This window comes from Trachurus trachurus, assembly GCF_905171665.1.
Source record: "Trachurus trachurus genome assembly, chromosome: 11".
In the NCBI taxonomy this organism is placed as follows: Eukaryota; Metazoa; Chordata; class Actinopteri; order Carangiformes; family Carangidae; genus Trachurus; species Trachurus trachurus.
Window position 1 is genome coordinate 13,070,964 of NC_139904.1, and position 133,475 is coordinate 13,204,438.

Genomic DNA, 133,475 nt, shown 5'->3' on the forward strand with positions numbered 1-133,475 from the left:
TGTTTTGCGCTGCGTAGACTTTTCTCTCCTCTCTGTCTATGCTTTTAAGAGTATCAGTCGCAAATTTTCAAGCTGACAAGGGCCTTTTGTTCACGCTTGAGACAGAAACTTGTCGGGGCCTAAAGACCATCAGGTTATACAGGAGCACACAACAAGATGCTTCAGTGGCATCCCCAAAACCAAAATCTCCGCCCTCCCTTAGTGACAAAGGTGGCTGGCATGTTGCCTGGTGGGTTTGTTTATCAGATATCTGCCCCATGCTGATGTAAAGCTGTGAAATGACAAAGCTGTAACATAAGAACCTCAGCACTGAACAATCCTAATGATTAGAGGATACATTTTCAGACCTCAGACCTGAGAGAGCAGCAACTCCCCACACATCTTTTATTCCTTTGACTAAATCAGCCTCTGAATCTGCAGCTCTGTGGTCACTTCACAGCAAAGGTCACCTGTAAACAAACCCGACTGTCTGGATTCCTGCTCTGTGAGGAATGTCAGTATTTTACAAGTGGGCTGTCTGTCACTGATTGGTCAGGAGTTTGACAGACAGTCAGGTGTGTGTAGTGGGAGCAGGTGTGGCGCATTGTGGGTGGGACTGAGATACAGTGTTGATTATAGGAAGTTGTAAAAGAGAAGGAAAAACTCTACACTACACTACCTGCACAGTGCACACCTTACTACAGCTGCCACAGCTTTCTGTTACAGGTAAGAAAAAGAAGCATTAATTTAAAAAGAATGTAAGGAAATGTCTCACTGTCATGTCATTTTGTCATGTGTTTGCTTTGTGTTACAACATGAAACCAGCAGTTATCATATTATAACTGCTGGTTTCATGTCATTGAATGATTAATTGAACAGAAATCCAAGTTAACTTCTTTTTTTCATACTGTCTACACCACCTAATTCACAATACATCTGTGCTAATAGAAAAGAATAGTATAAACCATTTTTCTGTGTTTCTTCATTCTTTATTGCAGGTAAAACAAAACCATGGACCCTGATTACTTCACCTCTTATGTGAGTAGACCTCCTCCGCCCTGTCCTCCCTCTGCCATTCTGTTATTGCTCTGTTGACTAAGACTCCATGTTTGTAGATAACAAAAACAGATATCCTGCACTGTGATTATCTGAATGCCTCCTAACCCTTTATCTGTAAACCTGAAGCCTTCAGACCTGCACTGTGATGCCATGCTTTCTTTATGAGTTTGATGCAATCAACTAAACACTCCTCAGTCCTGTTCTGCCTGATGGTTCAGTTCAATTTTATTTGTATAGCACCAATAATTGGTTTGGGGTAGCAGAAGCCTCAGGGTGGGGTAGGGGTGGTGGTGGGAGGCAGCTGAATATACTATTGACTGTTACAATGAAGAATTATAGTAATACCCAGTGGTGCAATGGTTATTTATCAATAATAATATCAGTAAGGATTACGTTTCTCCTCCTGGTGAAAATATTCCGTCCTTTTCTTTCTCAACCTGCATTCCCAACTAACCTCACCCACCACCTCCCATCTAGTCTGTGCAGAAGTAGGGGATATTTCACATTCTTTAAATTCAAGCATGGTGAAAACTGACTTGTATCTTTGCTCATCTTCTGTTGTCACATTCATGGTATGTCTGGTGCATTATCAAGTCACTTATAGTCCTGTTACACATTCCACTTGTTTCTTGCTACTCATTTATCATACTTTTGATACAATCAGACAGGACCTGAGTTTGCCTTGTTTTATTTATTGGTTTTTCTGTAGGACATGTGCTGGGGAACACTCGGGACAGTGCGACCCTTCTCTAATTTCCACCCTGACAGAGATGCAATGGAGATCCAGGCAGCACTGGATAAGAAAGGTACCTAACCTGCTGCATGTTGAGTAAAGCTGGTTTGGAGTGTTTGACATCAGACAAATGTGTTGAATGTGTGCACAGTTTCACATCTTTCCTTTCCTCGCCCCATCCTCAAGTGCTCTGCATTATGTCATAATTGAAATGCAAACATTGTGTCCCCGGTTCAGATACTGTGACCCTGGTGACAATCCTGGCCAATCGCAGCAACGATCAGAGACAAGTGATCGCCAGCACCTTTGAAGAGCTAACACACAAGGTTAGAAACAGGAGAAACTTGAAGAATTTATAAAGATACACACAAGTTATGCAATACAACAAAAATGCAGAGTTGTACTGATTATACCGTGACATCTGTCTGTTTGCTCATACAGACCTTCCAAGTGTTTACTGATCAAATATGTAAAAAGGGTTTGAACACACCTTTGTGGAGAGAAGGAGTCTAACAGTATACACTTTTATAACGCAACAGTGACTCAGTTAAATTGGCCACGCCCACGGAGTTTTTCTCACACATTGTTTTAGATATTGTTTCATTGAAATCAATTCCATTTCAATACAATGCCTTTGTAGCGACTTAGCAGATGTTTAAATAGCCATTGTTGATGTGGACGTTTACATAAGCTTAAGTGTATATTGTTGAATGTTGGATTTTAACAATATTCACATGATTTGTGACTCTCCCCTAGGGGATAAATAAAGTGTCTATGATGGCGAAGTAATAAAAAAAAGTGATTAAACCCAAACTATAGGCAAATGACACAACTCCAAATGTCTATATAGCTTGAATGTTAATGTTGACAGTTAGCACGTAGCATGGAGCATGTAGCCTATTGTAATGTTACCTGCAGGTTTTGCACTGATTCACAATAGTACTGTGTTTGAGTTGTCTTCTATCCTGGTTGATAGAGACATATTGTTGATCCATGAAGTAGCTACAGTGTGTTTTAAATCAGACAGAGGTTTTTGTCTGAAGCTGCTTTATCTGTGTAAAGACACAATATCAAAACCTCTGACTGTGTGTTATCCCAGGACCTGGCAGGTTCTTTGAAGAAAGCTCTGTCTGGAGATCTGGAGGCTCTGCTGCTGGATCTGCTGATGCCTCCTGTGCAGTATGAGGCTCAACGCCTGCAGCAGGCCATGGCAGTGAGTGGCTGTTTGTGTGTTTGTTTACATTACCCCACCTGTCAATCACATCCCATGACACAGTACTGTATGTGTATGTGTGCTTGTGTGTTTGTGTGTGTGCAGGGTTTAGGCACTGATGAAGAAACTCTACTGGAGATCCTGTGCACACGAGCCGGAAAGCAGCTTCAAGAAATCTGTGCTGCATACAAACAATGTAAATCACAGAGCTTTATTTGACTCTCCTCAAACTTCTTGATTAATCATGTAGACATTTTAAATCAATTATCTCTTGTGTCCTGAAATTTGTGTTTGTACCTTTACAGTGTACAAGAAGGACCTGGAGAAGGAAATGAAAGGAGAAACCAGTGGAGACTTTGCTAAGCTTGTTGTGGCATTGCTAAATGTAACTGGAGTATTTCCTTCCTCTATCCATTACACTTTACCTTTGATATGTTTGTGACCCTTGTAACACAGACAACAGCATAATTTTCCATGCTTTGTGTTGATATGACCTTGAAATATGCAGTGATATTTATTTTCTCTCCTCTCTCCAAACAGAAAGAAAATGTAACTAGCGGGGTTCAAAGAGATATTGAGGTATTACGTTCTGCTTTATAGATGTATACTTCAATCACTATTGCAAAGCAATACAATCACTGTGTGCTAACAAGGCATTATGGATACAATCAATTGTTGGAGAAGCAATATAACTTTGAAGAAAACATATTTCCAATTATTCATTTATTCATTCATTCATTCATTCATTCATTCATTCATTCATTCATTCATTCATTCATTCATTCATTCATTCATTCATTCATTCATTACCATGTCCCATTTATTATGCATTGTCAATATCAGAATGATAAATGTGGGATATAATATGGGGATCTGTTTTCTAAAATTTGCTAGAATAAGGGCACTGTAGGAAAAAAAAGTGGAAACGCTGCTATTTCATTTCTAAAGAGGATATACTGTAATTTGTGTCACATTAGCTCTTTGCTCTCTGTGATTATTGTGTGATTCCCAAAATTGGACTCTTCCCAAGGAAACCTCTTTGTACAAATTTGTCCTACGGAGGGAGAAATTTGGCAGAATAGACATGCAGCCTTTGCATGGTGGAGCATGTGCAGCAGGTGTGATTCAGAGCTGAGTGAAATTGAACCCCTGCCTGACTGTGTTTTCTTATTTTGCTCTTCTAGAGTCTCTTGGTGTCACTAAAAGGGAAAAAAGCCGAAGCAGGACCATGGATCGATATACTGACCTCCAGAGACTCGAACCATCTCGACAAAGGTTGGGCTGAATATATATATTTTTCTTGCATAGTTATTTTGTATGCTTAAATCTGACTAAACCCATGCTCCTCTGGTCTCACATGTCACTGACAGTGCTGATGGGAGTGGAGCTGGAGAGCGGACAGATGGTGGAAGAGATTGTGGAGAAGAGATTTTCAGGAGACATCCGACTGGGTTTGAAAGTCTTAGGTAAATGATGTTATAGTATTGATAGAGCCCACACAGTGATGAGCACACACACTATAAACGTTGACGTTTCTTCATGTGTGTGCCCCGACAGTGCAGTGCATTCAAAGCCCGGATGTTTACCTCGCTAAAAGAATAGCTACCATGAAGGTAAGATGCTGTCATCATCAGTTGTGTTTTTTTATCTGTTGATTGATCATTAAAGTATGACACGGTCATGAATGGATCAATTTATTGATTGACATTCTTTTCTTTCTTTTAGTTTATACGTCATCTATGCAGATTAACAAACAATGAGTGACAATTATGGTGCAATAGAAGAGTCAGACATGAAATACAAAATGAAAAACAAAATGTATGAAAAATAAATATGAAGTAAGTAAGTAGGGTAATCTGAATAAAATATAACAGTATATAATAGTTTGTTTCCAATAATAATAATGATAATAATAACGGTAAATAAATAGTTTTAACAAATCATCTTTGTCTCTGGGTGCTACAATTTTGTCTTTACAATGTACAGTATCATGTGTCATTTAAGAACTGGCAGAAGGCAGCTCCCACTGGGACCTTCTCATCTCAGAGCTTGTTTAATGCATCACTGTTCACACACAACATTTCACCCTTACAGACACCATTAGTGCAGGGGATTATGGTGTCTCACTCTGAAGAAGATCTGCTGTGTATCCGAGCTGCCTTCATTAAGTTAACAGGCACTTCTCTCTACACTACTCTACAGGTGGGTTAACCGCATAATGCTGTCATAACTACAACATCCACATATTGTTTTCATTCTTTCAAAGGAAAAGCATAGACACTCTCCCATGTAAACATAATCTTTTTCCAACAGAAACACTTCAAAGGAGATCATTTACAGGCTCTGCTGGCTGTCTGTCGATCTGAAGATTAAACACGACAGATTTACATCGTCAAAAATAAACTCTATTGCTACGTTTCATATTTTGTGGAATCTCATTTAATTGCTCTGTTTATGCGTTTTAAAGACTTGTACAAATACATGCAACTGAATTTAACAAAAGTAGTTATTTAGGATATTTTATGAGTGCAATTTATGTATCTCTTGGTTTATTAATTTTAATATTTAGAGGCAATATTTCTCCATCCTGATGTTATATATAGTGGTACATTTATACTGAAAACAATAGTGCCCCTTCTGTTCATAATTTTACGTTAAATTATATTATAATATCAATAGTCCTTTTCATTTATGTCAAAATATAATGTTTATACAAAGACTATTACAACTACAATTAAAAAATGTACATTTTAGTCTGAGCTGACTCAGGCTATCTTAAATCACACTTTTCCAATTATTTCTAATGTCACATTTAAGACCCATCAGATTACACAGTAATGTGTTTCTTTCTACCTGAAGATTTTTTACAAAGATTTATGTTTATCACAAAGACTTATCATTGATTAGATGTATTATTTGTGTTTTATACTTACAGCTCAGCAGCAGAGCTTGTAGAACAACAGTGGCACTAAAGAAAACTGCAGCGAAGCACTGACCCCTGAGCCTCTGTTGTGCGTGGTGCTTGTGGTGATTGTAGTGATTGGAGCCACGGTTGTTGTAGTGGTTGGAGTCACAGTTGTAGTAGTGGTTCCCTCAGTAGTGGTTGTTGTGGTTGGAGTCACAGTTGTAGTAGTGGTTCCCTCAGTAGTGGTTGTTGTGGTTGGAGTCACAGTTGTTGTTGTGGTTGGAGTCACAGTTATTGTTGTGGTTGGAATCACAGTTGTAGTAGTTCCCTCAACGGTTGTTGTTGTGGTTGGAGTCACAGTTGTAATGGATGGAGTCACCGTATTGGTTGAATTCACAGTTGTAGTGGATGGAGTCACCGTTGTTGTATTGGTTGAATTCACAGTTGTAATGGATGGAGTCACCGTTGTTGTATTGGTTGAATTCACAGTTGTAATGGATGGAGTCACCGTTGTTGTATTGGTTGAATTCACAGTTGTAATGGATGGAGTCACCGTTGTTGTATTGGTTGAATTCACAGTTGTAGTGGATGGAGTCACAGTTGTTGTATTGGTTGAATTCACAGTTGTAATGGAAGGAGTCACCGTTGTTGTATTGGTTGAACTCACAGTTGTAATGGATGGAGTCACCGTATTGGTTGAATTCACAGTTGTAATGGATGGAGTCACCATTGTTGTATTGGTTGAAGTCACAGTTGTAGTGGTTGGAGTCACAGTTGTTGTATTGGTTGAACTCACCGTTGTTGTATTGGTTGGAGTCACAGTTGTTGTATTGGTTGGAGTCACAGTTGTTGTATTGGTTGGAGTCACAGTTGTCCTGATGGTTGTTGCATCAGGTGTTGGAGTAGATGTATTTGTTGTCACATTGGTGGTCATACCAGTTGTCGTGGAGCTTGGGGCAGTGGTTGTTGCTATAGTGGCATTACTTTCTGCAGTTGTTGCTCCATGTATCTGCTTAGGAATAGTGAAAATCATTTCAGTCAGTGCACAAAGTAGTACAAAATGTCCCTGTGGACATTTTCATGTATCAGAATTTAGAACATCAGAGCACAAAATACAAAATGATGAAATTCAACATTTTTCAGTAGGTATTTGGCATCACACTCAACACTATGCACTTATAAATGGCAAAACCAAACATCAAATGGTGTGACCAAAAAATGTTGTTACATACATGTACATCACAGAGACCAAAGCCTTTGTTGTTATTTATTCATTTGCTGAAAAACTTTAACAATGTATGCAAAAGTTGCAATAAACATGTTTTCTATTTATCCATTACAACATAATTATACTGTAATACTACAACTTAAACATTGGTTCAAGACCTTTTGAATTTTATTAGACACTCATCTGACCTTTTCAGGGCAATGGGACAAGTCAGCAGGCTAACTCAACCACAGTGACATTGCCGTCTACAGTATGGTCATTTAAAAGGTGACAAGTGGGCTAGTTACCTGCGCTAATGTCAGCAGAGCCAGTGTGCAAAACCCTAGAGCCAGAATCTTCATGGTGGGCGGTTTGGAGGAGGCAGAGATGTTACTGAAAATGTCCTGGACAGAAGCACAGCTGATGTGGAAATCCCACTACTATAGTCCAGTCCACTTTCCTGTATGTGAGACTGAGCAGGAACAGTTTTTCTTTTATATGAAACTATAAGCACAGGGGGAGGGGTAGGTGTTCATTTATGACATGATAAAAAACAATGGATGTATGAAGGCATCTTGCTATCTGACGTTTTCCAAAACTTTCACCTTTGTACTTGCAATTGCTCACACTTCACACTTCCTGTTCCTGAAAATATAGATAATTAAAGTTAACAAATACACAAGTACCTTCAAAGTGTCTATGTCACTGGTGAGTCATAAGTGCAAGAAAAAAAAATTCTTAAATCATTACAACTGAACTCTCTCCTTAACTAACCCCTCAGTGACTGCTCACCTTTCACAAAGTACCTCTGCATTTCAGAACACCTTCAATTACAAAAAAAAAAAAAATCACATTTTTACAGCTGAAACAATAATGGAAAATATACCTCTGCCTAACCATGGTGTTGAGGTTTAATTAATTTTTAACCTCAATAAATGTATTTGGCCTTGTCTCAAACTTCCTGGAGCTAAATTAAAAAATGAGTGATCTATTAGTGAGGGACAACTGCCAAGTTATGAACTGAGGCAGTTAGATTAATCATATGGAGAAACTTATATTTAACCTTGTTCTTCCAGGTTGATAATTAAACTGGTACAGAAATAAGATGTTATTTCCTCATAAGGTTATTTTAAACTCAACTGATAATTCACTGGCTCACTATTACCTGTTATTAATCTGATAATGCCAATAAAATCTAATCAACACCCCACAGTGGGTGAATGTTCAAAAGTTCAAAGGAAGAATGACCTTGGTTTGTCTCATTGGCTTCCTCATGACCGTCTTTGTTTTGGACCGTGTGAGGCTCCAGAGGGCAGCGGTGACAAGGAAGTGACAGATGTCGGGTTTTCTTCTTGATTGTTTTTCTTAATGTTCAACTCAAAGGTCATTTTGTTTATCATTTTTCTTCCACTTCCTTTTTTGTCACCTAATTAGTCCCCTGACATTTGTTTTAGAAACTCAGAGTCAATGTCAAATGAAAAACATGTGTTCACTTTCCATAACATAGATTTCCAACAAAAGTTTTGGTTAACAAATATTATAACAAAACCTAACTTCTTTTACAATAGAAATCAATAGAGCCTACATTAAAATTAAAATATTTCATTTTAAAAAATAACATACTGTACATAGGCTAGTTAAGCTCATTTGAGTTGGCGCTCTATGTGAACAGTGTGTTATGAAATGGGTAAAAAAAAAAAAAATCTACTCAGTTTAATGTTTATTTGATAAGTATCCCTGTGTTGATCAATGAAATTTATACAACTGTTACAACTATTTCTAATGCCCTATTCGCACGGGATTAGTATGGGGACGTCCTTGTACCGGGGTTATTGTTACCAAGGATACGGAAATAAAAGTAGCGAAGCTCCGGACAGAGTTGCGGTGATTGTATCCAGTTTATGAAACATTATGAAAACACATGAGTCTATCACAACAACAGATTTTCCGGATCGATCCATTGGATCATCACGATCATCCATACCAGAGGTAGGCTGCCAGTTCTCACAGCCCGGACTTCTACCAATAGTTTTTTTTTTTTTTTTTTTTTTTGGAGGGTGTGTGTGTGTGCGCCGAGTGGACCCGTCTAGACTAGAGAGACACGCGTCTATATGGGACAGGCTTTTATTTAATTTAGAACAAACCTTATGCTCAGCAAAGATGGAAAATATAGGCTAGTCTAATATAATAAAATGGTTCTGTTGTTTGGCCACTGTTTAAAAGAGTCAGAATATAAGGAAAGAATTGTATCCAGAGCAGCATCATTTACAAGTTTAATCAGCACCAATTAAACTTCTTCTAAATAAATGTAAACATTCAATAACTCGGGACCGCAGGCTTCTTCTTTTTTTCTTCATCACAGGAGAAATAAGGCGTGCGCTGCGCTCACCTCGCTTCTCTCTGCGGTGCTCTGGTTGTGATTTATCTGCTGCCTTGAATCCGCCCTTTATAGGCTACGTGCGCGTTCACAGATTCACAGCAAGACAAGCCGGGGTTGAGTTACCGAGTTGATAACCAGCGTCGTGGTACCGCTGATCCGGAGTGACAATGTTGGGGATAGGTTCAGCTGGATAGGCTGAGAGTAACCCCGGGCTGAGCTCGCTTCCTGATACGCCTCAGACACTCACGCATGACCTTTTGATAAACAATGCACTTGATAGACTCAGGAATTCAAATCGAAATGCAGCACTCAGTGACAGTTTTTATTTTATCGGCAGCAGTGAAGGTGTGTGTGGTGGTGACTTGGCTCTTAAAAACACAGATACAACAAAAAATGACCCTCAATTACTGAGATGCAGATTCGCATGGGACTAGTTTTACCACGGGACGTCGGTCTTTGGTGAAATATAGTAGGTAATTTGCGGGGGAATTTTTACTTACTTTTTTACTGACATGGAGCATTCGCACGGGATTAAGATCACAGACGTCCTCCGCAATTACCAGAGGTCCCCAGGTAATACTAATCCCGTGCAAATAGGGCTTTGTAACACTGGACTTTCTCATTCATATTTTTTCTTTCCTTCCAACTACTGTTTTCCCATTGTGAGCATCGTTTTTGTAATAATCAAACAGCAAACTGACCCAGTTGATTATCAAGCTCCCGTACTTCAATTTATTTATTCTTTTTAAATTCAAGCAGCATAGTGTAACATCAGTTTACCGTCAGCTTGTGCAGAATCCTGCTATCTGTTCAAGAAATGACATTTTCTAGTTTATGTAATGCTTTTTTTTTGTTTGTTTGTTTTTTAAAAATCTCCACATCATCCTATCACATGAAGGGCACTTTTTAGTCATATTATCTGTCTCACTGCACCTGCAGACTCACTGAAAGGTCATTGTGCTTGTTTACTCTTTTTTTTTTAAATCCTTGTTCTATTGTGGTCATTCTACCGTGCAGTGTGTGGTTATGCTATTTAAATCTGTTATATGAGCTGATAATGAAAATTTTCATGTCATGAGCTGAAGAATATGAGTCAAAGTTCACATTTTAAAGGAAGTATGAGAAAAGTTGTCATGTTAAAGATATAGTCCACCATTTGGGTGTTGGCTCAGTATTAATGTCAAATCTACCTCATACTGAGGCACAACAAAAGCTTCCCTCTTGAATAAGCACTATCTCTCTGCCCTCGTTCTTCAACCATTATTTCACCACACAATACCACACTGTGACTAAGCCCTGTCCGTAGTGTGTCGTGCCAATAAAGGAAACCTGTGTTAGCATATCCGTCATTCTTATTGTCTGTTTGAGCTAATCTCTATTTTGGATTGTGTCTCCTCAGCGCAGTTTTTCATTTTGATGGATTGATATGATCAAAAACAAATATTATGTTTTGATAATAGAGAAAAGATTATATAACACATATACACTCTGTTTATTCAGTATTTATGTTTTGTTTTTTGTTTTTTTAATATACCAATATAAAGCAGGTACATGATTTTATGAAACAGATTATCATACTAACACACATACACACAAAAAGATGTATTGCATCAAAAGTCAAGATAACTACTATACAGTGCACCACTTCTAAAGATAAAAAGCAGTCTGTTCATAAAATATTTGATTAAATAAATAATTGCACATTAGAAAATTAACAGGCTCAGTGTCTGAACAGAGTGTTGATAAAGTGTAGGACATGTCATCCTCAACTAAACTCATTATGATTCATTTCATAAACTCACAGTTTTGTTTAACAGGAAACTGAGAATATATTTTTTCTACAGCAAACGCTCTACAGTGACATCAGATTTGCATAGCAGGACAGTGTAGTGACAGACTCACTCCAGCTCTGAGCCTCCAGAGGGCACTCACTGCCACAGTGCTAGAAGAACAAGAGAACCCAGCAGTAGGCTGACAGAGGTGAATATGTGGCCCTGTCCGCCCTTCGATGCCTCCGGCTTCAGGCCGCCCGTCATCACTGTGGGTTTGGGCCCAAGCGTAGTGTTGGTCATGTTGGTGTTGACTGCTGGGCTGGAACTGGGGGAGTCGCTGTTGGCATTGCCATTGCCATTGCCACTGTTGCTGTCTTCGGTCTCCCTGGTGGTCCTGGTCTTGGTCCTGGGATTATCAACGGCAGCAGTGGTCGAGGACTCCTCTGAGACATTCTGTGAGATAGGGATGCAGAGGAAGAGTGAGAGGAGACAGAAAAATACATTGACTACATGATATAACTTGATGATTCAGAGAGCGTATCTCAGAATACAATTTAGAAAATACTGTTAAATCAACATCACTGATGAATAATATACAGTAAGTGCAAAAATATTAAAATGTGTTTAAATACATTTTACTGTGATTAATGTGTTTTGAGTAATTTTATACATTCATTTAAGATATCAGAACAAGGTTAAAGGTTCCTATTTTGCCTCATTGGCCTTTACATCACAGTATGACTATAAATAATCCTAACCGTAAAATCAGATATAGACAAAGATCCTTTAGTGCTCCGACTTTATGGGTGTCTCCCTCTGTAACTACAGAGCATGAGCTTTACCTGTGCGCAGACAAATCCCAGCAGAGCCAGTGAAAACAGCCCCAGGACACTGGATTTCATATTAGATGAAAAATGATTTCCTCTTCAGGAAAAAACAGAGAGCAAGAGATTATTTTTTGGAGCTTGTTAAAATCTCTTTAAGGCTCAGGATGGTGACATACACCTGTGAGTCCCAGTTTTGCAAAATATGTGGTTTTTTCCACAGGCTGGCCTTTTATAAGGTACTGAGATTATTCACCTGATACCTGTTTTCTTTCAGGAAGTCTTGCCTCAGTCTCCACCCCAGTGATGAATCACAAATGCAAAACCCTTAACTAAGCCAAGTGAAATCAATCCAGCAATGAGATGTAAGAGATACCTCGTCCCTGCAGTATTTGTTCAGCAAAGGCTCCTCCAACTGCTTACTGTAACTGCAGCTATTTTTATCATCTCATGAAAGTAAGATTAAGATCATTCCTCAATACCTCATTTTATTGAGTGAGGTGTGCTAAAAACAAACAAACAACAGTATTCCTTGGCTTTTCTTGAAGCAGCCTCGCCTTCGATTTCAGGATTACTCAGTTAAATCAGATGGAAATACAGTCAAATGTGGGTCCTGAAACTGTGCTCTGATTTATCCTTCTGTCTCTAACCACACCTTTCTACTTCCAGCACTGCGATTCCCCTGTTGTTTGAAATCCAATAATTCCAAATTCCAATCGTATATAACACAACCAGCTGAAAACCACATATTTACCTAAACAATTTCCTTATTCTAACTATAACCCACATACAGTACAAGTAATACAAATATATTTAAGTCAGGTGTGAAATGCCCCCGAGGCCATAAGAGAAACTCAAACCAAACTTCAGAAAAACACACTGCTAGATGCTCCAAAATGAAAAAAAAAAAAAAAAATGCAAATGAGGGGGCAGCTTTGATTCAAACATTTACCATCAGTTTTAGTAAAGTTTCGGATGAATCCAGTTCTATTGATATTCTCAGTCAGTATGTGTTTTTTTAATTTGAAGAATATTAGACTCCAATACCAGTTAAATTACCATTTTATTTCCCACAAAAAATGTTCACATTCAGCATTTTTATGAAATATAGTTAACATACAACTTTTATTTATAGGACCATGTAGAAAAGTGTGAGGGGGGGAAGCTCAGTGCAAACAAAAGCACTTCATAACAATAGTATATTAAATGGATGACAGTCATAGCATGAGCCGTTACATAAGAGGCTCCAAGAGTCAAAAATCAAACATTTATATTGAGGAGAGGTGAATCTGTGACCTTTTCCTTTAACATAAGATGATTTATGGGTTTAATATAAAGGAGAAAAGTCCCTCAGGTGGAGGTTGTACACTCTCAGCCCTCTACACTGTAGACCAGGATGGAGATGACAGGCACCAGCAGATGAATGTAGCACACGGACAGAGCAGCAGACCCAGCTGTTGTTCCAGCTGTTGTTGCAGTGCCAGTGCTCCCAGCCGACCCAGTCCCAGTGTGCTGTGTGGTGGCTGCTGGGGTTGTGGTGCCTTGTCCAGTTGACGTTGCGGCCTGCGTTGATTCCACAGTGGAGGCTGGGGAGTTAGAGGTGACGGCTGAGGTGGTAGTGCTGGAGGAGGAGGAGGAGGCAGAGGAGGAGGAGGAGGCGGGGTGGGTGGTGGATAAGGAGGTGGTGGCAGCGGTGGTGGTGGTGGAGGCGGAGCTGGGGTTAGAGGTAGTGGTGGAGCTGGAGGTGGTGGTGGGAGGGGCCGCAGTAGTACCGCTGGAGGTCACCGAAGCAGTGGTGGTGCTGTCGGACGTTGTGGAAGATTGGGTGGTAGCTGTCGTCGTGGCTGTGGTAGTGGTTGTTGGTGGTACAGTTGCGCCCCCCTGTCCCTGCATTGAAGATGAGATGTGATAGAAGTTCATAACCACAAAACATACAAACAGATAATGGTTTTAATACCGGCCCCTCTCTCAGCAAGAGAAAAACATATAGATAACAACAAAACAGCATCATGTTTTTTCAGCTGCAATATCTCAATATCCAGCTCCTCTGGGTGATCCAAGCAGAAACCAGTTCCAACTCACTGTATGTTAAAGGACAACTAGATATTTCAGCTTGTAGATTGAAGGCTGGGGTGAAACAGCCACATTCTCTCTCCAAAGTTTGTAACAAGCGAAACCTTCTCATGCATGATTTTTTTCCGAATAGCATGAACGAAAATGTGAAAAGATAGGTTTTTATGATTTCAAAGATAGTTACAGTACATGATAGAGCTATTTCTTCATGAATAACAAGTTGCCACACCTGTCAATGTTCACCTGTCAAGCATGCCGTTTACTTTACACCCTCTGTGTATGGATGAGTTAAATAAACAGGACATAATGTGTGTGTGGGCTATTTTAATCTAGCTATTATCCTGGTTTTCAGTCTTTTCTATGGATAACATGTAGTTTCACCCTCACAAGGCAAGTGGATCCTCTGTAAAACTATTACTTTAACTATGTAGGTTTCTTGATATGAGCTCACAAAATGAGGGCAGTATAAATCACAGACATATACTTCACCCAGAATTATGTTGTGAATCATTGGACCCTTTAAAAGACAAAAATAAAGTAGTAAATGATGTAAAAATCTAAGAAACAGGTGATCACTAACTATACTAATATCATAACAGTAAAAAGAAGATAAAATTGCACTCAAAACAGACTACAATTATATTTTTCTGTAATACTTATCACATTGCTCTGTTCTCTCCCTCACTCAACACCTGCTTATACTGTCTGCATTTCCTCCCTGTATCACACTTTCAATCTATGCCACCGATAAAGCCTTCCTGCAGCACAGTGTGTCTCTGACTAATCATGCAAAGGTCAGGTGCTGAATACAAGGCTTATGAGGTCATTAACCCAAATTTGCATATTGGTGTTTTTGATAGAGGCCTGCTTTACCTGTTTGCCACTCACTATCTGTGCTGCAATTAGAAATAGAATTGACCTCCTGCACAGTGTCCGCATCTGTGTCTTTGCTGTATTTTATCTGGCCGGTCAGTCTAAGCCTGAGAAGGGAACGCTTCCATGGCCGACACAGTGCGGCTCTCACTGGCATAAGAAACGATTAGTGACAGCTAACGAAGTAAAGTAGGTCTAATATACTTTCACTGGATTGTGGCAGTGCGGGAACTATAAATACATTTCCTGATCATTGAAATGTGCATATGAGACAGCACAAAAAATAATGATTGTTAATGATTGACAAGTTCAGAGAAAATGGTCCAGTCTTGTTATACACCTCACGGTGCAAATGGTCCAAAATGAATTTCTATATTTAATTTGTCATTACTGAAGTCAAGAGTGAAAGGAAAGATGATGAGATATAAAATCAAGTGGACCTTGTGGTCACTATACTGTTTTTAAGAGAACAACTTCATTAATAACATCATTTTGTGCTCCTTCATGATTTAACTCTTAGGAACTCTTCACAACAGCTGGATTAAGTAGCAAACTCAGTCCAAATGTAAAAAAAAAAAAAAAAAAAAAAATTGCATTTGCCTACACTTGGAGAAGTATTTAAATGCTGTGTTTACCTGTGTGGATAATTTGAATGCAACCAACATTTAAAAGTGAAAAACAAATGGCAGCCGAGATTTGTGTTCAAAATCGTGCAGGTTTCCACCAAGCTCAGAGAGGATGAACTGTTTTGGCCGTCAGTGTCCTATCACAGTCCTCTGAATGTGGACACAAACTTGGGTCTTTTGTCCTATAGCCTCCTCTGTTTTCCCACCAGGTTTCTAAAAGTGTCTCTTACCTCAATGCTGCCCGGTAACATGAAGGCCAAACACACACAGAGGGCAAACATCCCTGTTTTCTTCATCTTGGTTTTCAGTTATTCCCCTCGAGCTTTATGGCTGCCCCCACCTCTCTGCTGGTGCTTTTATACCTGCTGGCTCACCATAACGCTGATGCTGATAATGATGTGAGTCGTCACACAGAGCTGGGAAAAAAAAAACATACCACATACTGTCCTGTGGAGCACGTCCAAAAAGACCTGTGTTTACAATGCTGAAAGACAATATTTAAAATACAAGTGTACTTATGTCAAACTGAATGTCTGAGCTAATCCTAAAAACTTTGTTTTTCTTATCATGATAAACGAGCATATATATGCTCAAGGATTTTGACATTCTTGACCAGATCCAAATCCTGTTTCACAGTGTCATATTACAGGATACAGGTTGTTATATTACCACACCTATTTTATTTATCCCTGATTGTTTGAGTTTACATCAACAGGGTAGTTATTATGGTTATAATTCTATGGAAAAGAAGAGACTTAGTTAAAACAAGATCAAACCCAACATTTATTAAAAACAAGGCAGCAACAACTTCATTATCAATACATACATACATACATACATCATCCCTTCAAACAGGGCTGGGTGAAGGCAAATGTTTTTAAATTAACTCAAACAGGTATGCTATCCCTAACGTAAAGTAAAGGTACTGAGTCCTCTGATCAGGGATCTGTCCAGATTCTGCTGAATGTAGGCTACAGTAAACTCGAAACACAGTAGCCTAATCTTAAAAGGTTAATCTAGCACTCCGGTCCTGGGACAAGTGAACATATTCCCTTCTTGTGTACATAATCAGCACTTTTTCTGCAGTGCTCTACCCACATGTTTGAAGTTGAATATAGCAGGTTTAGCAAACAGGATAACAAGAACAGAATACATAATTTGCATTATTTTTCAAAACAGACAAAACATGAGAAATAAATGTGGACACATTGACATGAGGTGCCAGGGTACAGAGCCCTCACTGACCTACGTATATGAACATTAATTCAAGTCGGTCTAATTAAGTCCATGAGGTTCATAGGAAGACAACAAGAGACAATTTTACCATGGCTGGCCTTGGTCCCCCTTTCTGGGTTAATTCCAATGAAACACCTGAAAAGCAGTAGTCTGAGATTAGAGATTGGACAGAAATAAAGTCTGCTTCTGGAGCTGGTATTGATATTGTAATGATTAGATGGTATTACGAGTACCCATTCATTTGATAATGCACAGAACTGAGACTCCAAAATCACCAGAACAGAAACACAAAAATGCTTACTGTACGTAGCCACAAACAAACCTAACAAAAAAAAAAGACTAACTATGTTAACTGCTGTTCCGTGACCGTCCAGTCACAGCAAGTTGACACAACATCATGAAAGTTCTACGTGCTCCTATGTTTACTGATTAGTTAAAATTTGCAACTTACCTAACTGTGATTCTCACAAAATGCAGGATTCAGATGGATAATCCTCAAAAAGAAAGTCCACTTCAGCATCAACAGCCTCACCGCCCTTTATTCAAACATCACTCCCAGAATGCAATGCTGTTGACAGCATATTGCAGTATTTTATTGGAAACAGCAAAGATTATGTTGCCTTCTTATATTGCCCAGAATGCATTGTTTTCTACAGTATAGTATTATGTTACTGTCAAAATCTGGCTGTTTTTCTGCAGCATTTTGTTACAATGAAATACAATGCAACTTTGACTAAAAATATGTAACCTGACCTGAACATTATGCTAAAATATTGTTGCTCATACAATGAATCACTGACTAGGGGTGTATGAACCCATAGAGAATTATCACGGAGCTGCGTCTCCACATAACATCTCAGTGAGTCGAATTGGTTTGTTTTCCAGCAGTGACTTTTCTTTTTTTTTCGTTGACCGTTAAACTGCCTTGTTGTCTTTTTTGTTCTTATACATTTTTGCCTTACACTAAATGCCCACCTTCCACCAAACATCAGGGGCAATGTAAGCGACTAACATTAGTGAAGCATTTACTTATTTGCCAGATGTTTTTCTCCACCACAACAGGACTATGAGGAGACTGAATATTGCATTTTCATTTTCCAGGAAACATGACTCGAAATAACTTTTTATGTTGCTTAGGCCTTGCTGAATGTGTAAACAGGCAAATAGGCAAATATTTAATTACAGCCTTGCCATATCACCTGAAAAGATGATGATATGCCAGTGGTGTTCGCAGCTTAGTTCCAGTGCACTGTGATTTGACCTCTATTGGTCAAACTTGAGCCATGATGTGTGATTATAACTGCCTCTAACCTACAGTACATTAGAATCTGGCAGTTAATTATCCCCATTATTATCATTTTTCAATATTGCTCATTTAAATTTCCCTGATCTAACAACTTGAAATCCGAGCTGATGTTTGCCTACAGCATTTCAATGGAAACAGGAAGTTAATTTGTATCTTCTTTATATTCAGCTTTTCACTTTCGACCGAGCACTGATATAGAAGTAGGAAACACAGCAGAGAGTCAGCTGAAGGAAAACTGATGTGACCTGATAATAAAATTTGCCGAAAAATGGAACGTAACCACAGGAACACATCATTAGAGACTTCCAGGGGTTATTTTGATAACACAAGAATCCTGCTGCATTTACTTTCATATTTTTCCAACTCAGATGAGGATTAACTGTGGTGAACATTTTGGTGAATGAGCCACATTTGATTTCAGCTTGTCTGTTGACTTGCGCAACTGAGGCAAGCAGAAAGGAATGTGCACCTTTGATATTTAACTTTTGATACCAAGTTTAAATACCAGAATCTTATCACTTTCTATGAAAATGTCACCTTTCTGGTGCCGCCATAAATAAATACTTTTGGATACAAGTGTACAAGACATTTCTTGTGTTTTCTACAGTAGTTTTAAGCCTAGCAGTGTTTCACTTTCGAAAGAAATATATTGCAGCTTGTACCTTTATTAGGTTCAGTTCATTTCCACATAAAACTCTGACTTGAGTGTTTTTAAGTAACAGTAAACAGACTCTCCTTCTCATTTTCATTTTATTAGGTTGAAGACAACGGAGGTAAGGGTGTGTCAGGACGCCTTAAGTGAAACGTTGCACAACTCTGACCACATCTCAAAGTTAAAATTGATATTGCAGTTGACAGATACTGTACAACCCATAAAATACACAGTAAGACGTGTGAACATATATATTAGATTAAATGATTCAATCATAAGCCATTACACAGATGCGTTCAGTTTACACTCATCATCATCAGCCAAGCTCAAGGACAGAGAGGGAAGCAAACTTGTTCCTGTTCCTTTAACAGGTTGCACAGGTTGCTGCAAGATCACAGCCAGTCCTTTGTGGTGCTTTATCAGCAGTGTTATCACAGAGCTGAATATTTCCTGGTATCTGGCATTTTAATGTCTCTTTTAGATAACCCAGCCAGCGCTCTGTGTCATCAGTGCTACTGTATTAGATGCAGGCTTACTGTGCCCGTTGATTAATACCTGAAAGTCAATAATTAAAGCTTAAACATGTTGCTCTCTTCCTTGTGTTGTGGTGCCTTTTTGTTTGACATATTTCACCCGATGGGACTCACTGATTGCATTAAGTAATGTTTTACGGCCTTGGGCAGATGCGTGTAAATTCATCTATAAAGACGAGAGAATGCTGTAAGAAGAGGGAGGGAGGAGCTTATAAACATTTCATTTGATGCTCAGAAGATAATCATGGTCCAAAATGAGCTAACTTTGGAGTCAATGATTACAACACTGAGCACACAATGACGCATGAAATATGTAAATTAAAGCATGAAATACTCAAGTCATGAGCGATTTACCTCAAATTGTGTGTGTGCTGCTTATGAGAACAAGTTTTTTTATTCTGCAGTATAAAACATAACAGGACTAAATAGTCTTTTAGTATTGGCAGGTTGTGTTTAATACTAACAATGGAAGTGTTTAGCATATAGTCCCCATCTTCACAACCATAGTTAGCTCTGGCATAGGTTGATGGGGATGTCATTGGTTGCATAGGAACAAAATCAAATTCATATTTTGCCCGGATAAAGGTGTGCATTGTTAAGGTCGACAAAGAGCCTTTTAAACGCTAAAGCACACCACATAAAAAAACAAAACAAAAAACGATCTTATGTAAACGACAGACAAAGCCAACTACATTGATTTAACAAATAAAAAATAAGCAGCTGAACACATAACTGACGAATCATTTTCCATCAGCAGATCTAATTGGTCTGGCTTGGCCGAAAGTCAAACAAGTCTCACTCATTCTCACTCATACAACCCTCATTTAACTCCAAGAGCTCTATTATATCAGTTCGGAAGCTCTGTGTGAAATGCCACAATAGAGCTGTTATTTTTGAACTGTTTGCTTAATGCAAATCTGCACTGTCTGCTTGTGTGTCACAGGCTTGCACCCAATACACTGAACAAACAGAATTACATCACTCTCATGACCAATTGTTGCCATGTTCAATGTTGCTTTGTATGTACACTATAATACTGACATTAACTTAAACTTTAGGGGCACATCTTGATTGCTGAGAATATTAGTCTACAGGTATTGTTGCCCCTTAATCCCAAATTTTTCCCAGACATGAAAATATCCAAATCATGTGCCATTAGTAATCCTTTGAAATAATCAATCATTATTTTTTTTTTTAATTTTATGGAAAAATAGGTGAAAAAGTGTTTTATAGTCGGCCACAATTGTGACCGGTGGGATAATATGTAGGCCTATATAGGCTATACTAATTTTACTTATCCATTATAGCTATCAAATTTCTTATATTCCAGCCCACTTTTAACTGGGCTGCAATACAGAACTTTTTTTTGTTTTGTTTTACTGTTACCAGTGCCAGCAAAAGATAGTTGCGTGCTTGATCACATTAGTATATAAGTAAAATAGTCACATGTTAGTGTGACTATTTTACATAGGCTATCAAAAACATGTAGAACAAAGCAAAGCAAAAACAAAAAGATGCCTATCAACATTTGACCTTTAAGACATGTATGTTGTAAGTTTGTTGTTGGATTTGCATTTTAGTGCAATATTGCTTTAGTGTACTTTTCATTTTACCATTGTAAATGTAAATTTTTAGTGCAATATTGACTTAGTTTGCTAGGGGTTACTCAAGGTAACCTGCATAACCTCAGTCTTTTGTTCAGGTTCAAATGTAATTTCAAAAGACATAAAACCAACATGACTAAAAAATGTACATTTTAACAAATTTGATGCAAGCTTTTAAAACATTTTTTAAAGAAAATTCATGAATTGCTCATCTTGCCAACCCCTATTTGTCATTGAGCCATGTAGCCTATGTATGAGACTTCCTTCCTACAACATGATGGCTGCTTATGAGTGCATTCTAGGACCTGATTGAGATATGGTACTTTGAAACCTGAAGATTGTTTGAATGTTTAGATTTAATTTTTGACCACCTGTAACTTGTTCCTTGGCTTATCTGTCTGGACTCTCTGGTGGAGGCATGGGAAAACTCTCCTACAAACGGCTGTGTGGCTGCAGGTTTTTGTTCCAATATGTAACATTTAGCTACACCTTTTAGGTTCATGGGTAATATTAATAAAACAATCTTGAAATATCCTGTATTTAAGTACACTATATTGAACATACTTAAATTGAATCTATTATGAGCATGGATGTATTATGAGTCACAAAAACACTATCATCTCCCCCTGGTGGTGAGAAATGGACTCTAGCCAGGAAGTGACGTCATGACGACAACAATGGCGCGCGGTGCTCAATGAAAACACATCAGTTGAAAAAGATCCTATTATGTCTAATTTAAAATAATAGATAAGGAAACGTTATTCATCCCCACCATTCAAACAAGCCGGAGACATCAGGAGAGTACCCAGTCGAAGGACGTTGTTCAAATTAGGTAAGCGGTTTTCGGCGCTCGTCGTCGCCACGGAGTTAGTTAGCTAGTGGCTAACTAGCTAGCTTGCGTCCCCATTGTTTACGCTAGCCTGGTTAGCTTCGAGGATTAGCTCCCGTCTCAGTCATTCAAAAGGCTGTACCTAAAGTTTAGTGTGTGCAGCCGTGCACGAATGAAAGTTTTGGACTTATTCGGATTGTTTACAGGTACAGTTTTAATGACGTATATGTTATGGTCTGTAACTTGAGTGGCTAACGTGGTTGTCAGTTGCTGAATGTACGTTAACGTTACTTACTTCATGTAACCCCACCACATTTCAGAGAGAAACATTTGTATATATTCAACCCACTACAGTTTGACTAATTTGTTTCCATATACCCAGTTTCTTGAATGTGAATATTTTCCCTAAAATGTATCAAAATGAAATAGATTTTTTTTTCGTAGCGCTCATTGTAAAGATGCCACTTTGGGAGAAGTGATGGGGAATTTAATGGGATGCAAATCGAAAATACTGTATCTAAGAAGTTGCTGTCTTGTACGTTTGTATTTTCTTTAGTGTTGTTAAGTTAACAGATTGTCTGTGCAGTTATAATGATGCTATGCTCTCCATTAACATGTCACGTACTCATTCACACCCCTCTCCCACAGATTTGAGTAATGATGGCAGCCTCCTTGCCTCAGAAGCCGGGTATGGCAGGGATGCCTCCACAGCAGCAGACCCACCTGCCCCCCGGTGCTGCTTCAGCCCAGGGTCAGCAGCCCATGCCCCCCCAGGGAGCCCTGAGAGAGATCTCCCCGGTGTTCCTCTGTAGGATTGGACAGGAGACCGTCCAGGACATTGTTACTCGCACCATGGAGATCTTCCAGATCACACGAGCCACGCAAGTAATGGACATTGCCATCTGTCAGATACCTGTAGATACTTAATGTGCTGGTCTGAAGCTTTCCCTGTGTAACATGATACTCACTGATCACTGCGTTTACTTGGAAATATTCATGTTCAAACCACTTTTTTCTAGATTTAAGTTTAAAAAAAAAGTGTATTCTACAAGAGAAACTGGAGCCTTATTTGACTAACTAGTTTACACTCGTTTTGTCCATGTCTTTCTACTCAGATGAGCAGGCAAGAGTATTAAGATTTCATACAAGTTCTTCACTCTCATGATGGATCAGTTTTTGTTTACAAAATGTCTGAATTTGTTTTCTGACATCTCGTCTCTTGTCGGGTGTGTGTGTGGACATGAACTGAATAGCTGATGCTTTTAGAGCTTATAGGGCTCCTCTACCCTGCATTTGTCTTTCCTTCCTGTATCTGCTTGGCACACTCGCCAGTATATGTCTTACTCATCCTTCCACTTTCACCTGACTCGTGTCTCTATAATTGTCTCATATTGTGTTTCTCAGTTCATCACTGACCTCCTCCAGCTCGTCCTTGTCCATAGTTTTTTTTTTCCTGAGCTAAAAACTCAGAGAAATGAGCTGCATCAGGACTGTGGTCTTGTTGAATTACCTTTAACTCATTATGGATAGGCATCATCACCTACATGTTTAAATCTAAAATGCTGCAAAAAACAAGAAGTGAATCCTAGACGGTGTTTAGTATCAATTTTTTTTACACTAGAGTGTACATGAGAGGAAACATGTGCAGTGTGTTTTTGGATTTTCTGTTCATATGAGGGCAAACCAACACAATGAGAGACATAACTAAGTTGTATAGATGCTCATTTGTGCATACAATTTTGAGTCTTCTCATTAGGTGTGGCTAACTGTAGCTTTCAGTTTGCATTCATTTAGTTTCCGTCTTTTAACCAAAAGATGTATCTCCAAACTGCATTTTTAAAGAACTGCTCTGAGTGGTGAAGTGGAAGTCTCTCTCTCTCTGCGGTGAACTCTGTCATCCTCACCAGACGGTTGATCAATTATTCGCTTGTTTCAGCTTGACCTACATTTCATTTTCAATCAATGAAAGTGACGTTGTGTGACTCCTTTGGCACGTGATTGTGCTGCCCCCACATCCGGCATGTTTTTTCTACATTACACATGTTGAATTTAATTAAAACTACTCAGTGACAGAATTAATCTTATCTCCATATTAAAAATATTTCACTAACAACTTCTCTGCTTTATTGCATAACCATCTGAACCAAAAATGTAACGCTTTAACTGATGAGAGGCATTGTGTGTGTGTCTTCGGTGTAGCTTCCTAACGGCGTGACTCAGAGCCAGGCCATGTACCAGGACCGCTTCGGGAAACTCCAGGAACACCTACGGCAGCTTGCACTGCTCTTCCGAAAGCTTCGGCTCCTGTACGAACGCTGTGTGGAGATGACCTCAGACCTACAGGAAGGGCCTGCAGAGGTAGGGACAACGCTCTGAACTCCTGCTGAGAAACCTGCTGCATTCTTGCAAAGGGAGAAGAGAGTAGCCTTTTAAAACCTCTGTGTGTGTTCTCTCTCTCTCCCTCTAGATTGTGCCATACGTAGGAGAGGAGCTGGTTTCTGTCAGAGTGGAGCCCTGCAGCTCTGCTGTCGTCCAGGAGAGAAAAGAGGTTCTGGAGGTGAGTTTCTATTTGCTTTCTGCCTGAAGTTACAATTGGAGGTGGAGGAACACTTATTTGCTCTTGTCAGATTAATCTAGATTAAGATCAGGTTTTTTTTATTATTATTTTTCAGCTGTTTTGATATTACATTGTAAAATGAGCTTTGCAGAAAAAAACAAGACTGAAAATGGATAAGGGAGCAGTGATAGTAAACAGTACTGATGAGCAAGAAAAACAATCTCCTGCAGAGGCCTCTAGGTGGCAGTACTGACATAGGCCTGAGTGGCTGCTCTGTGTTGTGAGAGAAATACAAACATCCTACTTTATTTGCAGGTTAAGTAAATTTTCCAGAGCAGGATGTCGTTCGCTTGCTTTTCTCCTTTTGTCTGTGTAAACATCAGACTCAGTATTCTGCAAGGACCAAGGTTTCAGGCAAGTTTGGAAGGTGTTATAAGGCACCTTCAACCTGAGTTGTGTTTGTTTTACCAACATCATCAGAAAGTCAAGCAGACATAATACTTGTGAAAATCCTATCAAGTCTCAGTTATTGATTATTAGGAAAAACTTTGTTCCCAGTGAGTAAAGTAGATTCTGTCCTGACTGATTATGATTGCATTGATGGTAAAATGGTAAAGCTACGGCTCTGTGTTCTGGAGAGTTTGACTAATCAGAGTCTCCCGTCTTGTGGTTCTCCTGCAGAAGGTGCGTCAGAAGAACCAGGAGATGAAGGTTCTGATGGATCAGATGAGGAACCTGCTGTGGGACGTCAACGCCATGCTGACGCTCAGGAAATGACCACATCATTGGATTCGCTGCACTTGTTTTTTTTTTTTAAAGAGACAAATCCCTCCACAGGCCTGCAGACTGCATAACAGCAACCACCAAGTGAAATAAGGGAATATTTTTTGTTGGATTTTCAATGTGGGACTTTCCACTTTGGAGCAACCCTCCGTCACTGAGACTTGACACATCACTCACAACTTGATCCAGCATCTTCTTTGGCTGATCTTCTGTTCCACTGAAGCTGTTGAAGGGGAAACTATTAATGAGATAGGGCGAGGCTTAAATTAATGCTACAAAATTGATCGGCTTGTTCCAACGTGTTATAAACTCCCAACATTTCTTTCTTTTTGTTATTGAACAGGGCAGCTAACAGCAGATTTGTGATTTCCAAGTGCTCCGTAACTGTTAGTTTGTCATGTCATGTCTATTGTAATAATTTATGGACCTTTGTTTTCATACTTTTTTAAATAATGAGCTGAAACCTGTATCGCCTCAGGTAAAAACAAAACAAAAAAAAGTTCCCTTAAAACACTACATTTGATGGTGTTTCGCCCCCGGGTGCTAACTCGACACCAGACAGACTTGAATTCACTGCAGGTAATTCTCACAGAAAGCACAGAAGCTGATCTGACAACTGTGTTTACAATAGGAACAATTGCCCCTATTATACTCTGCCAGTTGTAAAGACACTATGGTTCAGAATTCAAATTAGCCCCATGGCAGCTATTGTATCTCAGGTGCTTTGTACATAAGTGTGTGTATGTGTGTGTGCGCGCATGTGCTTAATGAGATTAGCTTCTTGAGTGCGAGACAGCACACCTGTTTACCCCGAGGGTGTTGAGGCTTGCTTGCCTGTGAATTTATTTTTGTAAACTGTGGGACAAGAGGGAGGCCTACCGGGTCCGTGTTGTTTTGTATAAAATAAACTTTTTTATGCTACATTTCTGAATATACAGTGTATATAAATATATACTATATGTACTTTAAAAACTCCTGCTTCTAGATGCAGGGCTGTCATACAGGATGTGCTTCATTGTGGTAATTCCAACCCTGAGGGCTGATGTGGGAATGCATGTTCTCCCTCACAATTGAGATGATGCATAAGTACATCAAGGCGTATCCACCTACACATAATGATGCATATTCTGACCCTGACCCTTTGTATTCATCTTTCTTTTCACACCAGCAGCTTATCTGTGTAGTGCTCCTACTCTACAACAAAGCATCAAAAACCCAGAGAATCCCAGAGTCACAAAAACACAGCTTACATGTAATCGAGCACTTTGGATCGCTGTAATTATAGTTAGTATAATTCATTCTGCCCAGGAAGGTTTCTGCATTTAAATTGCTGCTGGGGAAAAAAAAGAGTATTTTAAAATAAGTGCAAGTAAGGTTAGGCTCCATGGTTCAAATTATCAGTGTACCCATCGGATAGGAAAATGTGCTTGTCTCAGCTGCATGTGTTTACACTATATGAACCGGGCTCGGGTTAATTGCTGATGAACTGTGGAAATATGAAGCAGTAGAGCACTCGGTTGAGTAAAATTTAAACTATTATTCTTGTTGTTTAAGTCAGTTTTTGAACAAATTGCTTAAAAATCCAGAATCGAGAAACCAGACTCGTTTCTCAGATGGGACTTTTGGTGGTTTGCTGTGGTGGTGGCGATGGCCATTTTTCACCATTTTCTGACATGTCATGGAATAATAATTGATTGAATAATGAGGAAATGGATGGAAATTAATTGTGAGCTGTAGTACTGTTCTTTTTTTCCACCTCTTCTTCTTCATCATCTCATTCTGAGCAGTGTAACCAGGATGTCATAGGAACAGGTTTGAGACTATTCCCCGCTGCCTTTCTTTTATATGTGGTGTTTACAAATATGGCTAATAACTATTGGCCTCACTGGTGTGTTTACCTTGTTTCCCCTGTGTCTGCTGATATTTCTGCTGTTATGTGCCAAGTAAAGGGGGGACAACTTGAATGGTGTGCAGCAACATGCCAGAGTTTGCATTTACAAATCATTTTATTGGTTTTACAGTTAGCATTTTGATGTGAAATGATCTGTTTCCTTGGCAACAGTCCCTGCGCGTTGACACATATTGTCAGCCCGGAGTGCATGGCACTGATACCAGTCCCTTGGGTGCTTCTGGCATGAAATGGCTATTCTCGTCTTTTTCCCCACGACAATAGCACTGACATCAGAGGTGTTCACACGCGCCCCTTTGTTTGCTGTCCCACAGAGATTGTCCTTCCTCGGTGCGAGGCCCAACTGCAGGGACTCGTTCAAGGCCCCTGAATTTCCTCCTCCGTTGTCCTGCCAGACTTGTGGAGGTGGGAGAATCATTTAAAGCTCCCTTTAAACATTTCTCTCCATATTTATATGTATATTGTCCAGAACAGTCCACCAGGGTCTGTCTGATGATTGTACTTTGTCCATAAAGCAAACTGACTTTGTCCAGCAGTGATTGGTCCAGTTATCTGTCCAAAAAGGCCACTAGACCTTCAAGTTCACGCCCTCTCCAGGTCTTTGTACTTCTTGCGGAGGACGGACACTTGATCTTTGAAGAGCACCGGGTCCAAGCGGAACTGAGAGTGAACCAGAGGCATGTAGCCAAACCAGCTGGTGAAGGTGTTGACGCACTCCTGCCGCTGGTTGAAGTGCTCGGGGTTGGCCCAGGGGACGCTCTTCGTGCCCTGGGAGTGAGAAAACAAAGACGCCTTAATTAAACATCCGGTCGTGTCCTCACCTCTCTGTAAACAGCTCCCACACGGGCTGAAGTGAAGAAGACAAACAAGCGTCCTACTGTACCTGTGGACTGGGCAGCTCTTTGTACTGCTTCCTCTGAGCCACTTTGATTGGCGGCAGGTGAGTGACGGCGGAGACCAGGAAGTTCATCAGGATGTCCTCGCAGTTGGAGGTGCGGTCCACCAGAGTCCGCAGAGACTGGGGCAGGTAGTGTGAGAACAGGTAGTGGTAGTACCTGTTGGATAAAACAAAAAAACGAGATCACAGGTTCAGTTCCCACAGCGCTGATGTCAAAGGCAACAGTGAAATTATAGGTAAAATTGAAATTTTGCCGCCGGCCTGATGAATGCTTATTATACACAACAAACAGACTTTTCTGTTGAATGGAGGATCATTGATTTTTTTGCAGCAGACATTTACCAACCTTTTAATACATTTTCCTGTGCAACGGCAGGAAAAGAAAAACCAACCGATAAAAGAAAATCCAAGCACTTACTATGAAGGTTTGCCAGTGACATCAAGACCCTGAAACTTTCAGCTTTCTCAGACACAAAAGATGCTTTTTAAAACCATGTCGACTGTCAAAGGTTAAACTGTTGTCCATTATATACCCGTGCTCTAGCCCCCTTTAAAGCTGATACACTTTTTAAAAAAGGTGGCACACTGGCATCTAAAATCAATACATGTTATCAGTCACATTTAATTTAGAAAAGGTTTCTTGGCACCGATTTAAAAATCAATGACCCACAGCGTCACAGGAGAGTTCAGCCAACAATCCTCTGTCTTATCAGCCCATCCTTATGTCAATATTAAACAGAGTGATAACTAAAAATGTGTAAAACAAAAAACAGCCTTGATAAATTCATAAACTGCTGTTTTCTCACCTTGCCGCCCATTTTCTCTCCATGACACATGATGCTATTATTTCTTTTGCAGGATTATTTTGTCACATCTGCCGCCTGTGAGCAAAACCCGATGTTCTGTCTGACTATTATTAGAGTTTAATTGCAAATTAAGGTTCGTGCACTTGTGCTGACAGTAAAATAAATCACTTCAGACAAGCACATCTGTTATAACACCTAAAAATAAAAACACCTCTCATGGAGAATAAAAGGACCTGGACATAATTCATCACAGGTGGAGGTCAGGTACCCAGCACCTTCATGGCAACAGGCATGCTAATGTCTCCAGGAAGTAGAGTAGATGGTGTGATGTATGTTGATGATATGTATCTGGGACATTTTAACCATTTCACCGCCAGTGGGATTTGGTATTTATAGTGCAGAGGAAATCAGACCTCTGTGGTACGATGCATAGGTTTCTATTCTGTCAGTTTGTTAAGACTTGGAGGTTTTAGTGCAGTGCTTTCTATTAAGCTGGTGATTTTGTAATATTTTCTCTTGCAAAGTAGCCCCACTGGGGAAAAAAGCCATTTGGTGAGCTGTCACATGACATTGTTAATTTTGCGTGGAAAGGACCAAATGCAATGAGCGAGGTCCATTTTAATTCGCTCGACTGCTCATTGTTATTTCTCGGCTTAAGTGGTGAAAATGGGCATTTGAGGTAATGCAGAATGAGTCCTAAAAAAATACATGATTGGGCCTGACCAATGAGCTGTGCAGATTCAAATTAGCATGGAAGAAATGTGTTTTGGTTCAAAGTGCTGAACAGAAAATGACCACATTGTCTTGAAATGCCACAGCTTTTAAAGCGCCCTGTCTGCGTAACCGAAGTTATTCACCACCTGCTTTTCTCTCTCATATAATTATCATCAAACCTATTTATTTCTGATTCCTTATTGCTCCTCAGGTTGATATCTATGTCATTACGCGCCCCGCAAAGCTCTCTGAAAGCCAATCTGTTTTGATCTGAGGTGTTTAATCAGTGGAGAACCCCTGCGTCTAAATTTAGGCGCACAGTACAGTGTATGCATGCGCTCTTGTTAGAAGTAAATAATCAAAGTGTATGAGAGGCAGAATATGAAACCCTATAGTCCACTGTTTGTTAAAGGGATAGTTCAACATTTTGGCAAATTGGCCCATTGCCATAATCCTTATAGTCATAGCAGTAGGTTCGTTACCTTTATTTGTCGGTGTAAGCTATTTTTAGAACGGAGGAGCGGAGCGGCAGGCTGTTCAGAGCTACACTATGGAGGCTAATGGAATTTCTTGGTTTCCCTCATCAAACTCATCAAATACAAAATCCCAAAACTCCAAAACGCTTTCGTGGACAAGTTGTGAGCTGCACAATCACCACGCTATGAGATAATAATAGAACGTTACGAGACAGAGTTGTTTTAGAGGTAAATTCATGCAAAACCGCTGATGCGCGTTGCGTTCAGGGACAGTTTTTCAGCAAGCAGACTCTGTATTTACCTCGAAAACGGCTCCGTTTCGTAACGTTCCATTATTATCTCATAGCGTGGTGATTGTGCAGGTCACAACTTGTCCACGAAAGCGTTTTGGAGTTTTGGGATTTTGTATTTGATGAGTTTGATGAGGGAAACCAAGAAATTCCATGAGCCTCCATAGTGTAGCTCTGAACAGCCTGCCGCTCCGCTCCTCCGTTCTAAAAATAGCTTACACCGACAAATAAAGGTAACAAACCTACTGCTATGACTATAGCGATTATGGCAATGGGCCAATTTGCCAAAATGTTGAACTATCCCTTTAAGTGTGAACATTTGTGAAGGATCTTAAAAGGGTGGAAATGACTTCATGGGTGTTGGTGTAGGCTACCTGTGGTAGAAGGCAGCTCCAGTCAGGACGATGGAGTAGTCGTTGGTCCATTTAGAGGTGTAGCCCCAGGCTCGCTTCAGGGGATCCCAGAAGTGGCTCCTGGGAGGGTAGCCCACGATCCGCTCAGGGAAGCTCCTCCACACCAAGAAGGCAAAGTTCACCTACGAGCACAAGACGTCAAACACTTGGAGTATTGATCTTTCTTACGCATGTGTGTGTGTGTGTGTGTGTGAGAGAGAGAGAGAGAGCAGGTCTGCTGTATTTTTACTACTTAAAAACGGTGACGCATACCTCGCTGGTCAGCAGGACCGTATCCTCGTCCAGACTCAGCACTGCTTCTGTCTCTATGGCAACGTGAGGTAGGAACCGACTGGTCGTCTGGAGAGAGAGAGAAACAGGGCGACAGATCTTACTTCTTGTGTGTTGTCGTCTGCCATGTTTTGTGAAATGATGAGAATGAGTGAGGGATGATCATATGACGGTAAATCACGCTGAGGGACTGAGATGAGTGACAAACAGGACAGATTTCTTTTTAGGGGTGGAGGGGTCACTGATAGTTAAAGGATGTAAAGAAATGGAAGGGGTGGACACATCTGATACATGTGCAGGAGGAGGAGCCGGAAAGAAACAGACAACAAGGAGAGGGAGCAGTGAAAGGCTAACAGAGATATGGAGGGAAAGGGAGAGACATGAACAACATGAAGCTCTGACAGTTTGCCATGCTGTCACTCAGACGTCAGCGGCAGCCTCACCTTCCTCCTGCCGTCTGTCACAGTGAGGGGGACGGGCATGGGAGGCCATTTGCTCCGACTGGGCGGCGGTTTCTCGCTGTTCCAGAGAATGATGATCTGCAGCCACGGGGAGGAGGAGGAGGAGGAGAGAGTTTTACATAACACACACACAAAGATAGACACGTTCGATCGATCAGAAAATAACCGCTGACATCAATCAGCCTGACAGGGCTGGCAGAGGTCTGCTTCATCAAAACACCATGTTGAGCTCATTGCTAAACATTGCATGTTTACAGTGCTGAAACTGTTTATAACACACTGCTCCGCCTGTGGATGGCTTTGGCCTTGGTGGTCAGACTTCAGGTGGGGTTTCATCTTTACTCGACTCAGTTCTTGTTCAAATTATACACTTTTTTATAAAGTCTCCTGATTCTAGTTCAAAAGGGCCTTGTTTTTTTATATAGTAACACCATTTTCTATTATAATATCATCAATTAATGTTATATTTACCCATGGTTTTTGGTTTTTTAAGTGACAGAAAGAAAAAAGACAACAAGGAGAGATGACAAACCTTTGAAATAAATAAATAAAAAGTGGTCAGTAAGGTAGTTCACCAATAACCTGCATAGTGTTTAAAAAAAGATATAATATAACAACATTACATTATATTTAAATATACTTCAGATGTATGTGTGCCTTTTAATAAATATGGTTTACTTTTTTTCACAAAACAAAATGGCCTTGTGTGTTTCAAAATTATAAGAGTTCACTGTCAAAAGAGGTAAGCGTAAACAAAAAGGTACATTGTCTATGGATATTCTCATTCATCCAGGTCATCGTTATCTCTGGGCAACAAATTGAATCAAAGGCAACTGGACTTGTATTTGTTTAGGAAGACTGCTGACCTAAGGGGCTTCAACAAATACAAGTCCAGTTTCCTTCGATTCAATTTGTTGCCCAGAGAAAAAGGTATATATTTCAGGATTGTGGGAAAAATGGGGGTGTCTGCTAACCACAGTTACCCTGTGTTGTTATATTATATTTTGTAATGTAATAAACTCTTTGATCCATTTTACCTGTGAGCAGTACTTGGACTTGGAGACCACCTGAAGCAGCTTCATAATGGGTTGAGACTGGGAAACCAATGGGGAGACTGCTTGTATGACAGCGGTGAACTCCTGACCTGGACTGACCCCTGAGTGAGGTCACAGAGGAAATGTATTTTGTTAAACAATCAAGGATGGTCAGTACAAGTTAAACCAACTAGGTGTAAATTTGTATTTCTGGCTCCCTCTGGTGCTGGTGTGAAAAAAAGACACTGTGGTAGAGAGCAAGATATTAACTGCAGCACATCTTATCAGCATTGTCCCAATTTCCTAAAAACATCTATCCCATCACAATATGACAGGGGATGTTACTCACGGATAATCTAAAATCCACACACAGTGGCTTTTGATAGTTAGAAATAATAAAACAAACCCTATTTGTACTGCACCACATTACGCAATTAAATTCAAGGACTTGAGATAAATACTTGATTATGATTTGTTGATTATGTCGGCCGCAACAGCTCCGACATAAGAGTCTCATCACTGTTCTAAATGTGCAATCAAAGATTTGCATGCTGAGCAGACTCATTTAAATCAAGTGTCTGTTTACCTAAACCCAGGTAGTAGAAAGGGAAATGTGCGAGGTGAGTGGAGTACTCCGGCAGCACCAGCAGGCCCCCTGGCAGCGAGTTCCACATGTACTTGTTCCTCGATATGTGAGAAAACACACGATCCTTAATGATCTGGGAAGAGACGGGAAGCAGGAACAGATAGATGAGTTTGGAGGTTGGTTTCAATGTGAGAAGCAGAGATGAAGACGGTAAAGAAGCTGTTGTGTAAGCCTGCACTACACACTACACACCACACACACACACACACACACACACACACACACACCCTGCCTCTAAGCCGGTGGATGAGTCTCAGAGCTTAATGTAAACGCTACTGCAATTCAAGTCCAGACACACTTGTGTTTGCACATTACAACAATCCCTAATGATATCCTCAGTGCACTTCCCATCTTACACCAACAGGAGGTGTCCATGCAGCAGCAGCAGCAGCGGCGGCAGCAGCAGCAGCGACGCCGGCCTCCACTCTGAAGCCCTGTGCCTCGCTGACCTCAGGCTGACTGCACAGCTGGCTCCCGTGGGGAGAGGTTCCCCTCTACATGCTGTATGTATATAAGCAGCTTATCACCAACCTCCAGAACCTCTTCTTTATTATCTCTAGCACAAATCCCCAACAGCAAATACACTAGGGGCTGCCAGACTTGCATTTATAAACATCAGAGTGCAAAGCCTACCACTCGCTGTGTGATTTCTTCAGATTGCACTGGGGTTAAATCTGTTGTTTCCTCACATTTTTCTCCATGCGCTAAAACTGACATTGGCAGCTTGCGCAAAAATTGCTCTCATAAGGAGGTTATTTTCTTTTCATGCGCCGTCTAACCCTTGGGCTAACCTTCAAATGACTTTCTATTAACTGGAGAAGATAACTTTGGAGTGCATTTCTCTCCAGCAAAGAAAAGAAATGAAAGGTAAAACAAAAGATGAGCAGAGGAGCAGATGGGATGTGCTAAACTAATGGAAAATCAATCCAAGCGCTTCTGTTTCCCCTGTATATTGCAACAAACGAAAGATGAAAGTTGACCTGTAACGCTGGAAAAGAAACATTTTCTCACAGCCTGATAACAGTGAGCAGCAGTGAGGCAGAAACTGGCAGGTCCAGGCTTATGTTCTCAACGTAATGATAGATCATTTCTATACATCAGGGGATTTCTCCTGAGACTTGAGGCAGATCGGATGTAGACTGCTTTTGAAAATGTTCACTAGACCTACAGTGCAGCACACAGCAGCGGCAGTAAAAGAGTAGAAAGGTAGAGCGCAGGCGAGGATCCAACCCCATAATCATAATGATAGGAGGTTGGTTTGACTCAAATGTGAAATCGCTGCTGGAGAGACTTTGTGAAAGGGGGACTGATGATAGCACACGGGGCGGTAAACTGCAGAGAGGTAGCAACTACGGCTGTGTGCTCGACACAAAACCTGTGTTTACAGCAGAGGCTTCTTTTCATTGGAGAGGGGAGGCTGCCGTACATTCCTCTACAGATTGTACAGTAGCGGAAAGGCCGAGGATCCAGTGTTATAAAACATTTCAATCACCGAAAGCAAGCATTACCTCTAAGTGCTGCGGTGGCACGAAGAGGTCAAAAGAAATCAAATTCATTCATTCAATTGATTTTTTTTCCTCCATTGAATTCAGCTTCTATGAACAACCAAATCTTTGACCAATAGCAAGCCGCCATTAAAGGTTCTGACCTTGGTGGGAACGTAGAGCCAGAACGTCTGAAATGAAAGAAGCTATTGTAGTGCGTCGACTATCCCTGCTATTGTCAGAGCACAAACTGCTCCACAACAGAGGAATGGTATTTTAGACCATTATGAGACAGGACCCAATGGTACAAATACGTCTTTTGAGCTTTTGAGCAGACTGTGAATATCTGAACTGTACAGTTACTTCAGGCTCGGAGCTTCAGCAGATTAAATTTGAAATAAAGTTGCAGAATGAAAATAAAGTACGGACTGTCTGCTTTAATTTGAGCAGGGTTACATCAATATTAAAATAATTGTGTGGAAGATAAAGTCATTTGAGCTCAAAGCGGTCAAGGCTTCAAAAGTAATTGTAAAATCCTTATAGCACTCGGTTTTGCACATTCTCTTGTACAGTAAGGGTAGGATGTCCCAAGGGGAAGTGCTTTTCAACCCTTAAAACCGCCCCTTAAATCGGAGAGAGGCCAGGTGCAGAACATAGTGCAAGATGAAAGGCGACAAAGGCGTCTTCTGTTTTCTGCATTTTGAAGAAAGATCATCAAAGCTCACGCAACAGGTAATGCAACAATCCTCGGCTACGCTAAGTGGTGTCCCATTTCATCAGGTAAGATCTCTACTTCTAACACTTCTCACTTCCTAGCAAGGGGTATCTCCCTTTGGAGGCCACTTGAAACCAAGTGGTAGAGTTAAGGGAGGAAAAATGGAAATGGGCCTTAGACATAAGGAGAAGTTTTCTATCTTCTCTGGTGAGGCAGCGAGTTGTGGATATTTATCCTCCTCACCCTTTGACTGCTTTGGACATATGTTTTAGATGATTGCTCTACTCAATGGCAGAACACTGTTCAGTTTTGATGCATTGAAGTGAATCTGAAAACACTAAATGCTACTGTGAACCTCTGCATTCATCTTAAATGTACCAGATCCACTGGAGCCGTATACGTCCAAGCCATGTTTGACATATAGGGTGGTGGCTTGGCTCTTCCTTCATTCCTCCACACTTGAATGATTTTCGTTTCATCAGTCCATAGAAATTTTGTTCCAGAGCACCACTGTTTTTTTTGGTGTGTCTTTTTGTGAACTCCAGCCTGGCGTCTGTGTCTTTCGAGTCGTACCAGGAGTTTGCATCTTGTGGTGGATCCTCTGAGGTCATGGTCAGGAAGTCTACGAGGAAACATGTCCGCCTAGAGAGCATTCTTCACTTGCTGAGCGATCATAAAGAGTTTTTTTTTTTTTATCTTCACCGTCATTTTCTGCTCATCCACAAGACTCATGACCTCATCTGTCTAGCAGCTCGTAGATTTTGATTTTGGCAAACCAACCACCATTAGTCTCTCTGATAGATTCATCCTCATAATCTTTACTCACAGAGTCAACTCTGAATCACATAGGAGCTCTTCACACAGAACTGCCAAATAGCATTTAGCAGCAGGTGTGTGTTTACTTTTACATCAAAGATAATTTGAGCACTTTATAGTAAAAGGAGTGTATCTTCCAAACAGTTCTTTGAATACTGATGTAAACCGACTCAAATTAAAGCTGAGATTTGTATCTTTATCATAGCATCATTTCAAATTCAATGTGCGGAAGCTGAGAGATTGGAGAACAGACAAAATGTGTATCCGTCTTTATACCTATGACCCTGACTGTTAGCAACCGAGCTAACAAATGCCTTTAACTTCTTTTTCAATGTTCAATAAATCTTTATTGAACAACAGGCTGTCCACTGCCAAGACGAAAATGAGAGTGGAGTTTGGAGAGCTGCTGCCATTACATGACTGCACTATCATGTCCCCATGTTAGCATCTTGATGGCCTAGTTGGATTTCAAACAACTACAGTATCTTCAGTTAGAGACAGAAGGAGAGCAAGTGAAAACAGATACAAAGACAAAATCCTTTTAAAAGAACTAAACAAACTGTATCATTAAGATTTTAACTTATATAACTGTCAGAAATGCATTCTCAGAGTTACAAAGTCTTCATTAGAGTCTAAACTGCTGTATATGAACACACACACGCTGGTGGGATCTGTGCAGCAAATGAATTTCATGCCGTGTCACTCCCTGGTGTCTTTATTCCTAGCGTGCTGAAGCTGACTGACCTCCAGCGTGGTGAGGACTATCTTGTCCACAGAGGAAAAGTAGGCTTCCCACAACATCTGGGTCCTTTGCCGGAGGGCCAGGACTCTCTCATTCCCCACCGCTCTCACTGTGGACGGCACCTGAGGAGGTTCAAACAGTGAAATGTGAGAGAAGACGAAAAGGAGGGACACAGCATAAAAGGAAAAACAGAAAGCCTTTTACTTTTTCCACTTGGGTTGTTTTTTAACCGAATTTTGTCTCTTAAAATAGACAAGAAAAGAGTGAGAGAGGAGGAAATGGAGTTGAAGTGATCAAAACTGTGTAAATCATATTGAGTGGTTGCTTAATCTGGCCCCTAAAAGAAAAGCTGTTTGATACAGAGCTGATTGGAGGCCTGTTGTTCAGATAATTAGACATTAATTAGAAAGGACTAAATTGGGGGGTTTGAGTGAATCACCAAGATTGATTTAATCACTTAGAGAGTTAAGCTCGGCGGCTCCATCAAAGTGGAAGAAAGCCATGTTGAACGGAGAGAAGCAGGAGCAGTTGACTCCTTTTAGCTGTTCAGTCTTCAAACACAGCTTACACTTTCTCTAAAGCTCTCTCTCTCTGTTTTTTTGGGTCTTGTGTAAATTGCCTTGTTCTTTCAACCTCTCACTTTCTCTTCACAGACACTTTGCTTCCTCCTCTACATTTCACTACCTCGACCACCTCTCTCGCTTCGCCCGTCCTCCCTCTTTTCTCCTCTTTTCTTTTCTTCAGCCTACATCTGAAGGACGGCTTCACTATGAAGTCGCCCTTAGTTTGTCTCAAGTGTCTGCCCACCCTTTGCCTTTTCTCTCACTCCTTCACATGAATATTTGTGTGTGTGAGAGTATTTGCAGGTATGCTGATGAGGCCAGTTTACTCAATCCAATTCTGGCCTAATTTGAAAATGTCTCCCCGAGCCTGAGCTCACTAGGCTTGTCCCTGTTCATTAGCCGAATGCCAATTCATGTCCTCTATTGATCGAGATCGAAGCGCATTGATGCCGGAACGAGACATGATGTAATTTGTGCGCGGGTGAGAAAGAAAAAGAGAGAGAGAGAGAGCAAACTGCTGTAGCTCAGAGTGAGCCGGCTTTGCTTGCTCATTGTGTTTATTTGTGTGAATGTGTACATCTGTGCGAGGAGAGAGACAGACACAGAGGATGAGTGCTTTTCAACTCAAGCTGGATTAAGGCCTCTCAACAGGGGCTTAATCTCAAAGTGCCCCAACCTGTAACCACACTGTTTGATACAGGTAATGCCTTCTTTATAGCCCTGCATGGTCAAGTGATCTCTTGATATAAAGAGGATATTATCGGCCTTGGAGCTGCATAAAATAACACTGTTAAGTGTAGGTCATTATTTTTGTTTGTCTATAGAAGCAATTCATCTGTGTCTTCTTCAAAAATTAAGAGATAGCATAAATCAAGATCAGATTTTTAAGATAGATAGATAATACATTTTAACTGCAGCATCCAGTGTGGGACCTTTGTTGCATGTCATACCTGTGTCTCTCTCTCCATGTGCCCCCTCTGCAGCTCTACTGTATCACTGTCACAGCTAAAATAATAAATAAAGCTTCAGTCTCTCCTTCTGTTCCTGAGTTACAGCGTCACACAGAACTTGACCTTTGACCAAAAACAACCAAATCATTTTGTCCTATTTGACATTTGTATTAAATTGCACATTCATTTTTGAGTTATGACCAAAAATGTGCTTTGTGAATTTACAGTGACCTTTGACCACTATCAGCTCATCCCTAGAATCCAAGAGTTTGAACATTTGAAGAAGCTTCTTCACTTGAATGAGACGTAAATGAGGGGCAACATTTTTAAACTTTGTCCAGTGGAGGAAGAACCTAAACTGGAGAACGGGTTCTTCTCACAACAGTCTTATCAGGAGATACTGAGTCGTCCAGGTCGAGCCGTATATATTGATCAGAAGTGAGGAAATCTTTTGAATAAGTCCAGCTGCCTATAATTTAATCCTTATGGATAAATCTCAGGTTTCCAAGTTGTTTAAATTGATCTGTATAAGTGTGTGAATATGTGTGTGTGTGTGCGTTTGTGTTACCTGCAGCAGCAATCTCTCATCTCCCTCGATGACCGCCTGGTTCCACTGTATGATGTCAGAAAACGGCAGCTCCCATCCGTTACTCAGCAGCACAGGAATACACGCTGCCTGGATACACACACACATACACAAATACACACATACACATAGGAATTTAGAGAGATAGTGACAATGATGTTGTGTAGAACTTATAAAATCCCATATGCATAAATGAAGCTGTGACCAGCTGCGGCCTGGCTTCTCCTTCAGCTCTTCTTTGGCAGTAAACTACATAACATGACATACTACAGCTGCAAGAATATAATACAAGCTGTATGAGTTCAGCCCCAGATGCTTGGCACCGTGATATCACCAGCTGAGCAGATAATGTGATCAATGCTCCTGTGTGTAAATGTATGTGCAGCTGAGTGTGTACAGTATGTGTGTTTGTGTGCACGTGAAAGATCCCTATAGGCTTGTTGGAATGAGTAGAAACTCCTATCTCCTGTTTCCCAGGAAGCCCTGGAGGTTCGTGGAAGACAGTAACTCATATACATGCAAACACAGAAGTGTCTGACAGGGGCTGAGTGTGTGTATTAATTAGGTACAACAACTGAGGGACGGGAGCAGGGAAGCAGGTAAAGTGGAGGAAAAGAGAGAGGGATGCAGGGATGGGAGGAGAATGAGAAGGAACCGGTTGATATGTGGAGACATCATGCTTTATTGAAGTTGATTTTTGATGTTGCCTTATCCCCTCATTCACTGACAGGTTTTTTGATGTTGTTCCACTTTTTTGCTCTCCGAGCCCTCCTTTAGTCTCCCCCTCCTCTCCTCGCACGTCTATCGGTTTCCCTCTCTGTACTCCTTTTTCCACCTCTCTCCGCTGCATTCTCATCCCTTCCCGCTCTCTTCCTCCTCTCTCTCTCTCTGTCTACTCAGTGTGGTCTTGAGAGTTGATGGGTCTGGGTGTTATCTTTTTTTTCCTCCACTTTTTTTTCCTAATTAAACCACCAGAGAACAGCAGCAGCAGCAGCCAAAATGGTGGAGATCAAACGTTCTCCCCGGCCCACGGGGGGCTTCCACGCTCCTGCATTTCATCTGAGAACAGACCTGCTGAAGGACACTCCAGCAAATAGGAGGACTTGTGTGTGTGTGTGTGTGTGTGTGTGTGTGTGTGTGTGTGTGTGTGTGTGTGTGTGTGTGTGTGTGTGTGCGTGCGTGTGTGTGTGTGTGTGTGTGTGTGTGCCTGTTCGACTTAGCCACAGGTTACAACGAGGTCACACCAAGAGTCCCAGAGTGATAATCCAAGGCCTCTAAATTTGAAATGCAGCCCAGGGCCTGCCTGAGTCTCCTTCCCGAGAGATGAGGAGCTGTGAGGGCGAGTTTCAAACATTTCGAGCGCCTCACTGCCTGGAGGAAGGGTAACATGAAAGCCCATGTGCTGTATAGTTGTTTTTAGTTTGTTTGCATTGGGAGGTGAAGAGGGGGAGGTTTGGGGCGAGTGTGTATGTGGAGCAGAGACCAAATGTGCGTCTGTGTGTATACTGGAAAGCTGGCAGTAAGTTTGCCACCACACTGGTAATTGCCAGTTCTTTTGTGGGCTCGGCTGGCAGTGGAGAAAAAAAAGAAGAAGATAAAAACCCAAAACATACACAACCAAAAAAAAAAAATCAACTTGAATGGAAAAGAGCGAGGGTGAAAGCAGTGGAGGGAAAGAGTGAGGGAGGAAAAGAAAGGACAAAGAGAGAAGACAGGAGGAGAAAGGGACCATGACTGCTGTCTGCTGCCAAGCCAAGTGGGTTGTGTGTGGATTTGTCCATTCAGCAGACATCAGCGGTGGGGCAGGCTGCCACTCCTATGGATGCTTCCGGACCATTCATGCACACGCACACATACGACTTGAAAACACACAGTCTCTCTCTCACACACACACACACACACACACACACACACACACACACACACACACACACACACACACACACACACACACACACACACACACACACACACACACACACACACACACGTAGCCCCAGAGAGCAGTGCGGCCAGGGAAGACTGTAGCAGCCAGAGAGTTCAGTGTTCGGCAAATCTAAAAACAGCCACTACAGCTTCCTGCACTGGTGTGAGACTGTCGACTTGGGTGGCAGAGAGAGAGAGAGAGGTAGAGCTGCAGCAGACTGACTGGTTTAAACGGTTCTCTCTCTCCTCTGCCTGTGGTTTTTCTCCATTGTTTGTGTACTCGCACATCTCACTGATGGGCTCAAATGAACGATTCCAGAGTTTGACTTTTAGTGTGTGTGTGTGTGGCTCCCCGTGTGTTAATGGACCCATTTTACTTTAAAAGGCAGAGCAAATAGCAAATTAAGCCTTTATGGTTAGATTTGCACTCGACACAAAACAATGGTCGAGGGAAAACACTCGCAGATGTGACCATTAAGGTGTCAATAAGCAAAAGACTACATAAACCAACGGCTCTGGAACATAAACATGCTGCGTCCTGTGCACTTCCATGTTGACTTAACTGTATATGAGCTGGATGTCGTTCAACCAGGGCCGTTTCCTGGAGGAGTGTAATTTGGCCGCTCTAAGTGTTGCTGTAGAGGGAAATGCTGCAGCTAATGTCTTAATGATTGTCGTGTTGGCATGGTGCACCTTGAGCTTAGCTGTTTGTTACGTTGTCCTGAAGTACTCAGGCAGGACAAACACAGGATGTACAATATATAAGAGCTGTATTTATTATACTGAATGTGTATGAGTAAGGAAATCATTTAAACCTACAATTAGTGATAATGTACAACACGCTATATGATGGGTTGGTTTGTGTTGTCCGCCTTCAAACCATACAGAATATACTTTTTAAGGTAAATGGTAACATTAGCATTAGTTAAGCTAATACTTTATTCATCATTTATTGAGTATTCTTGCTACACTGTTACAAATTAGTGTGTAATTTACAAACATAGCCTGATGGGTTGAAATTATAGATATGTGTGCAATGTGCATAGATTGTGTCTCATACACAATGTGGCGACAGAGAAACATGCAAAACATATGAGAGTTTCCTCACTGGAACAACAACAAGCCGGAGGGCGACGGACGATCACCTTGAAACGCAGGAAGACTGCAAATGTTGGCAGGTACACGAAAAACTTAAAGTTAGCTTCACTATTTAATATTAATGTCTAAATGAGAAATGGTTCAGTTTTTAAAAAAGAAAAAAACCTAATATCAAGAGTTTATATGTGTGCGTGCGTGGTTTGATCAGACTTGACTGACATGGCTTGAATCGGACTTACTAAATCCTAATTGGTGCTTCAAAGCTGACTGTGCTCCACCCACTTTGAATCAGTGTGAAGAGAAACAGACAAAAACACAATTAAATCAACGTCTCAAGTGAGAATATACTATTTTGTATTCGTGTTGGAGCCCCACCACTCATAATAAGACCTTGATTGGGAAAATAGGGTTTCAGGGCCTTTTAATATTGCGGAATGCAGTCGTAAGGAATGTTAATATGGCTAATTATATGATGATGATGATGAATATTGTAGATGGTGTGCAGTCTACAGAATAATATAGATTTACCTGTAGTGACTCTAGGAAGCGGAAGGAGCCCAGCCGTCGACCTCGAGGCACCAAGCAGAAGGTTGAGTTGTGAAGCAGCTCCTGGTAATCAAACCTAACAAAGAGAAGAGCAAGTACAACACATTAATAAACTGAACATGTTTGCGTGTTCTGTGTTATTTTATTTTCACTTTATTCTACTGAGAGGCAGCAAAGCACTTGAAAAATGATGTAAACAGACTCCCGCGGGCTGATCTGACAGTCTGGATGTTGAAATGATCTGTTAATTATTACAATTTTGATTTTGAAGAGGGAAACATTTTCATAAATCTTTTTTTTTTCCTGCTCTGGTTAATGACCCAGTTCTGCAGAGTGACGATGGGAGAAAGTTATATGATGAGTTCAAACGAATATTTCAAATTCTAAAGTCTCACGCTTGGTTGAATAAGTGCCGCGGAGGTACGAGACTGAATTAGGGTGTGTTTATAAAGTATAAGTGCATGAAGATACTCGAGTCCAGGATGTAACCTGAACAGACTGTAAATATACCGTTTGTTTGTTTTTTTATACTCGGCCCTGAAAATGATGAAATATGAAAAATGCCTAGAGAAAATTGGAGCTCTTATTGACTGAAATAACCAAATGATAGCAAAGAAATCTAATAATCGGCCCGCCAGTGCGACAGCACACGCTCCCTCTGATATATGATATTTAACATCTGTCACACATAAAACAAGATTTTTGTGGCTTTTCATTTCTGATGTTCAGTCATAATGGCTCAGATTATGTGGAGTCATAAATCTAGTTTTTTTCCCCTCCTCTCCCTCCATAGACACCTTGGCACCACAACAGATAGCTACTGTATGTTGGAAAGTATATCCATCACTGAGTTCATAAATAAATATGCCTTAATCTCTGTTCTCTATTGATTTGTGTTGTGGACAAGATGGCCTGAACTTGTGCCAGAGTAAGAAATTTTGAGTGCTACTCCCACTGCCTCCTGCTCTACATCAACCGGGTGAGCTCCTCCACTTTATGCTCATATTTCATACTTGTGCCTTGTAAAAAAAAAAAAGAAAAAAAAAAAAAGCTGAAGCCCTAATGGAAACCTCTGCATCAATGCTCTCCTTCATCCGCTGAGTGGAACAGCAACGGACGAGTGGTGTAACGGCCTCGTGGTAAAGAACCGCACAGATTAGGAAACAAACGGGCTCTTCTGAGGGAGTTCAACTTTTTCCCCCCGCTCTGTTCATACTCCTCTCATCTCTCCTCCCCACCTCTTCCTGGAGGTCTAACCCCACACTCTTCTCTCCATCCAACCGCCCCCTCCCTCCTCCTCGTGGTTCCTGCATCCAGTTTTCTGCTTGTTTATTTGCCAGTGTGAAATATGGCTGCTATTAATCTTCCCCAACGGTCGCCTGAGTCATTTATTTAACCCTCCGCGAGTGACGAGACGCAGGCCTCCTGGGTGAGAAAACTGGAATTTCACTGCTGACGTTGGCATCAATTAACAACACTGCTGCAGCGGGTCCAGATACGTGGAGTGGATGTCACTGTGAGAGCTGCTGCGCTGTGTATTCAAAGACCAATGTGTCAAAACACACGCACACACACACACACACACAAATACTGGCATCAGCTTACTGAAAGGCAGCCTTGTTTGGCGTCAGTGATGAGTTCTGCTCTGATAGCCCCCACCCACCCCCACCTGTTGATAGAGCTTTGCCATTGCCACTGCTTTGCATGTACATGTGTGTGTATGCGTGTTCGTGCGTGGGCGTTGCGATGGATCTTTGTGCATCTGTGGCGGTGTAAATCTCTGGCGTGGACCGGCTGATGTACATTTGGAGATGAATCTCCAGGCATCACGACGGTTTAAAGAGATTTACACAATGTATTTTCTGATTCACATCTCATCCCGAGCCCCGGATTTAGGTACAGTAAACACATGTGTTGAGCGATGCAATGAGTAAATGAATCTGTTGATAGCGTGTGTGCAGACGTGGAACTCCTCTGCTTGGCGGTGTGTTCAAAAGGCAGTCAATGAATGTGGGAGTGACTGTGTGTGCGAGTGTGTTGCTTCTAAAGTAAATATATTTGCTTTTCTGAGAGTAAATAAATTATGCTCTGAAATACCAGAGTGAGAATACATTAATATGTTCCTGGTTATGTGTGTGTGTGTGTGTGTGTGTGTGTGTGTGTGTGTGTGTGTGTGTGTGTGTGTGTGTGTGTGTGTGTGTGTGTGTGTGCAGGCTCCATATGCTTATGTGTATATCTGCATGTGAAACAGTAGGGCTCCTTGTATGTTGCAAATGTGGTGAGACTGAGCTGTCTGGTCTGACCCACTTCTTTCTGTGGGCCTGCTGTTTGTGTGTGTGTTTGATAAAGCATAACTGCAAGTCAACTTGTGCATGAAGTTGTGGGAGTGTGTGTATGTGTGTGTATGTGTATGTGTCTTCATGCAAGAGAGTCTAAGAACCCAGCAGTCTGGCTGTCCAGTCTGCCGGCTGCTGCTCTTTAATGAGGGAATGTACTTAAATGCAGGGAACAAGTAAATCATTTAACAGCACTTTGTTTCCAACAACAAACGACTGGGACCGCTGTGTCTCTCTTCTTCCTCCTCTTCTTCTTCTTCTTCATCCTTTCTCCTAATCTGCCCTTTGTCTCATCCTTTTTGCTTTTTTTGTTTGTTTGCTATGCTGTCCAGTCCAGAATCCAAAGGAAAACAAAGCTGCAGTGTAGGTTTGTGTACGTACATAGATATGACAGATTATTACACTTTGGACAACAGACTAGTCATTGGATGTGTCCGAATGTGTGTGTGTGTAAAATGTTGGTTCACCAATTCATAGTGCTAAAAACATTCGTCATTTAATTTATTCCAAAGAAATCGATGGACAAACTATTTTGGTAATTGATTAATTTTTTAAAATTACCTAAGGGTACGGTGGCTCTGAGAGGTCAACACACTGCAACTTAAGAAGACACATAAAAATACACTCTCATGAATTTGACTGTGTCCAACAAATTCACTCAGCACAATGGACATGTTTCTAGGGGACAATAAAAAGTGATGCACCTGCTGGGACTTGTTGTTTAATGTTCAACTGTGTCCTTTAAGTTAAAAGATTAAATAACATGTTGATCCTGTCAGGTTCATCCCTTTCATTTACATTTTTAGTGTAAGAGCAAGGCAGGAAACTAAGGAAGAAAGAGGAAACACTTCTGTTGTGTTCATCTGTGTGTGTTGTCAGACTAATGAACATGTTTTATGAATTTGCGGTGCGTTTGTGTACATGCATGTGGTTTCTTGAGTTGAGCTATTGAGGCCAATGTCGTGCACACAATGTTGGTTCAGTTTGTCAAAGTTTTGAGGCGTCTTTTTTTTCTGCTTTTATTTGTGGTGGTGCTCACAGCTTTCCAGAGCAATTTTACAGACCCATCTGCGAACAGCTGGCTTCAGGAAAATCTCACCCAAAGTGGCATCCAACCCGAGTCACAGGAGATCAGACAGAGAGAGAGGATACTGAGGAAAAAGTTGCCACGCACTGATGTAAAACAGCAGAAAAAAGACCAGAAATGACCCCACTGATGAAAAACCATATAAAAATCTGCATTTCTGCTCATTTACTTGTGACTAACATGAGTCTCATACAACCGCAGATATTACAGAACATCATCTTCATCCTGTCGCTCAAATCTTTTTGTTCAGTCAATACAGTAAAGCAGCCTTTTAAATAGCTCTTCTGCAGCATTTGCATGTGCATGACCAATGTAACCAATAACTGAGTCAGTGTGGTGTGTGTGTGTGTGTGTGTGTGTCTGGGATTGAGGGGTGGTGGTGGTGGTGGTGGTGTCGGTTGGTAGGTAGACCACGCTAAATAACAATGACTCACTGTGTATTCATGTGTGTGTGTGAATGCATGCATGTCATTTGATATTGTGCGTGGCAAGTATTGTACCGCGCGAAAGCCGCCTGCATTGTTAATGTGGGTAAGCATGCATACAGTATGTGCAACGTACACGTATGGACCTGCACTGGCACTGTGATACAAAGGGGATTCAAACGACTGCTGTGTGTGCAGGGTGGCAGTTTGTGTGATTGTTATCGTGAAGCCCTCATTTGTGAACGGGCTCTGATCTGTGTGTGCTTGTGGATTACATTAGATTACATTACAAAGTTGATATAGCGCTAGATTATAGTTTTGTCAGTGTGCTATGTATCTGCACGAATATCTTAGATTTATGGGCTCAACATACAACTAAGAGTGATACACAATGTATATAGGTATAAAACTAACAACTATTCCCTATTGTTCTCTTTGATATTATTTGTGGTGATGTGAAAAATCATCATCAGTTTTCACAGAGCTAAAAACACTGTCTTTGAAATGGTTACAGTTGAAGCTGCAATACTCTTTTATATTCATATAGGCAAAGACCCAATGGTAATGTAATAAGAAAGAAGGACTGTGACCGAATTGCTTTGGTTTTGGGGCCTTAAAGTTTATAAGTTAATGTTACAGCCATGATAAACCCACTATACCACAATTTTAACAACCTGGTGAACACAATGGAACATTTACCAGCTAAGGAGAAAAGATGTAGAGCAAAACAGAGCTGTCCAATATACTAGTGTGTAAACACAGAGACCCGGCTTGGCATTTTCTTTTTTCAAGTGGTAAATTCTATTACTTAAGTCTGCTATTAATCAACTAATTGTTTAGGCACTGTTGTTGTCATGTTTGTGCGTGTGTACAGTCTGCAGAAACACTGTGTACTTAACATTTTGACACAAGGTGTTGTCTGAATACATTTTCATCTCATTTGTATGCTGCTGATTGCACATTGTGTGTTTGAGTTTTCTGATGAAAGAATCTGATTGTGTGTACACTTGTATCCGAGGGGCTGAGCACTTCCCTGTATGTATGTGTGTGTGTGTGTGTGTGTGTATTCATACATACGCACTGCTTCCTCCCACCTTTTTTCCAAATCTCCCAGTCTCCCAGGAGAACAGATATAGTAAAATATTAAACATCCAATATGGAGCCAATCTATGTAAAAGGATAAGAGAAGACGTTTGTGTAGTCACAGCGCACACACACTCTCTCAGACACACACACACACACTTACACAGATTCAGGCCTGATGTCTTCATACTGCTATCACTTTTCGTATTTTTGTCTCAGATAACCACAGTCTCATACAGAGACATAAATAGAGACACGGGCCAAAGTCTTTCTCACACCCACCCAGGGTCTCCAACACACACACACACACACACACACACACACACACACACACACACACACACACACACACACACACACACACACACACACACACACACACACACACACACACACACACACACACACACACACACACACACACACACACACACACAGGCACACAATGCGCAGCGGGCTGTCTCTCCTCATGTCAAGGCATTGGACTCAGTGTGATACCACTATCATCAAAGCTGTGTTTTCTAAGATGGCACCACTCTGTGTCGCTGACAATATGTGCATGTGTGTTGGTGTGAGTGAGAGTGTGTGTATGTGTGTGTGTTTTGCCTTGTCTGATAAGCAAATCTGCTTTTCCTCAGCATCCTCCCCTGCTCCATCTCTCTTTCTCTCGCTCACACACCCAGCAGCTTCGCCCTCCCTGACTCGTTTCTCTCTCCTCTCTCACCCTCCATTTTGTCTAATGCTGATTTTCTGTTTTACTACAATAAACACAACGGTCGCTCCCTCTTTCCCTCTCCGCCTCATCCCTCATGTGTACTAAACATCGACTATTTAATGAATATTGACCGAGTGAAAGCGGAGAGGTGAGGGAGGGATGGAGGGGAAATAAGGAGGAGGAGGGGAGGGGTTGAGGCGACTTGATTGACAGCAGCTTCTGGTCAGTTGATCTCCGCTCTGCTTCCTGTAAAGGTCAGGTGTCAATAGAGCACGAGTGTGTTCCAGTATCTGTGTGTATGAGTGTGCGTCGTCTCCGTGCACCAACACCGGAGTGTGGTTGACCGAGGTTATGGATTAGCCGCCGCAGCGCTAACAGGCCATTGTCAATACTATTCATCCTCATGCACACCTCAGTGAGCGCAATACGACCTGAATGACAGAAGTGGCTGTCTTGATAATGTCAACACACACACACAAACACACACACACACACACACACACACACACACACACACACACACACACACACACACACACACCAGACATTACTGCCAAAGCAAAAAAACCTAAAGACCAACACACTGCTGCTCCGTGCTTTCATTTCTTTCATATCTGATAAAAGAGAAGAAGAAGGGAGTGAAGCAGTTTGCATTAGCTGATGGTAATCAGCTGCTTCATTCATGCTTCACAGTGGTGGGTCATTCATTTGCTGTTTGCCTACTGTGCATTACCTCACCTTCAAATCTGCTGACTCTAGTGTTAAGTATTGTAGTTTTAACTAAGATTTAATATTCATGAGTGGTTATTACGGAGAGATAAGTGAAGACTTTCTTGTGTATGTTTGTTTGCTGTTAAAGGTAAAAAGTATAAACGTTGCTGATTGGAATATTATACAGTGAAAAATAAAGCACCAGAAAGTAAACATAAACATTTTACATGTAGATATTGAAGATGAGCTGGGGTTATTGGGAGTCCATATTTAGCACTTCTCTGATGATTTATTCAAAGTGTTGATCCATGAGAGGAACCTTAAACCATCTCAATGTTTGACAGGTTGGGGTCAGCCAATCAGAGGGGAGGAGGCTCTGACTCTCTCTTCTGATTGGCTGCCTGTTGAGACAGCGTGATTGCACGGAAACATCGGGTTTCAGGTAAACCAAATCTTGCCAGGTTGGATGTTAGGTCTGGTTCGATTGGGCTTGGGTAATTACTGAGAGTGGTGGCTGCTTTGTTGTGACATCACAAAGTTACTTAAGTTGTGATGCCTCATTTTAAGGCTCAGTATCTGAATACAGTTTGTGTGCATTTCACCGAGGACTGAGCACTTCGATACTTTCACTGGATAAACATAGTCCTGCTTCATCATCAAGGAAAATATAAAAAATCTCACTTTATACAACATGGGTCCTTTAAAGAAAATACAGGCTCCTCACGTCATCTCTCCATTGGCCATTTTTTCAGAAAGGGCAAAAATGCTCTTAAAATATACAGTAACAGAACAACTTATCCAGAGCCAGTACTTCCACACTGAAGTATAGTGAGGTATAGTCTAGGGAGAAGAATAAAATCTTTATACTTCCCCCTGAGCTGTACAATAAAATAACTGCACTGTGCTGTGAATGTACACAATGTGTCACTGGACAAACAGTGGGAGGGAGTCATGGTACGTGACAGAGTGAGATATTTCCCAGCAGAAAACGGTGAGGTGGCTGAAAGATGGAGGGAGAAGAATAATGTGAAAAAAAGGGAGGGAAGAGAAACACATACAGTAGATGAGGAAAAGATGTGTATGCAGCCAGCTGCTCTCTAGCCTCTGGGACTCGGGAGGAGAGAAAGTCACAAAACTACAGCTCTGTCTGCAGGCAGTGGGTCAGGGGCTGGGCAACAACCTACATAAATATGCCACCAGACAGGCGCAGGAGCAGAGGCAGAGGCAGAGGGCTAATAGAAAGAAATGGATGCTGTAATGTGTAATTATTTTTTTTATCCATTTGGCAACAATGAAAAAATATTATTCAACATGGATGAATGGGGGAGAAAAGATGCTGGGAGATGAGAAGGGAAGAACAGCAGACTGAATAGCAGGAGGCTGAAGACAGTTCAGATTTCAGTGTGCAGAGGAATGAGCTCTTCACGTATCCACTTACATTAAACACAGACCATGTCGGTGCTCATCTTTGTGTGGAAGAGGTTTGGTTTGGAGATGTCTTACAGGACCAAAGCAGAGCCTATAATCTTCACATTTTCGCGTCTTTTTTTTCGTCCCCTCATCTTTTTTTTACCCCCACATATCAGAGTCAAATAAAGCATTTACTTAACATAATCTCCACTGCGAGGAGGGGAAAAAATGGACTAGTGTTTGCGTGTGAGACAAGTCAGCAGGAGAAAGCAAAGGGAGAAGGTGAATTCGGATGTTAAATCCTATCCTGCAGCTGTTGTATGCACACACACACACACACACACACACACACACACACACACACACACACACACACACACACACACACACACACACACACACACACACACACACACACACACACACACACACACACACACACACACACACACACACACACACACAGTTACCCCCCAGCCGGTAGTGGCAGCAGATGGACAGATAAGCCATCTCTTCTTCAATCACTCCGTCTTATCTATCTCCTATTCTCTAACTCTCTCTCACTCTGCCTCCACTTCCTCCATCACCTTGATGGAGAGTTATCGCAAAAAATGAAATTTAACTGCCCTTCAAATTTACTGTGAAACTCTGTTCTCTTTCCACGCAGCTAAAATGACACCTAAACATGGTGCAACACACTTTGTTGGCGACAAATTCTTAATAAACTTAAAGAGGGAGAAATGCAGAGCGAGCTGCAGTCTGGCTTTCGCAGCAGCCAGCATGAAATTCGAAAAAACGCTCAGCCGGCTCGCCACATCTTGAATTGAATCTAGTGCACCTAAACTGGCAAATGGGGTTTATATTTAGAAAAGGCACATGGAGCTATGCTGCTTTACAGATGCAGCAGAGATTTGAAAGAGCGTATCACAGGAAAACCTCAGCTGGATTGTCCGCAGTGCGTTGACATGGTACCAAACGTCGAACCGTATCCGTCCTCACGCACGGATTGACGCATGAATCTCGCCGTCAGTCGTCCTACGAGTCCTCATGAGAAGGTTGCAACCCCTTCTTTGTGTGTTGCTATGGAGATGTGAGCAACCTGCGCTCCTCAGGTTTGGTCGCGTCCCGCTCTACTCAAGTAAAAACAGAGGTTATACAGATGTCACGGTTGCTCCTGACTGGTGTTGCCTGTGTGGTTTATTGACTCTGATGTAAATACTGATATCTCTGACTTTTGCAGGTGGAACATATTGCAACATGTTTATATATCAATCAAAATTCTTGATCATGGGGCACATTAGTTACTCAGAGGTCAAAATTTACTATTATACAAGCTATAGGCCTATTAAAAAAATACATAATCAGCACTTAAAAGCTGTCCTTACATCTGCTTACAACAACATTAAAGTGTGATAAAACCCTAAAAACTTAAAAATGTTTTCCTAACTTTGATTATTGCTTATTTACTCATTCATATTTTATCTTACAGTCTACTGAATGCATTAAATGCCTCTTAACATTATTTATTTAAGTAAAAATCATTGACAGCCAATGATGACATTGAAAGTCTCCACATATTTGGAAAGCCCTGCTTATCTTATGAATAAGATGCAACATGTTTATATTTGAACCTACAAGCTGCTTTTACATGGTGGTTCCACTGAAGTGGCGCAAATATTTCTGGCCAGAAACTGATGCTTGCCAGGATTTTTTTTTTTTTTTTTTTTGCAGTCAAGGCTCTGGTGTTTGTGACAGGCGGCTCTGCTGAAATCCCCAATTTCTATTCAGCTGTGTGTCTTCGCCCTCTTCTTCCCTCTGTCCCTCGGCCCCCCTCCCTCGTCCTGCCTTGACCCGCACACCCGCACACACACACCTTTTGGCTCCACAGCAGTGTTTCAGATATTAGTCATCCAGGGTTCAGACACACGGGCTAACTTCTGCCAGCCTTCTCAGGCTCTCTCAGAAAAAAAAAAAAAAAAGACAAGGCAGTTATTTCTGATGCCTCCGGTGCAGCCGGCCTCGCTGTATCAAAAGGCACCATTCCTCCGTGTTGCTTCACTATCAAGCAGCAGACTCGCTAATGGATTTTCTGCCACGCAGCTTTGTCTTCTTCAGTTACCAAGAGTCATTACTGTTGAAGGCTCGAGTGCTGGGCTAAAAAGGAGTGACTTTTTTTCCTCTGTTTGCATTCGGGTGAAATTGTTTTTTCCGTGTGACAGTGCACTGAGAGAGAGCCATTGTTTACTCAGGAGCGACAATCAAACTCCCATGTTACGCTGAGAAATCTGTTTATATTTGCTTTTGCTTTTCATAACCTGCTTTGAAATACGACATCCAGACTCACAAAGTTGCTTGACCTATTTATCCTTAACTCATGTTAAAACACTAATGTACATGTCTATTAATGAGGGAACCGTACATTATTCATTATGCGAAGAACACGCAATTTGCTCATCGCACGTGGCTTTTAACAAGCAGATGGAGGGACATTAATGCAGCCGAGCTCCTGCGGCCGCCTGGTGTAGTATTAAGCAGCAGACAGTGTCATTCACGCCGCAATCAACTCACATTTTCACCTTTTAAATTAACACTAATTACATTAACAGTCTGACAGACGGCACAAACAACACTAGAATCATCCGATCTGCACCTGTTACCAGAGGAGAGGCTCATCCTTTGTCACAGTAAACTTGAATTATTTTTCTCACAGTTTATACCAGTCAAATCGACATGCTGTGTTATCATCTAAAATACAGTAGCAGACTCACAGGGGTGGGGTGGGCGGGATAAATCTCAGGGTGGGGGGGGCAAACATTTGAGCTGCACAAACTGAGGTTTAAATCTTTGCTTTTTTGTTTTTACTCAGGTAGTTAGTCTTTGCTCTGTAACTTTCTGCTCTATATTCTATTTTATTTTCCTCTTTTAAATTCTAATAATTGTGTCTTTTCATGAGGTTTCGTGTTCATTTATCTTGTCTCTCATGCCTTTTATGCCTCATGTAAAGCACGTTGGTGGTGTTATACGGATAAACCTGGCTTTTTTGTTGCTCCATTTAATTCTTGTTGCAACATCATATCATTTTATCTTGTTACATCATGATTTTCTTTTTTCCTTACTACACAAACCAGCATATTTCATAAGAGCCGGAGACATGTTAAGACAGTTAAAATGTGTGATAATGTCATGATGTAATGCTGCAGTAATGTGTTAAGATCAGAAAGAAAACCAGAATATTCATAAAATTACAGTATATTTTTAAGTGTAGCTGTGGTATCCATATTAAAGTCAGCGGTTTTTTTTTTTTGTGAGGTTTTGAACACAAGACTGTGGTACGCAGCTCAGAGGCCAGAAGACTGGGCGCCACTGATCTAAAAGAACAGCTGCTACTGAATTAACTGGACCTGTCATCTTAAAACCATCGACTCTACGGAAATGTTACAAACGCGTGTGTTTGCGTACATGCAGATCTCTGTTTTTGCTGCATTTAAGGCTTCATACCACTGCATTCCTGCCATATCCTCGAGTTATTATCCCTGTTGACATTACAGAGGTCCTGAACTCTGGTAGACGAACCACATATCCACACCAACCCTCTTATATCCGATCTGCTGTTGGTTCTGGACTTGCTGCTCGGCTGCATGTACGCTCGTCATGTACACAAATACACTGACCATCGGGCACCCTGTCATTACTCACAATCCCTCCTGTGCTGAGTGTGTTCCTGTGTGTATGCTGCTTTCTTTTAAAACCACTCTCCGCTTTGCCTCTTTGTCTTTATCTCCTTCTTTCCCCCCATCTCTTGTTAATTACACAAAGACGGGAGGAGTAAGCTCTCTAATCTGCACGGACATGACCCCACCACCGACTGATCCCTTAACACTGTTACTTATACCTCAATCCTGCACTCTCACATATACACACATGCACGGACATGCAAGTTCACACACATACTGAGCTACAGACGTATGCATGTAAACATTAAAAATAAATAAAAGGAGCATTTGTATAGTGGCAGAGAGAGTGAAGGTGCCATAGCAGGATTCAGATTGTGTGTTTCTTAACTTTCAAGGCCTGCTGTATACACTGAACTCAAGGATGCTGTAAAGTGGTTCAGAGAAGAAAGAACTATGTCACCATTTTCTGCTGTTTTTTTCCTTGAACAATCTGCTGAAACTAAACTGCTGAGGCAGAAAAAGCTTTTTATTTTTACCTCAAATTTGTCCCGCATTCATTTAATAACAGAATTGTGGTTTTATGCAGATTAAGGCTACATTAAATACTGTATTTAAGTAGTTCCAGCTAGGGCTTATCAAAAGTGCTTTTCACTAAATCTATTTAAGGTAGCTTTAATTTTACATAAATCCACGTTTTTCATGTTTAGCTGAAAACGATTAAATAAAAAGCAGCAGCAGCAAAAAAAAAAAAAAAAAAAAAAAAAATGCAGGTTTGTAGCAAAAAGCCTGAGTACAAAAAGACCACAGATTAAAATGTGGGTATTTAGGCCTTATCGCAAAACACACACACACACACACACACGCAGTTTCCAAAATACAGTTTTCCTTGGGTATTAACATGGTGGTCAGCAGCATGTTGTAACCAGAGATAGGGTGTGACAAACTTCATCATATGGGGTTGTTGGTTATATATAGACATGGAAGCACAGCTGTCTGTCCATTAGGCTAAAAGCACAGCAGCACAGGAACATTAGTGTGAAGTCAGTGGCCGACTTGCCTCTGTATGACTAGGAGACGAGGAGGAGAAAGAGAGATCTCAACTCTGGGAGAAATTCAGACATGGGAGAGAGGGAGGGAGGGAAGGAGGGAGGGAGGATAGAGGAAAGATGCAATTTGAGGACAGCGGACTGAAACGGGTTTGATTTCAAGGATTGTGGGCATCTGTGTAACATGGTAAAGATTAGACAGAACGTAAAGGATCAAAGCAGAAGTAGAACAAAAGAGCGAAATACAAGTTGAATCTTCATCAAGTGTTTTTGGCAAAGCTGGTAAACGATCTTCTCATGTGTGCGAACACGGTGCTGTGAAACTAACTCGAGCTGATGCTCTGCAAAAACCCTCTGTCTCATCGACAGGACTGGATTAACACTCCGGCAAAGTGGAGACAACGGAGTTCACTGCTTGTTGCTAATTTGATTCAACTGCTAATTTCTGGGAGAAACTGCACTGTTAAAGTAGAATATCTGCAGGGAACAGTGCTGCATCATGATTTAATCCTGTTTTTTAGAGGAGCACTTGTTTTAAATCTAGTTTTAAAAGCAGCAATTTGGGAAATAGCCTACACTTATTTGTTTTCTTGATGAAAGTTAGATGAGAAAACCAATGCTGCCCCATTGATTCCACCAGTGCAGTAGCTATACAATCAGCAGCAGGTTAGCTTAGCTTAGTTCAGCGCTTACTCTGTTTATGTGTGGATTAACTAAACAAAATACAAAGTATCAGTTAGCTTTAAAAGTGCAGGATGGAGCCAACTTGCTGCGTCCCGTCTTTGTGCTAAACTACGCTAACAAACTATCGGCTCTAGCAAAACTGATTACCCAAAATGTGAAAGGATTCTTTGAGGACTTTTATTACTTCATCTGGTTAGCAGCTAACCCAGCCCAACTGGGCCTCCGTGACAGGACGAGCCACCCATACTTATGGAGAGATTTATTTCTATTCGATAAAACTCTGTTAGTGCAGCAACTTTTTAAAAACCGATAGAAATCTGTGTTTCAAGAATTGTAAAGGGGTGAGTGTCAGTGTCTTGAAAAATGACAGGATAAAGAAAAAGTCTGAGGAAGCAGCAGAAATTTCTTGAAAAGAGTTGTTTTTTCGTTAAATTTGAAGATTTTTTCCCCCTCTTATTTAAAGAAAATAAGGCTTAGAACTTAAAATAACTGACTAGGAGATTTGTGCAGTGTGGGGAGAGTGTACTGATGAGGAACATGAGAAGAGAAGGAGGCACGTAAGGACAGAAACAGGGAGAAAAAAGGCAAAGATATACAAGGACAGAAAATAAAACAGCATGCACTCCTTCCGAGAGTGGATGGAGAGAAAGAAAGAACCAGAAAAAGCTCACTGTCTGTCTGCCTTCCCACCTCCCCCGGCGTGTAGAAGGTGTCTGCTGCAAGTCTAGCGTGACTGATCTGAAATCAGGTTTTCTGCCTATAAATATAGACCCAAGCAAGCCGAGGACGCTTCCACTTTCCCTGTTTTTTCACACTGCGCGAGTGCGTAGGCCACAACCCTGCTTTCATTTCCCATTACGGCCCGGATACTTTATCCAATGTGCCCGTCGCAGAGCAAGTGAGGAGAGGAGGGGAGGGAGGAAGGACGGATGACGGAGGGTCTCGGAAAACACTGGAAATGAGAGTCTTTCATTACTTCATAAGTAATGATGTTGGGAGTGATGGATACAGGAGGGAGGGAAAGAGAGATAGGCGTTAGCTAGAAGCAGGAGCCATTGAACATGCGTCAAGACGGGTCTTTTGGGCGAGACGAGAGAGGAATTATTTATAGTGAATTTACACATCAATGACAGTTTTTTCCCCCTTGTGATTTCCCTGCTGCATGCTGAAAAGAAAATGTGTTGGGGAGCTCGTAGGAATGGTAAGAAATGCTGCGCTTGAGCTTGCACATGTGTATGTATGAGAGACAGAGAGAGAGAGAAGAGAGAGAGGGGAAGAGACAAACCGTTTGTGTGTTGATGTGTCATTGTGTGTCTTTAATTGTTTAACTGCAGAAAAGTGCCAACAAATGTTCTGTTTGTTTCCAGCCTGCCGGCGAATTACCAGACTTTGGTTCCCATTGACGAGACAAACCAACTGCCGGCTCACCGGGTTGTCTATTCACAAGAAAACACAACACACAGACACACACATACACACAACACAAATGCATGTATATAGACACACAGAGAAGCAGACAAATCCCATCAGCTGCACCACCTATGGTCCTTTAAGCCAAACAGACAACAACAGACATTACATCAGGGGGGACAATAGCTGCTTTTGGAAAACACGGTGTCAAATACAGTCATTAAAGCTATTTTAGCTCTGAGCAAATACTGCCACATATAGACGAGCAGCTGTACCAATAGCTATGGCTGAAACGCCCCATACACAGGTGGAGCTACAATAGGTATGGCTGTCATGTGGTGGCTCCCTTTGAAGTCAACTGAGAGGGAAAGTGCATGTGCAGCGACTGTGTGTTGGTGTGTGTGTGCGTGCAGTCATCAGTCACATATATAAACCCACTTTTCAAGCCCGCACAAAGCCCCAAATAACTCGTCTGTTCACATAAATGAAAGGCCATGACACACATGTTCTCTGACTTATAGTACACGTATAATGTTAAAATGCAACCCGACCACACAAGTTTCCAGACTCAGGTTAAACACTGATCCCACTTTTTTCTACCTTAATGGACATTATGCCACAAGAGATTAACTGTCGCCCTGTAAAAATGGAGAACGAATCTCATTTTGGACTTCAAATGACTTCAGGTTTTATGACGAAACATAAAACAGAGGGCGGCTGCTTGGTTTATGGAGCCATCTCTAAATAGAGCCTCTATTCATAAAGTCTGTCCATTTATCATAAAACTTCATGGTCAAATAAGTGGGATTGACTCTCAGCTGGCATGGCTAAACTTGATGATTGAGTGTCTCTCTGCTGGTAGGTGTCCGGCAAAGAAGTTTTTGTTTTCCAGTTAAAAACTTTTCTCCTACAAACTAAAGATGTTAAAGGATTATTTGGCCACTGGATTCTAAATCCAGCCCCCAAAAATAGTTTAAAGCTGCACCAATCAATATTCCTGTTATGTGAAAAGAGGGTGGGTTTAAATGCTTAAAGTTCTTCCAGCTCTCTGGTTTCCCACAGTTAGATGGATCTTTAAGTTCATTGTTTTGGTTTTACGGCCCACAGCTGCACACTGCACTATTGACATGTCACTTTTTTTCCCAGCTTCACGTTTATTGGGCGAGATTAAACAAGCACACATTCCATTACATTTGTCCTTTTAAACTGTATCTGTAAATCTACTTTTCTCTCATTTCCTCATCGAATAATCCACTCAATCCTTTCAACACCTATTATATTGACAAGTTGCCTTTACTTCATCTCATGCTTATTCAAACACACACGCCAACACACACACATCTGCATCTCTACCCTCATACATATATTGTCACCTTGATACAAGGAACTCATGAGCACACAGTTGCCAAGTTGCAAATTAACCCAGTGCCAAGCAGCATAAATTAATGTGCTGAAAGTCTTAGTACACTGTGAATAACACCTTTTACATCCAAGTACTTATAATCCAATTTTATTATAAAAATACTGATTAGTCTACTATTTTTGTTCACTGTTGAAAAGTTTTTTCCATGTATTTATTTCACATTAAAACTTAAAAAACATAATGTTTTGGATTTGGTTGTACGTAGTAGCTAACATGGATGAGTACCTTTGCTGCACATCTTTTAAATATTCATCCTCAGTGATCCTCTAATTCCAAAACACCAAAATGAAACATATGCACTGTAATTGCATGATATTAACCCAGATTGTTGTTGGGGGGAGGGGGTTGTTATGCATTGTTGAGTGTGACTGCTAAAGATCGTTGAGGAAAATTCTCTGCTGAGACTCCCTGGTGTGAACATAATCTGTCTCCATGATATTTCATCTTCTATTAATAGTCGCAGGGTTTAGGGGGGTTTTGCATATTTCAGCGAGCTGCATCCTGTACCCAATAACATAAAAAAAAAAAAAAAAACTGAGTCATGATCAGGCCTGGCTTAACACCGATCTGTTATTTATATGCAATCTGGCTGACTAATGCATAAGTGTGAAGTTTGGATAAAAAAAAGTGTGAAATAACAACACAATGAAGAAATCCGTGACAGTGAAAACTTTAAATGACCTCCCCCCGAGCAAGAAACATTTCACTGTCGAAAATTCACGTTATCCTTCACTTGTAAGTCGCTGTGGACAAAAGCATCCGCCAAATGAGGAAGCGTAACGTCAATGTAAATGATACAGCAGCACACACTAACCTGACTGTTTTCTGCTCGGCAGTTTTCATCTGTGAAAGAAATTGGCGAGATACACACAAAGCCCCTATTTTAGAAAGGGTTTAAAGGATATTGGAGCTGCTGGTGACCCTTTCTCCTGTGAAGGATATTGAATGGACAAAAGACAAGAGTGAGGTGGGGTCGCTGCAGACGTGTGCAGACAAGTGGAGCAGAGACAAGACGACTCACAACAGTGACACAAGACAGTGAGGGCTGGGCAGGGAACAGATGTGTTCCTTCGTAAGGGTCATAAACATGAGTCATTCAACTTTGGATATGGCTGAAGGGCACGGGGAATCGTATATATATATATATATAGAGAGAGAGGTATGGGGGGGGGAGTGGGGGGCAAATGCAAAAGACAAATAAAATGCACTGCAATAGTGGGAGAAGGAGAGGAAGAAGGTAGAAGTGGGAGAATTAAGAGAGCAGGAAGGGAAGAAGAAAAGAGCGGTGGGGAGACTAAATGGTCTGTTTTCAGCAGCAAATGTGCCAGCGGAGAAATCCATCACAGGAGGTACGGCTGGCAGCTCATCTACACTGCAGCCTTTGTTTTATGGCGTTGACACCGGCACCGCTGCTGTGTTTTCATCAGTCAGGGCCCTGACACCACCCTGGGGAGTCACACATGAACAGGCATATGTGTGGGCGAGGAGATCTGCATATGTGTGTGTGTGTGTGTGTGTGTGTGTGTGAGCTCCCACTTGTTTGTCTCCACCTGTATATCCCGGCGTAGTGAGTGATGCAGTGTGTGTCGAGATCATACAGATTAGTGCGCTAGACACTACTGTGAAGAAAAAAGCGAGACACCGGAGCATTGTCGGCCCCTGATTAAATCCTTAAAGTACTCAAGTAATCTACATAAGAACCTCAATGTGAGGCAACTCTGGGTCTTTTTTCTTTTTTTTTTTCCTTCTCCAGTGTGGCAGATTATATTTTTCTTTGTGCTGCACGCCTTGCAGGCTCCTGGCAGTTTGTATTTCAAACGCTAATTCTTCATGCTCGAAGGACAGCAGCAATATTCCCCAAAGAAAACTCCCATGGGTGTTTATTTAGGCCGCAAATACAAGTGGTAGGATCAGCAGTTACAAAACTGTGGAGCTAGAGTTTAGAAGAAAACGCCTCTCTAACATGCATCCAAAGACCAAATACAACTTTTAATTGTTTGTAACAGCAGTGGTGATAAATCCTGCAGCAGCCACAAAACAATCTGTCATGTTTTTCATTTCGTTTTTTCGTTTCGTTTACTATCAGAAGACTGTCACGCTTTCTCCCTATCTTATGCATTCCAGATACTTTGCAGCATGAAGGAGAAACATCATGAAATATAGATCTAAAAATGGCCTCCTCTATAAGTTGTGGTACATGTGCTCTAAATCCATAGAAACAACCACACAACAGATTCAATTTATATGAAGGCCACTGTCACGGTCTATATTCAGCCTCTGACTATATCTTTCAGCTTTATGAAACTCTCCAGATCAGTACATACATTATGTATTATCTGGTATATATAGGCTACTATTTATCCAGCTACTACAGTATATCTATAAAATCTCCTCACATCACAGTTTGTCATCGAAGGAAATGTTTCTTAGCAGTGATGCCAATTAAAGTAAAATGTTTTAAGTATAGCAGTAAGACTCTTTTCTTATGTTTGCTTGCACACATCCACAATTTATTCAAGAATTTCACACCTTACTGTTGCTCCTTCATTACTTGGTGCATTGTGAGATGGTGACATACATCAGCCACACACTTGTCACATAAGAGGGATGGTTGGATGCCGCTGTGCTGTTGGAAACCTGTGCATACGATATATAACTCTACCACTGTGTGTGTTATATTGTTATGCTTAATGAGAGTAAATGTGTTGCATTTGTTTGTTTTTCAGGCATTTTGTGTTACTAAGCACCAAGCACTCTCATAAAACCCCTGAGTGAACGCAAATTACAAGTCAGAAACTGGTAATTATGAAAGCTCTGATGTACTGGAGTGTGTACCTGCAGCTTTCCTACTCTCACTGGCCAGTGTTGCCATAGTGTTCACCTGCGTCCCTGTTCTCACCCCGTGGAATTACCCTCCTAATTCTGCCCCCACCATTAACCTCAGATTCCAGTAAATTAAAGCCTATACCTGAACCTGCTCTCCCCAGATATCCTCCGCTTGGATCTTGTTGCCCTTCACCATGTGTCTCATTTGTCTCTTCTTCTTCTTTGCTTCCAATCCAATTATGTTTAGTGTATTTGACACTCATGCAATGGTAAGCAGAGTTGCACAAAACTACATAATTCAAGAGCTCAAGTGTGCGTGATCACTGGTCTATGTGTGAAATGTGTGTGCCCCACTGTGTGCGTGTGCTTTCAGACGCAAACAGCAGGTTGTGAGGTGATTACATGTGGTCTTCAGGGGATGAGAGAGGCCACGGCCTCTAAAGGAGCGGCTCAGTGTGAGGTGAAGAGGGCTCGCTGACCAGCAGGATTTTCAATAACTCTGACTGGTACTGTGAACCCTGTGTGTGTGTGTGTGTGTGTGTGTATGGGGGGGTTATATGCATGTGGTTCGCACAGTTTTGAAGCCATGCAACGATGCGCACCGCTCTGGCATTGCATGCATTTTTCGATAAAATAGATTTTCCACAAAAAATTACAGCATTCATCTGAAAATCTATGTACATATATTTTGCAGCATTATATTTTACTGCATTCCTATGAGTGTGACCCTCGTGGTTTATCTTGTGACCCCTGCTGGGGGTCTGGACCACAGGCTGCAAACCACTCAACTATTTGATTATCAGTAAGAGCAGTGATGCAGTTCATCTGGAAATGCAGCAGTTTATCTTCAGGCACATTTGTCTCTATGAAATGAGGGCGTTGTCGGGGAGCGGGTGAGAAGAGCTGAAGTCCTTAAGCGTGCGTGTGTGTGTGTGTGTTTGTGAGAGAGAGTTTATATGTCTATGTGTGTACCATGTGTATATGAGCATGTGGCGTCTCTGTGAGTATGTGTGTGACACCTGCATAAACACAGATTCCTGTGATGAATAGCAGACACAAAAGGTCATGTCAACGGAGCCGGTTGCATTTTGTGTGTGTGTGTGTGTGGGTGTGCGTGTTTGTGTTTGTGTGTTGCTTGAGGGGAACAGTGACAGGTATGTGCATGTGTCTACTGGCACTCAGACTGCTTTACTGCTTCCAGGCACAAACACCACCAACTACTGACTCTTACGGCGTCACCAGCTTATCTACACCACAACAAAACACACAAACTAACACGCACACACATACACATCATGAAGTTAACTGCGAAGCATATGACCTCAATTGAGCTAGACACACAGTCCGACTCAGTGACCTTACTTGTTTTGAAATGACCCAACAATACATCACCAACCTCACACACACGCAAACATGTCCCCACCCACACACACACACACTGTGGGAGGCATTTAGGGAATGCTGGGCATTTTTGCCTGCAGTCTGCATTCCTCTGGAATTCCCATCAAATCTCTGTGAATGTGTGTGTGTGACACTAATAATTGATTGATTGATCGATTGATTGATAAAAAATCATTTTGAACATGAGAAGATAAAATTAAATAAAACAACACAACAGAAAAGCAATAACCAAAAAAAGAAAGAAGAAGAAAAAAAAAAAAGCTCAACACATGTTCAAAAAGGCGTAGGAAGAAGTCTAAGCATATCTAGCCCCACCCCTTCTCCCTGTACAATAACTCAAATAGTTCCCTGAATTTACTACTTTTAGTAACTACATTCATAATACTACTACTACTAATAATGATAGTAATAGTATACAACTGCATTTATAGAAAGGAAAATGACAATCTAACTAAACCAAAGGATTATATAAACAGAAAAGGACACAGTGACACTGAAGATAAAAAGATGAAGAAAAAAAAGAACACTTGTTATGGGAGTTAGATGAGACGATCGATATCACCCATACATACTACGATATATTTGATTTTAGAGCCTGGAGCTTGTCGGCTTATCTTAATTTAGCTTAAATAAAGAGGACCCCCTGTTGCCAAAATGATTCACAAGACCGATGTGATACAAGAGCAGTACCACCTCTGCCTCCACCCATCTCCACTAATAATTTCCATGCAGCCTCTAATCTGTCCACACATATAACACAAGGACATTCCTGATGTTTTTGCTCTTTCCAGTCACATCTCTTTCAGCTTCAGGCCACCTTCTGCCACCTGACTGAACCTCCTCTCCACAGGGTCCATCTACAACCTCCTGTGTGACCGTGCACAGACAGAAATCTCCCCTGGACGCCCGCGAAAACGAGCCATCTGTGATCACAGGACTAATGTAAATTTGTTTTTTTTTTTGACGATTGGGCTCCAGAACCAGCGTCAGCTTTGGTGAGAAACATGCGACAAAGGTTACAGCTTGTGTCGACTCCCTGGTGCCACACAATCGCTCTGTCTTTGAAGTGTCGTACGAGTGTGTTGTCTCCTCGAGGAGAGCAGAAGGTCAGCTCCCTGGACGTAGTGCGAGCCTGGTGGCAGCACAACCATATGCTCTCGTTTTAACCTAAGGACCTCTGAGGACAAGCAGCATTGGTTCCTATTACACTTACTACCTTCGGAAATGATTTACACAGTCTGTCGCACACAAAAATCAGTGATACCATTTTTATTCTCCCGCGTGACAGTCGTACAGTCTGTGCTCCCGGACAGCAGGCCGCTGCTTCCACCTGCACTCAGAGTTTGTCTTCATACAGAACATCTGCAGGCTTTGCAGTCAGGTTGCCAAACACAGTCTCTCTACACATCTAGTTACCTCAAACAAGTATTTTCTCATTACACATTTTGGCACGTGCAGCCAGACAGAAGCGACATTACCCAAACAGCTGTGTCATCATTCCAATGGTTTAAATATAATGTGTTGGCACGGTTAAGTGTGGGCATGTACATAAATTACAAAAATGGATCGTCGAGCCTTGAAATCTAATTTAAAACTGATTCATTTCCTCATCTCTCTCTTAAATCACAGTTCTGTGGCTCTATAGAGGTTCAGTACAGCTTCAAGGGGCCACTTTCCTGCATTGACGAATTTCACTTTTGATACTTTAAGTACGTTTTCCTTCTTCCAACTCGACGAGCAGCTTCAATGCAAGTGCTTTTACAGTGGAGCGTTACTACACGCTGGTGAGGTAGCACACACGCAGTCTTACAGTATGGCCAGTGGTTTTTGAAAGAGCAACAGTTAAGCAAGCATGGACACTTCAGGGGTCCTACACACACACATGCACTGTCTCTCTCCCTCTCAGGCTTCCTTATTGGCCGTGCCATCCACAGCTTGAGTAGCTCTCGGTGCAGCGAGATGGGAGACAGTGGGCGCAGTGTGGAGGAACTGGCCCCGCTCCAGAGACTCTCCAGAACATTCCATTGAGAGACTGCTGGCTCGCAGGCTGGATGGTTGCTGGTAAACAAGCTAAACAACAAACAACAACACCGGCTCTATGTAATTCCTACAGAGAGGGAGAAAAAAAATCCATTCTGAAAGAGGATTAACCCATGTCATATTATTCCTGTGATCTCTGACAATTCTGCATCAATTTGCAAATACAAAAAAAAAAAAGAGGCTCGATTATACTGTAAGTGGCTCTGCTGATTCTATTACAGTGTTTGGGATCATTTTATAGGCCTCAATGCTTTTTTTTTTACAGTCCCCCAAAGAAAAAAAATGCATTGTAATAAATGTTATGCTTGTTTTGATACTGAAACTCTATCTTGTGGTAGATTGTCAGTGTGGCGGCGCAATGTTTGGAAATGCAGAACTTGTCCGACAGCTGTATTCCTGTCAGAAAAAGGGTGTTAAACGCAGCCACCAACAAAATAAATGATCAGTGTTTCCTGCAGCCGCCAGCTGTCGACCAGTCAGCATCTGATTTCTCTCCAGCCGGTTTCATCCTTGATAGAACGTTTTTTTTTTTTTTCTTTTAACACAAGCAATTTTATTCTTTTTTGATAACTTGATGACACAGCAGCAGGGGTTAAATGAGAAATGAGGGTCTGACTACAGTGCTCATAGGAGTCTGTGACTGTGGCGGCAGTGACAGCTTTGGAGACAAATGCAGATTCACGCAGCATTAAGAAGATCTAATGAGCACAACAGCGCACGAAGACAATTCATTTTCTTCAAGATATGACTTGCCTGGAGTAATTAATGGGCCGTTATTTGCTGTGTAGTCAGCAGATTTGCTCAAATCCTCAACAGATTAAAACTAATCAGTAAACCAAACCCTAACAGGCCGAGACTCGCCCCTTTCATCTCTGGTTTAGCTGACCTCCGCACGGCTGACAGCGCCTGACTGACGGGAGCTGCACAACAACTGCTGCTGGTCCACACACATCAATCACATCATTATGTGCTGAAGGAGCACAGAGTGGGTGGAGAGTTGCTGACTCTCATTTCAACCTGAGAAAAGTAATGTGGCTAAAGATCTGTGTAGTTTAGTAATAAGCGTGAGAGAGACGGAAAATCAAGTGGTATGTGTTAACTTGAGGTATATCGCGGCCATATGGAGACACCGTATGGGAAGACACGGTTGTGTAAGACTGATTTAGTGATTTCATTAAAAGAAATTTCAGGACATTCACTCGATTTCTTTAGCTGCTTCCTCCTGGTTCCCGGTCTTTGTGATAAGATAAGCTAATCTCTTTACTCTTTACTTTACTTAGATGGCATTCAGACCTGGGACTGGTATCAATCAACTCTCAACGAATGTGCAAATAAGTTAATTTTGCAATATTATTTAACACTTCTCGCAAGTTTATTTACAAATAGCCTACAAATAGCAGAATTCAGGCGAATAAAAATCCTGCGTGGGCTGGGCCTGGGGCGTGGTTGTGACATCACATACAGAAGTTAAAGAAGGCCTCACTTCTGGTTTTAAGGCTCAGCTTCTGAATACAGGCTGTGAGCATTTCTCTATGGTCTGAGGCTTTGATACTTCCACAATATTAATATAGTACTTAGACCTGCTTTGTTATCAAAAAAAGACATGAAAATAAATTCTACTTCATATAGGCCTGGGACGATAATAAATTTAGCTGGACGATATATTGTCCCACAAATTATTGACGATAAACGATATTATTGACACATTTTTTTGAGAACATATTAACCACTAATATAATAATAATATTTCATAATAATGCAAGTAGACCCTTTTAAATGCAATAAACTTTTATTTCTCATGAGTATTTTCTTTTTAACCATTGTAATTGGAGTGACAAGAACTTATATAGCTACTATCCTAAATAAATAAAATAAACAAAAAATAATAAACAGTGCAGTGCAGCTCTTCTGTCCAATAACGTCACACAAGCTCCACTTTTCATTCAAACAAACTATGACTTCCACAGATGTAAGATTTCATCAATGAGACTAGCATTTATCTCCTAAAAAGTATTAAACCAGCCGGCGGTAAACCTCTAAAAACCTGCTGATACGTTTTCTCCCCCAATGACGGAGGTTGACCGGCCAGTGAGCTGCTGCAGACGGCTGCAGACTGTGGGAAGCCCTGCTTCTCCTGCTCGCTGCTACCACAGTAGCTCCAAAAACGTCAAAAAACGAGGAAATCTCCGAACAGGCGATGTGTGGATAAACTGACCACAGACTGGGATCTAAACTGTGACTTTCTCACATGAAAAAAATATTAAAACTTTAAAAAGTGACGTGTTAACAGCGCTGCAGCAAGAATTACGGTAAAACAGCTTTTGGTTGCTTAGCTTTACAGCTAGCGCTGCCGGTTGCTGCCAAATGCATTCTGGGAAACAAAGATCCTGGATGACTGAAAAGAGGGTTCACTCCTTTCATTCTGCAAAACAAACGGCCCAGGTGCTGAGACCGATGCACAGAGTGAAGCCTCTTGTCATCCAGCCTGGTTGGAAGCGAGAGACCAGGAAAACAAATACGTGCGCACATGGCGATTTATCGAGGCCGGAAAAACTATCGAGTTCATTTTCATTTATCGTGCGATTAATTGATTTATTGATTATCGTCCCAGGCCTAACTTCATACAATATAGGACCTTTAAGCAAATAAAGGACATATTGTCATCATTTTTGCAGAATCAATTTATCTATGTAAAGCATTTGTTGTTTTCAGAAATGTATCTAATCCCACTAAAACTGCTGTGTATTAATCACCATAATACAGAAAAAATGTGTAGGTGGACAAGCATACACGCAGCTATAATTGACTGTGTCTTAATGTATTATTTCCGTGGCGGCGTGACGTCAGCGTACAGCCAGTGTGTTGGGCACAGCTGCCGCAGCAACAGACATCTACTGCAGAAAACACAGAGAGATTAAACATCGACTGAAAGTTAAGAGCAACTGAATCTTACTTTTATTGATTCCCCAGCCCTTCAGCAAGAGGAGGAGGACTGCGGTGCATGTGAATGTGCAGTTCTCTGGGTGTGAGTCCACGGGTTTGTCAATATGTGCTTATATCTGTTAGTGTTTTTTCTTTTTTAGATATGTGGGTTTTTAAAGCTTGTGTGTGTATATGTAGTGCATAAGTCCAAGTATCTTTAAGTCTGAGCTAAGTGACTATACTTGTTTTTATTTCTCGGTTTGTCTTTATGAATGCAAATGTGAGACTGTGTTTATCTATGCTTATCCTCCTCTGTGTTTTTTTTGCTTGTGTGTCCATGTGTGTGTGCGCATGCTATGAGGAGGGGTAGTATCTGTATTCCCCAGCGTTGTGTTGTGTTATATAGACACATGGTTTGAGCTGAATACATAATGTACATGTGATTAATGAGTAAATAGAGCGGTGACAACAGGAGGCCGTTCAGAATGACTGAGCCCCACTGAGTTAGCTGTTGGTAATGTATGGCACCTGTGTGTGTATCTCAGTAAGTAATACTGTGGATATAATCCCACTCAGCGTGATCCTGCCATCCACGCATACTAACAGACACACACACTCACTCTAATTAACACATTAACACTGCCTTTTTGTTACTGCAGTTGCCACCAAAACATCTGTTGCTGTCTGATGCTGGACGGTTTAGCTGTAATTCTTCATGCACATTTGACATACACACACACACACACACATGCTCAGAGTCAGGCGTGTCTTGTTTTTGTAGTTTATCCACTGACTGACTCGACTGTACTCAGTAAATTAGTCAGGAAACATGAGCAGTTGTTACGATCAGACAGGTTTAGCCAGATAATCTACACCGATTACCGATCAGATTTGTCATCATAGCATGAAAGGTGGCTAATCTGAAGGTTTATTTAACATCCATTTGGTAGGTCTTGGTCCGTCTGACTTTATTTGGACAGTCACGCACGCCGCTATAATAGAGTTAACAGTTGCAAACACACAGCCTTCATCTGGAACTCACAGTATTCTTCTTCAGTGAGTGAAACTGGCTCTGGTGTCATTGCAGTCATTCAATTCCCCCCCCAGAGGAGTTATTGATTGTACATGAGTGAAAGAGTAACAACAACGAAAAAAAAGCACAAGGCACATGAACAGACTATTAAAAATAAAAAGTAGGGTCCACACAGGACCGTAACCTTTTCAACCGGGCTCAGACTCATCTCTGAGTCACTCCTCCTGACAATCAGAGGAGAAATCTGGTCTAGCGCCTTGCTCAGTAATGATGTTCAAGCTGTGTGATGGGTTCACAGATCCAGTCTTAAAGCTCCTAAATTGCTTGCAAACTCATACGATCAAAGTTAACACCCACATGATTAATGATCAGTACTTATGTTCGCAAAAAAGTAAACATTTCAGCCTCTGTGGCTAACATTAGCTGGCATATTACTGTGGACTGATGGTTAAAATCTCACCTTAAGCTCTCTCCTAATAATATCCTCTAGAGTGTGACGTGCCATTATTTTCAAATCTTGCAGTGTGTGTGTGTGTGTGTGTGTGTGTTTGAGATTAGAGATAAGAACATCTGTGAAGTCTTTTTCTTATGAGCATGATGCAACTCAATTTCAAAACGGGCTGGGACCTCAAATCTCCTATAGTCTGAGAGCGGCTTTAAAGTGATGACTTCTGGGCAGGTTCAATTCACTGAAGATGGCCGGGGGGATGCGGTTGAAAGCTTAGACAGTTTAAAATATTTTACCACAGATAGGAGTTCCCGAAGTCGAGAGTGAATCTGCGCTCTCAGCAGCCGACAGTCACAAGACACAGGAAGGCCTCTAAAGCCTCTAACTGGCTCCACTCAGCAGCACGGGAACAATGGCGCCCTTCACTTCCATGCATCTTCAGTTGATGAAATTGTTATCGTTAGCCTCAGTCCTTTGGCATGATGTCATGTATGTAAGCAGTGTATTAAAGAGGAACTATGCAAGTCTGGTTGCTTTTCCGTTGTTTTGCTAACCCTCCTCCTGGCCATGTGCATTTGTTTACAACAAAGCCGCAAGAAATCAATCAATAGAGTGATAGATAATATTATATAATCACATATTACAATGTTGCAATGTGTATATTTATGTAGTTTAATCTGTCATGAACAAGAGATTAGGGGTTATGGGGTGCGTTTGTGTCACGGTGCGCAGAGATGAGAGCTAGGACACCGGGGCGGCGGCCCTGATCTTACAAGGTTGGTTTTCATCCCAGAGACGCAATAAGTGACATGCACGTGGAAGCCTTCATTGTCTCTCTTAACAAGTAACATTTATTAAACCATCACAATTACTCCAAAGCTGTTTAATTGAGGTAAAAATGTAGCATAGTTAAGCTACAAATCCCGCCTAGTTCCTCATTAAGACTCTTTCCCTGCTGAGATAAATCAGCAGGAAGTTGTAGGCAGGATTTGCAACCAACTCATGTAACACAAGCATAAACATGAACTTATATTAAGTAGCTGTGACTGATAAAAAATACCAGTGCTAGCCATCACTTCAGCTGACAAAATCCACCTTGAAATCTTTTTTAAAAGTTAGTAAAAATGTTGAGGAATAAAAACTGCCACCCTCATGCATATGCGACGTGGGAGAAGGGAATGGTTGACATGCGTTGCCGCAGTCACTAAAGGGGGTTTCATCGGTGCGACGTTATTACTACTGCTACTAAAACGAGACCCAACCGGATGTATCCTTTAGCAAACGGTACACGCATCTGTGAAGCCAAGGAAAAGAGATACACACTCACGCAGAGAGTGACAACAGCTGTCGCCGCTGACTCTCTGCACCGTCACTTTGAGATTCACATCGGCATCCCACCAAAATAACAACTCCTCAATTCCCCTCTCTCCCTCTCTGAACCCAGAGGATCACACAGTCGTCACAGCTCTCTTGCTCCTTTTTTTTCCCCTTCCCGCCGAATCCTCCGCCTCCCACCTTCTGCGGCAACACCAGGCCAATATTTCAGTCTTCTCTTTAAATATTTCACATTCATTTTAAATAATTCGCTCTCATTTTTAGCGTTGGCAAAAGTCACAATGCGCAGCCGAGCCCACACGCGCGCACGACACAAACACACACAAAAATGAGCCGTAAAGTTAATTAGACACGGAGCTGAGAGAGAGAGTGTCTTCCTGCTGTGACACAATCATCTACACTGCACCTCAAGGCGAGAGAGGGGCTGGAGTGTATATGTGTTTCTACATTAATATACACACACATGCGCCCACACTCGGGCTTATATGCATCTAAACACACACATAAATGCATGCAGAAGCAGGAAGTATAAATCAGTATACACTCAGACAGATAGACAAACACAAACAGAGCAAACAACGAGCCACTGCTGGGGAAACTACCTAAATTACAGCGACACACAGAGTCGCATCATTATGTGACTTCATAAACCGCTCTCAGACGACACATACACAATACAGTGTGGATAATGTCTTTTTTTTTTTTTTAGTCTTGGTAAAGTGGCAACAAAATCAGCACTATCCAACAAATTCCTGCTTCTATCCACGCATGAGGACAAACAGCTCCTCAGAAATGTTGGCTATAGTCATCTTCCTCTGTTTACCCGGCTCTCTGCTGCTGGGCGCTGGCTCAGCTCAGCCATGCCTTGAATTCATAGCATCGTCTTTACCTCCTCATATCCCACAAGCCCTTTGTAAGTTCATATATGTTTGTCTACTGTATATTCTCACAGTCAAAGAGAGAGGCAGAGAGACGGCAGCTTAAGGTTCTTCTCAGAGATTTTTGCCTACGCCCCGAAAATAAGATGGAGATGAATGGACTTTCATGCAAAGCACTGAAAAATTACATTTTAAAAATTCAACAGCAATATATCTTAGTATAAACAATGTTTCTGTACTCAGAATAACCTAAAGTTGTCAACGCAATTGGTTTTCATTGGAAATACTTTTGTATAGTCCCTGAGCAGTGCTTTAGTTCTTTAAAAAAATAATAATAATGAAAGATAAGAAACTTTTTTCATAAAGCACTCATGCAAAGAAGAGTGACAAAGTGGTTCACAAGGACACACAAAGCCAAGACATGTAAAGCAGGCTAAGGTTAAAAAAAACTATTTATCACAGCCTTAGGAACACAGTTTGCATTTCACTACAGCTATTACTTATGTATGTGAATCACACATACACTCTCAGGCTGCTGTAAACACTCAGTGAATTAATCCACAACTGAAAACAGTCCCCAACAAATATACTACTTATTCTTCTTTGACTAACACAGTGCACAGCTGTTTTAACAAATTGCTTAGCCCTTTTTTTCAAAAGTGAAATTATACATTTCTGACCTATTTTTTTCTTCAGTGAGGGTGAAAAGGCTTCAGGCTGAATTACCACAGACAGGCTGGGGAGGTTAAATGCTGAGCAACGGACTTGACAAACGCATGGTTGGTTTTGGTCTTTTTTCTTTTTTCTTTGTGGGATTTGCTGACAATAAGAAAAATGTAGAATAACACCAGCCTCATAGTTTACAATTTATAGAAGTCTGGCAGTAAAGTGGCATACATTAGAATGATGCATTTCTACAAAAGTAAGCAAAAAAAAACTCACTTGTACTTCAAATACGTTACATACACTTAGAGTTTCCTCACTGAAGACAACATGTTTTTTTTTATATTATATATATATAACTGCAGTGTATAAAATATTTCAGACAAATCATAAAAGAAGAAAAAAACAACTTCAAACACATCGGTTGCCATCTGCTTCTGAGACAAAGTTACTGCTGATGAATCCCTCTCTCCCCCTTTAATCTCTCCATCTCCTGCTCACCCCTCCTTCCTCGAGCTCTCCACCTATGTTATTTTGTCCTTTTTAACTACATTTATTTCTTTACTTATCATCTTACGTTCAGACGGCGAGGGTCACCGAGAACATTGATTTTAATGGAGGGAGGCAGCAGCGCCTGTGTCGTCCTCGTGCGAAAAGAACAAGGGAGAGTATAAAGCAGCAAGGAGGAGGGGGCACAGGAGGGAGATGTCCAAATGTTTGTTTATGCCTAATTGGGCCACAGATGAGCCAGTGGCCATGTCAGAAAGCAGGCTGTCCGGGAGGAAGGAGGAGGAAGGCATAAAGGAAGGGGAGGAGATAGGGGATGGAGGATACCGCAGAGGAGAAACGAGGAGCGGCGGTGGGGTTTAAAAGGAGAATAGAGAGAGGATGCAAAGAAAGGAGGAAGCAAATGAGGGTGTTTGGCTGTGAGGAGAGAATATCAAGGACAGGACAGAGGAAGAGGGGTGAAAGAAGCAGTGTGAGGAATTAAAGGAGCGGCAGTGGAAAGCTCAGGGGAAGTGATATCCAGTAATTAAACAACAAGACTTGCACAGCGTGTGTGGCCGTATTACAAAAGTCCTTATACTGCTCCCCGCTGCGCACATTCAAAACTACACATTGCATCTAATTAGAACAACATATTGGAGCTACCATTCTCCCTGAACCTGCCCAGAGGGCTCATAGAGGTGTAGAAGTAATGTACAAGCATACATAAAAGGGCATATCCAACAAATATGCAAATATGTTTTAGTGCAATGCTGGTGAATCGCCTGCAGCAAGAAAGACTGAATGCTAAGATCAAAGTTGGTGATGAAATGGACAAAAAAAAAAAAAAAAGCCGACTGAGGAATTTTAAAAAGGAAGCAGCAGCATGAAATGAATGCATTTATACCCACCCACTGCAGATAAAGACTGTAATGGAAACACAAAGAGTCAGCGGCGACTGCTGTATACAGTAAATAAAAGTTATGGGAATTGATTTTTCACCTTTAATGTGACCTCTGAGTGAATCTGGCCCGGTGACACCTCACTTTGAACCAGGTCATATAGGCAAATTATTAGTTTCTAAGACTTTTCTTCAACTTTTCTATTATTTGAGAATGGAGTGATAAAACAAAACAATTTCCCTCTGGGCATAATAAAGTATTTCTGATTCTGACAAAGTTAGCAATTAGCTTGTTGGAGCATTTAGCTGCTAAGTGATATTTCCCTCAAAAGGAGAGTGGATAACCCCCACATCAGATTTCTTTTAAAAGCAGTTAATTTCTCCATTTCGGGTCAATCCGCAGGCTCATTTTTGCTTTAACTCAATATCAATAAGTTGTACTGCAGCACCATCATTTAGCTATGAAAAACAAACTCCATCTTCCAGTAAGTGGGGAAAAAACTCAAAAAGAAACAGAAACTAACTTTTTATGGGAAAAGAAACGCATCAATTACACTTATCTAGTGCAAGAGTTTTGGAAAGCAGCACAAAGTGGAGAGACAGGAAAGTCAAGTGGGTGTCAGGTGACTTGTAGACTAACTTTCCTCTGTAACCTTAAGTAGAGGGTAAAGAGAGACTGGGTCAGGAGTTTATAAAGACACAACCGCTGACATCAGTTTCCCTCCTCCTCATTCTATCGGAGAGAAATTCATTACATTCCTCCCCGGCTGTCCGTCAACCACTCCCTTCTGGCAGGGGTGACTTGTCTTGCTTTTTTCTTTCTTTTTTTTTTTTTTTTTTTACACGTTAGCGAAAATTTTTCAATTTCCTGTGGGCGGTTCGCGTCTGCTGGCTGTCGAAGCGGGATGACGCTGGGTATTTGATGTCGGCATTGTCTGGTTCGAGTGGGGCGGACTGGGTTGAGGTTTCTCTACGGGGACCCTACAGCTCTTGGGGGGAAAAAAATAAAACACCGAGAAGAAGCGGGAGATTGAAGTCACTCCAGCTCCCGCCTCAGAAGCTGACAGCTGAGAGATTAGTGGTTAATTAAGTCAGACGAGTTGACTGGCGTGCGGGGAACAGCCCCCGAGCCAATCAAAGTTTCTTTTGGTTGGAAAACAAGAGCAGAACTACCGCAGCCTCTGGGGAGAGCTCACTGGAAGAAACTAGACTGGAGAAAAAAGCAGCGTGAATACTTCCTTACTCCCTAGTTTCTCATCCCTCTCACACATCTGGAGAGGCTAGATAAGGAACATGTAATGAAAACAAAATGGTGATTGACACCTAGCTCGCTATGTGCATATTTAAAGGCATGCAATTTTACATTTTCAGGTGCAAGAGGATGCAAAAAAAAAAGAAAAAAGAAAGAAAGAAAGAAGATGAGGAGAGAGGGGAGGAAAGGGAGATACAGTATGTGACACTAAAGAATCCTGAATGACAGAGGAGACCAAAGACAGACAGAGAGGAAAAGAGATTTGCATGGAGCATTTTTAAAATGTCACGCCTCAGTAGGACCATAAACACCATTCTCTGACCTTGCCACCCAGCCACACACACACACACATACAGACACACAGACATACACATGCACAACCACAGTGTAGGGGACGAAAGAAAAGAGAATAAAAAGAAGAGAGGTCCAACCAACCACTTCACATAAACACTACGGCTTTTCCCTTTGATAGCTCCTTCAAAGAGAACTTTCTGCTTTTGAAAGATGTAAATAGCTCTTTAATAACATCAAACAGGTCATGGAAATCACATCAAAAGCGTGAGCAGGTTGAAGGTTCAGCTAAAGCAAGGTCATGACTGTGAAATTATTTTTTTCCAATTGTTCCATTTGGTCTTTTCATGTTTTACTTCAAATATACTAATATTCATAGTAATATGTGCTTTTCTTTCCAAGGGTTAGATGAGAAGACTGATACCACTTTAATGTCTGTGCATTAGCTAAGTCGAGCAATCATTTAGCTTAGCTTAGCATGAAGACTGGAAGTAGCTATCGGGAAGCAGCTGGTGAGGCGCTATCTGAAGGCAGGAAAAATCTGCTTTTACACCTCAGAGTTTGTACAGACTGAACAAAGCGGTTATAATCTGTTGACCCGTGAGCCTCCGAGGTGCTAGCAAGGCAGATTTTCTGCGCTAACCGGGTATGCTGTTCCCTCCTGGTTCCTGTCTTTGTGCTACACTAACCAGCTGCTGGCTGCAACACAGATATGAAGAGTGGTATCAATGTTCATGTCCGTCTCTCGGCGAGAGAGTCCAAGCGTGTTCCTCAAACTATTCCCTTCATATCTTCCTTGAAAGGCAGTTTCACTTCCAAGGCTTTCACAAAATGGTTGGTTTTATCGAGCCAAGGGCAGCAGCAGAAGAAAAAATTTGAAATATCCAAGAGAGTGATGCACACAAGATAGCTCATGTGCATTAAAAAAATCCAGTTTTTGTTTTTTTTCCTGGTAGACAAAATTTTAAGTTGGTTTGTCATTACAAATAATGTATTCCTTCATAGAGTCACAGGGGGTCTGGAGCCAGCCGACCCCGACACTGAGTGGGGGTACGCCCTGATCACGGTGCCAGTCTATCACAGGGCTGACATATCGACAAAAACAACAATTTACACTCACCATCAAATATGTGCCATTCAGAGTCACTTATTAACCTAAACCTGCATGTTTTTGCTTTGGACTGGAGATTTGGGATTTGACACTGTGGAACAGAGGTTAGCACGGCTGCCTCGCAGCAACAACGTTCAAGGTTCTCCTTTATATTAGATTTTATGTAAAAAAAAGAAAAAGAAAAAACAAGACAGAAAAAAATACTAAGCATTCAAATACAAGTTCCCTCACTGTGCCCTTGGCAGAGTTACCACAGGTGCAATTCTAATGGGTTTAGTTTAATTGTAGCCTCAGCTTCAGAGGTTGCCCCCACCTGGCAGTGAGATGATGAATGAGGAGCGAAATGAGCATCCTTATGTTGCAGTGAGGGAGCAAGGGACAGCAGACATCTGAGAGGATGACAGAGCATCACGGCCTTAGGTCTGTGTGTGTGTGTGTGTGTGTGTGTGTGTGAGTTATAGTGTGAGAGACAGAGATAAAGAAAACCCTTTCCACAAAACTGCATACACATTCAAACCAGAAAGCTAATATTTGACTTCAAAATAAAGGTTTTTTCCCCCATGGATATTCATTATATCCTTTCTTTTATCTTTGCAGTATATTATTTTTCATTGTTACAGTTCCTCTCACCCTACTTATTGTTTAGTTGGCTGTTTTTCCATTTCATTGCAAGTTTCTGGTGCCAAATTTACTTGGCAATAATAACCTCCACTCTCTGCTTCTGTACATTTTCATGATTTGCTGCATCAATCACAGCTTTGTTGCAGCTGAAGGATTCTAATCAAGAGCTACCTATGACTTAATGAGCAGCTTCATGATTGAACCCAGACCTCATTTGATATTTATACGCTTATACAGAATGGTTTCCTGGATGAAAGACTCTGAGAGGGAGGACGGGGGTACAAAAAAAAAAAGAGAGAGAGATGAATTTCAGAGTCATCGTTAAATTTAATTTGTCTGTAGTTTATCATTTCTGAAAGTTCTACTCTTTCTCTACAACTTTGGCAAATGCACACACACTGCTGAGAGCGCTACTGATCAAATCATCACTTTCACCAACTCGGTTCACTTGGCACTTGTACTCTTGGCGCTGTCATCATTAGTGCCACTTGCTTGCAGAGCACTAGTCTGCCTCGCCATTAGCCGCCGGGCCAGCCCGCAGCGCTGGGAAGACTGAAGGGTTAAAGCACGGCCAGTTTGGGACAACGGTCGGAGCCGAGGGAAGCCGAGAGAAAGCTCAGAGAGAAAAGGGGGAACATTAGGGATGAACTCGAGCAATCAGCCCACGGCGGAACAGAGGCTGAGCAGGGTTCAGTGAATTAGCAGTATCTTTTCCCAGCATAGATCAATGAAGCATTACCGTTAGAAAGAAAGGGCAGATGATGAGAATGGAGGATGGTGGAAGAAAGGGAAGGGGGAAAAAGGGACAGAGTAAGGGAGACAGTAACAAACCAATAATCTGCCTCTGCCTTGAGCGAGATTTCTTTCTGTGTGGGTTCTCTGCTTTTGAATCCCACCAGGGATGTCGCCAGTCAAACAGGGGGATCACATATCCTGGATGGCAGCCTTCCAGCCAATATTCAGGGAGCAAAACCATTTCAATACAAATGAAGGCCTGATTATAAGCTTAATGAATTAAGAGGCTATACCGGTGGCTATTAACAGTATTGTACCCACAGTTAAATTGCTCCCCACACATACACACACAGAGCAGCCCACAACACACAAGGAAGCAAATGGATTTGGATTTCCAATGAAATCCACATATTGATAGGGCCAGAAGCTGCTGAGAATGTGTTTGCTGTTTTTTCAGCTGAGCTTCAGGCGCTTCGCTGCACTGGCACGCACGATAAAAAAAGTGCTATGGTGCAATATTTTGAGTTTACCAAACACCATCTATCTTCAGGTTGGTGCCAATCGTTCACTTACAGTTTCCAGTTAGTCTGCAAATGGTGCAATCAACCAGTGGGTTTTCACCTTCGCCACCCTTTCAGAATAAGAGGCCCATTTCCGCCCAGAAACTAAAATTGACCAAGGCGGATGATCCAATACACAAGGTGTTCATTTGGTTTTTTATTATAACCTCTTGTAATTGTTATTCCACTGCACCTAGGATGAGAGGTTTCATATCAATGTGTGAATGTCATTACAGCCATTACTCACTGTCAGTCACTTCACAAACCAGACGGGGGAAATGAAACCTCACCGAGAAATAATACCTCAAGAGTGATTACAACCTCGCAACCTGTCAATGGGTGACAAATTAAAGGAATAGCCTGACTAAATTAGTGGAGAAGCAGAACAACTAGTGCAGACACTTGAATACTGCAAATATTCAAGAGGAAGAGATCTGAAAGTGCAACTTTAAGGTTTGTTGAGAAATTATATGAAAACTTGGCCCAGGACTTTTGACTCCACCAAAAACCCCATCTGTGTTGCACAATTATGATTTCATTTTTGGCGTTCGTACAGGAACACTGCATGAAAAACAAAAACAAACACCTCTTCAAATCACAATCCACAACCACAACAACTAAGTAGAGGCTTTCTCAAGAAATGACCACAGAGACTAGAATTCAGCCTGGACGGCACAGCGGTGAATCAAACACCAGACACAGTTGAATTACAGTTGATTTTTCCTCCGCTGGAAAATAAAACTCTGGTGGTCATACTGGAGTCACTGGGAGCTGTGATGATCTCCAGTCTGCAAAGTAAGTGCTGCTAGATGCACAACGGTTCGATTTCTTTTTCCTGGATTTTAACTTTTTCTTTTCTCTCTGCTTCAGCCAGACTTTTTCTCTCAGCTTTGCTCCTCGTGTAAGTGAGTCGGTGTCAGTCCACTGCTGCCTCTGTTTAAACAGTGATAAAGACACACAACACATAAACGGAAAGCACGCGGGCGGAGTCACGGAGTCGCGGTGCCGCACAGAACGTGGCGAATGAGACGATGGCCTCAAAGAAGCAGAGCGGGCCGTGCAGCCTGCTCTACTGAGCCCATCACCACGGCACAGCCATGTCTATCTCCCTCTTGCTCGCTCTTGTCTGTGTCCCTCTGATGTTTTATTTTTCTCACTGAGCCACTGGCCCAATTTGTGCAGCAGCCCATTGGGAAAAGTCCCAGTTCTCCCAGTGGCCACTTCTGCACTGATGAAGGACATTTATGGGGATTTCCCAGTAGGGTTTAGAGACTTGTAGAAACTATGTTTGATGCTCTTCGGGAGTCTTGTGGTTGCCTTTACCCTTACTGCACTTGGTGTTGCATTTGTTTTAATGCTGGGAAATCTTTGCTAGCTAATACACCAGCTGTTGTTGTTGTTGTGTTTTGAGACACATTTATATGCTTTTGAATTAAAATATATTAGCAGGAATAGCTTCAGATGGACTTCCTGTGTCTCCTTCAGAAGATTTAGACAAAACGACGTCCCCTGAAGGGCACTATCACAGCTCCTTTGGTGCCTTTGATCATATCACATTGCAGTCATCAACAAAAAGAGTTCCCTCAGTTCTCATGGAATGTTAGATGTTAACGTTTCCATTTCATATCAGCTCTTTAAGAGCTTCCTTTCCGTGTTGTCTTAAGAGCTGAGATTCAAAGTTTGTTCTTAACCTTGGCAGCAGCTGTTGACAAAACAAAACAGATACTGGGTGGACCTTGAAGTGGAAATCTGGTCTCCAAGGTCAAGAATGGACTTTGAAATCCAACCAATAACAGCAAAAAATAACACAGTTCGCCAGTTTCTAAACTTGAAGCTGCAGTTTCATAAATCAGGAAGAACAGCAAGTGCAGGGTGGCATGGTGATCACTGCTGCCCCCCTTCTGAAGTGTCAATGAGTGAGAAACTGAATCTCCCGTCCTGTAGCTCCTCCCAAACAAAAAGAGATGTTTTTTTTGTTTTCTGCCTGGATCAATAAGGAACCACATGTTTAATCATCATTGCATTAACCTAAGAGGTGACGTGGCAGTGAGGGCACTCTCATGGGAAGTTGCATTTTATGGGACACTAACATTGTTGTCTGGCTCATCTGCTGCAGTAGCTCTGTAGTAAACCGACAGCAGACTCATTACCTGATCCATTCTCTCTTTTTCTCTCTGTGACTCTATCGCTTTCACTTAGTGGCTCTCTAACACACACACACACACATATGCACGCATAACATCAGAAAACCTGCTAATGCACGCTGAAACGGATCAGACTTCCACTAAACCGCTGGACCTTGTTCTTCATCGGACAGACAAATAAGAAAATGACCACGTTCAGACACAGAAACCAGTTCTTGCCCCATGGAGTATGGATTGCATTCCGGGGAGGATGCCTCAATAGATCACACCATGTTTATTGGCTCCATGGATTCCCCTGAGTTCATTAGGCTCCAGAGGAGGAGGACGGAGTGCATAGACTGAATATAGATTCACTCTACCACTGTCTGCTGAGCAGGCCTGGCTGCTCCATCAGCCTCTACCCTATTAGAGGCCATGATGGAGTGTGACAGAGTGTGTGTAAGTGCATGTGCATAGTAAGTGGGCAGAGGCTGGGTGGGTGGGTGGGTGGGTTGCGGGTAAAGGAAGGCGTAATGCGCTGGGAATGTACAAAATATCAGACACAGCATCTTGCAGCACCTGCTTTTGTGGAAGAAGGATTTAAATTCCTTTACTTCATCTCCTCTCTTAGTGGCTGGAAATCAATATGAGATAAAGTTGATTAGAGTAAATTTAAACAAGAAGTTCAAGGGGAACGTTGCACGTTTGGTTCCACCACATTGATCGGACAGGTGTAGATACCAGTTGCTAAGAATTACCATGTGATAAGCTTACAAAATGCTATGTATTCTAACCGTACTGACTACAACGATAAAAGTATATTCATTTTTTAGCAACGCCACAGAATCTGTGATATTTGCATAACAAATCATCATAAATTACTGTAAATTAGAAATCTTTATTTTCAAAGTTGAAGTGCATTTTGTACTTTTGCCTTTCTTTTGAATGCAGAACCTTTACTCATAATAAAGTACTTTTAAATTGTAATATTAATACTTTCATTTAAGCACAGCATCTGATTTACTTTTCCATGGGCGCACCCATCATTCCTATAGTAAAGGAAGGATTGAGGAGGGGAGAAGAGAGGAAATGACATGAGGAAAAGAGACAAATAAAAGGGGGGAAGGAGAGGAGCAAATAGAGGACACACAGACATAATCCACTTTTTGAAGTGAATCTAACTTGGATGGTTCACACACACACACACACACACACACACACACACACACTGCACTGCACCTGATCACATTACGTCTTTATGGGCAAGAAGGCGAGGGGTGCTGGGGAAGCAGCAGAATGACAGACAACAGTGGAGCAAAAGAATAAATTCCAGAAATAAAAGTCAAGCAGCAACAGTAAATCCCTTTTCCTAAAGGATATGAAGCAGACGTATAGAGAGTGGTAGGTGAGAGTGAGACAACAAAAGAGAGGGAAGGAAGGGAAGCATGCAAAGACTCATCTTACAGTAAAGAGGAGGAAGGTCACTACACAGGGAAAAGGGACAGAGACGGAGCGCTCTGGTTACTGGCAGCCAGCGGACACAGAGACAGAGAGAGTGATAACCGGGGGACAGCTGGACACATAGAGACAGGGCAGGGCGTGCAGGACACAGTGCCGGCTGGGCTCACAGGGAGAAACATGAGCCGGGGGCGTGTGTGTGTGTGTGTGTGTGAGACTCCATGCACCGTGTGTTGAGAGGCCGATCAAGTGAAAGAAACGACAGCAGCAGTAAAGACAGGAAAGACAGAATGAGTGTGCAAGGGCATACAAGGGGTATGAATGTGTGTAATCTGGTGCTTGGCATTGGGTGAAAGGTTGGGAGTGACACCGAATGCTACTACCGGACTGTTAGAGGTCATTATAGTAGATGCCAACAGCGAGCTAATAGTAGGAATGATATAAACACATCACAGCAGGAAATGAACACACCGGGCTTTAGATGACCGACGAGAGTGGGCAATAGGACTGAAGGAGGAAGGATACGCATTCAATATTCAATCAATTTCCTTTTTATGCTTCAGGTGTGGTGTGTTCACCTCGTAAGTCCAGGCTGAAATATCCCCATAACTATTGTCTATATTGTTATGAAATTCAACACACACTAGGACATGAAACAAAGGTTGAAAAATGTCCTGAATTGAGCCCTGGACATTGTGCTTATATTAAATTACATGTTGTCTGCCTGTCTGTCTCAACCAACCGGCCTAATTAGTGCTGAGAACCGGGGCCGGCTCTACGCAGGGGCAAGAGGGGGCAGTGCCCCCTCAAATAAATGTCTTGCCCCCTCAAATCCAAATTTTAGAAGTTGAGAAAGCACATTTTAATATAGGATGTGTAGCTATATTACCAAAGAGAAAGAAGTTAAGTTGGGGGTCCGCCCGCTGTTCAGACATCCCTCTATCTAGACATGCCGGTAGTCCGACACTTTTTGATACCGCTATTCCCACACGTCGTCTTTTTTTTTCTTTTCTTTTCTTCTTTTTTTTTTTTTACAGCTGCGATACCCAGGCGCGTCTCCCTCTCTCTTGATGAGGGAGTGATGTTCTTAATCTCAACAACTAAACTATCAAGTCACAAACAAAACTGACACACATGATAAACAAACAGCAGTTTGTTTGTCAAGTTAACCTGTCACCTTCAGCACCACGGACAGCGCCGCGGATGAGCCGCGAGCAGAGCGTCTGGGCTCTGGGTTTAGGGCCTGGGGCCTCATTTATCAAAACTGTAAGTAAGCAGTGTAAAACTGCTGCTACTAAATGTTTTGCTTAGGCCTACAGCGAAAAGACACCCAAAAATATTTACACCTTTTTCAGATCTATCAAACTGTGCGTGCACAACTCTCCACAATTTCACTTTGATAAATCAAACTGGATCCAAGAATGGTGCGCAGTTGGGCACGAGAACACACCTCCGTCCCCGGAACCCCTAGACACAACCATATATGGTCAGCACGTGCATATTAATTAGCCATGTGCTCTCTGTGGAGCGACAACAAAGTGACAACGAAGACAACGGGCGGAGGGTGGGGGAAAGAAAGCGAGATAGCTACACGGCATCTCTACCGTCTCTCTACCTCATCTCTACTGGACTCGGTTTAGGTCATTTTCCATTACAGCTGAGTCCTTCACAGTTCCTCCTCAGGGCCGCGTTGTCTCGCTCTTTATTCTCTCGTCAGCTCCAAACACACGTGCACCTCGTTAACTCAGGTGACAGAATAATAACAGTCTCAGTAGCTGCAGATCAGGGGCGCTGCTGCCGGTGTGTTTTTAAACTTGGAGGGTTTGTTTTTTTCTTCTCTAATAGGCCTATGTAGTTGTGTATGAGAAACAGTGTCTCAGATGAAAAAAAAAATCAGAAGGACACGTCTGACTATAACGTAATCAATCAATGTCGGAAAAGCGGAATGTTTGAAAAATAGTAAAGTTCAAGTAGCCTACAAGTTGACAAAATTATCTGCAGTAGCACAAAAATCCGCCGAAAAAGGAACAGTATTCTTTTCTAAAATGTTCTGTTCCTTTTTTTTTAGTATTCATAAGACTACCTTTCAGTTTTGTAAATCTTGACCATAGTAGACCCCCCCCCCCCCCCTCCTCTTCTCAGAGTACACCAGAATGCTTCACTCACATTTTTAAATCACAAAAATGTTCTGGGGGGGATGCCCCCAGACCCCCCTACAGGGGTTTAGCTACTCATCTTTTTCACCCCCTCTGGGTTTGCAATGCATCTTCAGGTATATGCACCCCTAACCCCCCATATAATGTGGCTCTTTGCATTAAGACAGTAAAAAATTTGGGCTCTAAGACCCTGGTTGGCCCCCTGGCCCCTAGTTGGACAGGTCTGAAGGCAGAGGCCTGACAAAATGCAATCCACTTCTCCAGGTTGGCGTTGGACACATAGCCAACAACTCAATTCACTGAAGTTACTGTAAGCACAGAGAAAAAAAAGTGCTGGAGCATGATGTGTTCACATGATGCCCCCTTCACATTTCTGACTGCCCCCTCATATATGCCTACCTAGAACCGGCCCTGCTGAGAACATGCTAACAAGTGTTGGAATAACAGCGTTACTAACGGCGCTACTTTTTTCAGTGACAAGTAATCAAAAAGGTTACTGTTTCCCCCGTTACAACGCAGTTACCGTTACTGACAATAAGATGCGCTGTTATCAGTGTTACTTGACTCAAGAAGTACCATCAGAAAATAATACACCCATTGCGAGGAACTATGCCTAAGTCTGGTCGCTTTTCCTCTGTGTTGCTAACCCTCTGCCTGGCCATGTGCATTTGTTTACAATGAAGCCAGCAAAAAATGAATACATGGTAGCCTACGTTTGTGTCACGGTGCCACAGAGACGAGAGCTGGGACATCAGGGCGGAGGCCAAGTACTATGACAGTGAAAATATAAACTCTGAAACTGTAGGGGGAGCTCTGTAGAGAAAAAAGAAGCAACCAAAACAGCAAAAAAAGCAACCAACTTGCATAGTTGCCCTTTAACTCATGTCAAATTTTAGACATCCCTTTATATGACAAAGCAGTTTCCCACCTCTAACCTGTCTTGAAGCACCTGCTCGCTGAGCAATGGCAGCAGACACAGATGGCTATGTCATTAAAAGCATGGGACAGCGCGGTGGCTGGCTTTGAACTTAATATGCTTAATGGTGTGAATAATGTAAAGGAAATGAGGACTGAAATGAGCGGTGGATTGGAATGAGTCAGGGCCTGCTGTAGTGTGAAGGAGCTCAGTGTGCCGAGGTTTTAATCTACAGGAGAGACTTTTAGGTTGAGCAGGCAGAAGCAACATAAAGCTCATTTTTCACCCGACGCGCAGAACCTGACAAAGTCTGTGTGTGTGTGTGTGTATTCGGTGCACTGCCATTTGGAGGAAGGCCGCGTCGTGTGGTGTGCTGTAGGTGAGTGTTCAGTGTAGTAGGCCATCTGACAAGGAAGTGCAGCAGGCCATACATCACACGCTCTGGTGTGCAACTGTGGCTTGTAGAGTTTGTGTCTATGGTGCAGTTTCTGAGAGACTACAAGTACAAGAGACATTTTGAGAGCAACTGAGGGGAAGTTTTGACTCTCTCTCTCTCTCAACTTGTTTCTCATTCATCATAGGTGATGAGGAGAGAGACGGGCGAGAGGTACAGAGCAGTCCCAGCACAGCTATCATTAAATAAGAGTACAACACAAGAACTCATGAGTAATTCATGATCTTATACACATTCTTCATTTGCTAGGTAGCAGAATAAAAAGCACTTATCTGGGGCACACACACTGTAATGTTTCCTGCTGGGCTTGGCAACAGTAACACGCACAAACACACACTCCCAGCCCAGTCTATTACATTGCATGAAAAAAACAGGTGAGGCACCTGAAAAGCTGAATTATTATTCTTTCTCTACCATGCACTCAAGTAGAACTCCTAGAGAGAGTAGCAAAATAAGGATTTTATCATTTGTGATCATGATTTTTAAAAGTTCAGATAATGGTAGCAGCTTTTCTCGATGCAACAGTGTTAAACAAGTTGGTGTTTGCTAAATGGCACAACAGCCGGGCTTTCAAAAGCTCCATGACACTGCAGAGGTCAAAAAGTTAAAAGAAAGTGTGTGACCTTGCACTTTCTGCAAAGATAAAAGATGCCCTCTCCATGCTACCCGCTTGTTAATTAAGTACCATGTGTACTTCTTTAATGCTAGTATAAGAAGTACAATAAGTACTGTTAAGATAATGGCGAGAGGCAGGTCAAGTTCCAGCAAAGTCTTTGAACAGTCTGTTAATGCCATCTCAAACACCTACAGATACAATGAAGTGGAACTGAACTATTTGCTGAAGTGCACAGTGTGAGTGAGAAAGCAGAGGAGTCTGTGAGCTGTCAATCCAAATAGACTCTAAAGAAGTACACTGTGAACCGAGGAGGAACACAAGCATGCCACTTAATGGGAGAAGAGAGGACTTTATCTCTTGCTTATTGTGAGTTGGAGAAGAGAAAACAGGTTCTGCTGTGCCGGTTAGACAAACAACGCTGCCCACATAAACCTTTTCAAAGAGCTTAAGGGATAGTTAAGAAGCACATCTTGTGCTGAGAAATTACTGTAAGTAAGAAGAGGCATAGAAACCCTTTCACGTATTCCGAGATAACAGTATATAAAAAAAAAGGAAAAACAGCAAGCTGTGTGGCGTTCACTGCCCACACGCAATGATTACCTGTGTGCGTTGCTGAAAACCAGTGTAAAAACTAACTAGGGAAAGTTTTTCAGTGAGTATTTCAAGTTTAGTTCTCCCTCCTTGATACAGGAGTCAATTGCCAGCACTCTTTAACAGTAACAGTATGAGGGTCTTGTCTGGATCTTATTTCCCATAATACTAATTCTAGTTAATGGTTCTAGCTCGGGGGATTTTGGCTTTGTAATAGTGGAATACAGCCATCCCTTTCTGCTGATAGCAACAGTTACTCAGCTCGCTGAAGTATCTCATGCTACCGGGTTATTAGCTTAGATAAGTGTGTGTATTCAGACTATGTGTCACTTAAGACTTATCTCCAGCTGGGTTTCAATAGTTTCAATAGTGGTGATATAACTAAGAGAGATAGCTTTGTTAGCCTGTTAGTGGTGATGTGAAGTCGAAGCAGCACTTTTAGCCTTTTCTGCCTGTATACATATTTGCATGTATAATGGGGTCAAATCTAACTGTGTCTATACTCAAGAAGTAGCAGCAAGTCCTTACTATCTTTCCCACACATGTACACTGTAGCCCGGACACTAAGAAAATCTGATTTTCATTCTTGTAAAACATTTTCACATCTGTCATACATTTTGTTTTAAAGAATTGGTATCAGCTAAAATAAAGCTGTGAAATGTTCTCTCAAGTCAATGTGGAGTCAGGACCAAAAATTTAAGATGATAATTTCAATGGCTTTTTAAACAAGGACCTTGGGTGTTTAAATGAAGCAGCTTGTGAAAAATAAAGTGGGCCAACCCTAGAAGACAGCTAGTATCTCGGTGGTACAGATACATATTTTATCAATATTGCATATCTAATGCTATGTAAATATTAGTGCCGGAATGGACTCATTAATGGCAGATACACTACATTAAGGGCTCTGATTAGAATTGGGGTGAAAAAGAAAAAGAAAAAGGGGAGATGCCTAATAGAAAAATAGATAAAAGTCATTGCCACACAGATTAAAAACACACATTTATCTTAAAAAAAAAAGAAGCAGTGCTGACGTGTGAATGAAATAATTAAGCAACATACATTGACGGTGACTGAGGTGGCCCCTCATCCAAATCCCAGTTTAACCCCAATATCCCACCGTGTTATTAAAAAACGGGGTACATAGATCATTTTAATGCTGATAGTGCAGCATATATTAGTGAGTCCTTTGAACCCTCCAGTGGTTGGGATTATCACTATGTATCAGTCATTCATCTCAAAACCGACCAATCAGAGCGCTCCACTCTACATCAAAGAGAGAGAGAGAGGGAGAGAGAGAAAGAGAGAAGTTGCCATTAAAAAGCCTTTTCATCTTATTGCAAACTTACACTACACAATATTTTCTGACCTAATTTTACACCAGACATCTCAGGCAATTTAGTAGTTTTGCAAAGAAGTGCTAGAAAGAAAGAAAAAAACCTCAGAATGTGTTTGGGACAGTCTAATTGCGTCAAAATCTGGGGTGTGTATGCAATGATTTAGCTGCTGGCTTCTTTTTTCACATCTGATGGTGAGGTTGAGTGGTTTTTGAAAAACACATTTTAAATGGTAATTTCCCATAAATAAATGTGACGTCCTCTTTCCCCCTCTAATTTCATTATCTGTTCTCCCTTGATACCACTGAGTTCCTCAAACATCAAGAAATTATGAAGAACAGAGAGATACTGCTAATCTCCCATTTTCCCCGGCTCCACAGCGACTAAACCGTAGAGACTCTTACAGCATGGCGGTGGTGAGGTCAAAGGTCGATAGATGCGATTATTTAAAAAAAAAAACGAAAACAAGTGAAATCCAGGGCACTCAGAAGAGGCTCTACTCTTTAACTGCATAACCAATGAGAAATGTCTTCCTCTATGTCTCTCTCTCTCTTTTTTCTCTCCCAACTGCATTGTCATTGTCAAAGCTCTTACGCTCCAGTTGGCCTGGACAAAAGCGAGCAAGGTTGCCAGAGGCTTTTCCTGCTATGATCTCTGTGGTGTTAGCTGGGGTTGATAAAGGGCCCCGATTAGGGAACTGAATGGACACCCATTAAGAGGACATCCACACTAGTGAGGGAGCCTCAGGCCAAACGGTCTCCCTTAAAGAAAAGTGATAGGCACCTGACCGACTGGAGAGGTGAAATATTCTGGGGGTTTTAAAGGGCAAACAAAGCATGAGATGCAGACATCCGAGAAATAATGAGCTGATGGTGAAAAGGCTGCATATTTCACTTATTGTGAATATGAAACTTTTGTCTACCAGTGGCGGCACCAGAAAAACAATCCCTAGTTTGGTTATTTCCATGCAAGTCTGCAAATAGTACAATGCAACCTTATCCAAACCACAGACACCAAAACAAGCAGACAGAATAACTGAACAGTTGTTCATACTGTCAGGTCTGTAAAATGATGAACAGAATGTTGCTGGTGTATATAGGTCTTTTGAGGATCACTTATAAATTACTGCATGGGGCTGAAATTTCAGTCAGGACAGAAGCAGTAGAGTGAAACTGAATCTCTTATCCCACAATATCCACATGGAAATGTACTCAAATCTGCCTGGGTCACAATAGATATTATTTTGGGAATTTGTTTCCTCACAGTATTATAAAACCACTGCAACTTCTGCATGAGACACAAAACACTACATGTCAAGTGAACACAGCCAAGTCCTCTCTAGAGAAGAGAGGGGTCATATGAACTCATGTTAAAGCACACACACTGTCTCCAGAGAGACACATATTTCAGTCTTCAAGCTATTATAAATGCCTCTTGTCTCTTTGGACATCCACCAACCATTTCTGGTTGATAAATATATAAAAAAAAATAAAAATGAAGATATTCCCAAATACTGTCAAAATAATGTCATAACTTGGAGCCAACTCCCATATTATCAGTGAGACACAGAGCCCCTACTGTAAAACCGTGCAGCAGCACTCATCCAGTCTACATGGATTAAACTTGGAAATCCTTGAAATCCCTAAAAAATAAATTGAGGCTAGGATTTCTCAGTAGTTACGGTCTGTACCTGTGTGTGACTTTCAAGTTACTATGGCTTCCAAATTCCCCGAGCCCATCGGGCAAAAACAGATGTATATTTAAGTGATGACTGTTTTCACATGTGTCTGTAATAAGTGAACACAGCAAGGTCAACGAACAGACAGAGGATATTACAGGTGAGCTGATTTCCTCTGAAGCAGCTGGACTGTGTTAGCTGCACAATATGACTAGAATTTATTATGATTTTCAAGATACAGAAGCAGATCTGTTGTCTCTACCCCTACTCTATTTCACACAATATAAATAAAACACAACACATTCTTCAAAATTAACAAGTATTTGTTTTAGAAGATGTTGAGTATAATTTTAGCCCTTCGGTAAAAAAACAAAAAAAAAACAGGATTTCTTGTTTGATTTTATGCATGCCCAATAATAAGGCACACTAACACAGACAGAACAAGACCTTTATTAAAGGTTACTAAAACTTTTACAAATGCTTTATTCATTTTGGTTGAATGGAGTAATTAAGTGTTGGTAAATCATTTAAAAAAGGATTGTGAAACCATCTTCCTGGTGGTACTGTATCTGGTCCATTTATCCAATCATAATATATTCAGATATTCAGATCATTTAAGATTTAGCAAATTATGTGTAACATTAATGAACTCTATTTATATTTATGTTTTTGGCAGGTGGGCCACAGAAAAAGAACTTTTAAATAATGAAGTGAATTTGTTAGGTGTTTATTTATACATCAAACAAGTATATGGAGCAAATCATTCTAAGTTATGTTAATGTAAAATAAAATCTATTCTTTTTGCTCTGTTTTTGGTCTCCACCAACTCCAGGTGGAAATACCTAACTGAAAGGAACTATAACTATCTATAGAACCAAGGGGTGTGGTTTGTGGATAGAATAGAATAGAACTTTATTAATCCCCCAAGGGGGAAATTCACTGTGTGTTTATCACTGCATTCAAACCCTTTACATTGTTTATTGTTACAATCCAGGATACAATATGCAACTGAATTGAAAGTGCAGGTGATTAGTATGTCCTGCCTATAGAGCATGCTTAGACTCCTAAATTTGTCATTCTATTGAAGTGGATTAAGCCTCGTCTGACACTGAGGCTCATACTGTAAACCATATTGTATCTTCTCCCTGCTCCCTTCCAACCAATAAATAAGAAATGTGATTTGCCATGATATTGTCAAATTGTGAAATTGCCTTGGCGGGAATAAATAAAAAGAAAGAAAGATATAGACCTTTCTTCCCTTAACCTTTCACATGCTCATCAAGACACATGACGCAGGAGTGGGTGGGGGAGTTGGGTTAGTTTGGTGTCAGTGAAGGAATGCATAGAATAGCAGGTAAGACCAAACACTCTTAGTCAGTGTTGGTGGGCATACAAGTCTGCACCTATGTGCATGTAGCTAACACAATGGCGTGCAAGACGATTGTGTGCAACACCGCTAACACAGCTGTGCTGTCAAAAAAAGTTTGGCCTTCATGGAGAAGCAGAGTCTGCTGATAAATCATGCATACCGGATCTCAGAACTACGGTAGGAGGCTTGCAGTCAGCTGGAGGAGGACTCTGTGCAGTACAGCATGATAAAAAAGCAAAGGCGGCAGACAAGATGCTGCGAGAAAAGAAAAGTTAGAAGGTTGTGTAGAGGATAGAGTGTGAGCAAGGTGTGCAGAGTGCAGCCGTATCACATGGTGTCTATCACAGCAATTAGATTTACAGTAGTTTTAATGCAGGGATTAGAGTTAAGACTTGTGAAATGGAAGTGAAGCCTGGGTGTGGGAGATACGCCTACAAGACAGTCTGTCATGCTACATTTTCTGATCTTGTTTGTGTGCAAAAAACAATGTTGAAATCTGCTCAAACTTGCACACCGCAAAACCTTCCAGAGCTTGATTGCCTCACGATGTGGTGTGGCTCCTGTGTCACTGGTTTTGCCGGTGTGTCCTGTAAACATCCAGCTATTGTCGGTTTAAATCCCTCCAGACTAGTTGCATAGATTCTAACCCTACTCCAAACAGACCAGACTGACGGGAAACTGCAGCTCTGAGGAAGTGGGAAGCTACAAATGTGATTTCAAATTTTCAAACAGTGAGTAGCGTTTGAGAGAAACAATGATGGCACGGAGACTGGACCACAAACATGGGAAATGACAAGCAGGTTGTGACTGGCTTGTGTTAGACAATACATTTCATTTTTCTCAAGACTAAGGAATGAAAGCTGTGGTTTTTGTGCCTTTTCAGATAAACAGTGTGGGGAGCTGTAGCAGAGGAATCAGAGAACACAAGTCTCTGCCAACACTTAGAACTTGTCCAAGTTAATGTTACAGCCAAAGTCATCATTCCCATAAGAAGTAGTCAAGTTAAATTGATTTTTGTGACCTTGCAAACATGACTTTTGGACCTGATACCATCTCTCTCATAGTTACGGCTCAAACACAACAATCATCAAGACGATGGAATTTCAGACCAGGTCAGACCCAAGACCTAACAAATTGTTTCAAGACCAAAGATCTATCCCTTCACCGAAATTCATTGACATCAGGTCATCTGTATTCTGTACCGTATGGCATTTCAGAGCTTGGGAAACATTACATCTCATGTAATTCACCTTACTTTTAGCTCTATGTTTGGTCTGAATTCCAACTCTTATATGAATTACTTTATTGACTGATACTAATGGTATGTTTTTCCTGGAGGAAAAAAAAAGCTGCAAACTGAGCAGAGAAAATGACTTTGTGGTTGCTATGGTTGAGATCAGGCAACCCTAGTTTGAAGCAAATAAAATAATTAATTTTGTTTTGATGACTTTAAAATAATTTTACAACATTATGACTTCACATTTCATTAACATATTGCTGCTCTTACACACCATTGCTGCTGGTTGATTGATTGCATTACCTGATAGCATCATGCTACTGCCTTTTGGTGAGCTCTCTTCCCATTAGCATCTGTTTGAGCTGACTGTATTCTGGATTAGATCTAATTATTCTCGAGTTAATTCAGGTCAGATCTGGTTCTTCTACAGTCTCCTTTGGATCAGGTCTCCCCTTTTTTTGAAAATGAATTAATGCATGTCAGTCTGAGTTTAGTTTTCCTTTGGTTTATTTTGGGCCTGGTCCAACATTTTTGGACCTGCAAAAAAAACCTCTACCTCTAAGTGGCTGATGGGAGAAAGTGGCTGATTGACAAGATACACACACCTTGGTTTTACATACCGGTATTACTGTCTTAAGTGTTTCATTTATATAAATGAGAGAGGTTTCATGACATGAATGAAAGTATTCTTTCTCCTTAAAAGTCTTTCTCTCAGAAACAGATGTTGGAAAGAGAGGGTCATCTTACAATCAGGGTTGTTTTATATTCAGGGCTATGGTATGTGGCTCTAGGTGCTAACATGCATAAGATACAGTACTCCCTAATTATGCCTGCCTGTCTTTCAATGCCTTGTAAATAGAAGATAGATGCAGTGGATCAAGGAGCTTCTTGGCTAGAGATTCAGATTCAGATTCAAACAACATACCTGTGGCTTTAAAACTGAAACAATGAGCTGAAAGATGCTAAAATGCAGTAACGAAGACGGTAACTGCAGAATGCAGTCATAACTGTCTGTTCACCCTCTTTTACATTATGCCCTGTCATTTGATCCAATGCTATCATTAAAGTATGAGCAAAAATGATTAGTAATAAGAACAAGAGGGTCCAGCCCATCTGTTTCTGCACTTCATGAAATTATAAATATATTTGACCAGACTTGACAAAAGCACAAGAGATGGAGGAAGAGTGATGTGTGTGGGATTAGAAGGACACGAGCTGGAGAGGAGCAAAAAGAACGGAGGATGGAGTGAACAAGTGCCAGAGAATCACAAGGCTGCCTCTCATTTCCAAGTATTCTAAACAGAGACAGCAGACGTGGGCCACAGCAACCACACACACACACACACACATACACACACAAACCAAGACCACAGCATCTTCAGAGGTACAATTTCACAGGCCCTAATTACAGTGGGCTGCATCGCTTCTTCTTTGGTTTGCCAAAATCTCAAATCGTAAACACACACACACACACACACTTGCACACACTGCTTACAGATCCAGACAAACACGCATACGTACACGACGACTTTGTGTATACACACCCACATAATAATTCAGATTTTGCACGTACTCAAGTTGTAACTACACAGCCACGGGAGGCCTTCTATTTCTAATGTCTGCCTGCAGATAAGAGTGACGCTGTTTTCCTTTCCTCTGCTGATTCATTTTCCACGCAACCACACTGAAATCCTTTGTGGGAATTATTACACTGCATTTACATGCACATGACAGCATAAAACTTCGCAAATTTCCTGTTCAAATTACATATGCATGAGAGCATTTCTAAAGCATTTCCTTCCAACTTTCACCGTGGCGAATATACTATTAAATGGCTGCTCCCGCCGTCCTCCGGTCCTGCCTCGTCTGATTAGTATGCTGCATTCATCCCCAACTGTTAGCCAGGTTTTAAAGTCTGATTGTCCACCCTTTCTCTCGCAACCTTGAGCTGCTTTCAAGGAGGGTCGTGAATAATGACCCATCGGCTTCCAACACCAGCCCCCGCTATATGCGCCGAGGCCATTTAAGGCAAACAGGGAGTTACAGCGTTTTTGACCGTCTCCTGTTCAACCCCGCCATCAATTCTCCTTCACAAACACGCACTCGCTATGTCCACACTCGGTCCAAAACTGGAACCTGAGCACTCTGTGTTTTCTGTGGTACCTTTTGTATCTCCTAAACATCCCTCTCTTTCTTTCTTCCTGCCCTCTCTCTTTCTCACACTCTTGCTCATTTACATTCACTGTACAATGCACGTTTCTCTTCCCTTTCTTAGAGAATTCTCCTAAGTGAGGGAAACTAGGCCATTAGGCTGCAGCACAGCTTCTCCCTCTCTTCAAGTATCCCCTTCTCTTCCAATTCCCCCCTTTTTCTCTCCGTCTCTGTCATCCTCCCTCTTGCCCTGTCTCATTCTCGCTTTTTCCTCAAGTTGCCTGCGGTATCCTTTCGTCTTTTCCCCCGTTTTTTTTTTGTAATCTCCCTCACATGACATTCTCCTTTTCTTCCTTCTCTCTTGCTTCTCTTATTGCCCTGGGTACCACTGTGTCCTACCTCTAACTTGCCTCTCTCAGAACTTTGCTCTGTTTTTTCTCCTGCCATCCATAATCCATGCACACAAATACACACTCTGTGTTACACACTAACTGAATAGACCCAAAAAGCATTTCCCAGGCACCTTCTGTTTTTCCCTATGGCAGATTTTAATGGGATTTTCAGGTACCATTTAGCAACCATTCAACAGTTTATAAGAATAAAATTATTCTTATAAGAATAATTTTATTCTTCAAATAGCAGGAACAGAGGTATTTTAACTTAATCTGATTTTAAGAACTATTTTGCTAACAACCATGAAAACATTATTTCGTGTTAAGTCAAAAGAATGTGCATTACACATTTATTCTCCAGTCCAACAAAAATATATGGAGCTCTAACTGTGTGTTCACACCAAAAGCTTCCAAAGCTTCAAAAACGTCAGAAGTCATTAACTTTCAATGAGAGCCCGGCGACCAAAGCGTCAACTGCTGTCAGCCGCGCTTCCAAAGCGTCACCAGACGAGAAGTTGAGTCACGGTTAACTTTATGGTAATTAGCTATGATGCGGTTCGGCGGCAACCTGTCAGAATAGAGGTGTCCTTCGGCTCCTTTAGATGACCAGCGCGATCGAACTTTGACGTCAGTCTTTGCAAAGGGGTCAATCATTCAGCACGTGTCTGAGCAGAAAGATCAGATACCAAGCAAAGTTGCTTAGGGTCACAGATGGGACTTAAAGCAGAAGTAAGTGGTCCGGTCGTTTTCGCTAATGCTGCGTTCCAGGCAGGCTTTTGAAATCGTAAATTACAGCTTCAAGTCACAACTTACGACTTTGTAGCGTTCCAGGCAACCCACTCGTGTTTTTCCGACCTGTTTTACCGGTGAAAGTCACTATAACGGCCACTCGTAACTTCCGACCGGTGAACTCGTACCAGATCGAACTGGTACCACTTCACGGTCGGAAAAATACGAGTTTCCTTGAACGCACCATAACAGTCCTCGTCGCTACGTCGCCACATTCTCGGCGTTCCTTGGCTGCACACACAGCCCTGCATGCCGTTCTCTCTCCTCATTGGATGATACGATAAATGTTTTCTCTTCGGCTCAGAGCAGAGCAGAGGGACTGAGAGACCCGTGTTTCAGTCTAAACACTCTATGTAAGTGACTGCTGTCGGAAGATATAACTATTTAAGACTTATATTAACACAAATATATCACTTACTTCTGCTTTAAACAGTTACTGTGTTTGGAACAGTTCAGCTATGCAATGTTGTTTCTCAGCACAGCATCTCTGTTTGCTACCCTCTGTTGCCATGGCCTGATAAAATGCAGACTACAGACCAAGATATCCCAACCCAGAGAAATTAATCTAGAGGAAAAGAGAAATTATGTAATTCAGGTTCAACTATGGGCTCAAATAAGGGTCAGATTTAGATTATGACCTTGTGAATTGAGGTTATTTCACAGTGTGTAGTTGTGTACCACCAGTTGTAATCCTTTGAAAAATCTGCATGAGAAATTCAAGTGCACAATGAAGTACACACACCAATTTTGACAACCTGTGTTTTACATTCTCCTTACGTTCTCAGCAGTTTTTTCAGATGATTTCAAGGACATCGACATGTTGTGTTCTTCTTACTGGTGATATATACACCAATCAGGCATGACATTAAAACCGGTGACTGCTTTTAATCTTGTGACTGATCTGTGTGTGACTGCCTGCAGCCATTAAGTTGGAAGGAAAATAACTGAAGCTACAAATTAACTTTCAAATCAAATTACTAAGGGTTCAGAATGAATATGACACACTAGTGATATACAGCAATAAGCCACAGCAATTAAACAGTCACCTGCTTTAAAGTCATGGCTGATCAGTGTATAATCATTGACATGATACTAAACGTCATTTCTAATGCTCCAAATCCCATTGATCCTTATTTGAGCACTTAATAAACAACACTTTTAATGGGCACTAAACCATATTGGAATAAACAGTATTAGAAAGGTGATGACCAGACGTCGGCCAGCAATAGTCTCCCTTATATCTTTTGAAAAAATTAGAACAAACAAAATCAAGATCGGTTTTTCAAGCTGTAGTAATTTTAGTATTTCTTTGTTGGAAAAACTCATTAAAGTTAATGGAAAAAACAATAAAAGCAATTTAAAGCCCAATTAATTTTCTCTTTAGCTTGAAAAGGTTGGATGGTACATTAAGGTTGTTGTAAGGGTGAAAAAATAAAAGATGTTGCGCACGATCATCTATTGATCTCTCTGTCCGAGTTCCCCTCCCCCGCTCCCTACGTCATCCTCCTCCCCCCTCCTCCTCCTCCTCGTGCCCTTTGTCCGTTGGTTGCTGTCTTGTCCAGGTCCCTCAGGGCTAATCTGCTGTTGTACCAGATGCATGCGCTCATTAACCTGGTACCACCTTCTAAGAGCCTCATTGACTGTGACACAGTCTCACACACACACACACACAAACAACACCACAAGCTCATACATACACAGCAGTGACAGCCACGCACACAAAGACGCGTGCTTTCTCAGTGACGGGGACTATTATCATTATTATTAGTACAGGCTCTGGATTATTGACAAAAAGATCTGGAAGAGTGAACAAATAAAAGGAGAATACGGCAGAGTTAGCAGACATGGAGAGGTGAGGTTGCGTCTTTACCTGGCATGAATTTGGTTTTCACACACAGAGCATGCTCACGTGTTTTCTTTTTATAATGTCCTCTTTTTCTATTTCTCATTCATTTGAATTCAACAGTCTCCACGGTTCTCATGTTCCACCCTCAGAAATCCCGTTCTTTTCTCCCCAATAAGACATTCAAAAGGGTTGCTAATAGAGAGATGTGATTCCCCCGGCCTCCTTCTCCGCCTGCCACCCCACCCTGAGTTCCTCCTTCACACCTCTCTCTGAGGCTAAAAGCCCCCCGTGTCCAGATAAAGAGACTTCATACAAAAGGCGAAAGAGGGAGAGAAAAAAAAATCATCCAGTGTTTTTTTTTTGTGTGTGTTTTTTTTCTTACAATCGGCAGCTGTCTCTCACATCGCCTCCCCTATTCACACTCTCACACCCTCAGAGCTTTTTGCCGTATCCAAATCTGCCACAAAAATACCTCCAGGGATCCCTCCTCCTCCTCCTCCTCCTCCTTTGCTATCCTCTCCCCTCTTCCTCCTCCAGCCCCCCTCTCCCCCCCCGCACACCCAGGTGTCTGACTGGTGGGCTGTGTGGAATAAATGAGCTCATTCATACAGAGTCGAGCAGCTCCATCCCTTTGCTGCCCAGCCCAATGTAAACAAGCCTTAGGTAGCCAGTTAGAGGCCGCATGCTAGTAGGTGCGCGCTTGGATCAGGACCACCACCTCACTTGGTGATCCCAGGGTAAATCGTATTTTAAAATGCTTCATGCTCTGAGCGTTCATTTGAGAACACCCGAAAACAGCGTCCAACAGCCACTGGCTCAGATCCAAATTGGGGTTTAGCCCTCAGCTCTCCTTATGCCACAAAGGTTCAGTCAGTCCAGTAGAGGAGAATCATCTCAGCAATTTAGATGTTTTTAAAAAAGCACAATGTAAAATACTGTACAGGTCCTAAATGACAAGTCTTATTATAAGTCAGCTTAACTGTATATCCCCTTATTAAGTTCTTTTGAGTGTGTGAGTGCACTTCTACTGTCGCTAAAACAATTTGTCAATGAATCAATGACTTGATTGACAGAAAGCTATTATTTTGACAGTTCACTGGTAGTTTAAGTCTCTCTGCCTCTTGTGGTATGCGCAGGCCTTTACAGTGCAGCCTACACTGAGTGGGTGAGGGATATAGGTTTCAGAAACACAAAGCTTGTGTTGTGTGATTTCTGAACATCTTTAGCTTCCCATAAGTCGACCTCAATCCTTCTGCACTTGAGTTTTTTTCTGCTTCTATTTGTCAGAGAATGAACCAGACGAGGAAATTAATTCCTGCAAAATTCCTAAACACATGAATTATCTTTGTTTATTTGTAACGTAACAACCTATCATTGTGGAGCAGCGGTACTGTTCATAATTCTGCTGAAGTTATCCTGTGGCCTTATTCTTAATGTCATAGGCTGCTATAGAGTCATGGTTGAACAGACAAACTACTTTTTCTCTTACGCTTTTCAATATTCTGATTCCTACTTTTAGTAGAATCCATCTCCTGCTGTCTGTGAATGTTCTGCACTGTCAGACTATCCTGCTCACGGTTCCTGTCTGTGAATGGACAGGCACAGACTTCATAATGAGGAGCTCTGTCAGCACTTCAGTGTCTAACTTTCATTGCAAAGTGTAAGTTAAGCAAGTTAAGAGTGAAGCACAGGGGCGTATTGTTCCTCTGTATCAGCTGTGTAATTACCATGGTATAGAATATAAGAGGATAATGACAGTCGCACAAAATGTCATTGAACTCGACTGGATCACAGTTTGGCTTGTATGATGTGATGTTCGGTTACGGCTCAGGCAAAATGCTGCAAGTTGGTGCAATGGAATAGAAAAATGTAACAATGAAAAATAATGAGCATTTGCAGCACTTGTCATTACCAAGATGCTATACTTAATCTTTTACAAGGTCTATAACACTGTAATTACCCACTACGTTGTTGCTTTAAGATATGTATTAACTTTTATATCAGTAATTCAAAGTACTTTTACAGCTATAACATCAGCCCTGTTGAGTTCTCTTAGTAACCATCAGTAATCAGGAACTCGTCCCTTAGCGCTCAGAGATCCCACCTATTCTTCAAATTGATAAATCCAACCTTGGAAAGCATGTGTTTGGGTTTACAATGAAGCCCCTCTATAATGGATAATTAATACAGTACTACACTGTGATTACAAATCAAGGTTTTACCAAGAAGATCAATCCCTGGAAGGTACTGATGACACCAGCTAATGATTCAAGTAAGCAAAGAAAATAATTGCTTATTTTTTTTGAGTGTATGCTTTTATTTCCATCTGTTTTTAAAATCACTGCCTGCGTTCTAATAAGCCTGTAGAAGGCTCTGAAAAGTACTTGAAAGGATAAGACATGTTTACCAAGTGGCTGCTACATTGTGTATTTGGCAGACGAAGTGTTTCCTAAAGCTTTTCATTATTAACTCAACAATAGTGCTCATATTCTTGAAACGCTTCTCTCTAAAGGAAACAAAAAAAGAAGAAAAAAAAGCCCATGCAGCTCAGAGGGGTGAAGATTGGATTTTAAAATAATATATGTCTTTGTAGGAATTGTTTTCAAACTATGGCAGAGGTCTCATGCTAAAATTAATTGGTTTTAATAATAAATCGTCACACTCAGCATTGCTGGAATCTCATTTCCCCCAGTGTGTTTTATCCGCCCCACCCAACATCTAATCTGTAGAAATATCATTTCAAGTAAAGTGGAAATGACAAGCTTATTCCCCATGCAACAACAGACAACAAACAACAAACAACAACAACAAGAAAACCGTTTCAAAAAAGATGTCTGTGTGATTAAAAAGAGCTCAGGGTCAGAAACTGCATTACATCGCATCCATAGTTTAGTTGTACTTTGAATATTACTAACACAAAGCTGTAGGTATTGACCTGAGTCTACATTTCCAGGGACCAAAGTTAATGTGTAAAATCTTTGATCTGAAAAGTGAACACCGCCAAACATCATAAACTCAACCAGTCTAGAAACCGTGCGGCAATAAAAGAGACAAAAATACACAAAAGCTACCACTGACGCTGCTTTGTAGAAATCTGACATCCAAAAGACCAATAAAACGGCATAACAAGCCCAAATAAGAAAGCGAACAGGGCAACACCACTGTGTATATCCCAATAAAAAAATAACACTTGACTCTTGGTTTTCCCGTAAATCCCTGTATAGTGCCACACTGACTCACAGCTCGTTTCTCCTTTTAACATCACCTCATTACCGCCCTCCCCGCTGGCCATGTGACCTCGGTCTTACCTCTCGTATTCCAGGTTGTCGTGGTCACAGCGGGAGTCTTTGTGCTTCTCCCAGTCCTTCCCGTGACGGCACGTCGTCAGCGACACAATGTCTTTCCCGTTGTGGATGTGATGGAGCGCGTTCCTGGTGTCTGAGCCGATGCCCGTCAGGTATCGCTTACCTTTGAACATTAGCAGGTACTTCCTGCGCGGCGGGATGGTGTTCCTCACCAGCCAGCCCCGCTCTCCGCCTTTCTGAGGGTGATCCTTGGAGAACAGCGGGATGGAAACGTCAAAGCCTGCCCTGAAATGTTCCGTGTTGAGGCTGGCTTTGGCTAACATGGCCTGGCCGATGTTAAAGCCCAGGTCCTCCGTGTAGTTGGGCCAGGTGCCTGAGTACAGGTTGAAGATCAGGTGGTTCCTCCCGTCATTCCACAACGGGTAACCTCGAATGCGTTCGTCCATGTTGGGCACAAACTGTCCTGATAGCTGGTCGCGATCTAAGGTGTCTATCCCGAGCACGAACAGACATGCTTCTCGGGGGTCCGACGTGTAGTACCGCGACTCGCCTATAGACGTCAGGATCTTCCTGTAGCTCTCGGACACGCGGTCGTTTTTCTCCGACGGATATATGTACACCCTGAACCCTTCCCTTCCTCTGCGGCGACACCGAGAGAAGTCGAAACAGGTCTCCATGCGGCAGCGGCTGTCCTTATAAATGGCGGACCACGCCTGTCGCCGCTGGCGGGGCGACTCGGACGTCCCGGGGTCCGTCTGGAGCTCGTCCAGGTGGGCATAGCGGGGCAGGAAGGCCCGGTCGGTCCAGTTGGGCCAGGGGCGCACGACCTCCCCCCGCTGGCGTGTCAGCAGGCGGAGCAGACGTAGCTGGACTCCTCCGCCCCAGTAAAAGAGGACCAGCCAGCAGCACGCACACAAGCCCAGCAGAACATACTTCTTACGCGCCTGCATGGGGGCCTGTCACAGTCTCTTTTTTCCGCTCGGCCTCTCTCTCTCTCTCTCCCTCTCGTCCTCTGTGTTTCTTTTCCTTTGCCCCTCAGCTCTGTCGCCTCACAGGGGTGGGGGACTGACTTGTGACTTCTAACAAGGAGCTTCTAACAGAGGACAATGTGTTAACAAGGACATCACTGCCTCTGAGTGTGGCCTGGGCCACTTTGCCATTTAGAATGATGCAATCCGAGTTACCGACTGCCCTCTCTCAGTCTCTCTCGGCCTTCCCCATTTGCTCTCCACCGCACTCTCAGATGTGTGTATTAGTCTGTCTCTGCTGTGGTGTGTGCTGCTGCTGCTGCTGCTGCTGCTTCTGCTTCTGCTGCTTCTGCTGTGTGCATTTCTTCCGCTGCCCAGCCTGGTTGAGAGTGATGAAGGGTGATTTCTCCGCTCTCTCGGGCCAAGCTCGCTGCCTCATGGTGCCTGGCGCGACTGCTGTCTGCAGGGCCCCTCCTGGACAGAAGTAAACAAACAAGAATACAGATCAGTACACAGACAGGGTTGCCCCTCCACAACCGGCATGGAGACGCAGTCCGGGATTGGCTGCGAAACTGCTATTTCAAGAGATGCCATAACTAACACTTATGATCGCCCGGTGGGTATAAGCTTTCATCCGGATAGCTTTTCATTTTGGAAAGACATATGTAATCTGCAACCTCAATCACATTTAATACACAAAAACACACATGTAATCAAATGGTAGTACAGCTGCAGAGTTGGGTAATGTTTCCCATGCAGTAGAGGATTTTTAACTGTCACAATCCCTCTGCAGCCTGAGCTTATGAAGAGGAAAATTGAGAAAGAATTCAAGTCATCACTCGGGCAAAAAGTTATCCAACCCTGATTAGCTGTGTATCAAAACCATCTCCTCATGAAGTCCACCTTGCCTCTATCTCTGTCCCACCCTGGCATCCAAATTCCTGTGGAAAACAAGATGGATATATAACTGTCGACATGTGCTGTGCCAAGATGTGCGCCGACTTCTGGAGTAGTCTTTTTGCGATAGTATGTTAAACCTGGAGCAGCAGAGGGGACGAGATATTATCATGCTCTTCAAGCTCCAGTTGAACGGAGCCAGATACAGTTGAAGTGCAGTGGAGGAGAAAATAAGAGAGCGTTTAGCATCTGAAATGGAGATTTGGAACGGCGGAGGGAAAACAAAGGCATTTTATGGCTCTGAAACGTCCGTTCACCTTGGAGAGAGACCGGGGTGAAAGCTTTTTCCTGTTTCATTCGCAAAAATTGCAACGGTTTTTCAGCTTCATGTTTTCGCCAAACATCACCCCATGACACCCATACATATACAGTATACTCGTGTGTGTGTGTGTGTGTGTGTGTGTGTGTGTGTGTGTGTGTGTGTGTGGAGAACACCTCACACTGAAGGGCAGTGTTCTTACTGCCAGCTGCCACACAAAGGCAGCTTTCAGGTCTCACCTGGCCGCGCTCTCTACCTCTCATTCACATTCCTCATTTCTGCCTCTTCTCCAGCCAAGCAGAAGTGATGCCTGCCTCCTCTGCTTTGCAATAAAACAAACAGCACACTGGTGGTGTGGGTAAACAATGCATCCTCTGATTTCTACACCTCCGAAAGGGCACAGGAAAAAAAAAAAACGGTTTGTGTATGAACTGAAGTCCTTTTTACTACGGATTATGAATGTGTGCTATTATGTGATGTCGTGAAAATCGCAGCTTTGGAAAAAGTCATTAAAAAACTGTTGATTTTTGCATAGATTAACTACACCAGTGGTTGCTTTTTGTGATTTTTTTGTGGGGGGATTTTGTGTTAACTGATAGACAGGAAATGGGGAGGCAGAGAGACGGGGAATGACATGCAGCAAAGGGCACACCTGGCGGATTCGAACTGAGGCCAGCTGCGGCAAGGACGGTAGCCTCTGTATATGGGGCCCCTGCCAGCTAAACAGCAACCCTTCTCAATGCATTTTTAATTGAATGGTCATTCAGCACCGAACTGAAAGCATGGGGGGCTAAATCTTTCTTCTATCTGGGGACGGATCCCCTTTGCCATTAGTTTTTGCCATGGATGCCCTCTTTTAAAGGGGAACTATACAAGCCCGGTAACTTTTCCGCTGTTTTGATAACCCTCCTCCTGGCCATGTGCTTAACGAAGCTGGCAAGAAAGCAATCCATGGAGTGTTGGATAACATTAGGCATCATACATGATGTTACAACGTGTATATTTGTGAAGTCTTTTCTGTCATAAACAAGAGATTATGGGTTAGAGGGCACGTTTGTGTTGCAGTGTCACAGAGACGAGAGCTGGGACACCGGGTCGGCAGCACTGATCTTGCAAGGTTGGTTTTCGGCAAAGAGATGCTATACGTTGAAGGCAGAGAGCCTCCATTCTCCCTCTAACAAGTTACAAGTCATTTATTAAACCATCACAATTATTCCGAAGCTGTTTAATTGTAGCATAATTAAGCTAAAAATCTTGCATAGTTCCTCTTTAACGTGCAATCAGACTGAAATGGATGGATACAAAAAAAAGGAAAAAATATTTTCAAAACACTGTATGCCACGTCATGCGTTTGGAACCACTGAAGTAAAGTGTTTTTTTCTTCTTTGTTAATGCAACATGGACAAACCAAGTGAGCCAAGCAGTAAAACATCTGAGAGGGGATACAAGAAAAAAAATATTTCAGACTTGACACCCCAGAGAGAAAAACTGTGGATTAAGTCACACTGTTAGATGAATGCTGTTTCCAATGAGGCCCCAACTTCACTCAGACCTGATTTTTGTGACTGCACTAGTCCTTGACAGTGTGGCTTTGGCTCAACTGTAGCAGCAGCAGCCTCAGCAGACTGGCGTCTTTATTTAAATGGATTTTAACTGTACGTGTGTGAACACAGCGGCAAGCGTCTACCACACTGCACCAGATAATTCGGGCCGGCTGATCCGCCTGTGGAGATGGTAGAGGGTGGGTTTTTGGCACTATCCTCGTTTCTCACTTCTCTGGCTACAACTGTGGCCGCCTAAGCAGCAAGCAATCCATGATTGGGGGAAGAAATAGACACCTGGGATCCCATTGCATACTCCTCATCAATAATTCACTCGCTCCTTTAGTTAAGGCATTGATTTTCCTTTCTTTACTTTTTTTCCCCCGTCCGTGCTTTATATCCCCTGCCACCAACGCATACAATTACACTTCAATCTTCCTCAGGATACACTCTGCTGAGAGATGTGTACCAGCGCTGTCCTTGTGATTTGTGGTTGTGGGGATAATTGATAGCGATGGCAGGAAAGTGTAATAGAAAAGTGATGGAGGGCATCATTATGATGATGGTAATGTTGATGGGCATGAGGAATTTATTCCATCACCTTATCAAATCTAATGCCAACTCATTTCACATAGGGACGCAATTGCTTTTGTCCATCTTACTGCAGTTGTCTTGCTAAAATAAACGTCTACTATGGATATTTACATTGATTTAAAGTGCAGAGGTCTCACTCTATTACAGTTGCATCAACAACAGGAGGAGTTTCCACTTCGATGACTTAAACTGCAATTTCACAATAAGACACTATCATTAAAAGCAACCTTCCTTTGCCACTCTTCATTCCATGACACTTATCCAGTGCTGGCATATTTCTGAGGCAGTGAGGTTTTATAGGTTTAAAGGAGGACAGAGAATTATATGTGAAGATATTATTACAGGACATTAGCACATGAAACTACATTTTTTTTAAATAACAAAGCAGAAATAATCCATTCCTTCATCTTACAACCTGAAAGCTACCGGTGTGTGAAAGCCTCCGCTGTACACTGTTCATCTCTACCATCCTTCTCTTTGTGGGCAAGGACAAACTGTACAAAGGAAGTCTGTGGCCATTAACAAGGAGAAACAATGATGAAGGTAAGCCGGTGAAACTGCAGGGCAAGTCTGGACCTGACCGTGGCTGCAAATCAGCCAGAAGACACACATCTATGGACACACACATACAGGTGAAAAGTGGCTTTAAGTGGGGAGAGTAGTCCCTCTGTCATGGATCAATGATGGATCATTATGGTTGGGTGAGTAGCACTGGGGGGAAAAAAAAGCCACAAGGCTCATTGAGTCGAGGGGCCTGAAGGTGGCAGACCAGGGTTCAAGGAAAGGTGAGGTCAGGACTCAAGCTTTACAGTTCCACCTCATGTCATTTGTTTCCCAGCTACACCTCAATTTTCTTACTTGTCCCGCCTTCCGTCATTCCTCCCTCCCATTTTCTCCTCTCCTTTTTCTAAGCCAAGTGGAGCTTCCCATTTAAAAACAATACCAGTTTAGTCCTATGTTCCTTTTTCAATTATGCCTGCTTCATCCTCAGAAGGGGGGGGGGGGGGCGCAGAACACTTAATCACAGGCGTGAGGAATACACTCTGCAAGGCCAACAATTCTTTGATCATTTGTTCGCCTTGAGTGCAAAGAAACTTCGAGGAGGGTTCACTCAGAGTGTACTGAACAAGCAATTATGTCAACACTTGCGGAGAGAAAATTGTGTCAACACTGCAAAGAGGAGGAAAAAAGTATATGACAACGCATTAAAAAATGCTTTAAAGTCAGTTAATGTAAAGTGGCAGGTGGATCTTGTATCATCAGAGCAAGACAAACGAACTCCTCCACACAATGTTCCTATCAGCAAAGAAAGTATCCCTCACCTCACTTTACCTCTCTGATATTCTACCGTTTCAACGTTACACTCCTAAGCCTCGTACAAAACAAGACAATGGTCATTTTAGGCATTTTTCTGAAGTAATTCATTTTTAGGTTGTTGTTCTTTTGCGAGGGAGTTATGCAACCAGAGAGAGAGTGTTCAAACAGCTGCAACTTCTCCGCAAGGTAACTAGTGCTCCACTGTTGTGTGGAGAAAAAATATCAGATCACAGTTACAATTGACTGGCTTTATTGAAATAACACCACTTTGTTTTGTCTGGAGCAAAAACAGACACTGGGATTGCTCCTCTGTTGTATTTTCTGACAAAATATTAAAGTATGAAATCACACAACGACAGAGCCAGTAACACTGGGAGTTGCAAAATCAACCAGGACAGGAATACCATTGTTTGCAAACTTAAAGGGCTAAACCTCTTAGCTGAATATAATATAATTCGGAAGCTGAATACAGGCAGGTCAAGAGGACATGGGAAGTTCAACAGGTCCAGGGCAATCGAAGGTGAGGCAAGGACAAAGAGGCTGATGGGAAAAGAAGGGCAAAGGGGAAGATAGACTTAATGATTGATATTTCATGGGTGACAGCTGTACCCAATCCCTACACTTCCTGCCCTCGAGCTCTTCCTCTCCGAGGGCCTTAAGGGCTTCCCTCAGCTTTTTCTACCTGCTGCGGGTTTTTACACAGAACTACACTATTAAGTCATTCAGAGAAATGGAATTGAAATTTGTCATCCCATCTGGCTCCCTTGAATTGTGTTTACACAGTGGCTTATTCAACTGTGATTATGCGGGTTTGCCGGGCTTTGATAGAAAATGAAAACTGACATGCTCAGAAATGGATGTCACTGATGATGGCCTTCTGCGGGAAATTCAGCTTTTGTCAGTTTGTGTTTTCCTTCCACCAAATGCTGTTTATAAAGAGATGCATGTCTTTCAGGGACAGATTGACTGTATCCCTTATTTGTTCAATTTGCTGTTTTCTGGCCATACAGCGCCATCGCTGAGCACAAGTGACATGATAAATACTCTAAAAAGGAAACACACTATGGTTACAGTCACTGCCCAGAGAGCTAATGTAAGACAAAAAGCAGCGGCAGTAGCAGCATTATGAAGTCTGAAAATGATTCGGGTAGTGACAGAGAGCAAATTGTAAATTGACACTGGATGGGCCAAATGCCTTGTAAAATGATACTTCTATTTCTTCCCAAATGATATGGTTGTAAAGATAGTCCACCTGAATGATGGAGGCCTGCGATACTCTGACACAAATCCTGGATGATTGCACTGTACTAGTGCCAGTGTGGCAGCAGGCCGCTCAGTGTCTTTTTCTGGCTGCATGGGCCCCGAGTGTGTGCAAGCTTCTGTCTAAACTATACTTAAAGACACATCTGGCATGTGTGTTTTCACTGGCCTAAAGCTGGCGACAAATGAAGTGCTCTGAAGAAAACACAAATCTTGTGGTTAGGTGAAAGGTTCAGTTGGGCTAAAATTAAATCTTGGACTCTGTCATTTCAGAGATGTGACAGTGTGAATCGGGACCAGAAGATAGCCCCACTGGGTTGTTTGTGTAATTGCAGTAATTCCCATCATGCTTCACTTGAGATTGTTAAAATGAAGTTATGTCTACGCCTACCCATTGCATATGTAACTGAACTGCGAGTATTTTGTGTGTAAATAATTTATCCTTAAATGTCTGTGGTTACTGTGGTAACAGCAAGTGTAGTCAGAAATAAACCAGAAGGGTGTATCTGTTACAGTGCAGCCAAACAAACTCACTTATTAAAAGAAGTCAGTCAATAATCTGCCTTTCCCGTCAAACCATGAACACAATCTGATTTCATACTGCTCACGGTACAAGTAGTTTTCCATACAGTGTAAAAGGAGCTGGTAAGTGTGGCTGCTGCTTCTCATTCCAACACTGTAAAAATTAAAACTCATCTGCAGTCAGAAAGTGAGCTGCAGCTGGGAAAAGGCCGTTGTTTGGTAGATGCATTTTTGATGACCCATCACGGTCTGCACCAGCCGCAGTGATAAACACACTGTGGTTTCTGTTTGCGGTTTCTTTACAATAAAAGTCACCATCTGTTTAATGTGGAGGAGGCAGTAGGAAATGTTGGGTTTGTATTAACATCATACATCTTCACAGCGTAGAGAGTGAATCATATTTAAAAAATGAAATAAAATTATGTTGCACTACTGTATGTGCATGCATTCTTTCCTGTGTGTGAGTGAAGGCAACTTGATCCAGGGTAGTAATGGCAGACTTCAGCAGTTACAATGAAATCTACTATAGAAATAGTATCAAAATCGGGTTCTGGTTTCATGAAAATGTTAAAAGTATTATATAATTATGTATAATATATATATATAATTGGACATAATTAAAGCGCCTGAAGAAAAAAAAAAAGATCTACATCATAAGCTTAGAGCAAATATTAGGAGAATATAAGTGGCAGAAGTAACACTAACACGGTGGTTAGTGTAGGTTTCTTTGTTATAATGACTGCAGGGGACAGGACAGCAAGGAATCTGTGTGTGTGCCCATTAAGTCTGTATGTTTTTATTGGCAAGAGTGGTAGATGCCTGCATAATAGCAGGGTTGCATTTCCATCATTTTGGGGCTAACTACAACCTGAGCAGAAGTCAGGCTGAGTGTGTGAGGTTTGTCTGTTTGTGGCAAACCAGAGAAATCCTGCTGTGGTACAAAAAGATGAAGAAGGGGGGGAAAAAATAGCAGCCGTCTCTCCTGACAGACCTGCATTAAAGGCTTACCACTGGGATGTGATCCATGCTCTATTTTCTGTCCTCACCTACTAGTTGCCCTTTGAAACGGAGGCACTCTCGCACTCCCACACATACCATATGCATATGGAAGCTGACACATAACACAGACGCATATGCACAATTTTTTTTGTTAAACAAATGCCGTTTTACAGTATAAAAATAATAATCTGTCCCGCCGTCTCGATGCAAGTACCAGAGTATTTTTCCATTAGCTCGACCACCTTGGAACCATAATGGCCATAAACTTAAATCAAGCGCTGGTTCTTTTACGAGGCCATTTTCGTAATACGGATAACAGCACGTTCTTCTCCACCTTAATAACACCGTAGTTGCCGTGCATGGGCTGAGGGGCTCTGACACGGTTAATAAGGTGTTTACCTCAAGCTGAATGCCCTGCAATGCAACCAGCCTCCCAACCGCGCTCACATTCCAAACCCAGCATAATTACAAGCAGGGGTTGATTAATTATGTCTCAACAATATGCTGCACTCCAACGCCACAAGGGCTAATTAACAGAATGAACAAGATGGGTAGGAACAATTATTAGGGGGTTCAAGCTCGCGCTCTGAATTTGGCAGCACTGTTTACAGTCCTAAGGACAGCAAACGTGCAGATCAGGCTCTGTTGCCCCAGACAGACAGAGATCATAGCCGAGACTGACACACCGCTCTGAGCATATAGAGTGCTATAAGCCTACTGAGGACTCTGATATTGCAATTACACTGCTCTGTGTTTCGGGGTGCCTAGCTGTGCACCTGACAACACACACACAAACACAGACACACACACACACACACACACACACTGCAGAATCAGCGTGCAGTAAAATCCATCTGCCTTACTAACTGGTTCTGCTCGCGGTGCACCCAACCTGCAACTCATCTTATCTCTGCAGCTTGGGCCTGGAGGCAGTCCTATCGCAGAACTCAGATCAGATCGGCCTAGGAACGATCTGACCTTGACAACGTGAGGAAGATAAGCCATCTGACCCCGGGATAAGGAAGAAGACGCAGATTCCAGATGAGGTTCAATTAGCAGAGTGTATCTGTCAAATGAGACTTTAAGATATGCCAAATCTTGTGATGAAAATGTTTTTAAAATCTGTTTTCCTCCTCTGTTTTATTACTCATGGCAACAATACTGATTCCATCACTGTAGTTTTATTTATAATACTCCTCCTTTATTCTCCAACATCTAAACATTTGCAGTAGCAGAGTAAAAACTCCATGAGGACACATGAACACTATAAGCAGTGACCCATCAGGGTTAATAACTTCTAAAGGCTGCACACTGATATCCTCAACCTCTCTAATGAATGCCTTGATTATGGTAATGTCCAGCACCTCTGGAATATGAATATTGTCTGTCTTGGCCGGCGCTTCAATGCAACAAGATTTGTGCTTCTCTTAATCACCAGGGAGGGTATTACAGAACCATCGTGAATGGAAAATCCCATTAAGACGAGGGGGCTGCCATTACAATGCAGTCATTTCATAAATCAGCTGAAATCCATGTACAGCTTGCTGTCAGGATCCACCCTCCCCAGGGAGCCTTTTTAAGGCACGTCCATGATAATGACAGCACTTTATATGGGATCACTGAAGTCGCCATGTTTCTTTTTTTTTCCACACAAAAAAAAGAAAATAAGAAATAAAGAAAAGACAACTAGAGTCTTGTAATTAATTGCCACAATGAACTTGGGCGGCCTTGTTTGTATCTTTGGGATTCATTAAGACACGGGGCACTCATAGATGGATGTGAAAGCAGGTAATGTTCATCCGTTTCCTGAGTTATTAGCTAATATATATTGAATGCCAGGGCAGCACCCGAGACAAACAGGAGCCAGAGCAAAGTTTGTTTTGTTCTTTATGTGGACCTCATTAATAAGACATATCCTAGTTGTCTATTTGTTTTCCAACTGAGGTGTCATAGATATTTCAAAGTTGCTTTAAAGTAATTGGGAATTCTTAACAGCTCGAGATATAGTTAATCAGAATGACAGAATGAAGAAGAAATCATTCATGTTACACTATGATGCTATTCCCAAATGCCTTCCTCAGCAACCTGTAAAGGTCTAATTAGTAAATGTGCTAATATTTCATATTCAGTGTGCTTTTAGTTTAAAGTGAGTTTAATCCTGCTGGCCACGCTCTGCATACAGAAACAGTGTGACAGCTGAACTTGTGGCAACAGTCTAATATTCTTGGATGGTGGCAGAGTTATATGCAACCCACAGCTCCATCTGTCAAGTGGGAGAAGCAGATCATCTGCCAAAAGATCTCAACGTGTTGTGAAGACTTTCCAAGGCTCAGAGGGCTGCATGGGCTCAGGGCTCCGCCAGGACCCAGAGACAGCAGCAGCGATATCTACAACAGTATCTGCATCAGCATTTGAACGCTACTCAGAAAATAAACATGCCACCACCCTCAGAGCATACTACCTGTCACAGAATCACAGATCCGTTGCAGGTGGCAGTAGCAGGTTCCTGAGCTGGGAGCGTCGGACCGGACTGTCCTGCTACCACAGCCACTACAGTGAGCCGCTGCTGAGCGTCCTGTCACTGCACGATGACACCAGCTGGAGAGGCTGGAGACACCAACTTCTCCTCCTCCTCGCCTGGCGACCCCGGCTCTACGACGCGGTTAAGTCACCACAGGCTGACGCGGATACGGGCACCGTCCGGACGCGTCCATAAAAATAAATGTCAAGGCGGAGGAGTGTCCCGCCGCCCCCTCGCGTCTGTCCTCCAAATTTCCCTGATCTCTCACTCTCTGATATTATGTCGCCTTCTCCGTTATTATCCAGTCAGCACATCACCATCCTCACCAGCACCAGCACCAGCACCAGTCACCTGGATTTACTGAACCGGGCTGCATCTGTCACATAAACGGTCTCGTTTCGCTATGGTAGATCAAAGTGCCCCTGTTGCACTTAATGGTGCATTTAAATTATAGGGATCCTCCGCTACTATTATGTAGGAGCTACAACCGCTACGGAATAACAAAAGCTCCTGTAGTTTCGCTTTTACCGGGTGATTCACGTCTTACAATCTAACCGGTGTGAGCGACAAAGGTGCGCTGAGCATCGCGCAAACAATACACCAGGAACTAACAGTCCAAGCTGCCTCCAGGTGGAAAACACACTCAGAAACACACTCCCAGTTTTACAATCGCAACATGTGCCTCTGCCATATGTCAGCGGACAATGAAGTCCCGCTGTATTTGTAACAACACGAGCTTCCAATGGTGATTGATGCCTTTACACCAGATGATCTAAGATCCACATGAGCCGCATGAGAAATACTCTGTCGGCTAAGTCTGGACACTGACTGCGTGATAAATCTCGGCAGAAACATCGGCTCGTCCGTTATTAGCCCCACTCAGATGCATCTACAATGAACGCAGCCTCTAAACATAGACAGGAGAAATCACCCAGTACGATCCCCGCTGCGCTCCTACTTCTCCCCGACACAGAGCTCGCTCTTACCGGGTGGCGAACCACGCTCTTCCCCTCTCTGGTAATTTTCCTTTTCACACCACGGCCGGGCATTTGCGAATCAATTCAGCGTGCAAAAGCGCAGGTCTCCCCGTCGGGACATGAATGATGAGTGTGCGTGTTAAATTGTCCATTTTCCATATCTACAACAGTCCACACACGACCCGCCCCCGGGCGGTGCTGATTGGTCCAGAGGCTCCTCGACGTCTCGGTCGCACAGTAAAGAAAAACACACACATCTGGATGCGACCCCGCGCAACTGGAGCGCTCTGGAAACACCGAATTACGCGCAGGCATCGAACCGACATGGAGGAGCGTCACATCTCTCCAGGCTCCTTTAAATGCACTCTATTGTTTACTGCAGCTGGAGATAATAATCGTGCCACGTCTGTGGAAAGTATGGTTTCAATTCACCACGCTGGGCCACCATCGTGGTGATGGGTGACACCAGCCCGGGAGGATTTTGTTGTTTGAGCGTTATTGTTTTACAAGAGAGCTGTCCACCACTGACCAGTCCCACTGATGTCAATAAGGCAGTCTAAACTATTAAAAGGTGTTATTGCTCTAGAGTAAATAACATAATGTGAATGGATTCTTTATTCTTGCTCCACAGCCTATTAAGGATCTGCAGGGAGGAGGTCCAAAGAGCCAAAGTGTGTTAAAATGGACCAGTAGCAGCACTATTTTTTATTAGGCCTATTATTTGGGCTCTGTGGCTTTTTAACTGCCATACCTCGGTGCATTTAATGTGGTAGGGCATGATATTATCATGGGGAACAGAGCAGAGGTGACACAGCGCCTTTATTCCCACAGTCAAGCTGGTATTTCTGAGACTCTTGCGCCGCCCTGCGTCCGGCACAAGTCACACCCCTCCAGTCCCCCGCCCACCCGACTCCACCGTTGGAGGGAGATCTTATCTCGGGATCCGTCTCCCATCCGACGCAGCGCAGCGCAGCGTTGAACCGAACCAAGTGTGAAGAGAGGCAGACTGAGCAGGAGAGACTAATCACCGAGCGACAGTGGAGAGGCTTTCTGAGGATTAGTGACAGCTGTCAGTCTGGATGTGGTTTCAGGGAAAACAACAGTGCGTCCAGAATCACCATGTCACGACTGTTTGGAAAGTGCTCCTGTCAAACCCAGACAAAGAAAATTGCATTATGATTATTATGATTATTATTATTAGCAGTAGTAGTATAGTAGCAGTGGGCATTTAGCAAGTGCAGCCCATAAATGTTTGAAATTAGTTAAATTCAATTTTCTGTGGATTACCTTGTAAATTATTAATTTAAGATTTAAATTGCTTAAACTTCACTACACTGCAGCACTCCAGTAACTAACCATTCTCCATGACATAATCAAATTCAACATAAGGAGGGCTGAGGTGGAGATGAAAGCAAGAAAATCTAACTGAACCTTCAGAAATTTGTCTAGAGGACTTGTACACATGTAAGAATAACGCTTTTCTCAAATCAAATACCAGATTCTTGTTGCAAGTTATATATTGTTTTATCAGTGGCCTTTGATTTGGGATTACAACAAAATGACTGTTATGAAATGCTATATGTGTAACCGGACCTCCATTACATAACCAGGTACATTTGATTAATGCAGCCAAACTGACTGTTTGGTATGACAACAGCTTTATGTAGAAAATATTATACACTGTTCCAATAATTAGGTCTATAATTATGCTTGGGAATCCCTAAGGGCCCCTTCATGGACCTTTGCTGGTCCCCATAAAGAACCACATCAGTAAAGGCCAATGGTCATTTGGCCTCTTTAGCTGAGTATTTCAGCTCTACATCTTTTTTTTCTTTTCTTTTTTTTGCCTCAAAACCTAAAAGCTGCATTAGACTCCTCCCAAACCACACGTAAAACAAGTTGATGACGTTTTAATCCCTGAGTTCGATTTATCAAGCACTGCTCATATACTCTGCTATTATCACTACAACTGTAAACCTGAACGACAGCCTGACCAATTTAGCCGACAACAACAAACATTATCCCTCTTCTGGAAGGAAAGGTAAGGCTTTTCTGTTATTTTTGCCTTTATTAGTTATTAGAGAGAATGGGGTGACCGACACGCAGTAAATGATCATCCCGGTCAGGAGTCAAACCGGTGATCAAGGGGCTTCGACTTTTCAGTTAGAGATCGTATGGTTGGTTTTGTTCCAGGATGCTGCTCAGCAAGCACGGATCTGAAAATTGTTATCCTTTATTGAACATGATTGCTACTAACAATTAATGCTTACTCTCCTATCTATTATTTTCACCTTTAAAAGTATAACATCTGTACAACTGTTAGATTTGGTTCCTCCCTGATGTCTGAGTTTTGTAACCTGATGCTGTCATTTCAAGATACTGTACTGGATTAGTTTTTCCTGACACGCATAAGCTCAGACGTAACAGTTTTGCACCGTGTTCACACATTAGAAAACCCTGTAGAAATGTAGATGACTTTAGCTTTAACATCAGTTCTGTGTGTTCTGGCTTCTTCCAGCCCTTCTGTAATCATCAACCCATGGAGTCGTGGGTCAAAGACAGTCGTGTTTTGTAACCCTACAAGCTTGTTAACTCCTCACCAAAGGCTTGTTTAATGCTCTGGTGCAACAACATATGGCTACTTGTCAATCCAGTGGGTTTCGTTGCCCCCCTCATTTCACACATGTATTCACGGTGCAGCTGTTGCACATGTGTTTGTGTACAGGATTGTGTTAAAGTGTGTATCATGTGTTCTCACCCCTCTGCTCCAGACACACAAATGCTATTCTCTCCATTCAGTTTTTTTTTTGTTTTCCCCCACCTGTAGTTGTTGAGTCAGGCAAACATAAGCAGCATGCTGGCACCGCAGGCCGATCGTGTCGTGGCACTCGGAGAATGTGAGGAACGCTGGCAGGAAGACAGAATTGGTTTCCATCAGCCTCAAGTACACAAGTAAAAAAACAAAACAAAAAAAACACGTTTTCCACACACTCAGGGAGAACAGAAAGCCATCCTTGGAAAATGTCAGAAAAGCTACACAAACAAAGCATGTAATTAAAGGCAAATAAGGAATATTATTCAGTTGCTGCACCCTCTCTGATTGCATGTGGGATAGTTAATACATTTCAATATTGGTAATTGTGGTTTGGGGTTTTCTATTTTCAACAGGATGCTGGAGAACAATATTGATAAAGTTCTCGCTGGTCGGACAGGAGTTCGCTTCTTCTTCCCTCTCTGTGGGAAAGCAGTAGATATGAAATGGTATCAATCAGCCTATTATATTCAATATTGATATTCACTGATGGAAATAACCATTTAACTTAGTGCCCCTGTCCTGTCTGAATACCAGGCTAGCAGACAAGGGCCACTCAGTGGTCGGGGTGGAGATATCTGAAAAGGCTATAAGACAGTTCTTTGAGGAGAACAACTTGACCTACAGTGAGGAGCCTGTCCCTGCCATAACCGGAGCAAAGGTTTACAAGGTAGATGAACTACATTGAATGGGATCATCATGCTTTTCTAACTTATATTTTGCATGAATGTCATAGTTATAACATTTACCAATGAGAAAAAGACAGAGCGGCCAATCAAGAAAAAGAGGTTCTTCACCCACGTTGTCTTTGTTCCACAGAACTCAGAGAAAAATATCTCCTTATATCAATGTGACCTGTACAACTTCTCCAGGTAGGTAACCAGTGTGTGCACCTATGTCCTTTTGAAAAGGTGTGTGTACTTACAATTACTTTTTCTCAATTTCACAGTTCCATCGACGGTCAGTTCAGGGCAATTTGGGACAGCCAATCTCTGGTGGCCATCAACCCAAGAGACAGAGAAAAGTAAGATGAGACTGAACTACTGAGGTTTTAAACACTCAACAGAGATTACCATACTACATTTAACTCTTTAGATTTATAATTTGACTAATGGTAATCTATTCTCTCTTACAATTCCACAGGTATGCAACTTTCATCATTTCCCTCTTGACCAAAGACTGCAGATACCTTTTGGTCACATGGCTTTACAATCCTGAATTATTTAAAGGTACCGTACTGTCTATATTGTGTGTAAACCATGCAGAGAGTCAAATACTCATCTGGTCTGGAAATATTCCATTTATTACACATACAGTACATTTATTTTTTACATTAAGAAGTTTGTGTGTTTGTACAAGTCTGGTCGAAGATAAGACTAGATATTTGTGATGTGACTGTTAATTTTTAGATGATCCTTTTTTTGTGCCTGAGGAGCAAGTGCACAGCCTGTTTGGTAAGTGTTGATAAGCAGTCAAGGTTGTTTCTGTACCTAATCATTAATCTAAGGCCTATAAAATTAACAAAACATGAAGAGCAGAGGTGATAATTGGAAAAGTGACTTTCCTTTTGCTACCACTGGAAGTAGAAATTATTTTGTGCTTTTTAATGGTGCCTTCCTCAGGGAACAGCTGTGATATTGAGCTGCTGCACTCGGTGGATGCCTTGACAGACAAAGAGCGAGGCTGGGGGCTGGACTCTCTGACTAGTAATGTACACCTCATCACTCTAAAAAAGGCAGCAAAAAACTATGTTGTACTTTTAAAGAGCATAGAAAGCTGATCTTTTTTGCAAACACAGGTCCTCATTTTTTATGCTCACACATCTTTTTGATGAACTTCTGTTTTGGGGGGGTAAATTAACATGCAGAGAGCAAAAATATCAAGAGAATTTCTACTCACTTTTCACAAAATAAGAAATGTAACAAGACCATTTTGAATGCCAAAATAAAACAAGTTTTGAAACAGGATTTCTGCATCTTAATTGAAAGAAAGTGGATATCAGACAACTGCTGTGTACTGACTCGTAGGATTTAAGACCAACCTGCAAATATTCACCTTTGCGGTCTTCTCATGTTGCCTGGGATCGGTTCACTGAGTCCATAGAGGGCGCCAAAGCATGAGAAGGGCCTGAGTTCTTCTAATCTGATCTGAATACAAACATTTATGTAGAAACAAGGAGACCACTTCACACTGCTGATGTTAAATGCAAGTGTCATTATGTAATAGGTAAGTAGGTTTGATCTGGGTCAGGAACTATTCTAGGCCTCCTGAAGGAGCAGTGGCAATGGCTGAAAAAATATGAGTTTTTAGGAGGTTAACACCTTTATGACCCAATCCAAAATAAGCCTCATCTTTCATGAGAGGGGTTAATTGCTCCTTAACACCTTAATGGTGTTTCTGCATCAACTCATATTATTTTGAATGCCAGCCATAGGAGATGAGTGTTTAACAAATGCATCAGAATGTTGTTTTCTGCACATGTTATTGAAAACATATTACGATACTTAATAATGATAAAAATGTTTGCATTTAACAGATCCTCTGATATATGAAAAGGTTAATTATGGCTGTGGGACAAATCTTACTTCCTGTCAGATTATTTCAAATATCGAGATCAAGTAAAACTAAACTGAGGTTCAGGATGCAAGAAGGTCGGCAAATTTATTAATAAGGAAAAACACTGAAATATCACATTGATATAAATATTCAGACCTTTTACCGGGGACTTCCTTAGTTGAAGCACATTTGGTAGCATTGGTAAAGAGGTTATAACCCAAGATCATTAAGAAGGATGTAGCTATGTGGTGTTGTTGAGCTGTATTGTGAGATTTATTTTTTTGTTATTTGGTCTGCCTTGACGATAATCATAAAAGGAGCAGGTAAAATAATAGGAGCATGTTTCAATATATTTAAACGGCTCTGCCATCATACCTTTATAACAATTTTCAATGTAGAATTTATTTCAGGAGAGAGTTGTACTAGAGTTGTCGCATTTCCCATATTCTCCATGAACCCTGAATGCAGCAGTAGGCTCCTCCCAAACCGGAAGTAAAACAATTGTAGTCGCAAAGTTTTTTATCCCCGTGTTTAGTGTATCAGGCACGGCTCTCCTATATACTCTGCTTTTATCGCTACAACTGTAAAACCTAAGGACTGCCTGATAGACTTTGCTGAGGGCAAAAAGACAGTGAGAACTTTGATTGAAACGGACGAGGTTGTGTGAAGCCGCTGCCGGTGTGTTGCTGAACAAATATAATCCCTCTTCAGTAAGGAAAGGTACGATTTTAATTAGACCTGACAAACATGCGAGCTTCAGTTTTTCAGTTGGAGATACTGTGTTTGGTTTTGTTCCAGGCTGCTCGGTAAGCACAGATCTGACTTGGACATTGTAAACAAATATGAATATGATTGCTTCTTCTAACATTTAATGCTTACTATTGTCCTATCTATTCTTTTCCCCCCACCCTTAAAGCAGTAGCCTAACACCTACTTTATTTACATTTTTTTTTTTTTAAAAGACGTGATGTTATGCAAGGTGTGGGGTTTGGCTCCTCCCTGACCTCAGAGTTTTGTAACTCACGTGATGCTATCAGTTAAAGACAATAGATTAGTTTTTTTTATTACCGTATTCTTTGTTTGAGTCAGAAGCTCAGACTACACAGTTTTGCAATGTGTTTACACATTTGGATACTCTGTAGAAATGTACATGACCTTTAACCTCAGTTCTGTGTGTTCTGGCTTCTTCTTACAGCCCTTTTGTAATTATCAACCCATAGAGTCTGCACACCCGGGTCAATGACAATCATGTTTTGTAACCCTACAAGCTTGTTAACTCCTCACCAAAGGCTTGTTTAATGCTCTGGTGCAACAACATATGGCTACTTGTCAATCCAGCGGGTTTCGTTGCCCCCCTCATTTCACACAAGTATTCACGGTGCAGCTGTTGTACATGTGTTTGCATGCAGGATTGTGTGAAAGTGTATGTGTTCTCTCACCCCTCTGCTCCAGACACACAAATACTATTCTCTTCATTCAGCTCTTTTGTTTTCCCCCACCTGTAGTTGTTGGAGTCAGGCAAACATAAGCAGCATGCTGGCACCGCAGGCTGATCGGGTCATGGCACTCGGAGAATGGGAGGAACGCTGGCAGGAAGACAGAATTGGTTTCCATCAGCCTCAAGTACACAAGTAAAAAAACAAAACAAAAAAACACCTTCTTCCACACACTCAGGGAGAACAGAAAGCCATCCTTGGAAAATGTCAGAAAAGCTGCACAAACAAATCACGTATTTACAAGGCAAATAAGGAATATCATTCAGTTGCTGCACCCTCTCTGATTGCATAGTGGAGAGTTAATACATTTAAACAGCTTATTGATGTAACTCTGTCTGGCTATTTGCTGTTAATTGTGGTTTGGTGTTTTCTATTTTCAACAGGATGCTGGAGAACAATATTGATAAAGTTCTCGCTGGTCGGACAGGAGTTCGCTTCTTCTTCCCTCTCTGTGGGAAAGCAGTAGATATGAAATGGTATCAATCAGCCTATTATATTCAATATTTATACTCACTGATGGAAACAACCATTTAACTTCGTGTCCCTGTCCTGTGCTGTGTGAACACCAGGCTAGCAGACAAGGGCCACTCAGTGGTCGGGGTGGAGATATCTGAAATGGCTATAAGACAGTTCTTTGAAGAGAACAACTTGACCTACAGTGAGGAGCCTGTCCCTGCCATACCCGGAGCAAAGGTTTACAAGGTAGATGAACTGTGTTGAATGGGATCATCATGCTTTCCTATACTTATACTTTGCATGAATCAATGTCATAGTTATAACATTTACCTATGAGAAAAAGACAGGGCTGCCAGTGAGAAAATGTTATTCACCCACATTGTCTTTGTTCCACAGAGCTCAGAGAAAAATATCTCCTTATATCAGTGTGACCTGTACAACTTCTCCAGGTAGGTAACCGTTGTGTGCACCTATGTCCTTTTGAAAAGGTGTGTGTCTCATACTTATAATTACTTTTTCTCAATTTCACAGTTCCATCGATGGTCAGTTCGGGGCAATTTGGGACAGAGGATCTCTGGTGGCCATCAACCCAAGAGACAGAGAAAAGTAAGATGATGCTGAACTCTTTCAAGCTGAAATTAAATTACAACTACATTTAACTCTCTAGATTTATAATTTTACCTATATGGTAATTTATTTTCTCTTATAATTCCACAGGTATGCAACTCTCATCATTTCCCTCATGGCCAAAGACTGCAGATACCTTTTGGACACATTGCTGTACAATCCTGAATTATATAAAGGTAGGCTAACTGTCTAAATTGTGTGTAAACCATGCAGAGAGTCAATACAGTATCTGATCTTCTACCAAATGGAAATATCCTGTGACTGTTCTTATTCTTAGGTCCTCCTTTTTTTGTGCCCAACGAGCAAGTGCAGAGCCTGTTTGGTAAGTGTTGTTAAGAGCAGTTAAGGCTGAGTGTTTCACGTACCTAATCTGGAATCTAAGGCCTATAAATTAACAAAACATGAAAAGCAGAGGTGATCCTTAGAAAGGTGGGCACTTGTTTTGCAAACAGTGGACTTTGTGCTTTTTAATGGTGCATTTCCTTTCCTCAGGGAACAGCTGTGATATCGAGCTGCTGCACTCGGTGGATTCCTTGACAGACAGACAACGAGGCTGGGGGCTGGACTACCTGACTGAAAATGTACACCTCATCACTCTAAAAAGCAGCTAAAACTAGCATGTACTTTTAAAGAGCATAGAAAAGCTGATCTTTGTTGTTTTCTTGCAAACACAAGTCCTAGGAAATTTCTTTATGCTTGCACATCTTTTTGATGAAGTTCTGTTTTTGGAGGAATTATGGTGCAGACACATAAAATATGAAGATAATCTGTTCTTACTTTAATAAAGTAAAGTAACAGATTATTTTGAATGCAAAAATAAAACATGTTTTGTAACAAGATTTCTGTGTCTTACTTGAGAGAAGGTAGATATCAGACAGTTGTTGTGTATTACTGACAATACAAACCACTGCAAACAGGCACATTTTATAACTTGTTCTTACAAACTAAGAAAATTGAAAACATAACACAGCTGTCATATCAAAACAAAGACATTTTTTATCAAAAAAAAAAAAGAAGAAGAACAAGCAAGCACAGTGATGCCTTCATGAAAAGTCAGTTTTTCATTCCAAGTCTGACTTGGCTTCAGGGGATAGTTGGCACTTATTGTACTAAATCAATTTCTTTGCACTAAAAAGAGATTAACATTGTGTATAAATCTTCATTCCTTTCTCCTACATTAAAGCAGAAGTAAGTGATATATTTGTGTTAATATAAGTCTTAAATAGTTATATCTTCCGACAGCAATCACTTACATAGAGTGTTTGGTCTGAAACACAGGTCTCTCAGTCCCTCTGCTCTGCTCTGAGTCGAGGAGAAAACATTTATCGTATCCTACAGTTTTTATCCAATGAGGAGAGAGAACGGCATGCAGGGCTGTGTGTGCAGCCAAGGGACGCTGTGAATGTGGCGACGTAGGGACGAGGACTGTTATGGTGCGTTCAAGGAAACTAGTTTTTTTCCGACCTGTGAAGTCGTACCAGTTCGATCTGGTACATAGACTGTACAAAAAGACGTACTAGTACGATTTCACGGGTCGGAAGTTACGAGTGGCCGTTATAGTGATTTTCACCAGTAAAACAGGTCGGAAAAACACGAGTGGGTTGCCTGGAACGCTACAAAGTCGTAAGTTGTGACTTGAAGCTGTAATTTATGATTTCAAAAGCCTGCCTGGAACGCAGCATTAGCGAAAACGACTGGATCACTCACTTCTGCTTTAAGCATAGTAGCTCACAAGCTATCATTTATTGTTAATTGAGTCCTTACAGTCCCCTTTAACTGTACTGTATGTGGAGAAAAATCTGTTTTCTTTTTCTTTTTTGTTACTGAAACCAAACGCCAAAATTGGGCTGTTAGTATTTAGCCATGTTTTAGCGCCAGGATTTCTGGAGCTGTTTTTCACACAAGGGACACATTGTAGCTAACATTTTAGTAGGAAAATGCCACATCCACAAATCTAAGATGTCTTAAACAACCACATTATGTTGCTTTAACTTTTTAATTAATTTAATTTAACTGAAACTGTATATTGAGACTCTTAAATAGGCTAAGTTATTGATGATAATAATAAGACATGTTTATCAGCCATATTGATTTAATTCTATAATTCATTAATTTCATTATCTTTTATTAGCCTATATTCTTTTTTGTCTCTCATTTGTGTTTTGTGATTTGGAAAGTTGTGATTGTCTGTATATTGTAGCTACTTTGTTTATTGTCTAAGATGAAAAAAAAAAGGAATCTAAAAACAACAACGTTAGCAAACAACAGCTAAGTTAGCAAAGATCCTCTGATGCTAGCAAAAAAAAAGTTGAGAAGAAAAAGTAGAAAATGACAATAAATGAACATAAATGGGATTATATAAAACAAAGTTTGACTTTTCCATTAAAAATAAATAAATAAATAAACGTCTAGACTACATTTAAACTTTGCCACAACATTTCTACCGCTGTTTTTGCAGAGCTAAGTTAACTTACTGATGACACTCCCCCTAGTCGTAACATTTCCACTTCGTCCAGTGGAACAAAAAGAAATTGTTCACAAAATCTGACCCCTCAGTCAGGGAAAAACAAATAAATAAATAAAGTTATTCATACATACTGTAACACGTTGATAAAGGCCTTTCGGTTGAAAGGTAGTCGCCTACCTTGATGTGGAATGATGACTCCGTCATGACAGGTGAGGACGCACAAATCAAACACACATTAGCTACACCTGCTCGACATCGTTAAACTTTAATGTGGCAAACCTGTGAAGTCTTCTAGCTCTAGTCCAGCAGAGGAGTCGGTGTTGAGCATAGACTGTAAAAAGGTGTTGAGGCAAATCTAACTTCAACGAGCTTCAGCAGTTTGCAGGTCAGGGTGGTAGGCCTCAGTCAACAAGCAGGGTTTTTTATGTTTTGTTCAAGTCACTTTGTTTACGTCATTGAATTGTTTATTTATATTTCCAAAAAAAGAAGAAGAAATGTGGGCCTGTAATTACCTCCTTTTGTAACCGTAATGTAATATTTTGCTGTCAACTCAGTTTTTGAGACTAACCTGTCATGTTCACTTTCACTGTCTTCCTCATGACGTTGGCTGAGATCTGCTCAACGAACCATAGAGGGCGCCAAAGCATCAGAAAGGGCCTGAGTCCTGCTCATCTGATCTGCATACAAACAATTACTCAGTGATAAAGAGACCTGAGTTTGCTATGTATGAGTGTACAGGAGTTCAATATACATTTGTCATTTCTTGTTCCAATATTACAACATATATTGCAGTGTTTCCCAAACTTTTGTTGTAGCGACCCACTTTTTAGGTGGTACAAATCTTTATGACCCGATCTAAAATAAGCCTCATCATCAAACCAAATATTCTTGAACACACATTTATATATATATGTATATTTTTTTTAAATACCAGCCAAAAGGATATATATGTTTCACAAATGAATCAGAACTTTGTTTACTGTGCATGTTATTAAAAACATGTACTACCTGTTAAAAGAACCTAGTAAGTGCTCAGTGACCTTTGACCCTGTCCTGACGAGGCTTCTTGTGTGTGAAGCCATTCCTCCCAGTTTGCTACAGGGAGTTATTCAGCTCTTGTACCATTTTGTTTCTTGGCTCTGTTGAAGCAAGGAATACATGATATGAATTACATATAGCCTAGGCTACACTATCTCCCTTGCTGGTACATTGAATAAAAAGGCCTGCCTTGACTGTGTAAGGAGTGAAGATGAAGTCCTCACTGTCCTTCTCTTTTACCTGTCTCTGGGAAATAAACCTGAGCCTGTAGTGGAGTGAGTATATAGTAACAATAGATGAGTGTTATCTATTTTACATTATTGGAGTTATGTATATTCCAGGGTGTGTTATTCTTTATTACAGAAATGCTCTCTGTCTCTCTTTATCCCCTCATGTCTTCAGTCTGTCTCTGTCTCCCATCCTCTTGGCTGGGAAGAAGTTGGCTATCTCTTACCTCAGTCTGATCATGAACCTGGAGACAGAACAGCATCAGCAAACAGCCCATCACAGGTGAGTATTTGTTCAGGTTTCTCAAACAGCCACTAGGCAGAAGAAGTAGGTAGGCTACTAGCTAGGCTACTCTTCCTGCAATATATTCACCAGAACGTATTACCCGTCATACCATTTTTAAAATACCTCTTTTTTGTCGTATAGTGAATTACTTCTCAAGAGTCTCATTGGAAACCAATGAAGTATGCTTTTCTATGCCACTTCATTTTGGCAAAACTTTAATAAGTTAATTTGTATTAATTATATCAATATTAAGAATTTAGGAGTGGATTACTCCACTCGCTGTGCTTTAAGAGCCAGTCATTGCTTTGATTCCCATCTCCTCCAGTCAATGTGTTAAAGTATATGTCCTGAACTCCAATTTGTCCCTGATGTACCATCAGAGGGAGAGTTTGAGTGTATGATAGAAAGCACTATATGCACAGAAAATCCACTGCATGAATGTGGCTTGTTGCATAAAGCGTTTTGAGTGGGGGGAAATGACTTGAAAAGTACTATATAAGTGCATACCATTTACCGTTTCACCATTCAGCAGTCATTATATCCCATTCCCAACGTAAGATCTGCACACAACTATCTAACACTTACTTTTTTACTTACCAGTAAAATGTATTTTTACTAACTGCATCTTTGCTCTCTATATTCCAAAGTTATAGTTGACAAGAATATTGATATTCATATAAAAAGCCCTGCAATTTAAGCAGCATCACATCAACATATTTTCACCACATCACTAAATGGATAGATGCCTTTTTTCTCAAGACAATCTTAATACAGCTTTCAGTTTTTTGTTTTATGTTGTAAAATAAATGTCCACAGTGGCCACTGAGAGATCTCTTCATAATGCAATTATAATGTACAAGATGGAGGATAAATGCCATGGTCCCTCATATTAGTCTCAGCTAAAATTAGGCTTTAGTGGTCGGAGTTCGACAGATCTATCTTCCAAAGTAACTCTGTTTTTGGTATCCATCTCCCTCTGTGTGCTCCTTGTTAAGGTGCAGTCGGGGTCAGTGAGAAAAAGAGGGACTTAAGTATCTATAAGGACCATGATTTTGGTATACCCACTGAAGTTGGATAACTCAGGCTGATGAAGCTTCAGTTGAATTTGAGAGGTAGGTCATTCAAAACAGATTCAGATATCTTCACTTTCTTTAGACCCTGTATATAATAATGTCACATATCCCCCTTCAATCTACACACAATGACACATAATGACAAATCCAAAACAGAGTATTAAAATGTTTTTGCAAATTTATCAATAAGGAAAAAAACAGAAATGACATAAGTATTCAGGCCCCTTACCAAGGACTTACTTAGTTGAAGCACCACTGGGAGCAGTCCCAGCTCCAGTCTCCTTGGGTGTGATGTGACAAGCTCTGCACACCTGGATTTGGGGATTTTCTGTCATTCTTCTCTGCAGATCCTCACTAGATCTGTCAGGTTTGGATGGAGACCGTAGAAGATGGACACAAGAGTTATATGCTGGTTTAAGTCAGGGCTTTGGCCACTCAAGAACTAAAACAAAGTTATCCTTAATATAAGCCACATTTTAAAATTCATTCCACTGCAAAGAAGATGTTGGGCGGGAATATTTTATCAGTATTGGAGATTTGATCAACTGTGGGCATGGTGTCCTAAAGTTACTGCTAAAGTATTGGCACAGATCATGAATTAGTATGTCAGACCTTGTACAAAAATAGTCAAACTTTTCAGGTTCTTGCGTGTTTTTCCGGGGGATACATATCAAACACTACCAAAACACTGCATCATCCACTAGGTGCAATCAGAGCCTTTTGCAACAATATGTATTATTCAGCCTGAATGAATATAGACTGTTTCAACTAATGTGTTCTCAGGGTAATTGACTGACCTGTTATTCTTTCCTTGAAAAAGCAGCTTGCTTAAACACCCAAAGCTGCATTGCCTCATCTGCACACACAAAAAATTGAGCTTTCAGCTGGTCGAAGTCAAGGCCAGTCCACCATCTGTGAATGTAGATGGCAGGGAGCAGAACAGAACGACATTGAACGTTGTTGTGCCTGGTGGCCCTAATGAATTAGTCAGTGGAAGGAGATGTTGACATAACACAGGTGCTTTGCTTTGACAGGCTCCCTCTAGTATTTAGCCAGGTGGGTGGACAGGGAGAGAAATATCACGCTAACAGCAGTGGCTTATTGCCCACTCTGTAAGTGACCTTTTTTTTGGACAGAAATAGCTGTTGTGACCTTTTAAAAACACAGAAGAATAAGTGGCTCCCTGAGTGCCGGGTCAGGAAGTGCAGGTGCTGAATGCTCATGCAGTGAGTTCATGAAAAATATGGGTAAATGTCTCATCAAATGAAGTGAAGAAGGAATTGATTCCAGGATGAAGTGCTTTTCCAGCTTCTCCTGGCCGGTTGTAGAGCATATTCTTTACTCTGACGCCTTTAAACATGGATGGAAGGGACTCTGGGAAAGACCGCCATTGTGTTTGATGGGTCAGTGAAGACGGGAGAGTCTGACCCTAAGGAGACAGGGATGTAAAAGTGCAGGTACATTAAAGTTAAGTTAAGGTCATGCTAAGGTGCTGTAGTACTCACTGTCACTGTACTAAATGTATATTTTAACAGTCACAGATTTTTGATTGGCCAAAAGTAACTGCATTTTTCCCCCCACCCATTCAGTTTTGGGACTATCTCTGTAAACTTATCCGTTACATTTTTGATTACTCTCCCCACGGACCAGACAGACTGAGTCAGCCACAGAACATAATCGCCCTGTGGAGTTTGTAACGTCTAAATTTGCCAGCCAAGGAAGCCGTCACATTTTGTAATAATTTCTATGAATATTTTTCTGCAGATTTAACCATAAGCACCTACACATTCAAAGGTCAAAGGTCATGTTTAGGTGAGACTGATCGATTCAATAAAAATAAATAAATCCTGTTGTTCTGTTATCCTGTCATGCTCTTTTACATAACAACCTTTTCAGTATCTTTCTTAGCAGCACTCCCTGAGGATTTGCTATTTATAAATGCTTGTGTCTAAGGCATCAAAATATTTAACAAGTTTGCCGCTGATTCAACATATTATACAGTAAATAACTTAATAGCTCAGACACTAGCGTTGGCTGTGGTTGATAGATATGCCAGGACTCTGACAGGAGCATGATTGATGTAGACAGATTCCTAGCTTTGTCCGATAGGAAGCACTGTCTGACAGCCTGTTCCATGTGGCTCTGCTGTGTCTGACACAAGATTGGCACTTGTGTAAGCTGTCAGAGGCCCAGCGCTCTTTTCCTGCTGTCACTCAGGTTGAGACCAAACAATCCAAAGCTGGGCTTGAAGCTCACTCTCCCCCTGAGGGTGGATGTACACAACACTTCCAGCCGACTTGAGTGCACTGAAATGATTGTGTGTGTGTGTGTGTGTGGGGGGGGTTTAGAAAAAAAAACATTAGAGTATATATTTATTCTTTATTTTTTGTATTTGTGCTGGAATAGCTCGTTGATCTCAAGTTTGGCCTCTCTAAGGGCCTGCCAGTTCTGGATATGTCCAGCTTTTCACTAAATGCTATATACTATGACAAAATGGAATATGTGAGACCTTATCCCTTGTAAATGCTCATGCAACTGTAAATTACTAACTATATGTATAGATGGTGCTTCAGTGCGACAGTATTATTTAATCTGAGGTGTAGTAGTAAAATACATCCTTGTTCATTTTTTTCCCAGGGCGTTTAAAGGACATTACCATTTTTGAACCTGCTCTTTGATCTGACATTTTATACCCAGAGGAGGCCGTCTGGTCCACTACAGTTAATCAGCGTTCCCCACTCGTGCAGTCTCTGCTGCCCTCGCCTGCACAACAGCCACCCCATCTGTTCCTCAGCAGTCAGGCCAGGAGGCAGAGACCTGCTGCTGACCGAGCACTGTGACAGCAAAGGGCCTGACGGAGGAGCTCAGCCAGCAGCTGGTCAAAGTCAGGTGGTGTCATCACAGAATGTGTCCTGTTCAACACTTAGGAGGTACAACTACCATACCACGATTAATGATGTCATGTATCTGTTGCACTACCATTCAAGTTATGTAGACACAGCCATATTGGTTAAAGTTGCATTAAGTGATGTATGACCACTGTGATCCAGGTAGTTGTTTCTTTACCAGCTTTATTCTTTAATCTCTGTTGCTTTGTGCTGTACACACAATAGCATGCACATGACTTTTTAGAGCTTCATGCCAATGGTTTTAATGTATGCAGTATTTCAACCAATCTACATACATCTATTTAGAGCTGAAGCATCAGACACCAGAAGCTCCATAGACCCCACATTGACCCTAACATGTTAGTGTTAAAGAATATGTGGTGGAGCTTTAAAGCTTTATTCGAATCTTGCTGATAACTTTTATGAAGGCTTCTTTAGCATTAATATCCACTTTACATGACTCTAGTAACAGTCTTATCAAATAGTCACATAAAAAAACACAGTGGTTTTGAGTAGAGGAAGCATGTAGCTCAAAATGTCACTGGTGGATATCTCATTAAAACTGCATGAGGTAGCTACAATGTGCAGCACTTTCTCTCTCTTGTGTCTGGTTTTAGCTGAATAATATTGTGATTTTTATGTGTCTAACTTTTGAATTTGTTTTAAATAGTTTTTTTTAATGCCATGCCACAGAACTGCAGAAGAATATATTAATGCAACTGACTGACATTTAAATACAGAATTAAATGCAGTGCCCACATGAAATTAAATTATGTTTTCTCGTTCCTAGTTTCTCACATTTAATTAGCCCTGGGGTTCTTGTGAGCGACTGAGACAGTTCAGCCGCTATAACCTGCTGGTTTGTGAAGAGAATGGCGAACAGAAAAATAGCAGCAGCAATGATGATGATGATGATGATGATGATGATGATGATGATGATGATGACCATGAGCCAGACAGTGATACTAAACTAACACAGTGAGGGGCATGTTGACCTTCTATGTTCAAGGAAGCAGGTCATCCTTCATGTCAACAGGTCCTGTCAGATATGGCAACCCACTCACATAAACACTAGAGACTCAGCAGCTATGACTAAAGCAGTAGTGGCCTCAGATGGTGAATGAGTTGCATGTGCATGTGTAAAAGACACAGATTGTTTTGACTGCCATAACAAGGTATTGCATAGATATATGCAAGTGCTTTTCCTGAGCACAGCCCATAGCATCAAAAACAGACAGAAGGCACCTGAGTTTTCATCCCATCTATTAACGTGTGGCTCACTGGATTATCACACACACACATACATACTGTACATCCACACACATACATAAGCATGCTGTGTTTGTCAGGCTTTGCCTCTGAATTTAAATCAGTGTCTTATTTGCCAGCTGGTGGTGCTGTTGAATAAAATAAACTGATATTCATAACAACTTTTGAAGGTCTTCACTTTCTATAGAGGCTGAGGGATATTCAATTCACATATGAAAATGAAGCAAGCCCAGCACATTGCATGCATAATTCACCTTGCAGATTTTGTAGTTGGAAAATCAAATTATATAGTCTCCACATACAGTTTATGTGTCATCCTTTTATCACTATTCCAGGTTTTTTTTATTTAGATCACCGAGGGTTTCCCTTCGGAGAACGACGTTTTTCTGTGTCCTTGTGCTTCCTCACGACAGGCTGACGGTTACATGGAGTGGTAACACACACACAAACACACATTCTTAAACACACACTCACGCTCCACTCTCTCCACGCATCAGGCATGGTAGCAGAAGGGGCTTTGCCTTCGCCCTAATTGGCTGCGTAATCTGGGACACAGGAGTAGAGTTAAGCCCTCTGAGGAGGAAAGGGATGAGGCCTGGGAAGCTTGTCCATTACAGTGGGGGGGGATGGGCCACAGGATTTCATTTTGAATTATTTTGTTTAAATTTGAATTGCACTTGGTTTAAAAGTCACATTCATCCACACACAAAAGAAAGTGAAGTACTCTTCAGTTTTCTGCAAGGTTGGCTGCCACCACTTTCTGCCATCCACTTTTTCTTCTGTTGTTTGTTTCTATTCAGAGGATGAACAATTTGATAAGGACAAAGAAAACTGTACAGGTCAAATGGGACCTGTTACTGCTCCCCCATTCCCCTGCTGTCTTCTCCATGTCCCCTGATGGCTACTTTCACTTTGCCTCCCTGTCTCATCTCCTGGTCTTCTTGTCATCCTCCTCCAGTGCAGTGTGGCTAATACCAGACAAGCAGTCAGGTACTTGACGGAGTGAAACCTGGCTTATCAGTGAACAGGTACCTTTCCCTGGCTTCACTGAATATTCAAAGGGGCGCTACTCTGAAAGGGAACAGAGACTACATCTGTAATCATTCGGGGTATGCATTATGAATTACAAGCAAAGGCAGAGTGTAATATTAACTACTGCCTTCAAGAATTAGTTGTACATTTTGAGAAATATGTTCATTGAGGAAATTGATTCCAATCCAGTCTAATGTTTTCAGGGGGAAAACAGCCACTCCAGCATGTCCAATGTTAACAAAAATCCTGCAGCACTTCTAAAACTCATAAATTAAAGCATTGTATCTTGCATACAAAAAGCTTTGCTCTATTTATTTATCGGATCCATTTCGGCCACAGCACTTCCTGTCCAAAACCTGTTGCTGGGCAACCAGCGAACAATCCAGGAAGTTACAGGTCAATTATCAAGAAAGAGAGAACCTTAAGTTTTACACTTTGATCTTTGTGTGACAACTTGTATGTGAGCATAAGAGATACAGTAGGCTACAGGGTAATTTTGTTAACTCAGCCTTGCTAGCTGTTTTCCCCTATGTCTTCATGCTAAGCTAACATAAGCTAAGCTAGGAATTATAAAAATGGATTTACTTATTATCGAATGTTGAAAAGAAACCACACAAATACACCAGAATTAAGTTCAAGTTTCCACAACATGTGCTTCAACTGGGAGCAGCAAAGTCTGGTAGCTCTGAGTTTTTACTCAACCTTTGCTTTATTTCTGCTGTGATTTGTATGTTTTTGTCATAGGCTAGCCTATATTGTCAACTACCGATGGATAGGCTAATTCTGTGTGGAGAGGAGATTCTTCAGAGAGGAGCTTCTTTCACTAAAATTGGAGCAAGTCTGTAGGACGCCACCCCGTTCCAGCTGAGATGAAGCCATGATGCTGCTGATGGTGCAGCCTGGAAGTGGAGATGAACTGCCCTTCAAGAGTGAGCCGGAGATATTGGTGAAGACTCAGAAAGTTGACATTTTTTCAAATCATAAGTGTGTGTACATCCCACCAACGGCTACTGCAGATGTAAAGTTCTCCATGAAGCCGTATAGGATACAGGCCAAACACCCTGAGGCACTTAAATCATGTTTCCCTATGGACTCACTGGGGGATGTGGTGGAGAGATGCACATGAAGATGGCGGAGGCCATTCTGAACAACTCGGATCATCCACTTCATGGCACCTTGAAAGCAGAAAAAGCAGTGGTGGTGGACAGTTTCTCTCTCTTTGCTGCAGGACGGAGAGATGTAGAAGATCCTTCATACCAAAGAGCCATCAGGCTTTTTTATTCTTCTGCAAATGGTCAATGAGCTGACAGACAATGAATTTCCCTTCAAGGATTAATAACATAATTTGTATATCGTAAGTTAAATTTCAATAGACCCTTTTTTATAATGAAAAAAATGTATTTCCCTATTTCATTTAAATGCCTGGTTTTGTCCCTGACACAGACTGATGTGTTTTTAAAAGAGGGACCAAACCATGGCCATCATCTATTCACTGTGATTCAGACTTTATTGTGAAAATCATAATGCAACAAAAGACAAGTCAAACTGAAGTTATCTAAAGTGCTATTTTCAAAAAGCTGGAGATATTGTTGTTGTAAATCAAAGCCTCACTAAAATAGTGAATACCAGCGAAATCTCTAAACAGTCACTATTCAGTGATGATTCATTACACTCATAGTGTAGAAATGTGCTTGTTAACCAGTCATGAGAACGATTTATGTTGTTGTTGTGCTTCAAGTTCTCTTTTTTTTTTTTTTCAGTGGTGCAAATCAGTAAAGCTTTCTAATTTGCCAGTGAGTCACTTCTTTCTGCTGAGAGTTAAAGCATCACTGGTTAAGGGTATCATGTGGTTAAACCTGTTAATAGCTACAATTTGAGTTAACCGCAAATATTGCACTGTACAGTACACTCACACTGACACATTTTACTCCTTGGTTTCCTTTCCAGGATTTCAAGGAAATCACCTTGCCAAAGTGGCCAAGATGGTGCCTGGGGATTCTTGTTTTGCAGTGCTTGTGATTAGTTGAAGGGTTTATGTGCACAGAGAGAAGAGTAGGCTATTACAGGGTGGGATTAGTGGTTTTCAAAAGGTTCTGGGAAAAAAAAGTTGTTGTTAACTGTTCACAATGATTTCAGTGATCTGGAAATGTTTGACTGTGAGGTGGAAGATTTGAGCTGCATAGTTTCTCCTCAGGGGATCACTTAAAGACTGCCACATGGAGAAAATCACACCTTTTTTCAAAAATCAATTATACAATGAAATTACCTCTTAAAATTCATTGGTTGCACATGTTTGGAGATAATTGTCTTTTCCATAATGGTCTTTGCAGGGGTAACTTAATGGAAATATATATTTAAAAAAAAAAAGGTTACAGTTGAAAGTAGAGTTTATCATGGGGTTTTTTCAGTTTGTAGCCTTTTGTTTGTGGCCTGTCAACTCTTCTGTGTTGAAATTCATTCAGCGTTTTAAACATTTAATTTCCTTCCTGTAAACTCTGATTTGAAACTTTGTGCAGATTTTTTTTTTTAAGTTGTCTCTTGAAATGAGGTACACAAAGAATCTGCAAATAGAGAGAATGAAACTTTATAGGTACAAGCTTCTTTTGTGGGACTGCTATCCGGCAACAACACATTTCTGGATTTACAGTGCCAGGACCTAATCCTTTACCAAAGAACACTTTCAACATCTGTAACTGAAATCTACAGGGAGCTTTAAACAGAGAATAAGCACAAAGGGGTATAGGCCTAAATCAGTTTTAATGTATAAACTTACATGCACAAGTTTCTACAACTCTATAATGAACCATGTTGAACAGTGTAGCCTGCATGTGGGGGAGTTATTAATTTCTACCGGCAGGGAGCGACTTCGACCATAAATGTCTAAACTCCACGGGACTGTGGAGAAGGTCCTATAGCACGGAGCA

At 41.6% G+C, this 133,475-nt stretch overlaps 7 protein-coding genes across 12 annotated transcripts; 4 read left to right on the forward strand and 3 right to left on the reverse strand.

Moving 5' to 3' along the window:
- Positions 1-990: 990 nt before the first annotated feature.
- On the forward strand, positions 991-5,376 carry anxa14 (annexin A14; the record flags this gene model as incomplete). The annotated part of the gene is made up of 12 exons (XM_083981962.1): positions 991-1,017; positions 1,748-1,844; positions 2,009-2,097; positions 2,871-2,984; positions 3,090-3,180; positions 3,290-3,369; positions 3,525-3,563; positions 4,169-4,259; positions 4,355-4,450; positions 4,542-4,597; positions 5,079-5,186; positions 5,298-5,376. The coding sequence occupies 12 exons, from the start codon at positions 991-993 to the stop codon at positions 5,355-5,357; spliced, it is 948 nt and encodes a 315-aa protein (XP_083838088.1). The 3' UTR covers positions 5,358-5,376.
- Positions 5,377-11,119: 5,743 nt separating this feature from the next.
- On the reverse strand, positions 11,120-12,360 carry LOC310994159 (uncharacterized protein). Its single transcript, XM_083982749.1, has 3 exons — positions 12,336-12,360; positions 12,091-12,172; positions 11,120-11,701 (listed from the first exon to the last, which is right to left on the reverse strand). Exons 2-3 carry the CDS (start codon positions 12,148-12,150, stop codon positions 11,405-11,407), a joined length of 357 nt encoding a protein of 118 aa, XP_083838875.1. The 5' UTR covers positions 12,151-12,172; positions 12,336-12,360; the 3' UTR covers positions 11,120-11,404.
- Positions 12,361-13,118: 758 nt separating this feature from the next.
- LOC310993754 (uncharacterized protein) lies at positions 13,119-15,952 on the reverse strand. The gene is made up of 2 exons (XM_083982215.1): positions 15,875-15,952; positions 13,119-13,959 (listed from the first exon to the last, which is right to left on the reverse strand). Exons 1-2 carry the CDS (start codon positions 15,938-15,940, stop codon positions 13,444-13,446), a joined length of 582 nt encoding a protein of 193 aa, XP_083838341.1. The 5' UTR covers positions 15,941-15,952; the 3' UTR covers positions 13,119-13,443.
- A 5,673-nt stretch (positions 15,953-21,625) lies between these two features.
- LOC310993163 (mediator of RNA polymerase II transcription subunit 30) lies at positions 21,626-26,045 on the forward strand. Of its 2 annotated transcripts, none has more exons than XM_083981477.1 (5): positions 21,626-21,807; positions 22,453-22,689; positions 24,004-24,162; positions 24,272-24,361; positions 25,043-26,045. In XM_083981477.1, the coding sequence occupies exons 2-5, from the start codon at positions 22,462-22,464 to the stop codon at positions 25,136-25,138; spliced, it is 573 nt and encodes a 190-aa protein (XP_083837603.1). In that variant the 5' UTR covers positions 21,626-21,807; positions 22,453-22,461; the 3' UTR covers positions 25,139-26,045. The 2 variants fall into 2 exon arrangements, with proteins under 2 accessions (XP_083837603.1, XP_083837604.1); XM_083981478.1 differs by having other exon boundaries at positions 21,666-22,010.
- Positions 26,046-27,158: 1,113 nt separating this feature from the next.
- Positions 27,159-119,202, reverse strand: ext1c (exostoses (multiple) 1c). 3 transcript variants are annotated; one of them, XM_083982237.1, is made up of 14 exons: positions 119,132-119,202; positions 117,178-117,283; positions 115,146-115,231; positions 100,413-101,851; positions 42,470-42,563; positions 38,900-39,007; positions 36,821-36,940; positions 33,002-33,134; positions 32,419-32,537; positions 31,364-31,459; positions 30,903-30,989; positions 30,612-30,772; positions 27,937-28,108; positions 27,159-27,821 (listed from the first exon to the last, which is right to left on the reverse strand). In XM_083982237.1, exons 4-14 carry the CDS (start codon positions 101,357-101,359, stop codon positions 27,636-27,638), a joined length of 2,223 nt encoding a protein of 740 aa, XP_083838363.1. In that variant the 5' UTR covers positions 101,360-101,851; positions 115,146-115,231; positions 117,178-117,283; positions 119,132-119,202; the 3' UTR covers positions 27,159-27,635. The 3 variants fall into 3 exon arrangements, with proteins under 3 accessions (XP_083838363.1, XP_083838362.1, XP_083838361.1); XM_083982236.1 differs by lacking the exons at positions 115,146-115,231; positions 117,178-117,283; positions 119,132-119,202 and adding an exon at positions 112,334-112,494; XM_083982235.1 differs by lacking the exons at positions 115,146-115,231; positions 117,178-117,283; positions 119,132-119,202 and adding an exon at positions 111,288-111,461.
- Positions 115,164-116,916, forward strand: LOC310993182 (putative thiopurine S-methyltransferase; the record flags this gene model as incomplete). Its single annotated transcript, XM_083981497.1, has 8 exons — positions 115,164-115,276; positions 115,493-115,585; positions 115,674-115,806; positions 115,956-116,008; positions 116,086-116,160; positions 116,280-116,365; positions 116,546-116,590; positions 116,759-116,916. Exons 1-8 carry the CDS (start codon positions 115,179-115,181, stop codon positions 116,914-116,916), a joined length of 741 nt encoding a protein of 246 aa, XP_083837623.1. The 5' UTR covers positions 115,164-115,178.
- On the forward strand, positions 118,230-121,110 carry LOC310993769 (putative thiopurine S-methyltransferase). 3 transcript variants are annotated; one of them, XR_014595762.1, is made up of 10 exons: positions 118,310-118,498; positions 119,198-119,323; positions 119,572-119,664; positions 119,758-119,890; positions 120,041-120,093; positions 120,176-120,250; positions 120,362-120,447; positions 120,549-120,593; positions 120,764-120,944; positions 121,065-121,110. XR_014595762.1 is itself a non-coding variant. In XM_083982239.1 (9 exons), the coding sequence occupies exons 2-9, from the start codon at positions 119,226-119,228 to the stop codon at positions 120,880-120,882; spliced, it is 702 nt and encodes a 233-aa protein (XP_083838365.1). In that variant the 5' UTR covers positions 118,230-118,412; positions 119,198-119,225; the 3' UTR covers positions 120,883-121,110. The 3 variants fall into 3 exon arrangements, 2 of the variants coding, with proteins under 2 accessions (XP_083838365.1, XP_083838364.1); XM_083982239.1 differs by having other exon boundaries at positions 118,230-118,412; positions 120,764-121,110; XM_083982238.1 differs by having other exon boundaries at positions 120,764-121,110.
- The last annotated feature ends 12,365 nt before the right edge of the window (positions 121,111-133,475 follow it).

Coding starts and splice junctions, on each gene's coding strand:
- LOC310994159 (XM_083982749.1), bottom strand. CDS start 12,150: ATGAAATCCAGTGTCCTGGGGCTGTTTTCACTGGCTCTGCTGGGATTT. Junction 11,702..12,090: donor TGGGATTTGTCTGCGCACAG/GTAAAGCTCATG, acceptor CCTATCTCACAG/AATGTCTCAGAGGAGTCCTC.
- LOC310993754 (XM_083982215.1), bottom strand. CDS start 15,940: ATGAAGAAAACAGGGATGTTTGCCCTCTGTGTGTGTTTGGCCTTCATG. Junction 13,960..15,874: donor TGTTACCGGGCAGCATTGAG/GTAAGAGACACT, acceptor TCTTCAATGCAG/GGACAGGGGGGCGCAACTGT.
- ext1c (XM_083982237.1), bottom strand. CDS start 101,359: ATGCAGGCGCGTAAGAAGTATGTTCTGCTGGGCTTGTGTGCGTGCTGC. Junction 32,538..33,001: donor TTTCTACTACCTGGGTTTAG/GTAAACAGACAC, acceptor GACCTCACTCAG/GGGTCAGTCCAGGTCAGGAG. Junction 30,990..31,363: donor TGACAGACGGCAGGAGGAAG/GTGAGGCTGCCG, acceptor CTCTCTCTCCAG/ACGACCAGTCGGTTCCTACC.
- LOC310993163 (XM_083981477.1), top strand. CDS start 22,462: ATGATGGCAGCCTCCTTGCCTCAGAAGCCGGGTATGGCAGGGATGCCT. Junction 22,690..24,003: donor AGATCACACGAGCCACGCAA/GTAATGGACATT, acceptor TCTTCGGTGTAG/CTTCCTAACGGCGTGACTCA. Junction 24,362..25,042: donor AGAGAAAAGAGGTTCTGGAG/GTGAGTTTCTAT, acceptor GTTCTCCTGCAG/AAGGTGCGTCAGAAGAACCA.
- LOC310993769 (XM_083982238.1), top strand. CDS start 118,440: ATGCGAGCTTCAGTTTTTCAGTTGGAGATACTGTGTTTGGTTTTGTTC. Junction 118,499..119,197: donor GTTTTGTTCCAGGCTGCTCG/GTAAGCACAGAT, acceptor CCCCACCTGTAG/TTGTTGGAGTCAGGCAAACA. Junction 119,891..120,040: donor CCGGAGCAAAGGTTTACAAG/GTAGATGAACTG, acceptor TTTGTTCCACAG/AGCTCAGAGAAAAATATCTC.